This window comes from Sorex fumeus, unplaced genomic scaffold (genome assembly GCF_029834395.1).
Source record: "Sorex fumeus unplaced genomic scaffold, SorFum_2.1 ptg000037l, whole genome shotgun sequence".
NCBI classification, from domain to species: Eukaryota; Metazoa; Chordata; class Mammalia; order Eulipotyphla; family Soricidae; genus Sorex; species Sorex fumeus.
The window spans coordinates 1,576,668-1,719,150 of NW_026606094.1; the positions used below are offsets into that span (position 1 = coordinate 1,576,668).

At 46.9% G+C, this 142,483-nt stretch overlaps 5 protein-coding genes and 1 non-coding gene across 7 annotated transcripts; 1 reads left to right on the forward strand and 5 right to left on the reverse strand.

Moving 5' to 3' along the window:
• The first annotated feature begins 1,764 nt into the window (after window positions 1-1,764).
• Window positions 1,765-5,547, forward strand: OPN1SW (opsin 1, short wave sensitive). Its single transcript, XM_056118282.1, has 5 exons — window positions 1,765-2,110; window positions 2,371-2,539; window positions 2,960-3,125; window positions 4,083-4,322; window positions 5,428-5,547. The coding sequence occupies exons 1-5, from the start codon at window positions 1,765-1,767 to the stop codon at window positions 5,545-5,547; spliced, it is 1,041 nt and encodes a 346-aa protein (XP_055974257.1).
• A 1,842-nt stretch (window positions 5,548-7,389) lies between these two features.
• CALU (calumenin) lies at window positions 7,390-40,605 on the reverse strand. 2 transcript variants are annotated; one of them, XM_056118284.1, is made up of 7 exons: window positions 40,510-40,605; window positions 25,122-25,351; window positions 18,749-18,942; window positions 12,840-13,006; window positions 11,854-11,914; window positions 11,381-11,580; window positions 7,390-9,784 (listed from the first exon to the last, which is right to left on the reverse strand). In XM_056118284.1, exons 2-7 carry the CDS (start codon window positions 25,340-25,342, stop codon window positions 9,680-9,682), a joined length of 948 nt encoding a protein of 315 aa, XP_055974259.1. In that variant the 5' UTR covers window positions 25,343-25,351; window positions 40,510-40,605; the 3' UTR covers window positions 7,390-9,679. The 2 variants fall into 2 exon arrangements, with proteins under 2 accessions (XP_055974259.1, XP_055974258.1); XM_056118283.1 differs by lacking the exon at window positions 18,749-18,942 and adding an exon at window positions 19,016-19,209.
• Window positions 40,606-46,621: 6,016 nt separating this feature from the next.
• GARIN1B (golgi associated RAB2 interactor 1B) lies at window positions 46,622-69,877 on the reverse strand. Its single transcript, XM_056118281.1, has 7 exons — window positions 69,629-69,877; window positions 68,576-68,760; window positions 66,337-66,589; window positions 57,175-57,296; window positions 53,204-53,250; window positions 49,064-49,225; window positions 46,622-46,732 (listed from the first exon to the last, which is right to left on the reverse strand). The coding sequence occupies exons 1-7, from the start codon at window positions 69,875-69,877 to the stop codon at window positions 46,719-46,721; spliced, it is 1,032 nt and encodes a 343-aa protein (XP_055974256.1). The 3' UTR covers window positions 46,622-46,718.
• Window positions 69,878-86,859: 16,982 nt separating this feature from the next.
• On the reverse strand, window positions 86,860-98,092 carry GARIN1A (golgi associated RAB2 interactor 1A). The gene is made up of 5 exons (XM_056118286.1): window positions 97,940-98,092; window positions 93,456-93,640; window positions 92,251-92,500; window positions 89,497-89,612; window positions 86,860-87,061 (listed from the first exon to the last, which is right to left on the reverse strand). Exons 1-5 carry the CDS (start codon window positions 98,090-98,092, stop codon window positions 86,860-86,862), a joined length of 906 nt encoding a protein of 301 aa, XP_055974261.1.
• Window positions 98,093-106,936: 8,844 nt separating this feature from the next.
• LOC130027832 (U6 spliceosomal RNA) lies at window positions 106,937-107,039 on the reverse strand. The gene has a single exon (XR_008793059.1). It is a non-coding gene; the product is annotated as a U6 spliceosomal RNA (small nuclear RNA).
• A 4,377-nt stretch (window positions 107,040-111,416) lies between these two features.
• Window positions 111,417-111,706, reverse strand: HILPDA (hypoxia inducible lipid droplet associated). The gene has a single exon (XM_056118289.1). It carries the CDS (start codon window positions 111,695-111,697, stop codon window positions 111,503-111,505), a length of 195 nt encoding a protein of 64 aa, XP_055974264.1. The 5' UTR covers window positions 111,698-111,706; the 3' UTR covers window positions 111,417-111,502.
• Between the last annotated feature and the right edge of the window lie 30,777 nt (window positions 111,707-142,483).

The window sequence follows — 142,483 nt, forward strand, 5'->3', positions numbered from 1 at the left end:
AGACTGTATCTCCCATGTGAAATCCATGTGTATCTCCATTGAGTCATTGAGTCATCTCCCCAGCCCCTCAAAGAGTTGGATTTCTTCCTTTTTCCTTCCTTCCTTCCTTCCTTCCTTCCTTCCTTCCTTCCTTCCTTCCTTCCTTTCTCTCTTTCTCCTTCCTTCCTTCCTTCCTTCCTTCCTTTCTTTCTTTCTTTCTTTCTTTCTCTCTTTCTTTCTCTCTTTCTCCTTCCTTCCTTTCTTTCTTTCTTCCTTTCCTTTTTTCCTTTTTTGGGTCACACCTGGTGTTGCTCAGGGGATACTCCTGGCTCTGCATTCAGAAATTACTCCTGGCAGTGCTTGGGGGACCATATGGGATGCTGGGGATCAAACCCAGGTTGACTGCATGCAAGACAAATGCCCTACCTCTGTATTATTCCTCCAGCCCCAAGAGTTGGATTTCTTCAATTTTGTTCAGAATTTACCCTTTTTTGTTTGTTTGTTATTTGGACCACACCCAGCCATGTTCAGGGGTTACTCCTGGCTCTGCACTCAGGAATTACTCCTGGCAGTGCTCAGGAGACCATGTAGGGTGCTGGGGATCCAATCCAGGTAGGCTGCATACAAAGCAAGCCACCTACCTCCTGTACTATCTCTCCTGCCATAAATTTGTCATTTTTACTTATGGGGTGGGGGTTTATCTGATACAGCGCTCCCATCACAGGCCCTTCCTTTTTCCCTTTTCCCTTATAGCTACTTAAACTGAACCCCCATAGCCTTTTTTTTTGGCAAAGGAGACACACTCGGGGGTGCTCAAGGGTCAGTGCTGGCAGTTCTCGGGGAACCATGTGTGGTGTTGAAAACCTAACCAGGGTCAGCTTCACGCAAGACAAGCCCCTTACTCCTGTGCTATCTCTGACCCTACTGCAGGTACTTTCTCTCTTCAGCAGCAGCTGGGATGGGGAAGACCCACCCAAGGGAGCTGATGCAGTGCATGTGGAGCTTAGAGTACCACTGAGGTGGGCACTGGTCTTTGCAAGGCAGGAGGTGAGAGCTGGTAGCATCCTCTGGGCAGACGGGAGCAGGATGGTAGCTGAGATGCAGCTGTGCAGGGGGCTGGGGCAGATGTGAATGTGGGGCGGGGTCAGGGAGCAAATAGACCTCACGTTGCCTGGGGAGATGCAAGGGGGAAAGGCCGCCCTGGATAGCTTGGATCTCCAGTAGGCCGCATGTTGCTGTGGCTGGTGGCCCCGCTCCTGGGAGGTGCTCCCCCAGGGTGCTTCTGGGGGTCTCCCCATTCCTTGCCCCTTCCTGTTGCCAGATACTGGGAGCCCAAGATCTCTGGAGGGGGGAGTCTCAGGGGGTGATTTCCATAAAGGGATGGATGGGGTGCAGAAATGCAAAGTCTGAAAGTAAGGGGGCCGGGAACCTCATGAGTTCCACACAACCCAAGTGCTCACTCACGTTCACCCAGTCTGTGCTACGTGCAGCCTGGGGACCACTCACTTCCTTCCATCCCAGAGTCACGTGCCCCAATCTTCTATCCGCCCCCCAAGAATCACAATCCGCTTGGGGGTTACAGAGGGGGATTTAGGTGGGGACTTAGCATCTTTCATCCCCAGCGTTGTTTTTAAGGAAGCTTAAGCTCAGCCCTGACCATTCAGGGAGCCCCAAAGTAGCTTGGAAGGGGGAGTTCTTGGAGCAGGGGGGAAAGTAGGGGGTGTGAGGCTAATCTATAAGAGGAACCAGAGGGGGCGCGGGGCAGGGGGGCATCGCCAAAGCAAGATGTCAGGGGAGGAGGAGTTTTACCTGTTCAAGAACATCTCCACTGTGGGGCCGTGGGATGGGCCTCAGTACCACATTGCACCTGTCTGGGCCTTCCACCTCCAGGCAGCCTTCATGGGTTTTGTCTTCTTCGCAGGGACACCCCTCAATGCCACGGTACTGGTGGCCACACTACGCTACCGAAAGCTCCGGCAGCCCCTCAACTATATTCTGGTCAATGTGTCCCTGGGGGGCTTCTTGTTCTGCATCTTCTCCGTCTTTACGGTCTTCATCGCCAGCTGTAAGGGCTACTTCCTCTTTGGCCGCCATGTCTGTGCTCTGGAGGCCTTCCTGGGCTCAGCAGCAGGTACTGTGAGGGAAGGGGGTGTGAGGGGCGGCGGAGCAAAGGACCTGGCTCCATTATTGGAAGTGGGGGCCAGGCTGGGTGAGAGCAGGCCGCCTACAGTGAGTTTGGTGCTCTTTTGAACACTGGTCTAGGAAGCAATCCAGACTCTTCTGGGCCTGGATCCCAGCTCTGCTCCAACCATTGGGCCGGCACTGTGTCTCCAGGCTCCTTCACTGTCTATTCCTCTCTGCCTGCCAGAATTACCTTCCTGTTTCACTCAGGTCTGGTGACCGGCTGGTCCCTTGCCTTCCTGGCCTTCGAGCGCTACATCATCATCTGTAAGCCCTTTGGCAACTTCCGCTTCAGTTCCAAGCACGCGCTGCTGGTGGTCCTGGCCACCTGGGTCATCGGCATCGGGGTCTCCATCCCGCCCTTCTTTGGCTGGAGCCGGTGAGAGAACAGGGCTGGGATCCTGGCGGTGCCAGGAAGGCACGCAGGGTCCTATGGGTGGAGGGGTGGGGGTGTTGGGCCACAACCAGTGGCACTTCGGGTCTTTTCTTGGCTCTGCTCAGGTGAGACCCTGGCAGTGCACGGGGGGGGGGGGTGTCAAAGTGGGTCCGCTGTAAGCAAGGCAAATGCCTTTCCTCCTGTACTATCTCTCCAGTCCTGAGTACGACTTTTCAAACCGAGGTGGCATACCTGAGGGAAAGGACAGGAGACAGACGCTGTGGTTTACTCCCGTTCAGCTTGGGACAACAGAGTGCCCCCTGGCCTGACGTCTGGCCCTTCCCTGGGTGCTAAGTGCACAAGCCCCGGGAATCTCTCCTCTTTCGAGTCTCGTGGGACCCCAAGGTCGTGGTCTATTTGCAGGTTCATCCCTGAGGGTCTGCAGTGCTCCTGCGGCCCTGACTGGTACACGGTGGGCACCAAGTACCGCAGCGAGTACTACACCTGGTTCCTCTTCATCTTCTGCTTCATCGTGCCTCTCTCCCTCATCTGCTTTTCCTACTCTCAGCTGCTGGGGGCCCTCCGAGCTGTGAGTGACTTCCCTGCAGGTCAGGGAGGAGGGCTTGGGAGTGCCAGGTGAGGTGAAGGGGCCTTGGGATATACCCAGTGGTACTCAGGGATCTTTCCTGGTGATGGTTGGGGAGAATGTATGTGGTACCAAGGATTCAAACTACAGTCTTGCAAACAAGAACAAAGAACTAATTTTTAAAAGTCTTTAAGGCGGGGGGGGGGGGCGAGGGGGCTGGAGTGATATCACAGTGGGTAGGGCGTTTGCCTTGCATGTGGCCGACCTGGGTTTGATTCCCAGCATCCCATATGGTCCCCCGGGTACCGCCAAGGGTAATTCCTGAGTGCATGAACCAGGAGCAACCCCTGTGCATTGCCGGGTGTGACCCAAAAAGAAAAAAAAAAATCTTTAAGAGGAAACCAACTAGCCCTTAGTAGGCAAAACTAGGCCCATGATAAGTAAAAAAAAAAAAAAAAAACCAAATGGGGGGGGAAGCAGAGTAAATTTCTGGGGGGATCCAAAGCTAACAGATGATCCATTCTGGGCCCAGGTGACACTGCCCCCTAGGTTTTTAATTGCAATAAACTGACACAGACCTTAGATGCTCACTCTACTGTTAAGGCAATCCCTTAGGAACAGGATTAGTGGGTGAGCACTCAGAGCAGGGCATCTGGAAATGCCCACAGCCCAGGGGTGCTAGCTAGAAGTGGGGGCGGGGGGGGGGCTAGGTTAAGGTGGAGACATCTCCACACAAACGTGTCCAAAGAGCCACGTGATCCCCTCCAATGCCCAAAGCTGGCGGCCACGCCCGCATCCTGCCTTTCAAGAAAGAAGAGTCAGAGGAACTAGGCTGGACGGGACCAATCATTGGACCAACCACCCCCGCCTCCAACCCCCCCCCCCCCCCCCAGCCAGCCGCGAGGGGGGCAGATGTGGAAGCTGAGGGCTACAGCGACACCTTTTTCTGTGCTCTGCCAGGTTGCGGCTCAGCAGCAGGAGTCGGCGTCCACGCAGAAGGCCGAGCGGGAGGTGAGCCGCATGGTGGTGGTGATGGTGGGGTCCTTCTGTCTCTGCTACGTGCCCTATGCTGCCCTGGCCATGTACATGGTCAACAACCGGGACCATGGGCTGGACCTACGACTCGTCACCATTCCTGCCTTCTTTTCCAAGAGCGCTTGCGTCTACAATCCCATTATCTACTGCTTCATGAACAAGCAGGTAAAGCTTTCTCCATCTGCAAGCCCCGAGAACCAAGTCCAAACGCCCGAGTAACTAGTAACTCCCCCATAACTAGTGACTCAGAGCTCCTGGGATAAGTCAGAGGGTTTCTAGGGATGAACAAAAAAACAAAAGCCTTGGACCCCCCCACCCCACCGCTCCACCCCCTGGCCCCCACCAGCAGGCCGAAAAACCCCCATCTAAGCTAGGAACAATGTAGTCCCAAGATCACTGAAGCCAGGCAAGGCAGTAGGAACCAGAAAAAAACCCAAGTTGTTTCAATGTCAGGAAGCGAAGTGAAAGGTTTTCAATTTTGTTGAAAAGATAAACAAAACTGGATAGATGGAGTTGCCCTAAATTCCCAGGCCTTTTCACAAGTTCCTAATCTTTTCCCATTCAATGTCGAGTCTGCAGGAACATATGTAAAACAAAGCGCAACACAGGCCGAATCTAAAACAGCTTCTCATCTGAATGGACCAGCTGGTCCCCTGTCCCAATTCCCCAACCTAGCTAATCAGCGTGAACTCAGACAAATTTGGGAATGTGCTTCCTTGTAAGGCCAGTACCCTGCTGAGGATGGTTTCGTCAATCCCAGAGATGGAATCCAATAGGGAATGTGGGAGCAGAATTGGCAGCCCTCCCCTGGCTGGTAACACCTGCCAGCAAACACCAGGGCCTGTGGGAGGATGGGTCAAAGAAGTTCTGCTCTGGACCGGCTCAGGAGACAGGCTGATACCTGAGCTTTCCCAACAGCAAGATCTGTGAGCTGGAGCTGGTAGGGATTCTCTCATTGTCTGCATCTTTGGGGCCACACCTGGCAGTGCCCAGGAGACCATATGTAGTTGTGGGGCTCAAACCAGGGCCTTACCCACTGTACTCTCTCTCTGGCACTGGCAAGAATTATTGCAGCCCCAGGAGTATAAGGTCATTCCAGGCTGGAAACCAGCTAACTCTCAAGTTGGGGGTCAATCTATTCAAAATGACCCAGATCTTGGCTATCAGGCATTGTGCAAAGCTCATGGGGAAACGTAGTATTTTTACCCCTGCACACGTCCTGTTTCCTACTCCATCTTGGTCTGCCAATAATTCTGCCCTTTCCCTTCAGTTCCGAGCTTGCATTATGGAGATGCTGTGTGGAAGGTCCATGACAGAGGATGCTGATATGCCCAACTCCCAGAAAACCGAAGTTTCGACTCTCTCTTCCAGCCAAGTTGGCCCTAACTAGAGGAGGAATTACCAGCCCATCAGCAGCAACCAAGATTTCACAGTTAAGAAATTTCTACTTTCTCTGTCGTAACAGTGCAGACAAATAGACGGTTAAGGCATTTGCAGAATCCAACTGTCATTTTCCTAGTATTCCCTTTCTACCTACAAAGCTACTGTTCCAGCTGGGTCTACCTTAGACAGGAATCACTGAAACCACTTCAACAATCACCATTTCTCAGTGGCATCAGAGATCCAGCTTCTACATAAAGGTGCCTATAAGGAAGCATGGCTGATTTTCAGTTGTTACAGTTGATTATTTTCCTTTTTAGCAACATTTTTTTTCCCTCACCTACTGGAAATGCACTGATTCTGAATTAAAACTTAAGAAACACTTTAAAAATAACAACAACAAAAAACAATGCTATAGGCCCCCTATGTCTTTATGCTGTATTTGCGAATAACTCCTGCATCTTTGGCAAGGCTAAGCTCCAAAAACACTAGAGCTGGCTGGGATTGTTGCAGGCCACTATTGCCCATTCCTTTTTTTCAGGGAGGGGGGAGGCGCTTTTGGGGGTCACACTCAACGATGCTCAGGGGTTATTCCTGGATCTGTACTCAGGATTACTCCTGGCAGTGCTCAGGGGACCATATGGGATGCCGGGGATTCAACTCAGGTTGGCCACGTGCAAAACAAATACTCTCCCTGCTGTACTATCACTCCGGCCCCTAACCCACCCCCATTTTGATTAAACCTATTACCTGTCTTAAGCATTTACTAGTTTTATAATACCTTTCCTATTGTCAAAATTAACTTTCACATCTTAATACCTTTATACAATGTTGGGGAAAAAACTCGTTTTACACCTATACCTTATGTTCTTCTTACATCTGGAAGTTTTTTTTTTTTTTTAATTGCTCTTGGGTCAAACCGGGATGCTCAGGCTTACTCTTGGCTCTGTGCTCAGAGATCTTTCCTGGTGGGGCTCAGGGACCATTATGTGGTGCTGGGGATCGGCCATGTGCAAGGGAAGTGCCGTACTCACTGTGTTATTGCTCTGGCCCACTGGCTTATCTCTTTTCAAATAAAATTAAAGGTAAAAGCATGATGCTGGGAAATGTACCGCGTTTGGGGTCAGGTAATGAGCCGGGTTTCTAGTTCCATGGCCCACAGGCAGCAAGAAAAGGGCTGCAGTGCCAGAGAGGTGATCATATTCCAGAAACGGAGAAAGGGGTGACCACAATGGCAAAAGGCAGTTGAGCTGGACAGAGGATAGGCCAACATCCACTTATTTTTGGTTTTGAGGCCATAACCAGTGGTGCTCAGAGATCACTCCTGGAACTGCTCAGCAGACCATGTGGTGCCCAGATTCAAACTGACAGCAGCTGTGTGCAGGGCAATCGCTTTCACCCGTGTACTACTCTCTGGCCATAGCACCCATAAGTCTAAGCAAGAGTTCTACTTTTTCTCTTTTTGGGCTACACTTGGCTGTGCTCAGGGATCCCTCCTAGCAGGCGCAGGGGACCTTATAGGTTGTTGGGATCAAACCCGGGTTGGCTGTGAGGCAAGCACCTTGCCCACTGTACTATCTCTTTGGCCCCTCCTATTCTCTATTTTGGGGAAAATTGTGGTAAAATACAGGCAACAAACCTTTTCAGCTTAACCATTTTGTGTGTGTGTGTGTGTGTGTGTGCGCGTGCGTGCCACACCTGATTATGTGCAGAGATTACTTTTGGCAGTGCTTGAGGGACCATTGCAGAGCAGTGCCGGGGATGTGGGAGACGGGGCTGCGAGTAAGGCAAATGCCTTAACTTCCATCTCTCCAGCTCGCTTTCACGGAAGAGAACAGAAGACACACACAGCTCACAATGAATGTAAACAGTTTTATTCAGAAATAGATTTTTTTTAGAAACAGTTTTATTTAGAAACCTGTTTGCATTATAGAATATAAAACTTGGTTTACACTCCATTAAAAAAATAACTAATATCCAAATTCAAGAGAGCAAGCTTTCACAGACACACTGTGTGGGTGTGCGGCTACTGTTCACCAGCGTCAGGCTCGACTGGACCCAAGCACCAAATCCAGGGGGACCACTAGAGATGAGCGTACAATACTTGCTGCTGAGCACCCCACGTCCAGAGCTGCCATCTCACAAGACGGAGGTCTGCTTCCTAAGCGTGAGACTTCATGGCCCGGCTTCTCTGCACCATCTACCAAGTGGCAAAACTCCCTTGCCACACAGCACACAATTGTGCTGGTGGCACTAATTCTCTCTGGCCTTCTGAAGAGCATCGACAACAAGGGGGTTTCTGGAGGGTCGAGTTGCTCCATTACCCTGTCCAGACTGGCGTTAAACCCAAAAGAGTACATCCACTCTCCAGAGCTCAGGAAAAAAGCTGGTGTAAAGTTTTCATGATATTGGCTTTCAACCATGTTGAGTAGCCCACCTCTGCAGGTTGTGGAAGACCAAAGGATAGACCCAGGTTTATATTATAATAACCACCCAGCACCACCTGAATGTATTAACTAGAAATATATATGGAATCAAAGGTTAGATATACATACACTTATCTTAGTTAACCTGAGGGCTAAACACTTAGAATACAATTTTTTTTCTTAGGAAAGAGTCATATGTAAGAAAGGGGACCAAAAATAGGCAGTTTATGCTATGTCAGATATGGGTAATATGGAGTTCGGATCAGCGGGAGTATTCTTCTGTTCACTCTACTGTGTCTCTGCCGTGTCTGGTAAGAACTGAAAATCTGTTGATTCATGATATACTTTTTGGCAGTGGGGAGAGTGCATGATGGCTCAAAGGCAGGAAAGGTGAGCCATGATCCTCAAAACCAAAGAGCCCGCTCATCTCTGAGTCTGAACTCAAGTGCTCCAGTCGACACAAAACCACGCCTGGTAGTGGTTAGCATTCTGAGGTATGAGGATTCCCGGTAAATTCAGCAGCACGTGGTTTTCTGACACCAACCCACAAGGTAAGAACACTGCAATCAAGCTCCTAATTAACACTGCTATTTTACCACTGCCTGAAAGAGAAAAGGAAGAAAAATATACCCCACGACACTGGGAAGGTCTAAACTCTATGGAAGGTGATCTAAATCATCTTTATTTTATCTTCGAGTTTTGTAAGTGTCCTCATTCAGCAATCATTTCTTTTGCTAAAGGCACTTTCAAAGACTTGATTAGAAAGAATATATTTTAACTGCAGTGGAAGCAGGATAAGTTCTCCAAACTCCTGGGAAAACAGGAGCCAAGGCACTTACGATGATTCAATGGGCAAGACAGACTTGAGCATTTCAATAGACTGTACACGCCCAAAAGTGTGTGTGCCCTGAAAACACTTGTATTTTTCCTCAGCTTTCCAGCTGTTTCTATGTATAATAAACTCTGTAAAGAGATTATACTCACAACATGATTGATTTTCAAGTCACTGTCCCTACCTCTTCCCACTGCAGCTGTGCTTGACAAAATTAGCAATAGCTAGTCAGTCCTACATGGAAGGAATAACACAAAAGAGTGAGTGACATCAATTTGAAGCAGGTTTACTTAATAGAATTCTGTCACTGCCCAGATAATTCCACAATCAGTTGCTGGATCCGAAGCAACTGAATAAAATACATGGTCTCAATTCCTTATGAAACACACTTGTCAAGAAGCAAAATTAGTCTTATCTCTCCAAATTTATAAAGTGTGGGGTATATTTTTCCCTTTTCTCTCTCCTAAACAGTTCTTATTGGTCTCAGGCTTAAAAAATTAGTCAAGTCAGAATTACAAAAGCAATACAGGAAGGGGTGAGAGTGAAGGGCTAGTGTTTCCTTAAAAGTGTTAAGTTGAGGATCTTGATCCTTCATATCATGCTCCCAATCAGAGAACAAATACAAAAATAAACACACCATGTAATATATAATACAAAGAGCAAACCTACAAACACAAGTGTACTAATTAGAGTTGTTCTCAGAAGCCCAGTTTCCCTATAGTCCCTCAGAAGAAGGAATGGGACGGGATGGGTTTTCGTTACGCCTTTTCGTGTCTTAAGAAAAGTCTGTAATAACAGTCTCAGTAGCGCAAACAATTTCATGTGAAACCAGAAGCTGTAAAAATAAATTACTTTTGAAGAAACATGGGATCCTCTACTACAGCTCAGAATTCATCATGTCGTACTAAGGCCTCACCAAAATCGGTGGCCTGACTGCCCACAAATAAATCATACTTGTCAACAATCTCCTCCTTGGTAAGCTTGCCATCCTGCAATCAAAGAGAACAGTGAGTTGAGGTAGAATATATTTCTCTTCCCAAATTAGAAACACTTCCCAAATATAGAACAGGGATTAGTTAAGATTTGAGATTCTATTCCCACTAAATTAAATATGAACTCAACCTTTACCTGCTGCCCTACATATACACAAAAGGAAAAATAGCAATTCGTACATTGTTTCTTATGAAGAAAGCTAAATAATAAAGCTCAGTAACAATGCTAGACATGTAGGTTGTTTCATGAGAAAACTCTTCTCCACTTTGAGCAAAAGATGGCACACCTTCTACGTCCTCCATGTGGGATAAGTGTCAAGAAGTGGGAAATGCTTTGAAGTGAATCAAGAAAAAATGACTTGGGGCCGGAGTGATAGCACAGCGGGTAGGGCACCTGCCCTGCACACAACTGACCAGGGTTCAATCCCCGGCATCCCATATGATCCTCTGAACACCGCCAGGAGTGATTCCTTAGTGCAGAGGCAGGAGTAACCCCTGAGCATCACTGGGCGTGACCCCAAAAGCAAAAACAAAGAAAAAAATTGCTTCTGTGGTGCCAGAGCGACAGTACAGGGTAGGGCGTTGGCCTTGCACGTGGCCAATCTGGGTTTGATTCCCAGCATCCCATATCATCCCCCAGCATTGCCAGGAGTGATTCCTGAGTGCAGAGCCAGGAGTAACCCCTGAGCATCGTTGGGTAAGACCCAAAAAGGAAAAAAAAAAAAAGCTTCTGCTCCTGCAAGGGCAGAGTCCTCCCTGCCACAATGCATTAGCCACCAGCTATCAGACACTGTCCCAAATTATTGAGGCCACATTCCCCAGATTCTCTGCCCTTTCTTTTCTCATAGATCTCAGGACAAAGCACCTACCTACTACAGTAACTAAACTAAAAAACAGCTTAATGATAAAAACCCTAACAAAAAACAAAGACTCCCCCCCCCCCCACCACACACACCCTCTAATCTAGGATACATTAGCCTAGCCTAGATAAAGGAATGTTTAGGTTAAAAAAAAAAATCCTATCATTAGACTGATTTTCAGCTTACTCAAAGCATTCAAATCTCTGAAAAGGTGACAAGGCCTGGAGGTAACACTACTCTTAATGAATGAAAATGTCTCAAATAAATTAATCAAGGAGAAGTTTTACAGGTTTCAGAGAATAGCTATTTATAACTTACTACGGAGGAGTTAAAAAAATTTTTTTTGGGGGGGACAGGTGAAGGTGCCTTGGGATATATCAGTGGTACTCAAGGATCACGCCTGGTGATGGTTGGGGAGAATGTATGTGGTGCCAAGGATTCAAACTGCAGTCTTGCAAGAGAAGAACAAAGGACTAATTTTTAAAAGCCTTTAAGAGGGAACCAACTAGCCCTTAGTGGGCAAAATTAGGCCCACGATAAATAAAAAAAATGCAGAGCAAATTTCTGAGGGATCCAAAGCTAACAAATGATCCATTCTGGGCCCAGGTGACACTGTCCCATAGGTTTACAACTGCAATAGACTGACAGACCCCAGGTGCACACTGTTGTTAAGCTAATCCCTTAGGAACAGACTTCAAGCTCTTGGAGGTTGTTTGCGTTTGTCCTGCCTTACCTTATTCTGGTCTGATTCATAGACTAGATGCCGGGCTTCTGCCTCGGCATGATCATAGTCTGAGGGGAGGATCCAGTCTTTGGTTTCTTCCTTGTCCATCTTCCCATCACGATTCTTATCCCGAAACTCAACGAACTGTTCTCTCTCTGTCTTTACCCATTCTGGCTCATCAGCATTTCCATCATGGCTGTACATGTCACCTGTGTGCAGAATAAAAGCACAGAAGAACAGTTTGTTTTCTTCCAAAGACAAATGTGAATGTGACCCTATCCCTTCTCCCTCATCTGTCTGTTCGAAAGCAAACAGCAGGCACAAGGTATTTTGGGTCAGAGAGATCTTAGATAGCAAAACTTTTCCTGAGGCTTAACGTTCAATCTTGCAACAAGAAACTTTCCAGTTGATTGTGTTTAAAATGAGAGCAAAGAGGCTTTATCCCTAAAGAACTGCAAAATAGGTACTAGAAAATGACTCACCAATATATTCCTCTAGATCAATGAAGCCATCAGCATTCTTATCTATATCTTCCATGGTTTCCTAGACAGAAGAGGTTATTAGCTCCTGAGTGAATTAATTAAAGCAGTTGTTTTTTCATTAAAGTACACATACAGGACTGGAGAGATAGTACAGGGGTTAAGGTGCTTGCCTAGTATACAGCCACCCCCAGTTAGACCCCAGAAAGTTCCCCGAGGACTACCAAGACTGATCCCTGGGCTCAGGGTCAGGAGTAAGCCCAAAGACAGCAGGGTTATAGCCCAACACTCCTACCCTCACTCATAATAAAACAAAATGCAGAGGCCTGAGAAGGCACTTGGACACTTGCCTTGCACCAGCCAACCCTGGTCTGATCCCTGGCACACAATGTACGGCCTCAAGCACTGCCAGGGGTCACTCCTGAACACTAAGCCAGAAACAGTTCCTAAACACTGCTGGGTGTAGCTCACCTCGCCATCACCACTCCTACCAAACAAATACACAGCAAACCTGTATGTATACACGTGTATGTGTGGTTCAACTAGAGGAAATTTTTCTAGCTGAAATAGCAAGTGTGGAACATAGACACCGCTTAATGATGAAATCACCCCACCAGCTCTGGATGGTCTTGGACAGTGGTCACTTAAGTCATATGAACAGATGTGACCCCTAAGTACATCAACAGCTACAGTCCACGTTTTATAGGTTATTCTCTTCTGTCAGAATTCTTCAGTGTCAGTTGGTTGGTCATGGGATATTTAAAAAACAAAACAAAACACTGCTTACAATATGAAGCCTGCTACAATGAACGAACAAACTACACGATGTGATGATGTGAAACACTGCTTGTAGCAAGAGGCATTTAAGAGAAATGATTTTGATCACAGTAACAGGAAAACAGCAACAAGGTTGGAAGCAGCAGTTGCAGAGCAAGTTGGGAAGCAAAAAGGAAAGGAAGTCAGCACGGAGCACCGCTGCCCACACCCACCTGCACTACTATATCTTTCATGTAGTCATACTCCTCAGGGTGCAGGAAAGCTGTGAACTCCTCTTTTGTGGCAATGAGGTCTCCATCCTTATCTGCCATTTTAAACCTTCGCTCATCTCTAACCATCATTTGTTTATAGTTAAATCCATCATCAGGATCTGGATCATCTAGAAAACAAAAATTTTGGTCAAATCTTCAAAGACTTTGTAAAAACATGAAAACGTATGGGCTAGGCAACTCCTGAGAAACCAAGCAACGACGAAATAACTGTTGAGTACACAGTCAAAACCTAAAGACATTGTCTCAGATTGAAGTTCTAATAATCAAAGGTCTCAAAATCATGTCCAAGTTGAAGGCAAGTGTTTGCCCTTCAACCTGGAAGTCTGGCTCCCAGAACACGGTAACTCACTACACAATACTACTGTTGGTGGAAGGTTACTCCAAGGGATTGCATTTTCCAGTTATACTTGAGATGGAGCAAAAGTCATAGTTCCTAGGTTTGAGGCCTAACTTTAACAATCCCTAGCTGTGTGACTCTATGAACCTAACATTAATCTCACCTGTAAAATGCAGGCAAAAAAAGCCAGCCTTATAAGAGTACAATGGGGTTTAGGTGTGAAAAGAAATCTAAGTGCTTAATGCAATGCCTGACATAAAGTTAACTTTAGATAAATACAAACTATTGCTATTTTAATTAACATTAGGCTTTCATTAAGAAGTCAGATATCTCGGGCCGGAGTGACAGTACAGTGGGTAGGGCATTTGCCTTCTATGCAGCCAACTCAGGTTTGATCTCTGGCATCCCATATGGTCCCCTAAGAACCGCCAGGAGTCATTTCTGAGTACAGAGTCAGGAGTAACCCCTGGCATTGCTGGGTTTTACCCAAACAAGCAAAGCGAAAAAAAAAAAGAGTCAGGTATCAAAAGGCCTCCCATCTCAGTATACACTCCTTGGAATATAAAAACACCACTATTCTGAAATGTCACACTTAATTTCCTTAGTTTTTTTGGGTTACCTTCAGCGATGCTCAGGGGTTACTCTTGGATCTGCACTCAGGAATTACTGACAGTACTCAGGGGACCTACCTGCTGTAGTATCTCTCTAGTTCCTGAAAAGTCACTACTTTTTTCAGTCAATTCAGAAATCTACCATGAGTTATATGTACTAGTCACCTCTATTTATGTAACATTCTAGAAAATGAAGGTAAAGTGAGTTATAGAAAACAAATTAGTGGCCACCTGTGGAGAATGAGGAACGTAAGAGGACTTATAAAGGAATTTGAAGAAACTTGGGGGTGATGGATATGTTCATCTATCTTGACTGTAGTGATGGATTCACTGGTGTGTATATACATATGAAAACAACAATTCTGCATTTTATATACCTTCAATGTATTTTATGTCAATTAATTTTCCAACTAAAGCTGTTACAAAAAGTAAATTATTAAGCAAACATTATAAGGTGAATATAAACATGAGTCTATCCGTTTGTAGACACTACACTGTAGAAGCAGCGGTTGTTTAGTCTCTAGATTTCTAAGAAAATTTTATTTCTTAAAGCTGAAAAATAGGTCAATTGCAGAAAAGAAAAAATCTTTTCCAATTTGAAATACAAATAACATATGAAGATGGGTTTTAAAAGACTAAGAAGGGGGCTGGAGCGATAGCACAGCGGGTAGGGCGTTTGCCTTGCACGAGGCCGACCCGGGTTCGATTCCCAGCATCCCATATGGTCCCCCAGCACCGCCAGGAATAATTCCTGAGTGCACGAGCCAGGAGTAACCCTGCGCATTGCCAGGTATGACCCTGAAAGCAAAAAAAAAAAAAAAAAAAAAAAAGACGACGACTGAGAGGTAAAAGGTAAAATATATAGGGGCCAGAACAATAATACAGTGGGTAGGGTAGGGCTTTTGCCTTGCATAAGGTCAACCCAGGTTCAATCTCTGGCATCTCATATGGCCCCCCAAGCACCTCCAGAAGTAATTCCTGAGTGCAGAGCCAGGAGTAACTCCTGAGAATTGCTGGATGTGACCCAAAAAGAAAAAAAAAAAAAGAGATAAAATATAGCACTAGTTTCACAAAAAGATTGAAAGAACCCCATTACCAATTAAAATTGCACTCCTGACTTTTGATTCTGAAGTTCAATCTTTCCATGGTAAACATGGTTTGAGAAGGAGAAAAGCTACAGCTTGTGCCAGAGAGACAGTACAGCAGGTAAAGTCGTCTTGGACACAGCTGACCCAGGTTTGGTCTCTGGCACCCCATATGGTTCCCCAATCCCCACCAGGAGTGACTGCTGAGTGCAGAGCCAGAAATAACCCCTGAGCACTGCTGGATGTGCCCCCCAAACAAAAACAAAAACAACAAAAACCAAAAAAAAAAAAAAAAGCTATTGCTCTTTGACGTGATAAACTTGAGGTTTTATGCTATATTCAATGTCAAAATCCAGTAAGAGGGACAGGAGCGATAGAACAGAAGGTAAGGCACTTGCCTTGCACGCGGCTCACCTGGGTTTGACCCCCAGAACCCCATTTGGTTCCCTCTAGCACACAGGAGTAATCCTGAGCAGAGTCAGGAGGAAGCCCGGAGCATGGCCAGGTATGGTCAAAAACAAAGTTCAGTAAGATGACTTCACTGCATTACTGAGAATCTGGGAGCCCCACAATGGCATACTCAAAACCAAAACTGACTGGATTTTTTTTTTTTGGTTGGGGGGGCACACTCAGCAGAAACTGGGATGCTAGGGAGATGGACATATGGCTCAAGAGGTCAAACCCAGAACTTCTGCATGTAAAGCTTGTTAAATCATGTCTCTGACCCTGTGATAGGTGGGAGATGGAGGATCAAGAAAAATTTCCCAGGTGCTTCTCTAACAAAGTTAGAGTACCAACTCTGAAACTTCTGGAAGGAAAGATAACAGAAGGCAACTTATACAAGTAGATCCTTTGTTATTTTTGTGGTTTGGGTGCCATCTTCAGTGAAACTCAGGAATCCCTCCTGGTGGTGCTCAGGGAACCCTATGTGGTGTTGGGGGTCAAACTTGGGTGAGCTGTCTGCAAAGCAAGAGCTTTAACCCCTGCGTGATTACTCTGGCTCCTACATCGAGGTTCTTTTTATTTTGGGCAGGGATGGGGCATTATGTGGTTTGATTATATACCTGACAGTGCTTTGGGGGGACCATACAAAGTGCTGGCAATTGAACCAAGAGTCAGTTACATTTAAGACAAAAGTTTTCTGGTCTCTAAAACTAGATTTTTTGGGGGAAGGGGTCAGGGAGGGGGCGGGGATGAGGAGAAGTTGGGAAGGGGAACCTCTCAAATGATGCTCCAGAGGGTGGGGACCTCACCAGGGATTCTTGGCCAGGTAATGAGTTAACTAGGCCATGGGTTCTGCACATGGGCCTGAGATTGAAATGCTGCTTAAGGTCCATATAGTACCAGGAGACACCAGGGTACTAGGGTGACCTCAGGGCTGCTCAGGGGCCAACAGGGCTGGATTCAGTGATGCTCAGAGGACCACATGGTGCAGAAATTGAACCCAGGTCATACACATGCCAGACAAGGCCCCAGCCCCACAACTAGATTTTCTCTCTTTTTTTTTTTTTTCCTGGGCAACACTTGGTGATGCTCAGGGCTTACTCCTGCCTCTGCACTCAGTAGTCACTCCAGGCGGTGCTCGGAGGATCACATGAACTGCTGGGGATTGAACCCAGGTCAGTCAAGTGCATGGCAAGCGCTCTACCTGCTGTACTCTCTCTCCAGCACCAAGATTCTGAGCTAAAAACTCTCCTCTTCTCCCTTCGGGATGCAAGGTGACTGGATTCCCAGTAGCATGAGAGCAACATGCACAGGCAAAAGGATGAAAGAGATAAAATATTCTTTTAAATAACAAATTTATATGCCTAGTCATTACCCAGAAAGCTGCATCTACCCTGAGGAGCAGCTTATTGACCTGCCTACCTCAAAGACTGCATACAGCTTTGGGCAGGCTTTTGATCTAATTCTGGTAGCACAAGACGGGCAAATCTTAGTTCGTCATATTTTACGGGGCAGGCAGAGACACCGTTAATGATTCTTTGGTGGAAAATAGATGACATTTCAAATAAATGCTAACATGATTTAAACCTGGACTCAGAAGTGAGTCAAGAACACACACTCACAAAAACTCCCTAGTACGTCTATAAGCCATTACCCCTCAGCTCTGTACACCCACATGCCTCCTGGGAAAGACACCTTATAAAGACACTGCTTCCCCAGACAGTGCTTTGGCTTATGCAGTGCAAATACCATCACATTGAATCACTTATCCTGTGACACCCAGAACTCTCAACAGATTTTAATGCACATACCCATGGAGAGTGTAAGATTCATTCTACACTATTCAGGAAGTGAGTGTATACATCTGGGATAAGACTTTTTTTTGTGGCGGTGGTCAGGGAGCTGGTAGGGCCACACACGTGGTGGTGCTCAAGGGGCCTTAGGCGATGTCAGGGACTGAACTCTTGCTGGCAGCATGCAAGACAAGCACTTTGCCTCCTGTACTATCTCTCTGGCCCTGAGCTGAGACAGTAACACATTATAAACGGCTTAGATCACTAACAGTCTATTGTTTGCTTTATATTTATAATTTATTCCAAATAAATCAGGAGGTTATTATGTCTCAGCCAAAAAAGCAAGAAGCACAAATGCCTCTCCATCTGCACTGACTTTTTAATACACGCATTCTTAATTAGGTGAAGGCTATGTTTGATACTTGGCCAAGCATCAAGCAGAGAGAAAGGCTGCCACTTTAATCATAAGAAAGAGCACACGCCTGACACAGAAATAAAAGTCTCTTCACCAAAAATGCATGCAGTCCTGTAATTAACTTGGACAGCTGGCCATCCAGTGGGGGAAACAATTATACACTCACTGCCCGATAGTGGTGAAAGCCAGTTTTTAAGCTAGAAATTTGCCTACTCTCCCAGATAAAAATGCAAAAGGAAACATTTTATATTTTCTTCTCTCAAACTGTAACCATGTACGACAGAGGAAACTAACAAAAATATGAAAAGTTATTAACTCAGAGCCACACCTAGCATGCAATATCAGGCAAAGCTGTTTTGCTATTTCATTTTTGGGCCACCTCCAGCAAAGCTCAGGGTTTTACTCCTGGATCTTCATTCAGGAATCACTCCTGGTGGTGCTCCAGGGATCACATGGGATGCTGGGATCGAACCTGGGTCAGCTGCATGCAAGGCAAGTGCCTTACCAGATGTGCCATTACTCTAATCCCCAAGCAAAGTTTAATAAGGAAGAAATTACTAACAGGTGGCTCAGATGTACAAACCACCAAATCAATAGAAAGCAGTAAGTAATTGCCTTAAAACATTTGCAAAGCAGGCTGGTAAACTCATGTGCCAGAGAAAACAAATGGGAAATTTCCATTTCAAAACTTCAGTAAGCAGACATACTGAAAATTTACCAAGGAAAAGCCATCATATTGGAACTTTAACAATTTTACACCTATGCAAGGAATCTAGTTTGGCACAAATTTCAGATCCAGCCATGGGAAGAGATGTGGCCATGCAAAGAGACCTGTCAAAGTCTCTTGCTCTGCACTGTCAGAACAATGCAGCCTGTTAAGTAAGGTATACTCTCTAAATGGTCCTTGAGGGATGACGGAAAGGAAAAAAAAAAAAAAAGGTAAAATATAGCTAAAATGCTAAAGATGTAAAAAATGCCATACTTCAGCAAGTCAAAAATCAAATAAAAGCTAAAAATACATAATATACAAATTTTAAATAGCGGGCAATCCGTCCCGCATGGAAATACTTTGGGTGGACACAATTTCCTTTCCTTTCTGTGTGACCCATTTGTTTCTTTGACTCAAGACCATGGTCTCTGCCAGGCTGACACCTTGCCCCTTACCCAGGTAAGTGCCATAAGTCACGTTTCTGTACTCATCCCAGGAGATTAATCCGTCTTGATTCATATCAAACTCCTGCCACTGGTTTTCAACATTGTCATATATGTATTTCTTCTGGGCGTGCTTAATCCAGGATTTCAGCTCCCCCTCCGTCACAAACCCATCTTTATCCGCGTCTATTTTATCTACAATCATTCTACAAGACAAAACAGTTACGTTTCAAGGTGCCGGCTCCACAAGGCTTTTTCCCCCAGATAGTAGGGACCTACCTAAAACGTAGCCGTAGGTGGCATTTTTATACTCCTCCCAGGAAACGAGGCCGTCCTCATTGAGGTCATGCCCCTTCCACTGTCGTTCTACATCCTCGTAAATCCAGCGCTTTTGTGCAAATTTAATCCAGTCTTTGAGCTCATCCACAGTGACAAACCCGTCCTTGTCGCCATCTATCTTACTTACAATCTTTCTGTAGAAAATGCAGAGAAATCCAGCAAGAGGTTAAAAGGACAAAAGGCCCTGAGCTTAGCCAGGGTCAAGTGTGTTGTGACCAGAGGTGTTGCCCAGGGCGAAAACACAGAAATAAAAAAAAAGTCTCCAAAACAAAAACGCCACGCAATTGAAAAATGTTCTCTTCAATGGCACACTGCTAAATCTGCAAAGAGTATTTGCGTAAGGCCACATAGTTCCTGGCAGATGCACTTGGAGCCACGGGCAAACCCAGCATATCTACCCAGAGGTAGATTTCAATCTATAATCAAAGTTCAGGAGTGAATATCCATTCATATCTAGGTTCTGCACTCTTTATAAGAAGCTACATTTACATCTTTAGATTTTCCTTTATTATTTTTAACATAATTTCAGTTTCTAGGTAAATAATTGTATCAACTAGTATAACTTTCTAAAGATGCAAATGTTTAAACCAGATTTTAAAAGTTCAGCAGGGACTGGGTAGGATACAATGGGTAGGGCATTGGCCTTGCATGTGGCTGACCCAGGTACAATCCCCGGCACTCCAAAGGGTCACCTGGCCACTTCCAGGTGTGGCCCAAAATCCAAAAATAAATAAAATTGAAAATAAAGATCAAATTCAGCAACTTCTAAGAAAAATCACTTAAAATATACATATATGGAGCCAGAGATATAGTACAGTGGGTAGGGTTCTTGCCTTGCACATGGCCGATCCCCGGCATCCCATATGGTCCCTCCATCACTGCCAGGAGTTATCCCTGAATGCAGAGCCAGGAGTAAGCCCTGAACACTGCCAGGTGTGACCCAAAAGCAAACAAAACCCACAAACAACACAACAACAAAAAAAGATGAAAAAAACAAAAACAAAACATGTGTTGGAGAGATAGTACAGTAAGTACAGCAGGTAGGGCATTTGGCTTATGTCACCAACTGGGGTTGGATTCCCCGCAACCCACAGTTCCCTCAGCACTGCCAGGAGTGATTCCTGAGCACTGCTGGAAATGACCCCCAAACAAACAAAAAACCAAAACAACAAAAACAACAAAACAGGCCAGAGAGAGAACTCTAAGGCTGGAGTATGTGCCACACATGTGAAAGCTCAGGGTCAATTCCCAGGGTTGCCTGGTGGTGCCCCAGGTCAAGCATCCCTGGGCTGAGAATCACTGGGAGTGAATCCCTGGCCCTGTGAGCACTATTTGGGAGAACCCGCATCCCCCAACACCCAAGTAATAAAAAAAAACCACAATTCAGGTATACAAAGACAGATCACATACTGTGCTGAACTGGATTTTTAGATAGAACAACAGAAAAAGAATTCTGAGGAAATGATGTGGTAGGAATGTATTATCTTTAAGCAAATGTTAATAAGCTGAGAGTTAGAATGCAGACAATAAAGCAGAACTACACAGCTAAATATACGTTTGCCCTTCTTTTGCTTCTTTTTTCTACCTAAGTCATTTTAACCTGAGGATTTCAAAACATGTGCATGATATGAGAACTATTAAAGATGCAATCATCAATAGAGAATAACACAACCAATGTAAGTTCACATAAGTAACTGGCCCAATTTGGAATAGGAACTTGGAGTGAAAACTTCCATCAGAATCAATCCCTGGCATGCTTCTATGCTCTGATATTTGCTCAACTGAAAAAGACTGTCACTTGGTAGGAAACACTGCTTTTCCACCAGCTCGAATTCATCTCATATTATAATCAGAGTACTCCTGCCACTATAAAGCGATTTATCTTGCCAGTGATGTGGCATGACTCCAAATTTTCTGTTATTTAAATTCTATAATCAATAACCATTTTCCATCAACAAATGCATAGGCTTGTAGCGTTTGTTCTAAAACGTTAATAGAGAGAGTTATGTGGTAAAGAAGTCATCTCTGATAACATCCATGCACATGAAGGAAAAAACGCAATTGTAACCCAGTAAGTTTAATAATGTCAAAAGATAAAGTTATACTAGTATCTAAAGCTTCTGATTTATTTACAATTTATTTACAATGCTGTGTCCCAAAAGGAGAGGCAACCATTGAGGTAACTCAATAGGTCAAGCACATGCTTTGTATTCAGGAGGCCCAAGTTCCACACCCAGCACTTGGTCTCCCAGCAAAGAGCTGGAAGTAGATTCCCAGTATTGCTTGGATACACCCCCATGACTAAAAAGTAAGCACCAAACCCCAGAAGTTAAGTTACCAATGTCACTGAAACATTAAGAAAAAGGGGCACGGTTTCAGAATCCCTCTCATTCCTCAAAGGAAACTGGAAAAAACCTAAAGGCTCTGCCAAAAAAAAAAAAAACCCATATGATTACTCAAGATGAGCTTTTCTTAATGAAACTGGCCGAATGCCATTCTATTTATTCCAACAGAAACATCACAAGTGGTTTAAGCAAGAAGTTGCCAAACCTTTTCTGTAAAGGCAGAGCGAGTAAATATTTTTGACATTATGGGCCACACACAGATGCATAAATTCTTAAAAAAAAAATTTTTTTTAACAACCAGTAAGTATAAAAGTCATTCTCATCTTGCAAGCCATTCAGCCTGCAGTGTGAAAGTGCACTGAAAATGGCCGTTCCTATTTTAAGCATGAAGCTCTAATCTAAAACACCAACACTTTATGCCAATGATACCATATTCCTATGAGTTGGCGAACCCTACATTTCTTATTACAGTGCCACTAAATAAACATTTCTCCCAGGACGGACATTTAATTGACCATGTTATCATTTTCTTTTTTGGTTTTTTGAGTCACACTGGGCAATGCTCAGGAAGTTACTCCTGGCTCAGCACCCAGGAATTACTCCTGGCAGTGCTGGGGGACCAAACGGATGCAGGGGATTGAACCTGGGTCAGCAGCGTGCAATGCAAACACACTACCCACTATACTATCTCTCCGGCCCCAACCATATGTTCTCTTAAGAGTTAAAATGTGCCTCTATCCTTCAAGAGACACAAAACAGATCTTTTTGTATGTTTGCCTATTTGAGCCACACCTGGCAGTGCTGGGTGGGCTATTAATCCTGCTAACCCTGGCTCTATGCTAGGGAGTCGCTTCTGGTGGTGTTTGGGAGACCATGTTATGCCAGGGTCGAAACCAGGCATTTTGCATGCAAAACATGAGCTTCGTACATTGAGATCACCCTCTATTCCCCAAAACAGAAGTTTTTAAAAGAACCTGGGTCAAAAAAGGACTCAAATATTTCTGGAAATTTCAGTATGCAGTTTTATTTATATGCTTACGTGCATATTTTACTGAGGAAGGGTTCATAGCTCTCACTAGACTCCCCAAAAGGGATGGATTGTGATTCCCCCAAACTAACTTTTTTCCTTGCTTTGTTTTTGGGCCACATCCATCAATGCTCAGGGCTTACTCCTGGCCGGTGCTCAGGAACCACACCTGGCAGTGCTCAGGGGACCATATTAGTTGCTGGGGATCAAATTCGGGTCACCCTTTGTGCAAGATAAGCACATTACCATTATATTGTCTCTCTGGCCCCAAAACAATATTTATAAATGTTACAGTAAAATGGTTAAATTTTTTTATCAAGATTTTCACTTTCAAAAACTCATCACTTTATAAAGTAGTGATGTCACTGTAGCACTGTCCTCCCGTTGTTCATTGATTTGCTCGAGCGGGCATCAGTAACATCTCCACTGTGAGACTTGTTGTTACTGTTTTTGGCATATCAAATGCCACGGAGAGCTTACCAGGCTCTGCCGTACCGGGGGGGGGGGGGGGGGGGGGGGAATACTCTTGGTAGCTTGCTGGGCTCTCAAGAGGGATGGAGGAATCAAACCTGGGTTGGCCACGTGCAAGGCACGCTACCTGCTGTGCTATGGCTCCAGCCCATGATATCACTATCTCCAAATATTTGGGAGAAACAAATTCATTCATATGTTCCATGAAAATCTTGATTGGGGAGGGGGTACCGTTCTGTTTTTGGACTACATGTGGCGAGCTCAGAAATTACTTCTGGAGAGGCTCGGGGAACCATATAAGGGTACTGGGGATTGAGCCCAGGTGGACTACATGCAAGCAAAGTTTACCTTACCAACTGAACTCTCTCTCTAGTCCAAAACTTGATTTTTTTTATGTTTCATATATTTATTAATCATTGTAATCCCCAACATAATACATCAACATGTTTTCATGCATTTAGAGGGGAAGTATTTCCTAGTTTAGTGGAAAATTGATTTTTAACCACCTTATTCCAATCAAATATAAAGCCTGCTAAACTTCTGGTATTTACTGACAATAGATCTGTACATTTTCATCTATTAAAAACTGCTAACAGAGCTATTCTAATATCTGTAAAGAGCAAGAACATCCTGCCTAATACCAAACTTTAGGGTCTTTCACTACAAAGTAATTCTGAAAAGAGATACGTGCAGATGAAAATGTGGGTCAGACATGCAAGTTATTAATAGGCAAGACACGAAGAGGAGAAAGCCCTATAAACATCCCTATTTTCAGAACAGAATGTTAACAGTTATAAGACTGAAATTAAAAGTGAGCATGGTCTCTCAAAGTTAAAACAGCCACCTAAAAGAAGATGAACTCTTTAACATATTCTGTTCTCTATGTTGATTTACAAATGCTATGGAATAGTCACTCATTCTACATAGCAATATTTTCTAATAATTTTTCTCCATTTCAGGAAAGAATCCAATGAACCCAATGAAAAGAATCACATTTATTTTCAAGTATATTCCAAAGCAAACCCAATTATATCTTCACATTATAGCGCTTCCCATGATAGGAAAATATATTTAGAAATAGCAATTTGGTGAAATTTTCTAGACAGATCTTGAAAATTTTCAAAATAATAAAATTGAACCAAGAATGTTCACTGAAGACAAAACTTACACTAAATTAACTTGCATTTCTTTAAAAATGCAAAACTTGGGATGAGTATAAAAAAACAAAACAAAAAAAACAAAGACATTCTCAGACATCAGGTTAAAAATTATCAGTTGGGATCAATTCTTTCAGGTAAAAAGATATGCTGAAGCTAATACTGACCTTGACACTGGCCCAGCTGTTACTGAAATAGCAACTTTGTCTGGAAAGATAGCTTTTTAGCTGGAGCACATGCCTTGTATATGGAGACCCCGTGCTTTTTAGTTTTATTTGTTTTGGGGTCATCTCCAGCATGCTCAGGGGTTACTCCTGGCTCTGCATTCAGGAATCACTCCTGGTGGTGTTCAGGGTACCATATGGGTTGCAAGTGCGACCCCTGCTGTTCTATTGATCCAGGCCCCTGGAGGCCTTATATTTGATTTCTAGCACCAGAGTCCCCAAGCATCATGGGGAAGGCAACCCTTCTGATAAATTAAAAGGACTATATAAAACGGCAACTCATATAGTGATAAATGTAATACCATCACTGCTACAATCTTCTGAAGAGAACAGTTTAATTAAACATCTGAGAATGCAAACAAGGAGGGTGAAAGACATTCTGGGAAATCAAATTTTTTCGACTTTCAATTTTCAGTTTATTATCAAGCAAAGGTTAGACAACAATGAATATATTATAAGTAGCTTTTAAAAGTTAAAACTAGTTAGCATAAGAAGTCCTTCCACCCCCAAGTAACGTAGGGTTCAAAATCATAAAGTTTACGTGAAGTTCCTTAGTATTTGGTACTTTTAAGCAAGTGACTTTGCTTTGTAGAATGAGGTATAAACTGTTAATCAGTGGAGAAACGTATGGAAGCTAGCTAGCGCTTAATTAAATTTTAGTGGCAGCAATTCTGTGGTTAGATTTTTAAGAAAATTTAGTTCAACACAGCTTTAATTGGTGACTGAGTCATGAAGGGAAAATAAAAAAGAATGAGCTGATGTATAAAGAAGTACTGTCACCCCCACCAGTCCCTAGCCAGTCCCCAAGAGCTGGAACCTTACCCAAGTCTTTCCTTGCTTTCTTCTGGTGTCAGCTGATCAAAGGTCTTTGCTTCTTCAGCACCCAAGAAGGCATCATGATCATAGTCAAAACTCTCGGCATCATTGTGAACCTTCTCACTGAGCTGAGGCTCATGGTGCACCCGGTCTTTCTTTTCTGTGGGCTTGCTTGAGGCAAAGGCTGTGCAGAGGGACAGGCACATAAGAAACTGTCGCAGGTCCATGATAATGGCCTAAAGGAAAAAAGAAAGGCAGTTAATTCAGGAAGCAGAGAGCTTAACAAGAAAATTTCTAAAAAGGAAATTGAAACTTATACCCAATTAACTAATTTGATATACAAAAGTCTATATTTATAATATGTCAAATATTATTTCTTAATTTATAAAATAAGTATGGCAGAACCTCAGACTTTCCAATTTTATGGCGAGTTTTCACCAGTTTCCTGCATCTGAGTGTAGAACGACAAGATTACAGTTAATTATAGTTAAAAAAAAAAATCTACCTTGGGGCTGGAGAGAGTACAGTGTGTAGGGCACTTGCCCTGCCCTTGTCAATCAATCTTTGTAGGATTTGATCCCTGGGATGCTGTTTGGCCCCATCCAAGCCCTGCCAAGAGTGATGCCTAAGCACAGAGTCAGGAGTTAAGTCCTGAACACTGTTGGACGTGTCCTTCCCTGATTCTACCTCATTCATGGGCTTCCTAAAGAAAACACCAGAGGGCCCAGAGCAACACTACAGCAGGCAGGGGGTGTGTGCTTGCCTTGCTCATGGACAACCTGGGTTCGATCTCCGGCAACCCATATGGTCCCCCAGAGCCCTGCCAGTAGTGATTCCTGAGCACAGAGCCAGGTCAGGATTAAGTCCTGAGCACCACTGCTGTGTGATGAAAGAAAGAAAGAAAGAAAGAAAGAAAGAAAGAAAGAAAGAAAGAAAGAAAGAGAGAGAAAGAGAGAAAGAGAGAAAGAGAGAAAGAGAGAAAGAGAGAAAGAGAGAAAGAGAGAAAGAGAGAAAGAGAGAAAGAGAGAAAGAGAGAAAGAGAGAAAGAAAGAAAGAAACCAGAATAGGACTTGAATTCTTTTGCCAAATACTTTATCTTTTAATCAAACAGCAGCAGTCTGGTCTTTAAATCCTACGGTTATCAGAATCACCTAGATGTTTTAACAAGTCTCATGAATAGCTAAGTGATTATTATTAGACAGGAGGCTTGGGGTTGAATTGTGTCTCACCAAGAGACATAAAGTCCTAATCCAGCTCTTACCTGTGAAGTGACCTTATTTGGAAACAGGACTTTTGCAGATATAACCAAGCTAAAATGAGGTCATATTGGATTAGCGTGGGTTCCAACCCAATGAGTAATGTCCTAATAAAAGGAGGGAAATTCGGACAAGACAGAGAACAGGATGCCATGTTATAAAAGAAACAAGAGATTGATCTATCCACAAGCACAGCAACAAAACCCAGGATTAATGACAACCACCAAAGTCTAGACAAACCCTCCCTGTTATGCCTTCAAAGAGGGTAGGGCTGGCCCTGCAGAACCCTAGATTTCAAACTTTTAGTCTCTAGAACTGTGATAGTAAGCTTATTTGGATGTTTTTGGGGGCCACACCCAGCAGTGCTTTGAGTAAGCCCTGGAGGTACACAGGATTCAAACCTAGGTTGTAGGTGCATTATTTTCCATACAGAAAGTATAGCACCTACATTTTTTCTGGCTTGTTTCTGAGTCAAACTCAGCTATGCTCAGGACTTACTCTTATCTGTACCCCAGATACTATCTGGCTCCTAAATTTCTTTTCTTTCTTTTTCTGGTGTGTTTTGGGCTGGAGCGATAGCACAGCGGGTAGGGCGTTCGCCTTACAAGCGGCCAACATGGCCGACCCGAGTTCGATTCCTCCGCCCCTCTCGGAGAGCCCGGCAAGCTACCGAGAGTATTCGATATGCCAGACACAGTAACAACAAAGTCTCCAATGGAGACGTTACTGGGCCCGCTCGAGCAAATCGATGATCAACGGGAGGGCCTTTAAAAACATAACAGAATATTTTTCTTTCAGTATTTAAAAAATGAAATCCACAAATATTTTAAAGAAATTATGTAATCTAGTTGGTGAGTTTGAGTAAAAAGCACCTCAAGTAATCGTTTTCTTGACAGGGACTTCCTGTAGTTACATTTGAGAACTGCTTCCTAAGTGTAAGCATAATCTCTCTCTCTCTCTCTCTCTCTCTATATATATATATATATATTTATGTCTGTAAGTTTACCTTATCTTAAAAAAAAAAAACTGGCCATTTGCCAACTTGCCAGGGCAATGCTAAATTTGTTTTAAGCCACTCTGTGGTAATCTGTAATAGCAGCCCTAGGCATGAGATTATCTACAGTAGAAGGATAGTGACATCAGATTAAGTAAAATAAAAGGTGTCCAAATCTACAAATTAAACCAATTAGATGCCATCCCCAGGACACCATTTGTAGAATGTATTTATTTAAAGGTTCACATTCTATTGGTTAATATTTTTAAAACACAAAATGATTCTTTCAGTGTAGCTTTTAGTTCAGTGGTTCTTAATCTATACTACTCCCTAAAATCTCTTCCCCACATGTTCTTAGACAGTATGACCATTGAAATCTACCCTAAGCTGTAATTAAATTTTTTTCCCCCTTTTGTTTTTGGGCCACACCAGCTGGCTCTGCTTATTCTTGTCTCTGTGCTCAGGGGTTACTCCTAGTGGTGGCTCAGAGACCATATGCAGTGTCAGGGAACAAACTGGAACTGATGCAAGGTGTGCAAGGCAAGCATCTTAGCCCCTGTATTTAAAGTAGCCAGTGAGAGGCCACAGTGAGAGTAGGCATCTGCCTTGCAAGTGGTAGACTGGGATTCGATCCCCAGCATTCCATATGGACCCCGAGCATTGCCAGGTATAATTCCTGAGTGCAGAGCCAGGAGTAACCCTTGAGCATCACTGGGTACAGCCCCAATCCCCACCCCTCCCACCCCCAACAAAGTAGCCAGTCAGGGGGCTGGAGCAATAGTACAGTGGGTAGGGAGGGCACTTAACTTGCACACTGCATACCTGGGTCAATCCCATATGGTTCCCCACCCCCCACCCCCCAGCACTGCCAGGAGTGATTCCTGAGTGCAGGCAGAGTCATCAGCATCTCTGGTGTGGTCCCAAAATAAAAAGCAAAGAAACAAAAAAGTCTTAAGTAGCCAGAAAAGCCCCTCACCTAACAGCATCTTGGCCTTGCAGGCCGTCCCCTCTTTCCCAGCAGCCTTACTCCACTCTAGAGCAGTTACAGAAGCAGCCGGAGGGGAATCAATCAATCAATCACGTGTGTGTGATCAGTCCCGTAAGTATGAATGGGGAATGTCACCTTGGGTCCACGTCCAAGAAACTTCTCCTCTAGCAGGCCCTATTTCCTGGGGGTTGGGGTGGAGGCACTTCTGTGAGCACTCTGGAGTGGAAATAGTTGTGGACTTTTACCCAAATGAGTGATCTTTGTTCATCTACAGGTGGCAACTATGTTTTTTCCCAGAAATTAAAAAAAAAAAAAAAGCAAGCCCTCAAAGAAAGGAAAATTCTGATCTAGGAGGTACTCTAAGACCACTTTTTAAGACCTCTGGAATGTTGAAACCAGGTTCGAGTGTAAAACAGAAACCACAGTGTTCAGACCCGGTTTAACTACTTAACAAACAGGACAAGCTGAATCCTTGCTGGGGATGAGAACAATGTGTGAGCTACCAATTTTATTTTATTTTTTATTTTATTTTATTTATTTTTCATCTTTTTGTTTAATTTGCTTCAAGGACAAAAATCAGTAGTAATAAGAATCACAAACTGAATATTTTTAAAATATAAAAGAATTAAGATTATAAAGAAAGCATTTATAGTGAAACGTAATTAGAACATTAAAAAAATTTTAATTCAGTAACAGTATATGAAGGCTGGAGTGATAGTACAGCGAGTAGGGCGTTTGTTTGTGTTGCACGTGGCCGACCCGGGTTCGATTCCTCCATCCCTCTCATAGAGCCTGGCAAGCTACCGAGAGTATCCCGCTCCCACAGCAGAGCCTGGCAAGCTCCCCGTAATGAGCTACCAATTTTAGAGACCAAGGAATTCCTTTAGCTTAAAAGTGAGAGTTCTATGTGCCACGTGCCCCTGAGCCTTTGGGAGAGACCAGCTCTGTACTAGTAATTCATTTGCACTGTTTGTGATGTGTTTCACGCTGAGAAATGGGGGTTGTTTTTGTTTATCCCCCACGCTTGTCATTTAGCTTTATGTATTGTGGTGTCTAGGCTCTATCATTTTTGTTACTAAGGAGGAAAGCCAATAGTGGCAGATAACAGTAGTTATTATAGCAATTTCAGGCTCCAGAGGATCAAGGTTTGTCTTAAGTAAACACGATAATAAGTAGATAACCTCCTTTTGTCACGTATTATGATAAGTGAACTCTGGTCTGCTAAACAATAACAAAAAAATGGATTTGTTGGATCCCAATGAAGTTGGAAGAATTCATGTTAAAGGACCCATGAAAAAAATTTGGAGTTTTAAACCTAAATTTCTTACTGGAAAAAGAGTAAATAGACAAAAAAAATACTGTGGTTAACAAAGTGGCATTTTTGTTTTGTTTGGGGGGGTAATATGCAGAGGTGCTCAGGAATAACCCATTGTGGTGCTTGGGAAACCAGGCTTGTTGGCTTGCAAGGCAAACAACTATTTCTCCAGCCCCCAATAAAATCTTTTTAAATATCTGACGTCATAGCGTACCTTAAGAGTTTTAGTAGCCACCAGAAATTTTTGAGTTTCAAAAACCATAATGGGGTCAGAGAGAGTAAATACAGGTGTTATTTGTTCTCTGACACCACATATAGTTCCTTGAGCACCACCACGGATCACTACTGAACTGAGTCATCAATTACCTCCGAGCACCATAAGTGTGGCCCAAAACTCAAACAAAACAAGAACTCAATAGATTACACATATTCCAATACATTAACTTTTCTTATAACTCTGGAATAGTAACTAGAGAAGTTTCACTGTATTAGCATGAATTTCTGTATTCCTTTAAATTCAATGAACTAAAACCTATTTAGTTTCACACTACCATAACCATGTTACCTAACAAAAAAACAAAATACAGGTACCGGGGACAGTACAGTGGGCAAGGAGAAAACGGCAGGATGTAACCCCCAGGGACCCACTGTCAAAAGAAAGTTATTCTCACTGGACAGTCAAGACCCATCAAAGAAGCAAGACCATGAGCTCCTCGAGTAAGGGGGTCGGTCTTTTCTTAGGCAGCTCCTGTGGTGCCAGAGCTCAGCTACATTTCTCAAATTTTATCAGTAATCTTATCAGCATAGCCCTCTTGCTGGAATAGAGCTTAGTTACATCCAGAGTTCCATTTCCAACACTTAGGGAAAAAAAAGTAGGGGGCATTACACAGATTTCCGAGGATGAAGGTGGATTTACCTACACAGACACTGAGTCCTCACCGGGACATGTCAAGTGAATAAAAAAAGCAATGTGCAAAATAATGTAAAGATTTCATTTCTGTAAAAAGCAAAACCAGAGGCCTGAGCAATAGTACAGCAGGTAGGGCGTTTGCTTTGCACATGCCTGACCTACGTCCGATTCCTGGTATTTCATATGGCCCCCTGAGACTTGCTAGGAGTTAATTTTTAAGTTCAGAATAAGAAGTAACCCCTAAGGATCACTGAATGTGGCCCCCAAACCAATAATAATTAAAAAGCAAAATCAAAAAACCTTTTCAGGTTGTTTGTATCTCTATAAAATCTTAATTACACACAAAAATGCGTGGAAGGATAAACTACAATGGGAAGGATAAGAAAGAAATGAGGGGTAGGTCAGAAGGACTACCGGTACAGAGTGAATTTTAGTTAATATATTTGGTGTTGCCTGTTTTTTAAAAATTAAGCATATTTCTGTGCATTACTTTCTTGTGTGCACTATTTCAGATATAATATAGGAATGGAGAGTCTAGGGTTATAAGGAAGTCTCCTTGCATAGGGTCTAGTCCGGTTTGCTCCCCAGCATTGCATGTGGTCCTGAGCCCTGCCACGAGTGATCACAGAGACAAATCAATCCTGAGAAACACAGGGTGTGATGTGCACGCACACATGCTCTTACACATACTAGTAAAACAAATTTTCTGGACATTTTTTTCACATAAAATGCATGTTTGTTTTTGGATCACACCTGGTGGTACTCTGGGCTTACACCTGGCAGGGCTTAGGGGACCAGATGGGATGCTGAGGACTGGTTCCTGGGTGGTCACATGCAAGGCAACGCACCTTACCTGCTGTACTATCTCTCTAGCACCCATATCACATCTTTTAAAAAATCCTAAGTGTTACACGAAAAGTAAAACATACTTTACAGTAATATCCCAATTTAATGATTCAACTATCAAGTAGTTCAGTGAAAGTGTGAAGAGAAAATAATTTAGTGAGCTCTCAAATGTCAGAGTATTTTAAGATACATCCAAACTACCTATGTTAGAAGTTTACATAATCAAGTAAAATTGAACGTCACTGAAACAGTGGATTTTCCTTATTATTAATACAGCATCTCACATTTAGGAAACGTTTATAGAAAATTACATTCCTACATTCCCTAGTAGAAAGAATTCTAATTCTTACAAACTCCATGCGGACCAAATGAATAAATGCTTATGCCCACTAATGCTATCAAGACCTTTAAAGAATACAATAAAATTTTCATATGTGTAACTCACAGAAATGTAACAGAGTCTCTGTGTTCCACAGATGTCAAACACTTAAGTTGGAAGGTTAACATTTCCATACAAAGATGACAATTCCTGGGGCTGAAGAGACAGAACAAGGGATAGGGTGCTTGCAGGCACACAGCCCACCCGGGTGGTCCAATTCCCGGTCCAGGTTATGGTTCCCCAGCCCTACCAGGAGTGATCCCTGAATCACAGATCCAGGAGTAAGGCCAGAGCATCAGCAGATTGTGGCCCCAAAACCAACCAAACCAAAAAAACAATTCCAGTGTAAAAACCAAGCAATCTGACTTAATTACCCAGTTTCCCCAGTTACATTTTCAAACTGACCTCCCTATAGAAAATTCTGACATTCAATACTTCTTAGATTATCACAACATTCTTCCCAAAACCTCAATATTCTTTCAGGTTTGCTCTCTCTCTTTTTTTTTTTGCTTTCTGAATCACACCCAATGATGCTCAGGAATTACTTCTGGCGGTGCTTGGGGGACAATATGGGGTGCCGGATTGAACCTAGGTTGGCTGCATACAAGGCAAATGCCCTACCCGCTGTGCTATCGTTCCGGCCCCTTGCTCTCTTTTCATTCCCAACATGTTTTCTAGGAGTTGTCCGTACCGTTTCTCCTTCCTTGCCATGCATTATCCTGAAATCTGGCTTTCAATATACCCTGATATGATGCCTAAAAGATCATCAAAGACCACCTGAAGGGCAAAACCAATGGTCCTACTAACTTCATTTGTCTGCAACGGGTAGTAAAAATCTGCCCCTTATGGCCAGGGAGGTGGCTCAATTGAGAGAGCATACATCTAGCACCTATGAGGTTCTGAGCTGGAACCCTGGTCCATATTTTCCTCCTCATGTTGCTGGTAGTAGTTCTGGTGGTTCCCAGCTGGAATAGGAAGCAACAGAGCAAAGGGTACTACAAACAAGTGCCAGAGTCACTGGCAGGTACCATCTTTAGATCTCTCTAAATCTTGCAGATGGAAGTGCTGGTGGATGCCAAGTTTGGATCTCATTCCTCAGAACAACAGACCCGGAGAGAAATTGAGAACTCTACTGACCCGCAAGCAAATACTAGATGATGGCTGGGAAACAAGAACCAAGAGTGCTTTTTCCTAGCAGACAGACCCAGCCTTTGCCAGTTCACATCTGATATGTACACATTCTGCAGATTTCCCAAAGCACAGCTCATTAGCTCAGGGGTTCCACTACAAGCAGTGCTCCCTATGGTCATTCAGACTCGGCTCCCTGCTCCCAAGTTTGAGCTCTGTCACCAACTGATCACCGAGGCATACTCATTATATCATGAGTTCCCCAGCCACTGCCCAGGTCTGCGTGACCTTGGAAGGCTAGTAGTTACTTGGACACTGGTGACTTCGCCACAAAGGTGCCCTCAGGTAATTTTGAAACAGCCAGGTCTGCACAGAACAATATAAAGATAAAACTCACTCTGAGGGGTCATAATAGCAGGCTGGAAACAACTCCTAATGCCTCACTAAGAGCTATGCATGATCAGCTAAAAACACCAAAACTGTGGTTCTAATGATGCTAACAGAAATAACAAGAACTTCAACAAAGACAAAAAAAAGTGAGGAAAGTCGAAACAAAGAACAAAGAATATAGTACATGAACTAAAATACACAACAGAAGTTCAAAAGTAGAACAGATACTGAAAACTGAATCACTAAGATTAAAGATAATGTACTAGAAACCAGCTAAAAAATCAGCCAAAAGACTAAAAACAACAAAGATAGGGTGAGGGAGACGACGCAACAGACTGGATGATGTGCCTTCCTTGCAGGAGGAGCCTAGGTTTGATTCACGGCACATGGGAAATTCTCCTGCCCCCCCCGCCCCCCAAAAAACAAAATGAGACAATGTAAGAGTTATATAGGACAATACTGAAAGGAACATTTTCAGCATAAGGATTCCAGAAAGACAAGAGAAAATGAGGGAAAAAATATATTTGAAGAAATAATAGCTATGAATTTTCAAAGCCAATAATGAAAACTTGATACTTAGATTTAGGAAATTCAATAAATTCTAAACAAAACCCCGAACAGATCTAAACCAAGACACATAATTAGAATGGTAAAAACCACAGGTAAGGGTGAGAAAGAGATGCTCAAAGGGTTGCAGTGCACAGTATTGAACGCTGGAGGCCCAGGTTCAATTCCTGGTACTGCATAATCCCTGAATAACTCCTGAGCACAACTAGTGTGAACCCCCCGTACCCCCCCACACACACACACGAGAATTCTAACAGCAGTCACACATAAAAGACTATGAGACTATGAACAGAAGATTTCTCAACAGATCCTCCACAGCTTCTAAGGAAGTGCATAATGTAATCAGTGGTTTTCAACCTTTTGACCAGTGCTGACCAGTGGTTGAAACTCACTAGCGCATACAAAGTGCTGAATGAAGAGGCTGTCAATCAAGAACACTAGGTGGCAAACCAACAGTTAAAGGAATGCATCACCATTAAACCAGACTTTCAGGAAATCCTTAAGGGTGTTCTATGAAAGGAAAAGAAACTAACTGTATACTTAAAATCAGAAAGACAGCTAACAAAAAAAAAAAAAAGAGAGAGAGAGAGAGACAGAGATCGAAGACTAATAAGTTTACTGATTCACTCCTGATTCTTTCAACTGTATTAAGCTTGGAATTAAAAATTTCAGACACTGTATTTTTAAATAACAGGCCACATTGAAAGGTGGGGGAAGGGAAGAGTGCTGGGGGATCAAACTCGGGCCTCGCATGCTACCACTTGACTATCTCCTTGGCCCCAGAGTTTGTACTTTCATTTGGTTCTTTAGAAATCTTGGCATATTTCTCTGTTGAGATTTTATACCGTCATTTATTAGTGGTATTATTTTCCATTTCATCATAAATGTAGTTATAGCAGATGTTTGATCTTATTCAATACAAAATTTGGCACGGCGGGTTTGGGCATATTGATTTTTTTTGGTGAATGGGCCATGTTCGCCTAATACTTTTGCTAAATAATTTTGGATTATAGCCCAGATGTTTTATGCATTATAATCTAAGCCTCTAATTTCTATTTTATTCCTTGGGGGATGTGGGTAGAAATAGAGCAAATAGGTATTTCCCATTCCGAAGATATAGTAATGCAGGTTGGGCACTTGCCTTGCTCATAGTCAAGTGGGGTTCAATCCCTGACATCCCATATGGTCCCCCAAGAACTGCCAGGAGCAATTCCTGGGCAGAGACAGGAGTAAGCCCTGAGCACCATTGTGTGTGACCAAGACCCCATCCCCATCATCCCCCCCCCCAAAAAAAGCTGTATTTGTTTTTTGTTTTAATACAGGATGCCATACATTTTCCATTGAAGTTGCAAAGTACCTCCTGTTTTAGAGGGTATATCAGCAATTGTGGAAAAAATGTTATCATACCCCATTTTCCCAATAACCTGTAAATTTTTCTCTTCAGAACTCTGTCCCTCTTCCAAAGCTAACATTTAAAAAAAATAGCACAGCGGGTAGGGCGTTCGCCTTACAAGCGGCCAACATGGCCGACCCGAGTTCGATTCCTCCGCCCCTCTCGGAGAGCCCGGCAAGCTACCGAGAATATTCGATATGCCAGACACAGTAACAACAAAGTCTCCATTGGAGACGTTACTGGGCCCGCTCGAGCAAATCGACGATCAACGGGAGGGCCTTTACCTTTACCTTTAATGTAGGAGGTACTGCTATTTATTCAGCCATTGATTAAGCTGACTGAATTGAGCATGATCTCCACTAAAAATTTTTTAAGGGAATGAGTTAATGCCAGAGGGCTCAAAAGACTCAAGCATATACTTTGGCACTGCAAGGACTGCTGTGTAGGCCCCCACCCTCAAACCTAAGTCTACACTGCTCTGTACAGTAGGTAGCAGTCACATGTACTATATATAAAGTACTTGAACATAAGTAGTGAATTAACATGTGGTACTTATACTTTATATTTTAAAAATGGTATTCTTAGGGCCGGAGCCATAGTACAGGGGCTAGGGCACTTGCCTTGCATGCAGCTGACCTGGGTGGTTCCCTGAGCATGCTAGGAGTGATCTCTGAGTCTCTGAGTGCAGTGTGAGGAATAAGCCCTGAGCACCAATGGAGTGGCCAATAAAAAGGGTATTGCAAATGTACTAGATTAAATGATTAAAATTTATTTCACCTGTTTTAAATTTTCAACAGACGTTTAAATTACCTATGTGGTTTGTCTATTACTTTGGAGAGCACCATGCCAGTAGATACAAACAAAAGGCCAGCTCAGAGTAGCAAATATTATTATCCTTTTGTAATATCATCAATGACTGACCGACTTATTTTTGCCAGTAATTTATAAGGAGGAAATAGTAATGGCATAAACTTTCATTTCAGAAGCAATGATGAGTTCTAAAAATGAATTAGTCAAATAAAATTTCCCTTGGAAGGTTTAATTATAGCATCTCTCCTCTTCCTTCCCAGTAATTTGTTCAAAAAACCCATGGGTCAAATATCACTTAAAGTAAATGGTTTCAGGAAACGTAATGTCTTGATTAAGTTAAACTTTAAGAATATTAATACGCTGGAAAAAACCCGAGTGCCCAAGAACAGATGACTAGTTAAAGAAACTTTGATACATCTACACAATGGAATACTATGCAGCTGTTAGAAAAGATGAAGTCATGACCTTTGAATATAAGTGGATCAACATAGAAAGTATCACGCTAAGTGAAATGAGTCAAAAAGGGAGACACTCATCTGTGGAATATAAAGTAACAGAATGGGAGACTAGCACCCAAGAATAACAGAGATAAGTACAAGGAGGTTTGCTCCACAGCCTGGAAGCTGGCATCACATGCTGGAGGAAAAGGCAGCTCAGACAGAGAAGGGAACACCAGGTAAAATGTGGTTGGAGGACCTGCTTGGGATAGGAGATGCGCGCTGAAAGTAGATTATAGATCGAACACGATGGCCACTCAATACCTCTACTGCAAACCACAATACTCAAAAGAAGAGAAAGAGAACAAAAGGGAATGCCCTGCCACAGAGGTGGGGTGGGGAGGGGGGATGGGGTGGAGGGGTGGGAGGGATGCTGGGATCATCGGTGGTGGAGAATGGACACTGGTGGAGGGATGGGTACTCGAGCATTGTATGACTGAAACACAAGCATGAAAGTTTGTAAGTCTGTAACTGCACCTCACAGTGATTCACCAATAAAAAAAAAGAATATTAATACGAGGTGATCCTACAATTATTCAAAGACCCATTGCTCAATGTTAATAAGTGGGAGTAATGGGTGTGGTGGTAAAATTCCAGTTCTCTGAGCTGGATATTCGGGGGAGAGGGGAGGGGGAAACATTCCTCTACAATGCAGCAAAGCAAGATCTCACTGCTAGTGTGCCTACTTCAATTGAGATTGAGGGGGAAGAGTCTGTTAACAATTTAACTGTGTGAAGGCTCAGGTTTATGGTATCTAGGAAAGCAAATGGACGTGGCTGGTTTACCTTAGTGCTTCTCAAGCAAGGGCAATATAACCCCCTGTAGGCCTCATACTTAAGAAGGCCAAAGGTGAAAATCACTATACGTAGGAGGCAATGGTAGAATGGAGAGTTAACCAGTAGGTCAGTGGGAATACAGGAAGGAAACAAGACTGGAAATGGGCCATCAGAAAAAGTTCGGGAAACATTTACCTGCTCTTCACTTACAGATATTAATACAAGTACCACTAGTGGACTTAGGTACTTGAGAAAGACAAACTATTACTCAGGTTTCTTAGTTTTATAACCAAAGCAACCTAATACAAACTTTAAAAAGAGCCAAGGGACTTGCTCAAAGGGCTATTATCGCAGGCTTTGTATGAATGAGGCCTGGATTCCATCCTTGATGTCCTCTGAGCATCTCACTGACGGGTAGTTCCCCAGGAGTGATGGGTGTAGCCCCAACCACCAAAAATAAACACATTTTTCTAAAGAGTGAAAATTTTTTCAAAAAGAAATTCTAGGAGACTATTTCCTGTTGGCTGATGAAACTAATACATAATTGTCACAAGAACATCATGCAAAATATCGGAACAGGAACTGTATTTCTAGTTTTAATTCTGCAATGTATAACATACATAAAATTAAGCTTTTTTTTCCCCTTTGTGGGTCACACCCAGCTGTGACCAGGGCTAACTCCAGATTCTGTACTCAGGGATTACACCTGGAAAGCTCAAGGGGCCATATGGGGTGCTGGGGATCCAATTCAGGTCTGTTGCAGGCAAGGCAAGCGCCCTACCCACTGTAATATCACAACGGCTCCCAAGTTCTTAAGATTTAGGTACTTAATTTCACTTAATTTCCTGCCAAATGCCTATAAAAAAAATGAAAAGACTAGTATGGTCGCTGCAGGTAGAAGTGATCTGTACAGATTCTTCTAGTATTTCCACCAAGTGGATGACACCACCAGTAGGGGGCGCCTGAATAATCCGAAGGGAGGGTAGTAGTGGCCTGGGGTGTAGAGTTCGAGGGGTGATTACTCCCCCCCATTCTGAAAAGAAGATGACAGGCCACATAAATTTGAAAACTGCAATGATACAAAATTGTTTGTACCACTCCATAATAATGTCCAATGGGCTACTTGAACTGGTCTCCTTGCATCTCCTGTAATAGAAGTCTACAGCTCTGGAAGGAGGAGACATCAGCTAATATAAATTAATGCCGACCGTCCCTAATACAGTGCCTTACACGTTTTCCATACCAATGTATTTCAATGGACTAGCTGGATAGTATTTCTGCCTGTTCCAGTTCCCCAACCCCCAATTCCTCTTAACTGGGTGGACCTGGCCATCAGCCAGGAACAGGCACAATGTTATTTCAGCTGTTTCAACTCTAAAACATAAACTTCAGGCATCAACAACATTCATACTTCAAGAGTTTTAAAGCAGTATTTCCAAAGTGGGAGGTACCAGCTTCACGGACCCCCTCCCAGAGGGGTGGGGAGTACAATGCAGAACTATCCAGAGGGCAGCAGTATCCTCAGGTAAACTGGGGGTGGGGTGGGGGTGGGGGTGGGGGGCTCTCTGAAAGAAGATAGGGAGATTTCCAGGAGGGGCATTGAGTGATTTCTTCCTTTTTTTTTTCCTCACAAGGGGGGGTGGTGATCGGCAAAATAAGCTTGAGGACCTCTGGGTTTGGAGAGAATCTAGGAACTTAAGAGTCTTGCAAACATCTCCCGTCGTTCTCCGCCAACTACTCCAACAGTCCTGGCACACCCAGGTCACAGAAAACCCCAGCTATTACCAAAAGAATGATTGTCTACACTGGGACAATGTATTTAAGTGCTACAGGGAGGTCAAATTGTTTCCATACATCTCTGACAAACTGCAACTTCCATTCCCTGGAGAGTAAGAGCTGGTCTGCAACGCCCAGCTGAGGCTCATGGGCTCAGGTCAGAGCCAGGTGCCCCTAGTTGTATCTCGGGAAGAATCCTCCTGGAGAACCCCAATCCCTGGGAGACCAGGTGCAGGCAGGCTCCTCCTGTCTACACACAAGTGCCCTAGCCAGTTAATGTCCCCCCCACCTTCCTTTGCCCAACACGCCATAAAATTCTTGCAGTACCAGATAGGGTCCAACAGGGTCCCATTCTGTGGCAGAGAATAATAGTTTATCAGAGATTACAAGGGCCTCCCTTTCCCAACAAACAAATGAGAGGTGACCTTAATTCAAGTTCACTTATGACCAATCTACGGCGCGGGACCAAGAGTCAATGCGATTAATTTTCAAAAACCCTTCTCGAGGGCTTTTTGATTTTTCCTCCCGAGAATTCGGAGCTCAATGGCCCTAAAGTTTCAGCAGGAAAACAAGGGGAGTTTTGTTTGTTTTCCCGTCGGTGCGGCAAGCCGCCTTCCCAAACTTGCAAACACCACTCTCCTAAAAGCAGAGGTAACTGCAGGGAACAAAGTTTCACTTGGGAGAGCTGCCAGCCAATAGACTCATCCGAGCGAGGGGCTGGGGCTCTGCGTTGACATCAAGGAAGCCACACAATTCCTTAATAAAGAATTTAAAAGAAATAAAAATTTAAAAACCCAACAACTAGTTTCCGGTGCTGACTCAAGTATGCCTAACACCGAAAAGCCACGGACTTTCCTTTTTTAAAAAAAAATTCTCCAAAGTTAAAAATTAAAACAAATCCCGTTGTTGTCTGAATGCTTCACCCCCCTCCAAGTGGGTGAACAAACCTTGCCATGGGCACATGCCCTGAGCTCTCGGGACCTGGCCTTGGAGCGAGGTGGGAGAGTGGGGGGGAGGGCTGCAAGCGGAGGCCTGGGGGTGGGGGGTGGGGGGCCCAGAGGCTGACACCTAGGACGATGCCCGCTTTCACCGACCTTCAAAAAAAGGGCAAGAATTTACAGGGGTCCGCAGGGCTCGGAGACGCGGCGGGGTCCGACCCAAGCCAGGCGCGAGAACGCGGCCGCCACGGGATGCGACGATGCCAGGAGCCAAAGTCCGCCGGGACCCAGGCCCGGAACCCCGAGCGCGCGGCCTCGGGCCCGGGGGTTCCCGCTCCGGGAGGAGAAAGCCACGCCGCGGCGGGAGACCCGAGGCCCAACAGCGGCGAGAGAGCGGGCCGGGCCAGGGCGAGCGCCGCCGCCGCACTTACCGTTCCCGAGGGCGCCCAGGCACACAGACACACGGCCCCGGTCCGCTGCGGCCGCCGCTTTCACCCACCGGCTCCGCTCACGCGCGCAAGCACCACCCAACCGGAAGCGGCTCGGCGCCCCGCCCCTATCCGCCTCGCCGGCGGCCTCTCGACCAACCACCAATAAACCCGCCGCTGACGCTTCGCTTTCCCGGACGGCCATTGGTCCCGCGATCGCCTAACGGGGATTGGCTGGAAAGCGCCACGTCCCCGCGAGCGCGCCGAGCTGCGTGGACCGGATTCCCGCCCTGCTCCTGTTAACTGGGCGTTTGCGGTGGTGGCGGGTCCCGTCCGCTGTACTGCTGGGGGCGTGTGGGCGCGGCCCAGTGGCCGCCACGTCCCTGCTTGCAACGTGTGACTCGGCCTCGTTAGAGCTTAGTAGTGAACCAACCTATTAGTTATTTTAAAGCCCACCCGCACCCGCGGTCGAATTAATCGGACTGTCCCAGCTTCTCTCTCTAGCCCCCGGGTGGGATGGATGAAACCTAAACCTCAGGATGCTTTTCACTGTGGCTTCAGTGTTGATTTCCTCTTCCATTGCTCTCTCCATGTCTTGACACTAAGCCACCATCAGACCTCATATTTGACCTCTCACCAAGGGACCTCCACGTCTTAAAACAAGCTCTTTCCTCAGATTTGTCTAGAAATCCTGGTCTAGAGAAATCCGGTTAAGACGTGAGCTGGAAAAACCTTTCCCGTTCCTCTTATTTGCCTTTACTATGTTTCCCCAACAAACCAGCAAGCGAGGCAGCAAACGCAAAACTCTACTTTTATCCATATGAGCTCAGTTTGGATAGCTAAAGTGGTTGTTCTGTTTTGTTTTTGGTTTTTGAAGAATTGCAATTTATTAAACAAAATGTAATCACTTATTTGTTCTTAGATACATGTGCATTAATAAAACCTGTTGATGTAAAATCAAAAATTCCCGGTATAAAACTGAGAGGTTTAAAGGTTTTTAACCTAGGATAGAGTAAATTGCATGGTCCGCCAATTGCTGATTGGCAATTTAGCGCTTTGATTTTCTGGGTACACCTTTGCCTTATTCATTCTTCACCTATAATACAATGCAGAGAGAGAGAGAGAGAGAAAGCACTAGAGAGAGCGTACTAATGTGCATGTCCTGGAAATGAACCAGGAAATCACTAAGTTCTTTTCATGTCATGAAGTTTTATTGTTTTAGAACCACACCCTATAGTGCTCAGGGTTTATTCCTGGCTCTGTGTTCAGGGATAACTCCTAGATGGGCTGAGGGCGCATATATTGTGATGCAAGGAATAGAACCAGGGTCAGATGCATGCAAGATACCACCTTACCTCCTGTTCTTTCTGAGTCAGTCATGAAGTTTTAAAGAGTGCTTGTTGAGAGTTCCTGTTTGCAATACAGACAGAATATAACTTGATTGTGTTCTCAGCACATCAAGCCTCTATATGTCAAAATCCAGTAAAGACAACCAAGTTAGCTTGCTATTTAAGTACCAGGAAGAGAGATTGAGACCTAAGGCTTCTGGAATTAAATGGAGTCACAGCAATCTTAGGCGGATCCCAGAAAGTATTTTCTAGGGGATGACTCAGGCTGTATCAGGAACTCCTGAATGGATTGTTTGGTAAAAGGATTAAGAGGAACAAGGACAAGTGGGGGATAGTGTTGTTAGAGGGCAAGGAAGGTTTACTAAGGAGCCTGCCCATTAAGGGAAAGCTTGTTTGGTTGTTTCTTTAGGCAATGGAGGGGCTTAACAATTCAAGGAACCTGAACAGAAGGTAGTTGGGATTGTGGGTGGCCTTCTAAAGGTTTCTAGACTGCAACTGGGGAACTGACATCACTGGGGAAAAACCCTGAGCATCCATCCAGGAATAACCCTTAAGCACCAGCCTGGTGTGGCCTAAAACACAAAATGAGGTTTCTAAGTTTGCCCTTCCATAGGAAGTGGCATGAGATGGATAGGGTTTCCTTCAGGTATTATCCATAGAGCAGGATCTCTTTCTCGAAGTTAGGTACTGTGCTAAGTGCTGGTCCAGCAACCAGGATTAAGATTCCCCTTGGGAAACTACAGCCTCCTGGGAGAGCAAACCTTCCTGGAAGGTCTTGGAACAGGACTTAAACTTTTTCCATTCGAGATCCCTTTTGGTGTGAGAACTATAACACAGGTAAACATTTTCAGAGTCCCTTTGGATTCATGATGCAGTGGATTTGGAATTGATGCTGGTCCTTGGGCACTCAGGAAACTTTTACTGGAGCCAAATGTTTTGTGACTCTCTTTCCTCCCCCCACCTCCACTTCAGTTACAGGACAGGTCTCAATCGACTGTTTAAGCAGCTCTTAGAAAAAACTGGATAAGGTCATTGGATAAGGGCATGAACTTCACTTAAATATGAATATTACAACATGTGAAAAGAAGCCCTGGTCTTAGTGACTACCTTTTTAATGAGAGGAAACTGGGAGAGTGAGCTATATAAGTAGGAAGAGAAGAAATGAAGTTCAACAGTTAATCTAAGGTGATGGCAGAACATCTAAAGGAATGATGTTGGTCAGCTGGCCACTGGTGGAGTAATTCAGAGCTAAAAGACTCGTAGAGGAGGACCTTGAGGGGTAACACACAACAAATGTGACCTCAGATACCCCATGCCCATCTAGCTCTGGCTTCCGTCAAAATAGCACTGAGGGACTTTCTTTTAAGATGTTAGTCTCGAAAAGTGGGTGTTCTTCAAGCAAAGTTCAGATGGAGATATTGTGTGCCAGACACTATTCTAGTTATTAGGAATCGAACAGTGGACAACATGGACCAATTCCCTCATGGTACTTTATTCTGATAGGTAGCCAACAACACGAAGCAAATGCACAGCATTAGGAGGAGAGCTGTAAAGAAGGAGTGGAGGCAGGAAGAACAGGGAGGTGGGGCCTTTTAGGAATAGCACTGCAATATTCAGAGGGTCATTGGTAAAGGAGAGGATGACATGTGAGTCAACACTGGAAAGTGGTAAAGAATATTTCAGGAAAAGGGAACAGCAAGGGCAAAGGCTGAAGCAGAATTTGGAATTTGAGGAGTGGCGGGAGCACAGATCAAACAGAAAGAATAGCCTTTGGACCATTTTAAGGAAATTAGCTTTTATTATGAGGGAAGTGTGGAAGAGACTGACCAAGTAACAATAGATTCCTCTTTACCCTGTAAATGCAGCTGGACTATTTTCCCCAGCATCACACACAGTGCAGCCATGTAACCAAGTCCTGGCCAAAGAAAGAGGAAGCAGAAATGTCGTCTACTTTTCCAGCACTGGCCACTGGCCACACAAACCTATCTTGTCTGATTCTCCAGGCCTGCCCGCTCTCCCTCCCTCTCTTCCTGTCTCCCTCTCTCTCTCCTCTCTCTCTCTCCCTCTCTCTCTCTCTCTCTCTTTCTCTCTCCCTCCCTCCCTCCCTCCCCACCCCCCCCCTAGATTGGCAGCATCACAGGATGAAACAAAACTAGATTCCTTTGGATGAGACACTCACCAAACAGGAGCATTCGTTTTGAACTTTTTATGAAAAGTGATTTGCTATGGGTTATTTCATGCCATAGACATATTGGGATTCATCTGACAGAATTACCTGAACCACTACAGATGGGAAGCTTGCAGTTCAATTATCGCTATATTCAGTGAAATGGGAGACTGGGTCATCAGAGATAACTGGGGGCTTGAGAAAGGGGGTTGTGCTTTGAAACAGCCGTTCAGTAGAGAAGACACAGAAGGGGGAACATGGAACAACCCCCAGGCAACATTAAGGGCCCTTGTTAAGACTTGTGATTGTGACTTTGAGGCGAGATAATATGTCATATCCCTAGGCATGTGTGGTGGCACAATGCAGGCATGGAGTGGGAACTAGTCAAGCGAATCAAGTTGTAAACACACAGAGGGGTCGAGTGTATGTGCAGTGGTGTAACAATGAGCCCAAAATCTAGGTTGGAGGGGGAGGAGGAGGATGTGGGGGTCAACTCTTGGTGATACTCATACAACCAGTTGGACTATTCAGTCTCCAGAGGCACAGTGCTGTTTGGGACTGGTGGTACTGGGATCTACCGGGGCCACACTTAGCAGTGCTGGGGGAAGACATGTGTGTGATGCTGGGTTCTACATTTGGTCCTGGTGCATTCCAGGCAGTGTGTCCCTGACCACTGAACTTCTCTCCCTGGCCCATCTTAGTGTATCCTAATACCTCAATAGGAGATTAGCCTAATACCGAAATATTAGGTATAATACCTAATATCTAACAGGAGGTGCCTAAAACAAGACATCTTCAAACATTTCCAGTTGGAAGGTTGAGTCACTTATCTCGAATTACTCAATGTTTGACGGGGCCCTTTTGTTTTGGACCCCACCAGGCAGTGCTTGGGAGCTTTTCTTGGCGTGCTGCTTGGAGGACAATGGGGTGCTTGGGTAAAACATGGGCCTCCGGCACACACAGTGTCATACTAAACCCTCCGACCTGTCCCCTCTAGCCCCTAGACTGTTTTTACTGGATATGAAATGGTGTGCATCTTAAACAAAGCAGCCGATCCATGGACTGTGCAATGAGTCACAACCTCAATATATGATCTTCTGATTCTACCTCTACTGAGCCTAGAACCTCTAGTTTACCTATGATCAAACCTCTGAGTTTGCATTTCCTCTTTGAAATCGCTGATATGCACCAAAGAGGTGTTCCAACATTTCAAAGGATATTGTCATATACTAATGAAATCAAGCTGGTATTTGTAGTGCTGAAGCACTGTAGCACTGTCATCCCGTTGTTCATCAATTTGCTCGAGTGGGCCCAGTAACGTCTCCATTGTGAGACTTGTTGTTACTGTGTTTGGCATGTCAAATACGTCACAGGTAGCTTGCCAGGCTTTGCCATGCAGGCGAGATCGGTAGCTTGCTGGGTTCTCCAAAAGGAATGGAGGAATCAAACCTGGCTCGGCCAGGCCGGTCACATGCAAGGCAAATGCCCTACCGCTGTGCTATTGCTCCAAGCACTTAGCAAATAAGAGAAAAATCCCCTCTGTCTCCCAACAACATGTCCCACTACCCTCCCCCAGGAACCTTTTCACAGCCGCAACCCAAACCTTATGAAGAGGGGGCTAGAGCGATAGTACAGCTGGTAGGGAGTTTGCCTTGCATGCGGTCGACCCGTGTTCAATTTCCAGCATCCCATATGGTCCCCCGAGCACCGCCAGGAGTAATTCCTGAGTGCAGAGCCAGGAGTAACCCCGGTGCATTGCCGGGTGTGACCCAAAAAGCAAAAATAAAATAAAATAAAATAAAAAACCTTATGAGGAAATCCCGGGTGGGGTGAGGGTGGGGTGCTGAACCTTAGTTGGATCCCTGACATTCCATATAATCCCTCCAGAAGTGATTCTTGAGCTCAGAGCCAGGAATAAACCCTGAGCACTGCCAGGTGTGTCCTTCCCTCAACCCCCAACACCAAAAAAAAAAAAAAAAAAAAAAAAGGAAAAAGAAAACCCAGCAAAACCCAGGGAGGGAATGAACTAAGGAAGAAGGTATAAGCTTGAATTAAAAAAGAGGAACTGACAAGGCAAATTGGAAAAAGGAGAAATTTAAATAGAGGCCTAGATTGGAATTCTTTTTTGGCCCCGCATACTTGTCCAGAGTTATAGGGAAGAAAACAATTTTTTTTTTTTGGGTATCTGGCCTTACTTTCAAGTTTCCAATGAGATAAATAGATGCTTGGCGAGGCATGCCTCTGGTGGGTTTCTTCTCTCGTCCTTTTCAGCTTCTCGCCCAAGACTCCTCTGCACCTCTCTGTGTATTTCTCCTCTTCCGCTCTCTGCCTTCCTCTTCACCTCTGTTTTGCTTTCTTCCTCTACTTCCCTCTGCTCCTGATTCCCTTCTTTCCTTTCCCCCATCTCCCGGTCCTGGTTTTCTTGTGCTGGGTGCTGAGGTGGAGGTGAGGGGTGGCAGTGTAAGGAGCAAACACAAAGGCATGTATTGGAATAACGTCGGACTAATGTTTCTCTTCCGGAGTCTTGGGCCCAGGTTGTTGTCCAAGAAAAGGCACTGCTATCAGCATAAGATCACTTGTTTCTTCTTTACTGCGCTCTCTCCGCCCCTTCCTTCCACGAGTCCCTCAGAAAGCTGGATGTTGCTGTGTGGCATAGGTGAGGGCCTCATGGATTCGTCGCAGTGTGAATGGGCGGCTCAAATAGAATTTCCTGGTGGTGCAAGAGAGAAAAATGTCCTATAGGTCATCAGTGGTTTCAAAAGCTCTTCTGTGAGTATACTGATAGTTAATTTTAGAATTTCCAACTATTAATGATCTCAAAAGAATTCAAGATTAGTAACATTTTGCTTTAGAAAATATAAAGCTGGGAGGCTGGAGCAATAGCACAACAAGTAGGGCTTTTGCCTTGCACACGGCCGACCCAGGTTCGATTCCCAGCATCCCATATGATCCCCTGGGCACCACCGGGGTAATTCCTGAGTGCAGAGCCAGGAGTAACCCCTGTGCATCGCCAGGTGTGACAGAAAAAGAATATAAAGCTGGGGTCATGTGATAGTTCAGCAGGTAGGGAACTTGCCTTGCACACTTGCATGCAGGTTTAATCCCCAGTACCCCATACGGAACCCTGAGCCCACCAGGAGTGATCCTTGGGTGCAGAACCAGGAAAATACCCTGAGCATAGTTGGGTGTGACCCAAAAACCCAAAAAAAAAAAAGAAGAAAAAGAAAAAATCCATAAAGCACTCATAACTTTTTTTTGGTTTGTTTTCATTTTCTCTGCAATTTTATTTTATTTTATTTTTAAATTTTATTTGGTGCGTGGGGTGGGGGGAGGGGGTTGGGGCATAGCCAGCAGTGCTTAGCGGCCATTCCTGGCTCTGTGCTCAGAAGTGACTCTTGAACATACTAGAATGACTATACGCAAATGCTGGAGATTTAAACTGGGGTCAGTCACATGCAAGGTAAATGCCTTATCTCCTGTATTATCTCTCTGGCCCTCTTTTAAAATATTTATTTCTCTTATTGAGGTCTCATAGTTTACAATAAAAGCTATTTTAGGGGCCAGAGCGATAGCACAGCGGATAGGGCTCTTGCCTTGCATGCAGCTGGCCCAGTTTCAATCACAGGATCCCACAAGATCCCACAAGCATTGCCAGGAGTGATTGTGATTCCCGAGAGCAGAGCCAGGAGTAAGCCCAGAGAATCGCTGGCAATAGCCTCTAGCCTCCAGTCCCCCTTCCCCAAAAAGTTGCTTTACAGTTTTAGAGAAACTACACAAGTCGCTCCACCAGGATATCAAGATGCCTCCCCCGTTAACCCTCCACCCGTTCCTTCCTCCCACCCATGCCCCTACCCCCAGCTTCCTTAGTTCCCAATTTCTATTCATGTCTCAGGGTTTGTTTGCATTGAGAATAGTCTAATCCCTTTTTCTGTTTCTTTATATTCTGCATGTAAGCTAAATCATCTGGTATTTAATCTACTTTCTCTCTCGTTTCACTAGCATGATACCTTCCAATTTCATTCAAGTTGCAACAAACTGCAAGATTTCCTTCTTTTCTTGAGTAGTATTCCATTGTGAACATACCATAATTTTTTATCCACTCATCTGTTGTTGAAAACTTGGGTGATTTCCAGATCTTGACTATTGTAAATAGTGTCGTGATGAAAATAAGTATATACACATCTTTATGGATTAAGGGTTTTGTGTTCTTAACTTCTTCAGGGATTGATCAGTTGGTCAGTTGAAGGGGCACAGGAAGGAGTTAGCATATATTATGCGGATAAAGATGGATGTATGAACATATGGATGGGTGGATGGATGGATGGATGGATGGATGGATGGATAGATGGATGCATGGTCTTTGGAGCAAGGAGGATAAGAGCTAGGTCCCTTGAGAGTTTAAGTGCCCCCAACTTCCTTTTGATTAAATTAAATTAATTAATTAATTTTGCTTTTTTGGTCACACTCAGCACAGGGGTTACTCCTGGCTCATGCATTCAGGAATTACTCCTGGAAGTGCTGGAGGACCATATGGGATGCTGGGATTCGATGCTGGATATGATGCTGGGATTTGATCCTGGGTCGGCTGCATGCAAGGCAAACGTTCTACCCGTTGTGCTATCACTCCAGCCCCCAACTCCCTTTTGAGCATAACTCTTTCCCTTTGTCACAGAAGTCTGGGACTCCCTAAGAGTTGCAGAAAGGAAAAGATAAAACCTGCTCTCCACCTCCTCAAAGGACCAACAGAGTCAGCATGGGCAGCACTTAGTACCCCCTGGCCAGCAGAGAAGGCAGCTCTCCCACCATGGCAGGATCAGCCCCTCCAGTCACTTGAGGAACTCCTGGCACCTCTGGGGGACACTGGCAGAGCCACACTTAGGGTTTCATTCAATCTGACTGGAGGTAGAGAAGAGCCGGGCAGTAGCAGAGAAGGCTAAGGGGTGGCCATGGCTGTCCCATTCCCACTCCCAGCCTTGGCTCTGGGCCCGTGCCTGAGGCGGGAAGCTCCACATCTGCTCTTTGAACCCCACCTTCACCATACCTATTAGTGGGGTCAGCCTTGGCCCTGCGTAGGCTGCTAGAGTGCTGAGGAGGGAGAGGGGCTGTGGCCCGGAGGGGTTTTCTCTTTCCCACTCTCCATAGGTGAATGAATCCCTCCAGCTGAGGATGCGGGTGCATGGGATGCTGTCTTCATCAGGACCATCTTTTTCAGGGTCTAGAACAGAAGAGATTTGTACATTAATTCACAGGGCCCTTGGGTTACGGTCAACATAGGTGTGTGTGTGTGTGTGTGTGTGTGTGTGTGTGTGTGTTGGGGGGATGAGGGGGCAGTGCTTGTTACGTGCTTTGCATGGTTCCAGAGAGTTCCATGTATTCATGCTCTTTCCCCCAGTACAACCCTGCTCACTGTGTTCCAGGAGGTGAAGTCACTTGTCTCTAGTCAGCTGACAAGGAGGCAATGCAAGATTTCAGAACCAGTGGCCTGGCCTTGTTACCACACCACATGCACAGACATTGACAGGGGATGGAGCAGACCAAATGGCAAAGAGGGAACCAACGCAGCTTGGAGAATGTAGGCGCATGGATGTGTCTAGGAGATTCTTCTGGTTAACCCAGCAATGCCTCCAAACCCAGATAGCCTGAAGTCAGGGTTTGTTTTAGGTTTATTTCACTTTAGTGACTCAAATGTTACCTCACAGCCTAGAATGGTGACCTCCTAGTCTTCAACTGGGGGCATATTAGAAATGCATTTCCCATTTCCGGCCAGTCAGACACTGAGTCAGAGGTTGCATTTTCTGACTATGGACACATAAAGGATTAAGACGTGTTGCAATAGGCCACCCCGCCCTCCAATGGGGAACGAAAGTTTCCCAAAAGAAGGTTCACACAGGGAAGCTTTGCCAGGTGGTTTTTGCCAGATGCAATTCTCTTTCTCTTTCTCTTTCTCTTTCTCTCTCTCTCTCTCTCTCTCTCTCTGGCTCTCTCTCTCTCTCTCTCTTTTACTCTCTCTGAAGCTAGGGTGTGACTATCCTTCCAAATGGAAAGAGAACACTCCCAGATCCACAGTGGAGAGGGGCTTCCTGAGCTCTGAGGAAACAGCTGAGTCTGGGAGACATATTCCATATTCCAGGATGAGCCACTGTCATATCAGTGCAGGGGCAATTTTGGTGCAAGGTGTGAAAGTTCCTTTGATCCTAGAAGTCTGGTGACTCTTCTGAAATTCTAGCTGTTCTCTTAAGTGCCAAGAATAGCACTGTAGCACTGTCCTCCTGTCCATTGTTCATTGATTTGCTCAAGGGGGAACCAGTAACATTTCCATTGTGAGACTTGTTGTTACTGTTTTTGGCATATCGAATATGTCACAGGTAGGTTGCCAGGCTTTGCCGTGCGGGCAGGATACTCTCAGTAGCTTGCCAGGCTCTCTGAGAGGGGTGGAGGAATTGAACCCAGGTTGGCCGTGTGCAAGGCAAACACACTACCCGCTGTGCTATAGCTCCAGCCAAGCCCAAGAATAAATTTGAAATTGTCTCTCTTTCTGCTTTATTCAACCATAACATCATGGAATATGGCATGTATGTGTATGTGTGTTTGAATGTATAGAAATAGAAATAAAATGGGGCCAGAAAGAGTATGGTGGGTAAGGCATTTCTTATGCACACAGCCCAATAGAGTTTGATCCCTGGCACTGCATATGGTCTCTTGAGCCCTGCCAGGAGCAATCCATGAGCTTAGAGCCAGGAATAAACCCTTAACACAGCAGGGTGTGCCCCAGCCCTCAAAAGAAAAAATTCACCTTTGCATTATCTGGTAACATCACACAACCAAGCATTGATAGAACAAACATGGTTCATCATGAAATCTATTCACCATTTGGAACCAGAGTTGTGACCGGCAGCCCGAGTTTGGTCTGAAGATTTGTTTGTCCACTAATGTTGGTCTATCATGAGCTTTCATTTCCTTTTTAAATGGGGCAGGTGGGATGTCACGTAAAAATCCAGACTTTTAGCTTCTACTGAAAAATTAGTGTATCCGACAACACTGGACCTGTGTTCCAGCAGGGCACCAATTAAATGAAGTCTTAGTGGAAACTTCCACTTTTCTCTTTGCCACTGTCCCCACCGCTCCCTATTGCCTCTCAATGCTAAAAAAAATGTCAACCCAGATGTTATCTTACTTACAATAAAGCTGAAAGAAATGTTAATAGTTTCTTATCACTGTGTCATCAGGTCTTTTTACCTATTTTACTCCCTGTAGACAATAAGCCCATTTAGCGCAAGTCAGTGGGTAGGAAGGTGCCCCACAAGCACCTGGCCACCAAGGCAGCACGCAAGAGCATACCAGCCACGGGTGGAGTGAAGAGGTCGCACTGTCACTGTTCCGACATGGTGGCACTACATGAGATCCGCCAGCTGCTGTTCCCGTGGCTCACGTGTAGGACTTCAAGACCAACCTGTGCTCCCAGAGCTCAGGCATCACAGTGCTGCAGGAGGCGTGTGAGGCCTACCTGATGGGGCTCTTCGAGGACACCAATCTCTGCACATCCCCCACTAAGCGTGTCACCATTATGCCCAAAGACATCCAACTTGCATGCCACATCCATGGAGGGAGAGCATAAAGTTTATGATGCTAAAATCTCAGGGCTGGGACAAATGGAGACGCTACTGGCACCCGCTCGAGTACTTGATGATTAACGGGATGACAGTGACAGTGACAGTGACAGTAGACGATTGAGTTCCTAGTTTCTGGTGTGGGGCAAATTGGCAAACTGCCCTGGGATCTTTATAGCATCTTTCAGTGTTTAATGCAACACGATATTCTAGCTGCCTCATGAGCCAATGTGGAGGAACAATTTATTAGTGGTGTGGTCCAGGTTATTTTTCGAGCTCCTAAGGGATTTGTAGCACTGAACTTTCTGCTATGAATAATTCAGAAGCATCGAAAAAAATAGAATCAGTCAATGAAACAAGACTATAAAGCCAATAGGAAAGGAAGTGGAGATTTTGTTTCCAAGGAAGCTTCATCTGGACAGGAAGGTATTGGGAAGCCTCTCTGGATGGACAGGGAGGATTCTGAGTGGAGGGAGTACTGTGGGGGAGGGATCTCCTACATCCTTCCCTGAGCTGAGTTTGACTGGAACAGCAGGGCTGGGCTGGAGAAGATGATGGAGAAGACATATGGGGGAGGCTCACACATCATCCTGCATGCCAGAATGAATGGGCTTGGGGGACACTGAACCCACAGCTAGAGAGCCAGCTGCTGTTCCTAGCATGTGCCCTTCTCCCCCCCTCCCCATCCCCCCACTGTCTCCTCCCAGAATGTCCTTCCTCATTTGCCTCAGCCAACCCCCTTGTCTTCATGATCTGTGACTTGGCACGCCGCACCCCTAGGATTTCTGGAGGGAAAGAAGACTCATGTCCTTGTGCTCCTGAGACACCCCAGGCTTAAGAGCTCTGAATGTTGCTGGAAGGAGAGGTTTTATAAATTGGGGATGTGCCCACCTGACCGCTCTGATTTATAAGCTCCTACAAAGTGGTGCCATGTCTTTCTTTGGGGTGACTCCAAGACTTACAGCAGTGTTTGGCTTTTCCTGCCAAGGGCACAATGCCTGCTTTTAAATGATCCGACCAGGAAGACAATACTGTGATCGTCCAGGCACGAGGTGACAGGGATTTGGGCAGAGGAGGGCTTGTGGGAGCCAAAATGAAGTCAAGAATAGAAGTGGGTTTTTTTCTTCTTTCTCTCTGTTTTTTTGTTGTGTTTTGTTTTTGTTTTTTGGTTGTTGTTGTTTTTTTAGGCCACACCTAACCATTCAGAGCTTATTCCTGGCTCTGCGCTCAGGGGACCAAATACAATGCTAGGGATTGATCCTGGCTTGGCCACATGCAAGGTGAGCACCTTAACCCAGAAACATTTCAAAGAAAGGAACTGGTAGGTTAGCTTGGCCTCAGTGCCAAATTGACTGTCGTGTCCAGCAGTACAGAGAAAATGAGCCCAAGGCAGAAAGCAGGATGATGAGTCTAATGGGAGAAAGTCAGGATGGGGGGGCTGGGGTGTGTGTGTTGGGGTGGGTGGGTGCATGTGTGCATGCACACATATGTGTTTCTTAGTTTCTTTACTTAGTTACTCTGCAGAGCAGAAAGTTGTCGTTCCCCCCCCCCCCCCCAGGGGGAGAGCCCTATGCCCTCCTTACCTGATCTGTCCTCCTTGGTCTTGTTCTTTTTGCAGCTCCTGGAGCTCCAGCCATTTCAGGATCAAGGAAATGAAGGACAAAACAAATGAAGGACAAAACGAAAAGAAAAGAGTACAGCATGAAACTCAGCGCCAATCTTCTCTCCGCTTACAATGCATGTGATGCCAAAGCTTTAGAGGTATACATGAATATGGATAAGGCCAGCTGTGGTGCTATGGGGAGGGTGTGATGGCTTTGAAAGTACCACGGGGAAGAAGCAGGGAAAGGGAGAGGAGGTTAGGAATTGCAGAGCCCATGTGGTCCGTTTAGCTGAGAAGTGGGTGGGGGTCCCATCTGTTCGGACCCGTGTCTCGAATTTATTTGCCACTTATTTTATTTGCTGTGAGTTGCACGGTGTTGCCGGTGTATAAAAACGGCTATGATTGTCACCAGAATGAGAACATGCCTAAATTGAGGAGAAAACGCTTCACTCAGGGCTTTGTCTGGGGGAACCAGAGAGAAGAAACTAAAAATACTCTAGAAAAAAAAGTCTCTACAAGGCAATTACTGAACTAACAGTGAGGCAGCAGCTAAGTCCCTCCTGTTTCTGATCCCCTCGGCTGCCATAGATTCCTGCACTCACTCTCCCTCGCTCCCATCGGCTGTCACTGCCACAGCCGGTGTGACCTTTTCAAAGTGTAAATTGGATCGTGCCGCCTTGCTGTTTAAAATGCCAAGACTTTCATAATACTTCAAGTCTAAATTGCTTCTCCCAGGCCCTGCCTGACTTGGCCCCTGCCCACTTCTGCTAAGAGCCTTCTACCCTCAATCCTTCTCTACTGACTTTTCTTCCTGGATCAAAATGATGTCAGTCCTATGCGGGGACGGCGGGGGGGGGGGGGGGGGGGGGGGGGGAAACGTGCATATATGGCGGTACTCAGGGGCTACTTCCAGCTAGGTGCTGAGGGGTGCTCCTGGTGGTGCTCTGGGAAATAAACCCGGGCCTCCTGCATGCTCTCTCTCCTGCCCTGAGGCCTGAGTCTTATCATCATTTGTGTTCCCTTGGCCTAGCAATTCTTCACCTTTTATCTGACTACTGCTGGTTTCTCCTTCAGACTTTTCTCTGGCCTTCTGGAAATGCTCCAAGATTACGAAAGTTACAAAATCTGCTCCAGAGATTACCAGCAGGGCCCCAGTATCCTTTCTCTTCCCTCTCCGGGATTAAATCTCTAATTTTGTGTTGAGTACATGGCTATGTTGAATGGGTACCACACTTCCCAGACTCCCTTGACTTAGGATATGGTCAGGTGACTAAACCATGTCCAACAAACAGAAAATAAAGCCTTTTAAATAGCTACTTAAAGAACCTAGGATTGAACATGATGGCCATTCAATACTTGCATTGCAGACCACAACACCCTAAAGGAGAGGGAGAGTAAAAGGGAATGCGCCTGCCACAGAGGCAGAAGGGGGGAGGGTGGGGGGAATGGGGGGGATGAGAAGGATACTGGAAGCATTGGTGGTGGAGAATGGGCACTGGTGGAGGGATGGGTACTCGATCATTGTATGTCTGAAATGTAAGCACAAAAGTTTGTAAGTCTGTAACTGTACCTCATGGTGGTTCATCAAAAAACAAAAAAAAAATTAAAAAAAACCACCTAGATTTTAGCATTTTGAGACAACCAAATACTTCAAAATATTTCATTATTAAGAGTTTTTTGGGGGTAGGGTGAGGTGGGGGTAAAGTAAAGGGGGAAAAGGAGACCAGTTCTCTTTAACTATGTGACTTATTAGTTAGAAATTTCTTCATTAAAGAGCTCTATGAAATACAGGGTGACAACCCCAGCATAAAATCTTTTACATCAGGAAATTACCAGCATTTTTCTTTTGTTAAAAATTTAGTGCAGGGGACTGAGAGACAGTACAGTGGGTAGGGCGCTTGCCTTACACACCACCAAAAGGGTTCAATCTCCAGCACCCCATGTGGTTTCCTGAACCCACCAGGAATGATCCATGACCACAGATCCAGAAGTAAACCCTGAGCACTACACTGGGTGTGCCAACTATCCCTCCCCTCATCCCCCCCCCAAAAAAAACCCACGTCTTGTACTTTAACCCCAAATATGCAATAATATGAGTTAGTATTTCTTTAGTGCCTCCTTATTCAATCTACTGAGGAACATCCACAGCAGCAGATGGACACGAGCTCCTGTCTACTCCTGTACTATCGGGGCGGGTTTAGCACTATCATAATTTCTAGCTCAGACTGCTGAAAACTGGGATTCAGAAAACTTAAACAACAGTTGGAGCAGTGACTTGGGACCTGAGTCTGCATGAGGCTTTTTTGTTTGTTTGTTTGTTTTTGTTTTTTAAAACCCAGTGCTGCCCACTCTACCAGTTTTCTGTTTTCTGGTAATTCTCACTGGGGCCCCTTGGAGGGGAGCGGGTTGAGCTTTCCTCCCCACCCCGACCAGGGCTCCGGCAGCCGAAGACCTCCAGGACCAGCCACCACCATGCTGAGACCACTCTCCTCACACTTGAAGGTACCGGCAGAGGAACAAAGGCAAGCGGGATCCGGGGCCGAGATCTCCAAGCCTACTTGGATCGGAGCTGAGCATCCTCCACCCAGATCCTCCGAATACCAGTAGGCGGGGGTCACACCCACCAACTGGCCCTCTGGTGCCGTGTAATCCCATCAACGGCCAAGACTCAGAGACTATAAAAACCAGCTCCCGGAACCGCGCGGCCACATTTGTGGCCGCGCAACATCTTATTATGACATCTTATTATCTCATTCCTACTTTGGACAAACTGGCAGGCTACTGAATGTAGCCTGCCCACACGGCAGAATCTGGCAAACTCCCTGTGGTGTACCCAATATGCCAAATACCAGTAACAATGATGGGTCTCATTCTCCTAAAGAGCCTTGAATATAATCCCAGGGTTAGGATGAAGGAGACGTTACTGGGGTCTGCTCGAGGCAATCAACGAATAACAGGATGGTCGTGATTCGTGATTCGGTAATTCTCTATAAGAAACATTTTCTTTCAATATTGTTTTCTCTCTCTTCCTCTCTGAACTGTTGGTTCCCATTGAAAAAAAATATTTTCACCTTTTTGCATCTTTTGTGACATGTACTAATTTATTCCTATTCTCCCGTTTCTTTAAAACCACAAATCCAATTCCCAGGGTCTCTGGGTCCTGATTTATCGTTGCTTTGGCTAATCTCTCCCTGTGATATCAGCACTCCCAGCTGTCATTTTTTTATCACCCAGTCTTAAGACTCACCCCCAAACCATCTATATTTCTAGGGACAGTCTCTCAGGCATGGAGAAGAGAGTCCTGTTCAATGGAGCTTTCTAGAACAGATGATACATTTAGAAAACCATCCCCAAAGCCACATACAGTTCAAACAGGGGCCAGCTGAGTAGATCTGTGAAGTGAATGAATATACAATATTCGCCATCAATGTTTTAGTGATTTCTTGTAGGACTAGGAATCGGATTTAGATTCAGAAATGGGTTTGACTTCTCCATCTATGTCACTTTTTCTTTAATTAAAATTTTGTTTTAATGTTACTTTAGTGACACCCAGACATTCTGAGGGATTACTCATGGCTCTGTACTCAAAGATCACTCTTGGTGGGGCTCAGGCGACCTTAGGAGATGCTGGAGACCGAACCTGAGTCAGTTGCATGTCAGGCAAGCAACCTACCCCCTGTACTATTGCTCTAGCCAGCTGCTTTGAATTGTCGAATGGAATTCCTTCCCAGAGGCAAGCCTACTTTGCCTGCCCATGAAGGAGAACAGGACATAGATCACAGAAAAAAGTTGCCTTGTGTTGAAGATCAAGACAGGACAACGACTGGTGGTATTTCTTGCCCCTTCCTGGACTCTCATCAAGAGACTTGTTTTCTGATTTCACTGGCCAGATCATCTGGCTACAGACAAGGATGCCATACCAGCTTGATGTCAGTCATATACCTGAACTGGTTGCGCTGGTGCAAGTCAGCGAAAATCTGAGAGATGGCCTCACTCTCCCCTTTGGCCATCAGCTGCATGAGGCTCTCGCTAGGTCGGGAGGCTTGAAATTTCTTCTGTTCTAACTAGACGGAGAGAAAAAAGCAAAGCCAGGTTGTTAGAGCCTTCGGGTCTTTGGCATTTTTCATAGTCTAGACCACAAAGTGTTAAAATTCAAGATGGGCTGCCATGCCCACAGCTCAGAGAGGACAATCCTGAGATCATATCTGTGTTTATTGTCACAGTCATGCCTCAGTACCCCAAAGGGTTATATTGGCATGGAATACTTGAAGTAGAATTCGGTAGATGACTTTTATTTTTTTGGCATTTTGGGTCACACCCGGCAATGCACAGGGGTTCCTCCTGGCTCTGAACTCAGGAATTACTCCTGGTCGTGCTCGGGGGACCATATGGGATGCTGGGAATTGAATCTGGGTCAGCTCTGTGCAAGGCAAATGCCCTACTTGCTGTGCTATCACTCCAGTCCCAGATGACTCATTCTTATCAATGTATCTTAACATGTTCTCAAATAACACCTTAATGTTAACTGAAACAAAGCCTAAGTGACTTGGCTTTAAATGTAAGTGTAAGGGTGGACCCAAAAGTTGCTGTTGAAATGTAGCGAATGTGCGGAAGATTCTTTCTTGGGCATGGGATATGCCAGTGGTAGAGCGCCTACCTTGGATGCTTGAGGCTTCGGTTCCCAACATCGCTCCACCTCTCGGAGTGAGATCCCTGGCTCTGCTGAGGTGAACCTGGTGTCAGAAGCCACCGTGAGACCCTGGTCACACTGCAACAACAACAAAGGGAAGGGAAAGGAAAAAATTATTCCTCTAAGAAAAGGCATTTCTTTCAGCCCAATTTAGGACTGCTTTCCAGTTCTGAGTACAATTGCATTCTTGAGACTGAGGGTACAGCTCAGCAACTAGAGGTACATGCTTAGCCTATGCCAGGAACTTTGAATCCTGACATTAACATGACCCCCAGCACTGCTGGGTGTAGCTTGGAGGTCCCTGAGCACGTCTGGGACTGGCCGCAGGGCCCCCTTCTGAGCACTACTTGGGAGGATTCCAAATGATTTTTGTCCTCCTAGCTATGGTCCCCCTCAAGATGTCCGTTCTGAATGCTGTTCAGGTTTGTTCACTCAATCGCCCACTTGCTCAGGTGATACGGGGTGAAGTGGCCGCCTGCCTGGGGTCTATGCTGTAGCTTAAGTTAGTTTTATGCTTGTCAAACAAAAGAGGCTCAGTACAACAAACAAACAAAAAAAACAACTCAAGTGACTTCACTGGCAAATTCTACCAAATATTTCAAGAAGTGATGTGTAAATCCCCAACCGCAGGGTTGTGTAAACCCCTCACGCGAGTGGGGATTACACATAAAAGGGTGTTTGTGGGCTCTCCGGGCAGCGCTCTCTTGACGCCCGCGTTTGGTGCTCTTGAGTTGCTTCTCCACCCGGGAAGGCTGTTGCCTTGGACAGATGAAGGAAGAACAAGGGCCAAGCTGGCTGCTGATTAATTGACGTTTATTCAATCTCTCATCTCTCTCAGCTCTCTCCAACCCCCCCTCTCTCTCTCTCTCTCTAACCGCACAATTCTTTCTTCCCACTGTATCTATCTCCTCTATCTCTCTCTGCTGTCTCTCCCTCTCTTCGCTCCTTCTCCTTCAATCAATCAATCAATCAATCAATCCCTCCAACCAACATTCCAAGCCTTTCTACCCACAGCTCTTCTTTTTTATCCTCTCATCATGCCTCCCCACAGGAAGCGTGATCAAAAATGTTTTTCCAATCCTCCCAACCAACCTATAGCCCACAAGGGCAAAACGGCCCTTAAGATGTGTTTTTCCTCTCCTTAGACCTGCAACTTTATTAGTATCTTTACTTCTCCTTCCTCCCATCCAAGTACTAACCCAGGCCTGACCCTGCTTAGTTTCTGAGATCAGATGAGATTGGGCACGGAGCAATAGTACAATGGGTAGGGCGTTTTCCTTGCGAGTGGCCAACCTGGGTTGATTCCTCCACCCCCTCCCAGAAAGCCCGACAAGCTACCGAGAGTATCCCACCTGCACGGCAAAGCCTGGCAAGCTACCCATGACGTATTTGATATGCCAAAAACAGTAACAAGTCTCACAATGAAGATGTTACTGGTGCCTGCTCAAGCAAATCGATGAATGACAGGAGGACAGTACTACAGTGCTACTTCTCCTTCCTCATATTTACCATTCTGTATGGACGCAGTAATAGACACTTTTAGGCTTGTAGGGTGACTCTCCTGGGGACATCTTACCACAGACTCAGACTACAGTGCTCAGGCCAGATCAATCATTTCTAACCCCAGCAGGGTCCAAATCTAGTCACTACTTTTGGATTATGACAGGATTTGTCCATGACCAAGCTCTTAACTTATAATTAAGCAATTAGGGCACTTTGGCCAGGCCCATTTCGATGCCAGGGTAACTCATAGCTCACCGCTTGCCCTGGGTCCATCCAATCTTTCATCGGGACCCTGCTTTTGGGGATCTAGGAAGTAAGGGCAACTGAGGCTTAAGTCAAGAGAGCAGATGTCCAGGAGATAATATTATCTGGAGTCAATCAGCTACCAAGTCACAGGCTTGTCTTTTTAATTGTCTTCCTGTATCCATACAAAAAGCAATTGCTCTGAAATAACTAACCATGCAAAGGACATTAAGGAGAAGAGAAAGACAATATTCACAGGTCAGAGTCTGATCAGGAGACAAAGATAATTGACAGGGGCAATCAACAAACACAAGCTCCCAGGGAGGAAGGGCAAACCAATGTCATCCTACAAAGTGGTGATATAAATTCTTTGTCAACTGACAAAGCAGAGGAGGAAACACTACTTCAATCATCCAGTGAAGTTAACATGGATTCCAAAACCAGGATATTAAAAAGTTATCACAAGAAAAACTACAGATTAATATCTCTAATGAATGTTGATGCAAAATGACAAAGAGAATTCTATTGAGCCAAATTGAGAAATATGATTATACAAACTACCATGACAATTGAAATCTATTACAGGAAAATGAATTGCTTTAACCTCAAAGAATCAATTAGTGTGACACACTATCTATACAAAAGACAGAACTCATGATTATCTCAGTAACTGCATAAAAAGCATTTGACAAAAAAATCCAATACCTTTTCTTGAGATAGACTCTCAAGAAAGTATAGAGAGAGGCTGGAGAGATAGTATAGTGGGCAGGGCGCTTGCTTGTCTTGCAAATAGTCAACCTAGGTTCAATCTCCAGGGTCCTGTATAATCCCCCAAGACCATCAGGAGTGATCTCTGAGTTCAGAGCTGTGAGTAAGCCCTAAACACCATCAATTGTGGCCCCCAAAACCAAAAGAAAAAAAGAAAGTAGACATGTTAACATCTTAACATGTTAGGAGCAAACTTCTTCAACCTGATAAAAGATATCTACAAAACTCCCATAGTTAGCTTCAGATTTAATAAAAGGTTGTTTTCTGTAGGATAACATTGGGTTTGTCCTTTCACCCTTGCCGCAGGGAACTTAAGTGTATCGGGTTACACCTATCACAGTGCTCCCTAGTCATTCCCATTCCCCTGTGTTTATTTGTGAACTCTTCTCTGTGCTCTTCTCCCCAACCAGTTAATCATCTTTTCCCCTAATCAGATTTGTTAACTTGTAAGATCAGATCCTTCTTTTTTTTTTAAAATTTTTATTAGTGAAACACCATAAGGTACAGTTGTAGATTTGCAAATTTTTGTGCTTGGGTTTCGATTATACAATGATCAAATACCCATCCCTCCACCAGTGCCAATTTTCCACCACCATGGATCCCAGTATCCCTCCCACACCCATCCCCCCCATCCCACCCTGCCTCTGTGGCAGGGTGTTCCCTTTTGTTCTCTCTCTCCTTTTGGGTGTTGTGGTCTGCAAAAGAGGCATTGAGTGGCAATCATGTTCAGTCCATAGTCTACTTTCAACATGCATCTCCCCTCCTGGGAGGATCCTTCAAACACCCTTTATTTGGTGCTCCCTTCTCTATCTGAGCTGCCCTTTCCCCTAGAATGCCCAGCTGGCCTCGAAGCCATGGAGTAATCCTCCTGGTACTCAAGATCAGATCCTTCCAAGGACACTGAACTTGTATTGTAAGTTAAATATTGCTTTTCCCCATCCTTTTGCATAGTTTACTTTAAAGCAATGTCTTTTTGGTATGGACACAGGAAGACAGTTAATATGGTTTTTGTAACTTGGGAGTTAATAGACTCCAAATAATATTCACTCCTGGACATCTGCTTTCTAGACTCAGTAGCCTTTAGTTCCTAGCACCCCAAAAGCAGGGTCCCGACAAGGGACTCACCTGATAAAAGATACCTACAAAACTCCCATAGTTTTGTAGGCAAGCTGTGAGCTACCCTGGCATCAAAATGGACCAGGCCAAAGTACCATAATACTTAACTATAAGTTAAGAGAATGGTCATGGACAAATGCTCTCATGATCCAAAAGTAACGATGAGATTAGGAGATCCTGCTGGGGTTAGGAAGACTAACCTGGCCCAAGGACCGTGGTCTGGAATGTATAGTGAGATGTCCTCAGGAAGAACCAAACTTTAAGTTTGATATATTTCTTACTAGATCGGAGTGATAGCACAGCAGGTAGGGCGTTTGCGTTGCACGTGGCAGACAGGGCCGACCCAGGTTCGATTCCTCCGTCCCTCTCGGAGAGCCCGGCAAGCTACCAAGAGTATCTCGCCCACACGTCAAAGTCTGGCAAGCTACCCGTGATGGACGTATTCGATATGCCAAACACAGTAACAAGTGTCACAGTGGAGATGTTACTGGGCCCATTTGAGCAAATCAATGAACAACAGGGAGGAGAGTGACAGTGATTTAAGTGGATTACTAGCTGGGGAAAGAAGAAAGCAATACACCCTGAATGGAGTCCCACCCTTGAGCAGATCTCCTAGTAATCTGGAGCAATCCCCTTAGATGAGATTTTGTCCTTGAGTTAATCTCCTGGAGGAGTGGCTTTACCTCTCTTTGTTGATTTGTTAATGTTCAACTCACCTTTGTATCACCACCCTACATGATTGCTATATAAACTAAGACTGTAAGATTGGAGAGGGCTCCAGAGAGAGAAGCAGAAAGGGAGTCAGAGGAGAATGGAGAGGAGATTGGAATAAACTGCAATTGATATTGAACAATCTGGCCCTTGTTCCTTCCTTCGCCTGTCCATCACCATTGGCCTCCCTGAGGTGGGGAAGCAGCATGAGACTACCGAACACAAGTGACAGGAGAGATAGAGCGCCCTGCCTTTAGAAAATATACAGTTTTCCCTAAGAGCAGGGACAAAGCAAAAATTGTCTGCTTTGACACATCTCTTTTTTTTTTTTAAAGATATCTTATTTATTTATTTACTTTTTGGGTCACACCCAGCGATGCACAGGGGTTATTCCTGGTTCATGCACTCAGGAGTTACTCCTGGCCATGCTCAGGGAACCATATGGGATGCTGGGAATCGAACCTGGGTCAGGCCGTGTGCAAGGCAAACACCCTACCCGCTGTGCTATCACTCCAGCCCCTTGACATATCTCTTAAGCATTTCATTGAAGGTTCTAGTTAGTGGAAAAGGTTCCAAGCAAACAAATAGATTCAAGGATGGAGAGTCAGTGCAGAAGGTAAGGTGCTTGCCTTGCACATGGTCAATCCGGGTTTAATGCTCATTACAGACCCCCAAGGACCAAGTGCAGAGCCTGGAATAAGCCCTGAGTACATTCAGGTGTGACCCCCCAAATCAAAACCAAACAAACAAATGGGTCCAGTGGGAAATAGTGAAATTTTCTTTACAGATTACGTAAATTTAGGTATATATGTAGAAAATACCAAGGAATCTACAAAAACTACTAATAAGCAAGGGAAGCTTAATATAAAAATATTTCTACATACTATCAATGCAATTCCATTTACTATAGTGCCCACAATAAAATATCTAGGAATAGGCTGGCTCTTCAAACAATCTTCTCCCCCTGAACACATACGTCTTCATTTCATATCCTTCAAAGTTTCAATAAAAACCTATATTGTTTCACCTCTCCAAAAGTATATATGCATATACATTTAGGAATAAATTTAACAAAGTAAATGCAGAACTTATATACTGTAAGCTATAAAATGTTGCTAAGGGAATATTTAAAAGATTGAGATAATTGGAAAGATACTCCATATTCATGTTCTGAAAAACTTCACATTATCAAAATGGCCAGTCTCTCCAAATAAATGTAATAAACCTCACATTTTCTCTGTTTAGGGGAGGGTGTTTGGGGGTCACACCTGACAGTACTCAGGCCTTTCTCCTGGCTCTATGCTGAAGGATCACTCCTGGCAGGGCTCAACGAACCATATTAGGGTGCCGGGGATCAAATCTGGATTGGCCACATGCAAGGCAAGTGCCTTACCCATTGTACTATCTCTCTGACCCCCAAATTTTACATTTTCCTTATCAAAATTCCAGCAGATTTTTTTTCTGTAGAAATTGGAAACCTGATTTTAAAATTGATACAAAAACACATAGGATCTAGAATAGCCAGACAATTTGAAAAAAAAAATTAGAAAGATTTCGGGCTGGAGCGATAGCACAGCGGGTAGGGCGTCTGCCTTGCACGCAGCCAACATGGCCGACCCGAGTTCGATTCCTCCGCCCCTCTCGGAGAGCCCGGCAAGCTACCGAGAGTATTTGATATGCCAGACACAGTAACAACAAAGTCTCCAATGGAGACGTTACTGGGCCCGCTCGAGCAAATCGATGATCAACGGGAGGGCCTTTTTTTTTTATATCACCCAATCTTAATACTTGGTATTATAAATTTACTGCAACTACTAGTAGTTGAGCCAGAGAGATTGTACAGAGGTTAAGTCCCCTTCTTTGTATGTGATCAAACCTGATTCAATCCTTGGCACCAACACATATGGTTTCCCGAGTACTACTGGAGTGATCCTTGAGCACAGCACCAGGGGTAAGATCTGAACATAGCCAGGTATTTCCTGCAAACTCACAAGAAGTATTCAGGATATCTTGACTACTTCTAGTAGTCAAGATATTCTGGATTTGGCATAAGAGGTGGCAAGCAGATCAATAGTTCGGGATTAAAAATCCTGGGCCAGATTGATAGCAGGTTAAGCCATTTGTCTTACATGCAACCAACCTAGGTTCAAACCTTGGAACCCCATATGGTCCCCTGAGCCTGCCAGGTGTGATCCCTGAGCACAGAGCCAGAAGGCAAGCCCTCAGTACTTCCAGGTGTGGATCCCACACCAAAACAAAGAAATACCCCACTAGATATTCATTAAAATAGTTTTTTTGGAGGGAGTTAGTTTGGACCATATCTGCACCTCACACATTCTAGGCATATGCCCCACCACAGAGCCCCACTTCCAGTCCCAGTCCTTCTTTTTATCTGGCATCACTTCTTTCACTTAATATCTTCTAGAGTTTATTCCTACGACGGTATTGGACCAATTATATGGTCCCATGTCTATCTGGGACTGATAGTCACAGACTATCAGTCACTGTCCTGTCACTGTCCTCCCGTTGTTCATCGATTTGCTCGAGCGGGCTCAGTAATGTCTCCATTGGAGACTTTGTTATTACTGTTTTTGGCATATCGAATACATCACGGTAGCTTGCCAGGCTCTGCCGTGCGGGCGAGATACTCTCGGTAGCTTGCCAGGCTCTCCAAGAGGGGCGGAGGAATCGAACTCAGGTCGGCCATGTTGGCTGCATGCAAGGCAAATGCCCTACCCACTGTGCTATCGCTCCAGCCCAGGCTATCAGTAACCCAGACCTTTTTGTTTCTTTGGTTTGAGGCCACATCTGATGGTGCTGTGTGGAGCTGGGGATCAAACTCAGGGGTCCTACGTGCCTAGAAGGTGCTCCAGTTCCTTTGAGCAAATTCCTCAATGTGGCGTGTATGTGTGTGAGGTGGGGTTTGGGGTGCTGGTAATGAAGTCAAGATTCACACATGGAAAGCAAATACTCTATCAATTTACACTTTTCCATGGCTGGATAATATTTTACAGCCACCGTCAACAGAAATCATATTTTGTTTATCCATTCACCAGTTGCTGGAATTTGGACTATTTTCAAGTTGGAGTGCTTATGAAGAATGATGCCACTATGAACTTCTGCGTACAGGTTTTGGCATGAATAATTCTTTCATTTATAATGTTTTGGAAATAAAATTGCACGTTCTGGAAATATAATTGCTGGGTCATATGGTAGGCTTCTGATAAGCTTTTTTTTTTTTTGCTTTTTGGGTCACACCTGGCTCATGCACTCAGGAATTGCTCCTGGCAGTGCTCAGGGAACCATATGGGATGCTGGGAATTGAACCCAGGTCAACCGCGTGCAAGGCAAATGCCCTACCCACTGTGCTATCACTTCAGTCCCTCTAATAAAATTTTAAAGAAACTGGCAAACATTTCCAAAGTAGCTACATGGTTTGATATTCTCCCAGGGGATTAAGTCTCTCTGTCTTCACCAACCCTGCTATTATCTGTGTTGTTTTGTTTGGGGGCCACACCTGGCGATACTTAGGGCTTATTCCTGTATCTGCACTTAGGGATCACTCCTGGCGGTGCTGGGGAAAACATATGGGTTGCCGGGGATCAAAACCAGGTGAAATGAATGCAAGCCAAATGCTGTACTTGCTGTACTATCACTCTGGCTTCATAACTGTCTTGATGAAAATGATTTTAGGGCCAGATAGTACAGGAGGTAAGATAAGTTGCCTTACACACTGCCGGCCATATCTTGAATCCCCAGCACCACATATGATCTCCTGAACGTCATCAGGGGCTTACTCCTGAGTATATAACCAGAACAGTCTCTGAGCATCATCGGTTATGCTCCTACCCCTGCCCCCCACCCCCACACACCTCCCCAATTATGGTGAATGCCCAGCTTCCCACATTTCCTGAGTGTGCTGAGCTAAGCACAGAATGGTGTCTGTTCCCCAGACTTTGATCAAACTCATCAGGGGCAGGAGCCCCTCTCCTTGGCAGACGCGTGGCAGCCCTCCCAAGACCCACACAGCTCCACCCTGGCCTTGGCTGGAAGCAGCCATCCTGCCCATTTACCTGGGAGTCTCCCGAGGGGCTGCAGCTGTTCCTGGGTACCAGGCAGTGAGTGACCAGAATCCTCGGGTCTTTGGTGGTGATGGACAGACCCTGATGCAGAATCTGCACCAGGCGGTTCCAGAAGTGGAACACAGCATCAGGATGGTCCGGGTGCAGCTTCAGGTAATAGATCTTCTCGGTGACGGTCCTTAGCCGCAGAACACGGTGTTGCCGGTCATACACCTGGAGCTCCACAAACTTCAGGGGGAGAATTCTGCTGGCAGAGGGAGACAATGGTGATAACCCTCCCTGGGGGCCCTAAAACTGGCATCTTCCTCAGACCTGAGGCTTTCGAGATTGGGGAGACCAGATTAACTCAGGACTTTGTTTCAAATACAGACCCCTGGGCTAGAGAGAGCACTCAGCCGACTGGAGCACATACTTTGCATGCAAGAGTCCTGGATTTTAGTCTTTGGCATTGCCTGCTCCCTGAGCATTGAGCCAGGAGTAGCCCCCTGAGCACTGTTGTGTGGACCTGCCAAAAAAATTAAAATGAAACTGCCAGAAGACAACTGTCTCCTTTCTAAGCACATTAATTTTTTAAATTTAATTTTATTTTTATAAAGTTGATCACAGTGATTTATTACTTTCAATGTTCCAACACCAATCCCATCCCCATTACTAAACCTTCCCACCACCCTTATTTCTAATTTTCCCAACCATCACCCAAGCCTGCCCCAATAGCAGGCCCTAAATGATTAATTTTGTGTTCTTGTTATGACTAATATGCTTAAAATGGTCAACAAAGATTTCCTTAAAAGAAAAGTAAAGGCCCTAAAAGTAGAGGCCCTCCCACTGATCATCGATTTGCTCGAGCGGTTTGCAGTAACTTTGTTGTTACTGTGTCTGGCATATCGAATACATCACGGGGAGCTTGCCAGGCTCTGCCGTGCGGGCGAGATACTCTCGGTAGCTTGTCGGGCTCTCCGAGAGGGGCGGAGGAATTGAACTCGGGTCGGCCATGTTGGCTGCATGCAAGGCAAACGCCCTACCGCTGTGCTATCACTCCAGCCCTCCTTAAAAGAAAATGTGTGAAAATTGTTATATCTCACCCTGGAGCCATTAAGTCCTTGCATAAGAGATCACTAACATGTTGTTACAGGTTAAGCCTTATGTGCTAATATTTTCTTGAGACTGATTGCCTTCTACTTGATATCCCATCCAATGGCATGTGCTGCTTTTGGTATATCAGTGCTAAACCCATATTTATGAGTCTGGGAAGTATGCCTGACTCTGTGTGTGTGTGTGTGTGTGTGTGTGTTGGGGGATTAGGCCACATCAGATGTGAGTAGCTACTTAAGAGCTACTCCTAACTCTGTGCTCAGGAGTCTCTTCAGGAGGTGCTCTGGCAATCATGTACTTTGAACCAGGGATCTGACTAAGGCTGGTTTAAGACAAGTGCCTTAGTCCCTGTTGATCTCCAGTCCCTGGAATCTGCATTTTCACCCTCACCCATCCTGCCAGGATTCTCTTGCTGGTTTTCCCTGAATCCTGGTGCTGGATAAGATTGCTGGGCCCCAGAGTTTCTCCGTTTCCTTTAGGAATGCACTGGGGGACCATCCCACCCCACATGCCGCCCGATCAGCTGGTCCATTCTCTCACCTTTCTGCCCCAGTGCTTCTTGCCAAAGGAGCTACCATAGAAGGAGTTGGCTTTTAGAGTGACACCGGTCAACGGGGCTGAACTCTAGTGCCGTATGTTGGCCCAGCACATAGTGGCAAATCCATCCCCAAGACCATGCCAAAAACGATGAGCTTTCCTAACTCCCAGGCTTATCTAGAGATTCTCCAGAGAGCCCAGTGATAACTGGAAGAGGCTCAAACATCAAAAAAGGGTTTGATGTCACTGTCTGCCAGAGAGACTTAGTTCCACTTTTTATTGGCAAGGAAATGGAGGGTGGCATTTATTTAACTTGGAGCTCAAAAAGGTGGGTTTAGCTAGTTGCATACTAAGAACACGCTGCTCTCTACCCATGCTCTGCTTGCTGGCGCCCTCCGCAGGCGCCTGGAGGCTTCCAGGGCTTCCCTGCCCCCCTCCCCACCCCCAGTCTTAATTCAGTGCTGATGATCGCCAATCAGCTCACAATGATGAATGGATGACTCTCTGCTTTCCCCCATTCCTGAGTTAGGGATCAAAGCAGCCCCAGCATTGGCTCATTCCACACCCTGCTTGTCCTTGGTCCCCACCTGTGTGGCTTTACCTCTTTAGGACGATGTTGGGGGCAGTCGATGGTCTGTTCCACGTCGGGCTCTGCCCCTGGGGCCATCTGACACTGGCCATGAGGAGGATGTTGGGAAGGGGCAGACAGGGCACAGAGGAGGTCACCCCGAGGGCCAAGGTGTAGGAGGCTTTGTAGATGTCAATCCAGTTGCTGCTCTTTTTCACCTGCAAAGCAGCCCCGTGCAGAGCCCACCCCCACCCCAGCATGATAAGGGGGAGCTTCTCCATTCACTGCACACTCGGTGATTCTTGGTTGGGGAAGAGAGGGGCTGCTAGTGTACTGGGGGGAGCCAGTAGCAATCTCCCAATCCCAAGTTGTGACAACCCAAAATGTCCCTCAGACATTGCACAATGATCCCCCTGGATTGAGGAAGCGGAACTGTGGCTTGTTGGGGAACTGCTTTCTGAAGCTATGTAGATGCTGGCACTGAGAAGAATGAGTCTTTCTAGTATTTCCACATGCTGCAAGCTGGGACTTCCCCTACCCGCCTCCCCATGAGTGATCAGGCCCCTTTCATTCGGGGGGGGGGGGGTCCTGGGCCCCCAGGTCAGTCTGGGCAAGGAAACCAAAATGCATAGAGAGCCTCTCCTGAACTCTGACCTCTTGCATTTGTACGGAATCCTCCACTCACTCCGGCCCTCTTTTCTCATGCCAAGGTTCAAGGTGCATGGGAACTTGGTACCAGAAAGCAGACAACTGCCCCTGCCCCAAACCTTACCCTCTCTGGGGATCCCCAACTCCAGTTCTCTGGCCAATCACTATTGCTCTTCCTAATACCCCCAAAGGGAGCCTGAAGAAAGGAGTTTGGAAACTCAAATCCTCTGCTCTGAGCGGAACATCCCAACTTCTGAGACCAAGGTCGGGGGTACAGCAACCAACTGTGGAGCTGTGCAAAGTCAGGGTGCCATGGGGAGCAGGCAGGGTGCGGGGTGGGGACTTCAGGCCAGATCCTGGCAGGCCCCAGCGCGGGCACGATTGCATCCTGAGGCTCAGAAAAACCGGGAGTTCCCTTCCGAGCACAGACTAGAGTACCTGGACAAAGTTGCTTTCGAACACCACTGAGTCAGGAAACAGGTTGAATTCTGGTGAGTGAAGCATCTGACAGAGCAGCCCCTCCTCCACACCCAGGCTCACACCAGGGTTTGGCTCCCCATCCACAGACAAGAGGCTCGTGAACTCTTCCCAGGCATTCAGGGAAGGGAAGGTTGGATAGGATCTTGTGACTTTCACCGTCTTCTTCAATTTCCACCATGTCTTTCTTTGTGAAGCTGATGATATCATATCTGCACATGCTCAGGGGCCCACTGCACACGTCTGTCCTGGGATCTCTCTCTCCCCTTCTGACTGGGGCAAGTTGACCAAGGCCTGGACCGCCAATCAGCTCACAATGATGAATGGATGACATCATGAAAAACCAGGGCAGGCCTGCAGGAAAGGGAAATGCAGACAGGCCTCTTTTGCCTCTAGAAGGCTTGGGTATTCAGACATCTCCCAGCCCACCTCTGGATTCCAGGATATTTCTCCCCAGAATTTGTTGAGAGTGTTGAGTCAAGCAGAAAGCCAAGAAAGGAAGTACTTGCTGCCCCAAAGAGGAAGAGAGATTTCCCCCCTCCCAAATAACCCCTTTCCAAGCCTGTCACTCTTGGGCAAGCGTGCTCAGAGTCATACTACAGCAGGTAGGGTGTTTGTATTGCACACAGCCAACCCAGTTTAATCCCTGGCATTTCACATGGTCTCCTGAGCATGCCAGGAGTGATTCCTGAGTGCAGAGACAGAAGTAACTACTGAGTATCACTGGGTGTGACCCAAAAAGCAAAACAAAACAAAACAAAAACCAAAAAAAAAAATAAAACCAACCCAAAAAACAAACAAGCAAACAAAAAAAAAAAACCCATCAGTGCTCACTTTTTATGTGAGAACTTGGGTGCAATCCCCAGCACCACAAAATGATAAAGATTTATAATGATAATAATAATAATGAAATCAAGACTCCAATTGGCGGGACTGGAGTGATAGCACAGCGGGTAGGACGTTTGCCTTGCACGAGGCCAACCCAGGTTCAATTCCCAGCATCCCATATGGCCCCCTGAGCACCGCCAGGAGTAATTCCTGAGTGCAGAACCAGGAGTAACCTCTGAGCATCGCCGAGTGTGACCCAAAAAGAAAAAAAAAGACTCCATTTGGCAGGCTAGGGGGTGGAGGGATACCCTGTACTGCTCAGGGGTTACACACAGCAGCTCAGTGTTGGGCTGTTTTCATTGGTATTCGGAGACCAGGCAGTCTGGACTTGAACCTGGGCTTCTAGCATGCAAAATATGCATTCCAGGCCCCCCTGCCCCTTTTTTTTTCTCATTCAGGGGCCATTCCCAGCAGTACTCAGGGCTCACTCCTTGGCGAGCAGTGCTTGGTGAGCAGTGCTCACTTCTTGGCAGTGCTTGGGGGAACCGTATGTGGATTCGACATTCAAGTTGAGGCTGGTTGCACATAAGGCAAGTGCCTTAACCCCTGTACTATCTCCCCAGCCTCTGTGTTTCAGCCCTCTGCATAGTCTATTTCCCCTCCCCCCGGGTCCCATGACTCCCTTACTCTTCTTGCAACCAGTACACACACAGGTTTAGGGGCTGTGCTCTGCTGGGAATCCCCCCTTCCTGAGCTCTGAACGGGCTCCCACCAGAAAGTGGAGGACTTCCTGCTGGGGGAGGAACTGCAGGGAGGGAGGGCAGGAGGGCCGTGCTCTGCTCCAGCTGGCCGGTTTCTGTCTTCTTTCCGGCTGCCAGCCTTGCTTCCCTAACAAGGTCAACAGGAGGACCAGCTGGAATGACGTGTTTCTGATCCAGTTACTGGCGCTGTGAGCTGGCTTTGTCCTGTCAGCTGGAAGACTACACCCCCAACAAGCAACTCTGCTCAACAAACTGTGTCCCCGTCAGAGGGTGACAAGCTCCCTTCTCCCTGAGACAGAGCAAGCAAGACCTCAAGTCCTTGGGGTGGCTGGCTGGATCAGGGGTCAAGAATCAAGCTGGCTGACCAAGTCCATTTCAGGGAGAGCATGTATTCCACACTGGACAAAATTCCAGAAGTTCTTTAATAAAGTATCAAATGTCAGGGTCAATTGGGACACATTTCCAAAAGGCATCTGGATAGGGGTGTTGAGTACAGTGGATAGGACGTTTGCCTTGCATGTGGCCGACCTGGGTTCAATTCCCCAGCATCCCATATGGTCCTCTGAGCACTGCTGTGAGTGCAGAGGCAGAAATAACACCCGAGTACAGTTGGATGTGACCCAATTCCTCTCCCCTGCCACTGCCCCCACTTTCCCCCACACCCCCCAAAAAAAGTGCAACAGGATGGGCCACATATGCCTCATACAGACTTGGAGGCTTAATTTTGTGTTTCATTATCAGGCCAGGGAGAAGAGGGAAGGCTGCGAGGTTTTCCTCGGCCCATCCATCAGCCGCTTGGCCTGGTCACTCTCTTCCGCTCTCATTCAGCTCCTGCTGAAGCTCTCGGTAGTCAAGAAACTTTTGAGCTCACATTCCTCATTTCCTCTTGTTTACCAAGTGGGGAAAGTTCCTCCTGGTTTACATTGTCTGAGGATGTGGATAGAGGCCAGCATTCTGGAAACCATCCTACCTTAAAAACGAGGGTAAGGCTAGAGTGAATGTCCAGCAGGTAGGACATTTGCCTTGCACATGGCCGACCCGGGTTCAATCCTCGGCATCCCATATGATCCCCAAGCACTTCCAGGAGTAATTCCTGAGTGCAGTCAGGAGTAACCCCTGAGCATCTCTAGGTGTGACCAAAAGAGAAGAAAGAAAGAAAGAGAGAGAGAAAGAGAGAGAGAGAGAAAGAAAGAAAGAAAGAAAGAAAGAAAGAAAGAAAGAAAGAAAGAAAGAAAGAAAGAAAATCATATAAATGGAACTTTAGGATGCTTACTCCTTTCTACCTACCCTATTAAGCCTGAAAATCAACATATTCAATCTTTTTGTTTGTGTTGGCTTGGAAGTCACACCGATGGTCCTCAGGGTTTACTCCTGTCACTGTGCTCAGGAATCTTTCCCGTCAGGATTGGCATGGAGCTTGCTGCGTGCAAAGCTAGTGCCGTAAACCTTGTACTATCTCTCTCTCTCTCTCTGACCCCATGAATCATTTTTTTTCTGGAAAAATATTATGATGGGGACAGAGAGAGCTGAACGGGCCAGAGCATGTTTCGTATAAGGTGAGCTGGGTTCGATCTTTGACATCACCTGGCTCCCCAAGCACCAGCAGGAGTGATTCCCAAGCACTGAGCCAGTAATGACTCCTGAGCACTGCTGGGTGTGCTCCAAAAATCAAAACACAACACAATACCAGCAGCAAAAGATGCTTAGTTGCCTATACCAATATGTGTTCTTCCCTTCTCTTTAGTATTAGAGTGTCTGATTTTTCAGTTGGCCCCAAGTTTCTGGTCTAAAGAGTATATTTTATGATCTCCCTTATAGCTAGTTAAAAGCCTATGGCTATGTTCTGATCAAAGAGATGCTCAAGTGTTAGGCAAAAGTTCTGTGAAGAATCATTGTAAGGAAAATGATCTCTTTTTCCATGCCTTGTTTTTTTCCTTCTGGCTAGAATATAGACTTGACGGCTGGAGCTTGGGCATCCACATTGTGCGATGAAATGGCATGCTTAGGGTGGTTACCTGGCAAGATACAAAAGAATTCCTTCAGGGCTGTGGAAATACCTCAGTGCAGCACATGTTTTGCATGCAGTAGTTCCAGGGTTTTCTTTTCTTTTCTTTTTTGCTTTTTGTGTCACACCCGACGATGCTCAGGGGTTACTCCTGGCTCTGCACTCAGAAATTACTCCTGGTGGTGCTTGGGGACCATATGGGATGCCGGGGATTGAACCCAGGTCGACGAGTACAAGGCAAATGCCCTATTCATGATGCTCTGGCCCCATAGTTCCAGGTTTGAGACTCACATCACATGCTCTCCCATCATTGTTGCCCTATATTCCCAAGCACCTCCAAAAAATTTTCTTGATGATTCTAAAACTACCATGCTAGCTTTGAGCTGTGTATGCCCAGGCTTCTTTTAGGTAAAAAAGAAAGAAATTTTTGTTTTCTGTTATTTGGAGTCAGACTTCAAAGACCTGAGAGAACTATATGAAACTTCTATCAATTCTCCTGGGCTGATTTTTTTTTACAGAAAATAATGGAACTATTTACTAATTCTTTTGGGTAATGGATAAAAATACCATTAATTTTTGGGCATTTCATGACAAGCATGTAAATAAGTCAATACACAACAGTATGAGGAAGCTCGTGTGTTTCAGTGGTGCTGATGCTAACCTTACTGCTTTCTGCACTTTTGCAGATGAAAATCTTGGTGGACAATTTCCTCCACTGTGCTGACCCTCGAGAACGTCATGGGCTGACTAAAATGGGAAGGAATGGGAATGAAGATAGAGGGTCGGCAACTACACCACCTCTGCTTTGCTGATGACATCGTTCTAATAACACCAAACATTTAACCAAGCGGCACAAATGCTGGCCGACTTTGACCATGAGTGTGGAAAGGTTGAACTACAGCTGAATCTCAAGAAGACAATGTTTATGAGAAACAGTTTCATTCCTGACGTTCCATTCGCTCTCAATGGAACAAACATTTCCAAATGCAACAGTTATGTGTACCTAGGTCGAGAAGTCAATATGACGAATGACCTGGCACCTGAGTTGCACAAGAGGAAGACAGCGGCTTGGAACACCTTCAAGAGCGTCAAAGAAATAGCTAAGAGGATGAAGAACCTCCGACTCTGGGCACATCTCTTTGATTCCACTGTTCTTCCTGCATTAACATATGCCTCAGAAGTATGCCTGCACCCTATGGAAACAGGATGAGAACGCTATTCGGGTCTCTCAAAGAGGAATCGAAAGAGCTATGCTTGGAGTAACCCGCTTCACTCAAATGAGAGAAAGAATCCGAAGTTGCGACCTCTGTCGACGATCAAGAATCAGGGACACTGTCTCGTTTGCCAAGGCGTTGAAAATCAGATGGGCTGGACATGTAATGAGATTTGGAGACGACCGCTGGACTAGAGCCGTTACCGACTGGATTCCATGGGATGTCAAAAGATCGCGTGGCCGCCCACCAATGAGATGGTCAGACTTCTTCATCAAGACCCTGAACAATCGGTTTGAGGCTCTTCATGTTCCTAGAACGAGCAGACGCCATTGGGCTACACTAGCATGCGACAGGGATGAATGGAGACATTACTGGTGCCTGCTCAAGCAAATCAATGAGTAACAGGATGTCAAGTGATCAAGTGCTGACCTGGCCAACCCAAGTTCGATTCCTCCGCCCCTTTTGGAGAGGCCAGCAAGCTACCGAGAGTATCTCGCCCACACACAAGCTACCCTTGACATATTCAATACGCCAAACACAAACACAGTAACAAGTCTCACAATGTTACTGGGCCCGCTTGAGCAAATCGATGAACAACAGGAGGACAGTGACAGTGAAAGTGTTGATTTGTCTTTTCAAATCTTGCTGAGGAGTAACCAGTGTGGTCAGCTCAAGCTAGTGTTTTTTGTGTGTCCCTTTTTCTTTGGTAGGGGGAAGAGGTTGGGCCATACAGTACTCAGGGTTCTTCCTGACTCTGTGCTCAGGAGTGACCCCTGGCAGTGATCAGGGGATCATATGCAGTGCCAGCCAGGGATTGAACTGGGGTCAGAATCACACAAAGAAAGCATCTCGCCTCCTGTATGATCTTTTCCCAGAGACCCCAGGCTCTGAGTCTGAGGTCTAGAGAGATAAGGCTAAAAGTTTATGCAGTTTCGGACTTGTCAAAAACAACAAGATTAGAGGAAGGGGGAATGAGCACTATTGTTCAATGGGTAGAGGGGTTTAGCTTGGAAATATGACCAAGTACTGAGGTGGGCTGAGGTGAGAGCTGTTCAAGGTCAAGCTGTGCTATGTCCACCAAATGTTTCAAACACCAGTTTGTATATTCACTTCACTGAATTTAAGAAATGCAGAACATAAAAAGGAAAAAGTCCCACAAAAACTAAGACACAAAATTAGCTTCATGGTAAATGCCCCATTTAAATCTGTGTCACCACTTTAAAAAAAAAAAAAAGATTGCATAAGCAGAACATGTGCTTGCAGAGTGTTAGAAAATATAGAGAAGCTTAAAAAGTAACCAATTCGCTCTCCCAGAGAACATCTCTGTATCAACTGTCTGTGTGTATAAATACTCTCAAAATGCTTTTATGACCTTTCTTCCAACCTGTTCTATTTAACCAGCACTCTGCCTGTGGATGTCAGCACACTTTCATCTCTTCCAAATCCCAGGCCTTAGAAAAATGTCTCCAGTTGCCGACAGCAGACAGATCCACGTGAGTATCTAACCAAGCCCCCTTCCAATTCCTTTCCTCTAGCTGTAGGACAGTTACTAGTGAAATCAAGAGAGTCAGTGGTCCTGGAGAATGTTCCGTCTTCTGGATTTGTCACGTTTCATTCTTGTGTGTAGCTTGTTTCTCTTGCTTCTCTATCTAGATTCTTTCTTTTTGGCGGGGGGGGGGGGGGGGGGGGGGTGTTACACCTGGTGATACGCAGGGTTTACTCCTGGCTCATGCACTCAGGAAATACTCCTGGCGGTGCTTGTGGGACCATATGGGATGCTGGGAATCAAACCTGGGTTGACTGCATGCAAGGCAAATGCCCTACCCGCTGTGCTATCGCTCCAACCCCTCTATCTAGATTCTTATAAAAAAAACAGTTCCATCTAAACTTTTTGGAGGGCTGTAGGGGACCACACTAAGAGGTGTTCAGGCTTTACTTTTGGCTCTATGATCAGGTCAAGGGGACTATGTGTGGTGCTATGGATTGAACCTGAATTGACTACATGCAAGGCAAGTGCCTTAACCACTGTACTAGCTCTGTGGCCCTCCATCTAATTTTGAGGAATTCAGCTGAGCATTTAATTTAGAGGGTCTTAGTCTTAGTAAAGAGCTCCCTTAGAATTATCTGACACAATTCTTCTCTTCCAACCAAGATTGGTGGGAGGAAATGTATATAAAGAGAAGCTAAATGATTTCAGGAACTGGAACCGGATCTCTGGCAAGAATCTTCTCAGCATGCTCAGGGAAAAGAAATACAATGTGAGGGACTGGAGTGTTAGCACAGCAGGTAGGGCATTTGCCTTGCATGTGGCCAACCCAGGTTCGATTCCTAGCATCTCATATGGTCCCCTGAGCACCACCCGAAGTAATACCTGAGTGCATGAACCAGGAGTAACCCCTGTGCATCACTAGGTGTGACCCAAAAAGCAAAAAAATCACAAATCACAAATCATCCTGTTATTCGTCGATTGCCTCGAGCAGGCCCCAGTAACGTCTCTTTCATCCTAGCCCTGAGATTATATTCAAGGCTCTTTAGGAGAATGAGAATGAGACCCATCATTGTTACTGGTATTTGGCATATTGGGTACGCCATGGGGAGTTTGCCAGACTCTGCCCTGTGGGCAGGCTACATTCGATAGCCTGCCAGTTTGTCCAAAGTAGGAATGAAAGAAAAAAAAGAAATAAATAAACATAATGTGAGGGGCCAGAGTGATAGTACAGTGGGTAGAGCATTTTCCTGGCACACAGCTAACCTGGGTCCGATCCCTGGCACCCCATATGGTCCCGCAAGATGCCCGGAGTTATCCCTGAGTGCAGAGTCAGGAGTAAGCCATGGGCATGGATAGGTGTGGCCCCCAAACCAAAACACCACCACCACAACAACAATAAAAATCAACAAAAAGAAATACAATATGAGACCATAAGAAAACAAACACACAAACCCCAAATCAGAGACACCAAAATAAGATGAAACGAGAACTGAGAAGTAATGAATGAAAAAGGGCAAAAAAAACCTCCACAGAATAACTGAAAGTCACATTAAAAACAACAAGAAGAAGATCTTGTGTCAGGGCAGAAAAATGAGTGAATGATTTGGTTTGGTAACTCACATAGCAAATAAAGAGGTGAAGAGTGACTGCAAAGAAAATAAGAGACATAACATATTTATGCTGCTCCAACATGCAACCAAAATCTCTGATGGATGAAAATAATGGAAATGTTCAAACGGGGGAGATGGCTTAAGGGCTGGAGAGCATACTTTGCATGCAGAGGTGAGGTTCATTCTCCAGTACTGTATAATGCCCCGACTATATCCAGGGAGTGATTGCCAACAACGTTGGAAGTAGTCTCTGAGCATTACGGGGAATTCTGCAATCCCCCCAAAGAAACAAGTACAATACCTAGGAAGAAATGTATCAGAAACAACAACAAAAGACCCAGCTTAGCTTCCAAGGTTGGCTGGCTACATTCCAGAGAGAGGAACTACTGAGAATGAAGATTTCTAGTGAAGTTCTCATCTCCTAGGGATAACAAAAGTATCCCATGATGGGCATCCTGGTAAGAGATTCAGGTAGGGTTGGAAAGAGGTTAAGGAGCTCGCCTGGCATGTGACTTGACCTCAGTTGGAGCCCCCAGAACTTGCCTTATGACTGATCTCAGCTGGATCCCCCCAAATGAACAGGAGAGATTCCTTGAGCACTATTGAGTATAGCCTCAACCCCCCCCAAAAGGGATAGCCAATCTTTATCAAAGAAAATAAAATGAGACTAGCTTCAGACCTTAGCAGTTTTAAGTCAATGAAACGATATAAAAAGAATATTGAGGGGGAAAGGATGTGACTCAGAGATTCCATAAATCATTAGAAATTCATTTTAGTGTAAAAGTAGAAAAATCATCTTTTCAGTCATTTTTTTTTTTTGGCGGCACAATGGGTGAAACCCAGGGCTTCCCAAGTGCCAGTGATTAACCCCATCCATGGCAGCCGTTTTTATGTTTATTTCTTGAGTAAAATTAACCTTAAAACTCTAAGCACGCTAAGATGGTTTGCAAGTTGACACTTTAAAGAGGAAAACTGGATAAAAGTATTTTTTTAAAAGGAGAACAAAGTACAAAATAGAAATAAGAGAACGAAAAAAAGCCAGTCTGTGTGGCTCCACAGCAGGGCACTTGTGTGTTTGGATGAGCCCTTGGGTTTGATTTCCTTCCCAGTCACAAAGAACAAAGAGCAAATAAAAAAAAATAGTCAAAACCCTTCCTAAATACAGTGACATAACAAAATAGAATTTTGATTCTCTCACATGGTAGCCCAAAGGTAAGCAGTCCACAGCTGGTAGAGAATCTCTGCCATTCTCAACATGTGGCTTCCATCTTTGGGTCTCAAGGTAGCTGCTCCAACTCCTGCCATCCTGTTTGCATCCTGGCCAGTGAGAAGGGGCAAAAGGAGTGGACACTCATTCCTTTTAAGGTTATGATGACATAATCACTTGGCTCACACTCCATTGGTCGGAATTCTGTCACATGACCACACCCAGGCACAAGGAGAGCTGGGAAATGTGACTTTCAGCCCATCCATTTAAGAGGGCTATGTACGATTTAAGAATGAAGGATGTCAGTGGATAGCTAGCAGCCTCTGCAAAGAAATCATGTCATGGAATTCCTCCTTCTGACTTACACAGTTAATTACACAATAATTTCTCCAGCAACAAAAATGTAACCAGTGACAGACTAACAAGAGAAAAGGTTGAGATGGTGTCCAAAGAATAGAATAGAAATTCTAGATACGGCCCAATAATAGAGAAAAAAAAGTTAATATCTTCAGGAATGTTCTCACAATTTGCTTCCCTTCCCTCTAATTGAAGAGCAATTGTGTAACCAGCTGAGGAAAAACACTAGGAAGGAAAAAATCAGAGAAGGCATTGGAAAGAAAACAGAAGGTAACCCTGGTCCAGAGATGCAGCAACCCGTCCCGGATGGCACCACAGCACCGGAGATCCCTCCAGGCCCCATACTGAGCTAATTTCTCTGGGACACCCCAGATTGAGCAGGTACAGTCTTCCAAGCCTACTCCAGGTGGAACCCCGGCGTCCAAGAGCTTCCACAAGCAAGGCCCAGGTATGCGGGTACCAGGACTAAATCTCCAGGCTGCCAAGGCTCCGGGCAGTCCCTCCCCAGCTCTCTACCTGCTCTGTGGTCTGGCTGTCATGACCACAAGCTTCTTCCGGGAGCTATCTTGGCACCTCAACAGCCCTGGTCCAGAGACTCCCAATTGAACCCCAAAATAGATTAGTGCCCTACAGAGATTTCTCTGGAACCCAACCATCTGCAAACTAGGATCCCAGAAGCACGTGCCCGCTTTGTGGTCGCGCAACCTTTCATGATATTCAGAATGAGGAATGGAAAATAAATTATCTAGCATCTGCCCCTGGCAGGCAGGCTTGTATGGTGGCGGGAAAAATTGGGAAAAACATAATGCCCAAGAGTAGACAGAGGGTATTGGAGAAATTGTGTAACACAGAGGCAGGTTGAGGACTGGGATGGGGCTGGGTTTGGGGAGGATACTGGAAACATTGGTGGTGGAAAATGTGCACTGGTGGAGGATGGGTGTTCAATCATAGCATGGCTGAATCTCAAACATGAACGCTTTGTAACTGTATCTCATGGTGATTCAATTTTTAAAAAATGGAAGGTAAGACTTACCTTGCATGCAGTCAGCCCTGGTTTGATCTCTGGAATCCTATATGGTTCACTGAGCCCCACCAAAAGAGCACAGAGCCAGAAATAGCCCCTGAGCACCACTAGGTCTGGCCCACCTCCCCACAAATCATTTAAAAATTAAGTTAAAAATTGATAATGTGACATTTCACAGCTGCCACCATGTAAGTTCACCCATCGCCCCAGCTCTACAGATTCACAACTAAATCTCAAAGCCCAAGCTGCTAAAATTCATGGGTACACTGGTTTACCAGCTGAGAACCCTGGGTACCCTCAGGAGCAGGGTGGCCAAGTCCCCACCCAGCCGAAGCCCAGCAGATACACTCACACCACACAGCTGCCACCAGGTTAAGGGCCAGCTCCACTGTTTCACCGCTAACCTCTGCAGGCATAAATTCCTGGCATACCGGTTTTCAGGCTGAGAATTCTGGGGTCTTCTTGAAGTGGGGGCAGGCAGCGGACCCCCACTCCCACCCTGTACTTCTAGAAGCTCCGGCAGCCACACCCACATCCCACAGCCGCTGCTCTGTAATCTCATAGACCCATTTCTACAGAGCCTAAGGCTCCTGGAGTGTGATACCTCCAAATTCCATAATGCTGACTGCCCAGCGGTAGCAAATCAACTGTGCTGGGAAAGTAACATAGAAGCCAAGTAAGCCCAAGAAACAAAAACAATAACACATAAGGCTCAACCAGCTACAAACAGCTTAGCAAACCCTCAGTTGAGGATTTAATGATACCATGGTGAGTTATAACAATTTTGACACTTTTTTTAACTGAGAGTTTTTTTTTTTAATGATTCCATTAGCCATTTAGTTGTAACAAGCAATATTAAATAAATTAGTTTGTGACTCCTAAGGGGACAGGCTAGGAGGGTGGTTGGAAAAATGGGGACAATGGTGGAGGTAAACTCACTCTGGAGGTGGGATTGCTGTTGGAACATTGAATGCCAGTAACAGCAGTATTATGAAAAACTTTGTAAACCATGGTGTTTAAATCAAGTATGAAAATTAAAAAAAAAACTGTTGAGGGTGTCCAGCAGGTAGGGCACTTGTATGCAGCCAACCTGGGTTCGATCCCCAGGATTCCAGACAGTTCCCTGAGCACTGCCAGACGTGATTTCTGAATGCAGAGTCAGGAGTAACCCCTGAGCATCACTAGGTGGGACCCTAAAATCCAATAAATAAATAAATTTTAAAAGTAAATAGGCTTCGCTAACTGTAGTATAAAAGAGAAAAATGATAACAAAGCACTATATATGTCAGGAAAGACAGGCTGGACTACATATTAGCATGCCAGGATTCGATCCTCAGCCTAGTGTGACCTTCAGAGTCCCCAATCCCCCCAAATGACATCTGTTCCAGTATGTAAGTATGTGTGCACCATTTCATAATGAAATACAATCAGCAGCTTGTCCCCAGCAATGTGGAGAGACCCCCAAAGACCCATCCAAGTGTATAGATTCGGCTGCTGGAACTCAGTAAATTCCCACAATAGATCGACAGTCAGGTACCCAAAGAGTCCATCAGGGTGGGAGAAATCACAGTGAAGTTAGTAAAACCCTGGGGTTGGGAGTTGGTAGAGAGCAGCTGCCACGTCCCCTGACCCTACACCCCACCCCTATTGATGCTAAGAGCACCAGAACCTAAAATGCTGGCCAGGCGTGTGTGAGAGCACAACTGAGGGGTGAAACCTGCAAGGACACCGCAACTAAAAAGATGCGTGACAGGTGTGTGAGGGCAAAGGGCGGTTAAGATAGAGAGGGGAACCGGTATGGCAATACTAGGTAGAAATGATCACTCTGGACAAGAACTGAGTGCTGAAAATAGATAAAGGGAGAAACACAATAACCTTTCAGTATCTGTATGGGAAACCATAATGCCCAAAAGGGTTGGGGCCGGGCGGGGGAGAGAGAAACAGAGACAGAGAAGTACGTGCCACAGAGGCAGGCAGTGGGGGAGGGAGGGGGGGAAACTGGAGACATTGGTGGTGGGAAATGTGCATTGGTGAAGGGAAGGGTATTGGAAACTTATATAACTGAAACCCAATTATGAACAATCTTGTAACTGTGTACTTCATGGTGATTCACAGTTACTGTCACTATCACTGTCCGCCCATTGTTCATCAGTTTGCTCGAATGGGCCCAGTAACGTCTCCATTGTCAGACTTGTTACTGTGTTTGGCACATTGAATACGTCATGGGTAGCATGCCAGGCTTTGCCATGTAGGCGAGATATTCTCAGTAGCTTGCCGGGCTCTCCGAGAGGGGCGGAGGAATCGAACCAGGCTCAGCCAGGCCGGCTGCGCGCAAGGCAAATGCCCTATCACTGTGCTATCGTTCCAGTCCCATGGTGATTCAATAAAAAAAATTTTTTTAAAGGAGAAAAATAAAGAAAAAGTCCAATAAAAAGCTGTTGAGCAGCATGGCCAGGAGTGAGAGTCCTGGGTATGAATCACAGAGACCCTCCACTGAGCACTGCAACCAGAATATGTGCAAGCATGGCTAAAGGTGCAACCCCTGGTGAGCACCACAACGAAAAGTGTGAGCACCAATCGCTGAAACCTCAGTAACCAAGGAAAGGGGAAAGGGAAGGGCAGGAACGTGGGAGTGAGGATGCGTATACTTTATTTTTTTTTTAAATGTCCGGGGTTACTGCTCTTGGCCAAGGGGTCCCAGCTGCAGTGTGGCGCCACCTGGTGGCAATTGCCAGGTTCGCTGATAGAGGTTGCAGCTGACTGTGAGAACTGCCTTACCCATCAGGCTAAAGGGTCATAGTTCTATTGACCTCTTGACTTGGGAGGAACAATAGCTGCCCAAAGCTTATACCAACCTGAGCTGGGCTCTTTTTCCCTTTATCTTTTCCTCCTCTGTGAGACAGCTCATAACAATAGCGCTCTTAGCCATCGATGAGAATCACGTTAAATTGTAGACGTGGAATCTTTAACAATGCATTTTATACATAGAATGTCTTTTTTTTTTTTGCCATTTTGGGTCACATCCAGCGATGCTCAGGGGTTACTCCTGGCTCTGCACTCAGGAATTACTCCTGGCGGTGTTTGGGGGACCATATGGGATGCCGGGGATCGAACCCAGGTTGGCCGCATGCAAGGCAAACGCCCTACCCGCTGCGCTACCGCATGAATGAATGTGACAAAAATTCCTTTCCCTCTTTGTGATGGAGACTTTCGGGGACTATAAAGCCAATTTTGAGTAAACATTTGTGAATATCTCTCTGCATGCCACGAACACATAGTATGTTTTTCAGTTACTGCTGCAGTTATAAGCATTGAAAAATGGCTTTATTTGAACATAGTTAAAAAAATCTTAGAGATATTTTAATTTAAGAAAATGATCCATATCACCCATGGGGAAGCTGATTTACTCTCCCTTGGGCAGGAATTTGAGAAGAGCAAAAGCCAGAGCTGCCCTTTAATTGCGCCTGAGTGCCTTCACTGTAATAATTCCAAATGTTCATTTTTAAATGCCTTTTGAGAGCTGGAGAGATAGTACAAAGATGAAAGCACTTGCCTACAATATGGGCAGCAGTGATTCTGGTTTGGATTCTGGCACCATATATGGTTCCCCAAGCACCATCAGGGGTTGTCCCTAGAACCAACAGGTGTGAACCCCAAACAAACAAGGGTGTGAACCCCAGACAAACAAGAAGCCCTCTTATGGGTTGAGGATGTAGCTCAGCAGTAGAACATTTGGCTTGCATGTGTGAAGCTCTGGGTTTGATTCCTGACACAGAAGAAGAGGAGGGAAGTGGGAAGAAGATAGAGAGGAGAAGAAGGCATAGGAAGAAAAGAAATGAAGGAAGGCAGGCAGGGAGGAAGGAAGGAAGGAAGAAAGGAAGGAAGGAAGGAAGGAAGGAAGGAAGGAAGAAAGAAAGAAAGAAAGAAAGAAAGAAAGAAAGAAAGAAAGAAAGAAGGGAGGACGGAAGAACGAAGGAAGGAAGGGAGTGAATGGGTAAATGGTGATGCCTTGTGAGATTTTATCAGTCTTATTTCAGGTCTTATTTTAAGATACTTTTCAAGTTTAGACACTACCAAAAATCCTATCCTGACAGGAATATGGACTCTGCAATGGAATTTGTGATAGGGGATAAACAGGACCAAACCCAAATTCAGTGTGGACAGGTGGAGATTGCTAGCCAGGAAGCAGGGTGAGGTTGGGGCAGACCCTTGCTAAAGGCCAGGGCAGCACGAGGGAAAGGAGAGGCAGCTCCAGGGCTGGGAAAGTGCAGGCGAGAAATGGCCATCAGAGGAGCCTTATGTGACTCCCAGGGACAGAGCTGGCGCTGATCCCTCTCCCCAACCCTCTTTCTCTCTCAAGTCCCCTCCCTGGCTGTCCCAGAGGCAACTAATAGAACTTTGATGTCACCTGTTCAGAGCAGCTTGGAGAATAGGCAAGAACCAAAGGAGTTCTGGGTCTCAGAGGGGGTAGAGAAGGGAAAAGGGGAGTGGGGGAAAGAGTGGATGAAAGTGTGTGTGTGTTGGGGGGGGGGGAGTGACTAACCCAGGCCAAGGCTCCATTGAATGTTAAACAGAAAACCACATGGCAGAGACCCAGTCACACTGGAGTCAGCATCTGGATGAGAACAGGTGTGGGGCTGGAGAGATTGTCCAATGGGCTCGAGTCCATGCTCTGTATGCAGGAGACTCAGGACCCATCCCGGGCACACCACAATCCCCAGTGCAACACCAGGAATGTCCTCTGAACACTGAGGCAGGAGTAGCCCCTAAGCACCACCCGGTGTGGCCTCAAAACAAAACTGCACCGATAAATAGAGAAAGTTGTAGATTAATTCCAAAGCTGACCTGGGTGCTCAGACCCAGGAATGTGATGCACTTTCCCAGGAGAACCTGGTGGGTTCGCCAAGGTGGTGCCCCAACACGCAGTGGGAGAGATTCTCAGACTCCTGCTTGCAAAGCAGCGAGAACTTAACCTACCTGCAGAGATCTGCCCCGGATACACGGGCCCTAGAGCAGGTGACAGGACCTAGGAGCAGGCGACACCACCCTGCAGCACCCAGTGGTGGCAGCAGCATGGAGAAGTCAGAGGAGGGAAAGCTGCACCCATGGGACCCAACGGTCCTATGAGAGAGAGAGAGCCGTATGCTAAGGCAATGACCCAGCTCAGAGGGGCCCCAGCAGCCCTGAGCATGCCCCCCACCTCTGCACATCCCATAGTCGGGCCCTGAGCAAACACGTTCCGTCAACACTGACTTGAAGATTGGGTAGCTCAGACATTGCGTCAACATTGGTGGCCTTCCTGTATGTCCACAGCAGGGAGTCTGTCTCAAGTTCTTCCTAAAGGCAGGCCCATCCATCTTGTCCTCTCTGACACACCCAGGGCTGAGCACAGTGTGACACTTGGCAGGACCTTGGCCAGCACTTACTGAATGTGGTGGGATCTTTTGACAAGTAGACATACTCTGCTTATGTTGGCTTTTTGTAGCCTATTAGCCTGCCTATGTTGGCTAAGTAGAATACTGGTCTCTCCTTGTGTACGCAGGCACTCTGGTCTCCTAGTTTGCTTTGATTCATTGCTAAAAAGGGCATCAGGGGTGAATTAGCATTGCCAGGAGAGCTGTGGCTATCTTTCTGATGGAAGCCCTGTCTTCATCCGAGCCAAAGTTGGCGTGACCCAGGGGGAGCCTTCATAGCGTTGTAGTAACGCTGAGGGTAGGGCAGGAAAGATCCCATATCTCTCTTGGGGAGGGGGAGGTGGGAGGACGGAGGGGTGGAGGGCAGTGCTGTGTCACTAATAGCTTAGGGGTTATTCCTGACTCTGCTCAGGGGAATCATACACTGTGTTGGGGTTCGAACCAAGGCCAGCTGCACTGGACAAGAGCACTAACGCCTGTGCTATCTCTTCAGTCCTAAGATCTCAGCTCTCTAAAAAAAATTATTTTAAAATTTTGGGGTCACAGCTGAGGCCACAGGACTCCCCCTTGGCTCTAGGCTCAGGGATCACTCCTGGTGGCACTCAGGGAACTGTATGTGGTGCCAGGAATTGAAGCAGGAACAGACACATGCAGGCAAATGTAGGGACCCCTGTCCCCCTCTCTTCGTCCCTAAGCTCCAAGCTCTGGCTGACACTCTGATGCCTGTGCACGCCAGCAGCTGCTCCCTCTAGACTATTGGCACAAATTGCCATGCAGGTATCTTAAGTCGTAAAAAAAAAAAAAAAGACAAGAACACAAAGGCATCTGGCATCTTCTCCCAGGTGGTGGCCATCACTCTCTGGATCTCCTTCATTCTGGGCTCAGTGACTGTCCTGCCTCTGTTTCTTCCTGCCCTTCAGAAGGAGGGAGTTGGACCCCCAACCTCCCTCCCCGACCCTTTCCTCGGGACTTGGTTTTCTTGGTTTTACTTGACCGCTTCCGGGTTTCAGCTGAGCATGCGTGCTCCTGCTGGTCCTCTCCAGGCGCAAACTCTACTCCTATCCAGTCCTTCCCCAGCTCGGAGCCCACACAGAGCACAACCCACAACAAGTAGGGATTCACTTGGAGGTTTATTGGTGGAAGTACACAGCACCTTGTTATAAAAACTGTCTTAAGGGCTGTTGTGGTCATCAGATCGGCAAGCAGGAAAATGACATCAGAGAAGGTGGTGGCATGCCTGTGCTAACGATGCCAAGGAAGACCCCCATGTTTCTGCTTAGACATCAGGGTCCCAAAAAGTTCTGTCCAAGGGCGCTGGCCACGGGCGCCTGTAAGAAGTGCTCATCTGAATGCTCTTGTTCCCAGAGGCTGTGGCTCAAGGCGGCTCTCATGGGTATTTTCAGACTGATGGGAGACTCCTCCCGGGGGGGCAGCGAGTGGCAGCTGTGGAAACCGTCCAGGTCAATGGTAATGTTAGTGCTCCTGCTAGAGTCCACGAGTTCCAGGGCCATGGAGAAGCAAAAGAAACAAGGCTTAGTTCAGAATCTGATTTTATCGATTTTGATCCTGGGGCCACACGCAGCAGCCCTCAGGACCTACTCCTGGTTCTAAGCTCAAGGATCACTCCTGGTGGGCTTGGGGGACCCCGTGGGGTGCCAAGAATCAAACTCAGGTTGGTTGCACGTGAGGCAAGTGCCCTACCCTTTTGTACTATTTCTCCAGCCCCCGAGAATCTCATTTTAAATCTGATTTGCAGTTGGATTTTCCTAGCTTGAATGCGTTGGATACACGTGTGAACATGGAAAAAATGGGCAGAGTCTATGATCTATGAGGTATGATCTAAGACCCTGGAGCAGTGCTCAAGGGCAACAGATGTCCCCGCAAACATTAAGCATTGTTTTTATTAATTGAAAACTGAAGGGCTGGGACCAGAAAGGACAGTCTTACAGGATAAAGAAAATACAGGGTGAAGGTGTTTGCCAGGAGTAAGTCCTGAGCACTGCAGGGTGTGACCCCTTCAGAAAAAAAAAACAACTGTACTATTTGCCTGACCCCCTGTGAGCTTTTTCTTAAGTGAAAATAATTTTAGAACGCATTAGCTAGAGACTGAAAGCATTGTTTGCCCCAAACTCCTAGAAATGTTGCAATGAATCAAACATTCATTTCGTATGTAGTGAAATTTAATTGCACTCATAAAAAGGAAACTTCCGTTTCTCCTGAGCCAGCAATATCTCTGAGGCACCCCGACAGGAGTAAACTTCCATTGGTTTTGTTTGTGTTTTGGGGACACATCTGGTGGTGCTCAGGAATCACTATCCCAGCGGTGCTCCAAGGAGCATATACAGTGTCAGGGATTGAATTGCCCTACCCTCTGTACTATCTCTCTGGCCCTTATAGTTTGTTATTTGAATCAAGCCCATCCACAATCCCAATTTCCTGAGTTCCACAGCTAAAAACTGGCTTTCGAAAAACTCAAGCTAAAGAGATTAATTAGACAGCTCCAAGACCTACATCATCTGAGCCTCTGTGGCAGCAGAGGGAAGTGACAGGCTGTGGCTGAACCTGATGAGAACTGGGTCTCTCAGAGGGAAAGACAGCTGGACAATCTCAGAGGCAGCAAACTGGAAGTGTGTGCAAGAGCTCTTTAGGAAAGCTTGCAGGAACTGGAGCTGGACGCCTTAAAACACTCAAAAGTCGGGGCCAAAGAAATAGTACAGTGGGTAGGGCTCTTGCCTTGCATGTGGCCAACCCAAATTGGATCCCCAACACCCTGTATGGTTCCCTGAGACCTCCCCCTGCCCCTAGGAGCAAGCCCTGAGCACTGCTGGGTGTGGCTCCCAAAAAAACAACTTACAATAACACAAGCTGTGCCATTAACAAAAAGGCCATCTTCACAGAGGGCCCGCGCAGGAAGAGAGATGTGGTCTTTTCGTAACTTTCATCACTTTAGGCACTAGATATTTGAGTTTCAGAGCTGATACTATCTGAAATTAATTTTTGAGGGGAGATCACTCCCAGCAAATCTCAGGGGTTACTCCTGGATTATGGAGGAGTGCTCAGGCATTACTCCTAGCAATGCTTGGGGGACCAGATGGGATGCCGGGATCTAACCTGGGTCAACTGCATGCAGGGCAAGCACCCTACTACCCACGGAACTAGTGCCTGGCCCTGAGTGTGCAATTTAAAAGTAGCTGTGAATCAGAGAACTAGATTTTATCTAGGGATAAAGAGAGGAATTTCTCCCACTGAAAAAAAAAAAACAGTATGAAGAGAAGATAAATATAAATTTGCAGAGGCTGAAGAGGCACTTCCAAGGTCTAATGCTTTGCACGTGGGAGGCCAGGCCTCGATCCCAGGTGCTTCACCAGGAGGAAATCCTCCCCCAGACCCTGTTCCCAGTGTATTTGTATTTCTACTTGCACCCAAATACAAATAAATAAGAAAAAAAATTTTTACGATGCCCTATACAAATTGTCCTTCATTCAGCATATTGGTTGCTCAATCTTGCTTTAGAATTTGATCCCTCATTATAGAGTTGACCCCAATCACTTGTACACATTATACCAAAGGGGGTTTCCCCTTTGTGCCTATTCCGCCCAGTTTACACAAGGGGCAGAGTGAAGTTGGGATGGTTAACCCACGGTACTCTTGGAAGTCGGGATTGAAGATTGTCAACATCTAACTCCCTGGGTCTGAGAGTTTGAGTTGATTTATACCGCTTGTTCATTTGTTTTTGTTTGGGGGCCACACCTGGAAGTGCGTGTGGACTATTTCTAGCTCTGTGCCCAGGAGGGACCCTGGTGGTGCTCATGGGACCAGGGATTTAAGTTAGGATGAGCCACATGGAAGGCAAGTGCCTTACCTCCTGTTCTATATCTCCAGTGCGCTGCTCATTTCTTTTATACAGAAAAACAACTCACCTGTCTTTGAGAATGGACCTTTTGGAGAGATCTGAAAAACTGTCACAGTTCTGCTCAGCGGCCAGCAGCAGGGAGGTCTCACTGGGCTGGCAGGATGACAGGGGGCTGCTTTCAGCCTAGATGGGAGAGAATTCCCGTTAGAGGAGCAGGGTGAGTCCTAAGAGTTCTTGGTCTCCTGGGGCCAGAGCCAGAAAGAACTCCCTTGAGTCCCACAGCCCAGCCATGGGCACCTGGGCCTTCAACTTGAGGCCAGAATCCTCTGACCCCGAATGGGGCTCCTGGTGGGGTCCCCCCTTGGCCTCCCTCCTCCCCCGCCTCTGATGGGTAGAGAGGCATCTCTGAATGAAAGGCAGGGTTAAAAACCAGGACAGCTGGGCTTTCTCACAAGAGCTGACTTTGCAACTTGGCCAGAGTTTGCCTAAAACATCCCCCACCATAAACAAGAGGAAGAAGGGGTTTAGGTTTGAGAGTCTGGAGAGGGTTTTGGCTATCCAAGTCTAGCAAGCTTTTCCTTCCTTCCTCCTACCATGAGCAGAGCCTGGGAAAGTCTTCCTCGGGTCAAAAGGGGAAAATGTCTTAAATAAATGGAAAGAGGAAAGGAGATCAGGAAATATTTGCAAAATCTTCTGATAGAAGGTTAAATTTTCTGAGCTAAAAAAACAGTTTTACTGGGGCTGGAGCACAGTGGGTAGGGCATTTGCCTTGCATGCAGCCGACCTGGGTTCGATTCCCAGCATCCCATATGGTCCCCTGAGCACCGCCAGGAGTAGTTCCTGAGTGCATAAGCCAGGAGAAACCCCTGTGCATTGTCGGGTGTGACCCAAAAAGCAAAAAAAAAAAAAAAAAAAAAAAAAAAAAAGCGCTTTACTAAAAGCCAGAGGGAGAAGGGCAAGTGCTGATTGTGCTAACTCATCTGTGCTGTGTAGGGAAACAAATCAAATGTACAGACGATATCTGTTGATGACAAACTTTGGACACTGGATGATAGAATGGAGAATACCAGGTTAGCAGGGGAGGAGGAAGAGGAAGTGATAAGATGGGCAGGAAATAACACACGGGGCACTGGTGGAGGGACATGGACCTTTTGGCGGTGGTAAAGTAGGATGACCAGATACACTAAAGCCAGCAATAGTATATGGTAAACAAGCTAAACTATAATCATTGATTTTTTTTTTAAGAGCATGGCAGAGGGTCTTGGAGACACCGAAACCAGAAACGTTGACACTGTTGTAAAATTGAAACTATTATAAATAAAAAAAAAAAAGACTATGAGAGCTGAAGTGATAGTATGGCAGGTAAGGTGCTTGCCTTGCACACAGCCAATTCCTGACACTCCAGATGGTCCCCTGAGCACTGCCAGGACTGATCCTTGAACACAGAGCCAGGAGTAATCCCTGAGCACTGCCAGGTGTGCCCGCCCCCCTCCATCCACAAAAAAACCATGGTGGGGGGTTGTGGGAACTCTGGTGGTGATATTATAACTTTGTACAACAGAACTAAAAACATTATAACCGTGTTACCCAAACTATACTGTCACTGTCACTGTCCTCTCGTTTTTCACCAATTTGCTCGAGCGGGCCCAGTAACGTCTCCATTGTGAGACTTATTGTTACTGTGTTTGGCATATCAAATACGTCACAGGGAGCTTGCCAGGCTTTGCTGTGCGGGCGAGATGCTCTCGGTAGCTTGCCGGGCTCTTGAGAGGGGTGGAGGAATCGAACCCCGTTCGTCCGTGCTGGCTGCACGCAAGGCAAATGCCCTACCGCTGTGCTATTGCTCCAGTACCATCAGGTATGGCCCAAAAATAAAAAAAGAAACAAAAAGAAATCTTTTAAAATGATAGACATGGAAAAGTACATATGAAATCATTTAAGTTAAAAAAAAAGAAGTAGCATTCAGAAATGTATCAGATTTAATATCCTCCAGAATGTAAAAGAAAAAATTAATTAAAAATAAGAGTCTAGAAGCAGTGAGGAAGCGTTCCCTTTAGTTGTTTGGGTCTGGAGAGGGGTGATTTTCCTGTCTTTTTCAGGTTTTCTTTCCTTTTTTTGGGGGGGGGGTTTGTTTCAAATTTTCTTCAGTGTGCATCATTCCTGAAAACTGCTAAAGATGAAACCAGTAAAAATCAGGACATCATCCCCAGATTACTAAATTGAGAATATAAGCGATAATATAGCGGGTAGGGTATTTGCCTTCGGTCCCCAGCATCCCATATGGTCCCCTGAGCACCGCCAGGAGTGATTCCCGAGTGCAGAGCCAGGAGTAATCCCTGAGCATGGCTGGGTGTGACCCAAAAAGCCCTCCCCCCAAAAAAAATAAAACCCACAAAACAATAACAAAACTGAGAATGTCAAGTCAGTAGGGGAGGGGTGGGGGTGGGGTGAAGAAGCTGACCAGAAGGAATGGGGGGAATCAGTGGAGGGTGGGAGGGAGTTGAAATAACTATCAAAATGATATTTACAATTGTAAACAGGTGGCCTAAACTAAAATTAAAGAAAAGTAGAAAATTCAGTTCTTTAAGTCTCTTACAGCTATTTTCAAGGGAAACAACACTGATTTGCTTTTCCTGTTTGCAGACCCCAATTCAGACTGAGCCTCTCTCTGGGGAAACTAATTCTTCCTGGCTCTGTAACATCCACTTGGGGTCACTACTTCCTGCTCCTCTTCACTGTTATTACTCACTGTTATCAGCACTGTTACAACTTACTGTTACTACTAAGTGTTACTGCTTGCAGTTAGGTTACAATTACTTACTGTTGTGATGTCCTTGTTTGGGGCAATCTTGGGTACCAGGCAGTGAGTGAACTGGATTCTTGGGTCTTTGGTGGTGATGGAGAGACCTTTCTGCAGAATTTTCACCAAGCGGATCCAGAATTGAAACACAGTCTCGGGGTGTTTTTCATGGAGCCTCAGGTAGTAGATCTTTTCAGTCACGGTTCGAACCCGCAGGATGCGTTGGAGCCGGTCACAGATTTGTAGCTCCACATATTTCAGGGGAAGAATCCTGGAGACAATCAGGAAGCTCCCGTAGCAAAGGAGCCCGGGGATTGAGTTCACCAGGAAGGCTTCCCTGCCTCCCGCCTTAGCCTGGGGTGCCCAAAGGAGAGGCCTGGGGTCTGAACGTTTGTATGGGAGTTGGTGCATAGCTTCTCCCTGAATCCTCAGCCTGTGGAAAGGGAGAGGATTCATTCCACCTGATGGATTTGGAAAGTGAGACTCAGAGAAGCCAAGTCGTTTACCCCAGCTTCAATCTTCTTTTGGGTGGGTGGGTGGTGCTGAGGATGGAGGTTGGGGCCACACCCTGCTTACTCCTGGCGGGGCTCAGTGGGCCGTATGTGGTGCCGGGGACCGAACCCAGGTCAGCCACATGCAAGGCAAGTGCCCTAACTGCTATACTCTTTCTTCAGCCTGCTATTTTATTTTTAATTGATTATAGTTAAGGTCACGTGTTTACAATAGTGCTGACATTTATGGTCTTGTGTCCACAGCCACTTCAAGTGAAGAAGCACCCTACACACACACACACTGCCATCCCCTGGCCATGCTCCTGTTCATTTGGGTTTTGCTTGGGATTTTCTGTTTATTTGAGGGGTGGGTCACTGCTGGAGATGCTCAGGGGAATCCCATGTAGTACCAGGTACCAAGCTCAGATCAGCCACATGCAAGGCAAGTGTCTTACCCCTTTTACTTTTGGTATGGACCCCCAAAACAAAACCTAATCCAAAAAAATTTGTTAAGACTTTAAAAAAGAAATAAATTAGAATAAAATAAAATGCCCAAACACATGCAAGTAGGCAGGAGCCAGGGCAGTGCTAGATTCCTCCATGCTTGGTGGAGATACGGAATACTATTTGCTAAATGGATCAGTGAGCCTGGACCGTTCGTTTACTCTAAAACCCCATTGCTAATGGCCCCCCACCATCATGCTGAATGGGCCCGCCCTGGCCCTCTTTCTTTACCTGCTGAGTGTGATAGCTGGAGTACTGCCAGGTTTTTTCTGGGTGGACAATTGATTCTTGGGCCAGGTGACATTTGCCATGAGAAGGACATTGGGGAGTGGCAAGGAGGGCACTGAGCTGGTCACCCCCAGGATGATTGTGGTTGACCCATCGTAGACATCCATCCAGATCCCAGGCTTCGTGACCTAGAAACAGCCCAGCACAATGACAGATTGCAACAGCCAGCAATGGCGGAAGGACATGGGTGCTAGAAGTTTTCAGCTCCAACTGTCCAGCAGGCCCCAGGGGCCTTGCAGCCTAAGTCAGTTGGGCAGGACCGGGACCCACCTCCACCCTTCTCGTGGGGCTCCCCAATAAACAGGCTCCCCCGAAAAACAGAAGCAGTGGGAACTCTTTCTCTGTGCCCTCTGCATTCTCTGGATTCCCAGGGAAACACGAGAAAGGAAAAGCTGAGTGCTGGTGACATTTCTCTCCTCCTCCCCCTCCCCTCCCTTCCCTTCCCCTCCCCCTCCACCTCCCCTCCCCCTCCCCTTTCCTCTCTCCTCCTCCTCTTCCTTGTGTCTGGAAGGGAACTGGTGTGAGGGAATTCTGCTGGGGGAAAGTGAGGAAACAGCCATTGAATACAAAGGACTCTGGCAGCTCAACTTGAAGGTTGCAGACTGGAGCCATAGGACAGTGGGTGGGGCACTTGCCTTGCACGTGGCTGATACAGGTTCGATCCCTGGAATCCCATAGGATCCCCTGAGCCCTACTAGGAGTGATCCCTGAGTGCAGAGCTAGGAACGACCCCAGAGCATCACCAGGTGTAGTCCCGAAACCAAAAAGAAAGAAAGAGAAAGAAAAGGAGGTTTGAAGTTTTCTGCTCAGATTGGGGAGTGAGGGGTTTCACTTTGTGGCTGGGTTTTGATCTCTTTTTTTGGTGGGGGTTCTTAGTGTGCATCCCTCCCAGTGATACTCAATCAACTGGGCCAGCTCTATTGAGGGCCCAAGGATGGGTGCTGCTTGGGCTTTTGCAATTCGGGGAGTCACCAGGATTTCTCCAGCAGTATTGGGGGACCTCCAGGTCCACACCCTGGTGGTACCGGGGATCGAATGGCATGTACCCTAACAGCTACCTCCCCACCATAAGATTTGATTTCTTTTCTTTCTTTGGGTTATGGGCTATCCCCAGTGGTGCTCTGGGCTTTCTTCTGCCTCTGTGCTCAGGATCACTGCTGGTGGGCACCTTGGGTAGTGCTGGGATAGAAATAGGGTTAGCTGGGTAAAAGGTAAGTGCCCTACCCACTGTGTTATCTCCTTGGCCCCGAGATCTGATTTATTTTATTTTATTTTGATTTTTGGGTCACACCCAGTGATGCTCAGGGGTTATTCCTGGCTCTGCACTCAGGAATTACTCCTGGAGGTGCTTGGGGGACCATATAGGATGCCGGGGATTGAACCCAGGTTGGCCGCATGCAAGGCAAACGCCCTACCCGCTATGCTATTGCTCCGGCCCCGAAATCTGATTTCTTGCAGGTCAGGTGCTGTTAGGGGATGGAGGGAGTGGAAGCCTCACGTGAGACCCAGATCTCAGCCAACACTGTCCAGGGAAGCATCAGGCACCGGAACTCAGGCATTAGAGGATGTACAGGAGCCAGGGTGAGAAACATTTGTAGGATGACCCCCATGTTCCAGAGACCAAAGTTCTCCCAATGTTCTGGGCTTTGCAATAGACCACAGGGATCTTTGAGTCCTGAGCAATAGTACAGCAGGTAGGGTGTTTGCCTTGCACGTGGCAGACCTAGATGTGATTCCTGGCATCCCACATGGACCCCTTTGCCCTCCAGGCGTGATCTCTGAGTGCAGAGCCAGGAGTAAGCCCTGAGCACAGCTGGGTGTGGCTCAAACCCCCTCCAACCCTCCCCCCCACAAAAAAGAAAAAAAAAACACACAGTCCCTTTTACAGCCCCTGGGGAAGGGGAGGAAACTGGAGACAAGAGGAAACCCCAAGAATGACTGACATCCAAGTTCACACTGATCAGACGGTTATCCAAGGAAAGTACACTTCTAGGGGACAGGAGATAGTTGTAGCCGGAAGAGTATGTGCCTGGCATACATTAGGTGGCCTGCCGAGGACCACCGAGTGTGACCATGAGACCCCTCAGCTCAGCCAAGGTGGCCCAGGCAACCCCCAACATCTAAGCACCACTGGGAAGAACCTCTTGCCCAAAAATAGAAAAAAAAATGTCAGTGAAAATGTGTTTCTTTTTTTGCTTTTGTATTGCTTTGTTTGCTGTCACACCGAATGGCACTCAAGGGTTACTTGCTTTCAGTTGTGACACCAAACCCAGCCTCCAGGCAGATGTTGTACCAGCTCCTTGGCTTCAAATGAGTGAATTTTTGAGGCCAGAGCAATATTACAGAGATAAAGCGTTTGCCTTGCGTGCAGCTAACCCAGGTTTGATCCCTAGCATCCCTTAACATCCCCTGAGCATCACCAGGAGTGATTCCTGAGTGCATCTCTGGGTATGACCCCAAAAGCCAAAAAAAGCCAAAGCCAAAAAAAAAAAGTGAATTTTTTCATGGTGATTCAATTTAAAATAAAATAGAAGTAAATTTTGATTAATGGTAAGGTTTTTTTTTCCTTCCTTTTTAAAAATTGTTGGCCACACCCAGAGATGCTTACTCATGTTACTCCTGGCTTTGCACTCAGGAATCACTCCTGGCTGTGCCTGGGGGACCATATGGGATACTGGGGATCGAACCCGGCCAGCATCATGCAAGGCAAGCACCCTACCCACTGTACTAGATCTTCAGCCACAAGAGAGATTCCTTAAAGCCCCGGCTTGTGGAGTGGAATTCAAAGCCATGTGAAGAGGAAACTGTGTTGAGTTAAAGCAGATGCTGTGTTTGGCAGTGCTGGCGGGGGAGACTGGTTCAAGGAACTGTGAACTCAGCTGGGATGGGGGGCCGGGGTAGGGAGAGCTCATTCCTGCAGGCATCCTGCCCCCTTCCCTGGCTCTGATTCTCCTGCTGTTTCCCTCAGCTTTTGGGGTTTTTTGTTTGTTTTTCATTTTGTTTTGTGGCCACACCTGGCAGTGCCCAAGGGTTACTCCTGGCTCTGTACTCAGTAATCACTCCTGGCGGTACTTGGGGGACCATATGGGATGCCGGGGATTAAACCCGGGTCTGTTCCATGCAAGGTGAGCTCCCTACCCACTGTACTATTGCTTCCCTCCCTCAGTTTTGAAACAGTTTTCATCTTCAGCCAAAGAGAACTTGTCAAGAGAACAGGGGCCGGAGAGACAGTACAGCTGGTGGGGAACTTGCCTTGCATGCTCTAACCAGCACCTCGTATGAACCCCAACCCTGCTCCTTCTTCCCTTTTGGTTAGAGGTTGAGCTCCTCTCCTGGGTGCAAAGGACCAGGTGGAGCTCTCAGTCACTCCAGAGTCAGGACACTCCAAGTCGGCCAAGAAGTCGGCCGGGTCAGCTGGGTCCCCTCCTCAGCCCTTGCAACTCACTCACTCCCGGAACTCCTCCTGCTTTTTCAATGCACCCAGATGGATTCTGGCGTGCTAGCATTTCTCCTTTCCCTTTGCTTTGTAGCTGTGGCTGAAAGTGAGCCCCAGGACCAAGTGTGTGTCCCCTCACCTCCTCCACCATGAATAGAGGGACTGCATCCCTCTCCGACCTCTGCAGGCTTTGGCTGTCCCGCAAACCAGAAGCCCCCCTTCTCTGCAGTGTCCTCCTCTTGTCCTGCCTCTGACCAATCTCTGGGCCATGCAGGGATGCCTCCCTCACATGCAGCAAGAATGCTGGGCAGTCCCTCCCCCCCCTCCCCTGGGGAATCAGCCGGGCCAAAGCATCTGACACAAAGGCTTTCTTCACAGGGACTGTTTTAGAACAGGCCTTTTAACCTACAAACACAGCAGCAGCTTAATATTTGGTTGTTGTACCTCCTGCCCTGCACAGGATAGGTATCTAAGATGTGCTTTTATCCCCACTGGTGACCTCTCCTGCCCAAGCAGCTCAGGGTGCAGTCAGACCCTCACAGGGAGGTAGGTTCACTCCCTTATGAGATGCTCTGCCCACAGTCCTTAGGGCTCCAGGCTTCCCTGGCTCAAAGGCCCACTCTCCTGAGCCCCTCTCACTGGCCTGGAGGGATCCAAGAATCTGGCAAGGAGGTAGGGGCTGACCCTGGAGAGACCATAAAGGGTTTCTAAGCCATCCCAGAGATGCAGGTTGCAGGGCACGGATGTGACCCAACACGCTTGCACTGGGGGCTCGGAGGAGGACTTTTTAAGGACCATGCATGGAGGAAGCGCTCTGATCTTGCCCTGTGCTATGTGACCCTCGACTTCCCTGGGGAACCCCAACTTCTGGTGTTTCTCTGGCTGACTTTGTTCTCCTCCCTGGCCCTTGGGGGAGCAGCCTGGGTGGAGAGGGGGAAGGAAATCCTCCAGGCCTTGGAAAGGGAGAGACAGCCACCCTGCACTGAGGTACCTGAATAAAGTTGCTTTCAAACACCGCAGACTCGGAGAACAAATTGAATTCTGGAGAGTGAATCAGCTGACAAAGAAGGCCATCTTCTACCCCAAGGTCCGCTCCTGGTTCTGGTTCCCTGACCTCGGGCGGGAGGCCCCTAATTTTACTCATTGGTTCTTGGGAAGAATGGGCTGGGGAACATATCTGGGGCTCCACGCAGACCCAGCCCGACTCCAAGGTGTTGGGATGACCACGACTGCCCCCCTCCACAGCCCGCCCTCACCTCCTTACTGGCCTGCTGTCCACCTGGGCCCGGGGCCGGCCGGCTCACAATGGAGGCATGACATCAAGGAATGCGAGGGATGGCAACAGGGAAGGAAAAAAGAAGAGGAAACAAGTGAGGTGGGCCCTGGGACGAGCTGGCCTCTCTCTCCGTCGGCCTTCCTCCCCCAAATTAGCGGCACAGGCGCCGTTTCTGGCTTTGGAAGCCTGGCAGCCGGCTGGGCTGAAGAGTAAGGAAAGTTCTCAGGCACCTCCAGCCCTCTGCAAGTGCGACTTGTTCGTCTAAAGTCAGAATGATAGCAGCCAGAGGCACTCAGGACAGGGGTGCACCCCCATCTTCCTGCCCCCATCTTGTGGGTTAAGTAGGCTTTGTTTTGGAGTCATACCCAGCAATGCTCAGGGCATATCTCCTGGCTCTGCATTCAGGAATTACATCTGGCAGTGCTCGAGGTACTATATGGGGGGCTGGGGGCCATTCCCAGGTTGGCTAGGCTAGTGACCTACCTGCTATTCTATTTCTCTGGCCCCAATGGAATTATTTAAATAATTTTTAAAAACACACTAGGGGGCTGAAGCGATAGCACAGTAGGTGGGACGTTTGCCTTGCATGCAGCCGACCTGGGTTCGATTCCCAGCATCCCATATGGTCCCCCCAGCACCACCAGGAGTAATTCCTGAGTACAGAACCAGGAGTAATCCCTGTACATCACTGGGTGTGACGCAAAAAGCAAGAAAAAACAAACAAACAAACAAAAAACACACTAGGTTTTTCAAGTAAAAAAAGCTTACTTTGAAAGCTGATGCAAAAGGAAGAGAGGTGGCAAGGGAAAAAATATCCAGGAATTTGCCCAGCCAGTTGTGCAAGACAGCCATTAGTTAAAAGACTATTAGTCAACTTACAATCAGATTCAAATGATTAAAAGATAAAGGTAATTAATAGCCCAAGCTCCTCAAGTTTTCCTTATTTTGTGATCTTTTACTACTCTCTATACCCTTGAAGGTGATTTGCATCTTTTTTTTAAATCTAGGCAATAGAAAAGGCACATGTTACATAACACTCCGTACAGTATCACTATAGACAATGTTGTAAAGCTACTGTGTAATGCACTGCTATATAGGACTACAGTGTAATATACTACTCTAAATGTGTAATACACTGTGTCACTTGATCACTTGACATCCCGTTATTTATCGATTTGCTCGAGTGGGTGCCAGCAATGCCTCCATTTATCCCTGTCGCGTGCTAATGTAGCCCAATGGCATCTGCTCATTCTAGGAACACGAAGAGCCTCAAATTGACAGGGTCTTGATGAAGAAGTCTGACCATCTCATAGGTGGGCAGCCACGTGATCTTTTGACATCCTGTGGAATCCAGTTGGTAATAGCTCTAGTCCAGTGGTCATCTCCAAATCTCATTATGTGTTCAGCCCATCTGATTTTTGACGGCTTGGCAAATGAGACAGCGTCCCTGATTCTTGACCGTCGATGAAGGTCAGAACTTCGGATTCTTTCTCTCATTTGAGTGAAGCGTGATACTCCAAGCCTAGCTCTTTCAATCCCTCTTTGGGAGACCTGAATATCGTTATCATCCTGTTTGCGTAGGACCCAGGTCTCTGAGGCGTATGTTAATGCAGGAAGAACAGTGGAATCGAAGAGATGTGCCCGGAGCTAGAGGTTCTTTATTCTTTTAGCTATTTCTTCGGCGTTCTTGAAGGCGTTCCAAGCCGCTCTCTTTCTCCTGCACAACTCAGGTGCCAGGTCATTTGGCATGTTGACTTCTCGACCTACGTACACATAACTGTTGCATTCGGAGATGTTCATCTTATTGAGAGTGAATGGAACGTCAGGAACGAGACTATTTCTCATAAACATTGTCTTTGTTAGATTCAGCTGTAGTCCGACTCTTCCACACTCATGGTTGAAGTCGGCTAGCATTAGTGCCGCTTGGCTGATGTTTGGTGTTATAAGAACGAAGTCATCAGCGAAGCGGAGGTGGTGTAGTTGTCGACCGTCTATCTTCACTCCCATTCCTTCCCATTTCAGTCGTTGCATGACAATCTCGAGGGTGGCACTGAAGAGTTTCGGTGAAATAGTATCACCCTGCCGAAACCCTCTTTTGACATCAATGATCACCTCCCTGTAGAATGGTGAGATCCTGGTAGTGAATCCGCAATACAGCTCACAGAGGATCCTGATGTATCGACTTTGAATGCCCTGTTTGGCTAGGGCCTCGATGACCACTTCAGTCTCAACAGAATCAAAGGCCTTCTTTAAATCAATGAATGTTAGACAGAGCGGCATCTTGAACTCCCGAGAAACCTCAATGAGCTTTGTTATCATGTGGATATGGTCGATTGTGCTAAATCCTTTTTGGAAACCGGCTTGCTCGCATGGTTGTTCTTCATCTAGTGTTCTACTAATCCTACTCAGGATGACTCAAGTGAACAGCTTATAGACGACAGACAACAGGCAGATCAGGTGATAGTTGCCAATGTCGTGGATGTCTCCCTTCTTGTACAGTAGTACAGTCCTGCTGGTTTTCCACTGGGATGGAACCTTGCATTCAGACAGGTAGTGTGTGAAGATCTGAGCCAGTGTATTGATGAGTACTGACGGCAGGTTCTTCAGGTATTCGGGTCTGACCCTGTCTGGGCCAGGTGCTGTTCGACTTTACCGATAAAATGGCATGCTGGATTTCGGAAGGGAGAACTTTGGGAATGACATGTCCATCCTGTGGAAGTTGGTATGTGGGAAGGTGGGCATGGCTATCAAAGAGATCCGATAGGCTGTGTATAGTACGTAATAGTAATACGCCGTTTGCTCCATGATGCTACAGTGTAATATACTGTTCAGCATAGAACTAGAGCTGTGCTTCTCAGTGTGTTCAGAACTTCTGGTGGGTAGATACCTTGAAATCAACCATACTGGGAATTGGTTCCACCATGATCATCAGCAATTTGCTACATACTGAGGAAATAGAGAAAATGTGAAAGATGTAGGTTAAAACTTAAAAGTGTATCTGCAGGATGGAGAGATAGTAGAGCCAGAGAGCACGTCCACTGCAGGTGGCTTTGACTCCCAGCACTGCCAGGAATAATCCCTGAGCACAGACCCAGGAGTAAACACTGAACAGTGCTAGGTGTGACCCAAACCCCCTTATTCCCCCCCCCCCCCCACACACACACACACAAAATCCTGAAACTGTTATATTATTGTGTATACCAAATAAAAAAACTCTGTGGAGAGTTAGGATGTTAACTAACCATGGTGAGTGGTGGAGCATGTCTTTATGCCTGTGGGACTCTGAGTCTCAAATCCTCACTGCAAAGTAGCTTTGTTCTAGTATGTTAGGGTTGGAAACTCATTAGCAGTTCCAATAAGTAAGAGATGGGATTTGTGGACATGTGGTCAGGGTTGTTGAAATTAATTTTTACTTTCAGAAATGGAGGTAGGCATTTGAAGAAATAGTGGCTGGAAAGGAACTGGAGAGATGGTACAGTGGGTAGGGCACATGCCTTGTACCCATCAGACCAGGTTCAACCGCTGGCACCTGGTCCCCAACTCATACCAGGAGTGATCCCTGAGCACAGAGCCAGGAGTACACCCTGAGCACTGCCAGGTGTGGCCCAAAGGGGAAAAAAAACTTGCTTTGTACAGAGCTGACCTCTGTTCAGTCTCTGTGCATGGAGCCAGGAGTAAGCCCGGAGCATTATCAGGTGTGGTTACAAATGCAAAATCCAACCCAAACAAACCAAAACAAAATCCGTTCCTTTTTTTTGGTAATGTAACCATTAGAAAACTTCATTGCACTTTACTTATTTTGGTTTTGGGGTCCACCCAGCAATGCTCTGGGCTTACTCCTGTCTCTGTGCCCAGGGCTCACTTCTGGTAATACTCAGAGAACCACATGTAGTGCCAGTGATTGAAGCTGAGGTGACCACATGCAAAGCAATCACCTTAGCTGTAATATCATCTGTAATATCTCTCCAGCACCTTTGTTTTGTTGCTCTGGAGGCAGGTTCCCCCCCACCACACACACACACTCAACAGTGCCCAGGGGTCATGCCATACCAACTGACTGACAGTCACATACTAGGCAAGCAACCAAACCTTTATACTATATCTCTGGCCCCAAACATTTTATATATGCAGCTTGCATTGCATTTTTATTGGTCAATGCTAGACTAAATTATATCTCCCAGTTTTTAACAGTCTGATATTTATCTTAAGTTTTAGAAGCCCAACCTTTCAAAATCAGAAGAATGAGTCAGTGATAGTAGAGTGGGTAGGGCTTGCCTTATGCACCACATAAGGTTTCCTGAGCTCCACTGGAGTGACGCCTGAGGGCAGAGCCCTGAGTATCGACGCTGGGTATGGCATGAAAAACAGAACCAAAATAACAGTAAAGGGGCTGGAGCAATAGCACAGCGGGTAGGGTGTTTGCCTTGCACGCGGCCAACCCGGGTTCGATTCCCAGCATCCCATATGGTCCTCCGAGCACCGCCAGGAGTGATTCCTGAGTGCAGAGCCAGGAGTAACCCCTGAGCATCGGCTGACTTTGACCCAAAAAGCAAAAAATAAAAATAAAAAATAACAGTAAATGGGGGTATGGTGCCGCCAGCAGGTCAATCTGTACCTGTGAGGTGAGTGCATCAGCAGCCTGATGACAACGTCAGACTTTCAGATACCCCCAAATTGCTGCTGTGCCTTTGGCCAGACCCCAAAAACTTGGGGCAAAGTTTACCAAGAAAGTAAACGGCCAAAAGTTAGGTATGTGGGAGACACACCCACAAGCCACCTCCGGCTCAGCTATAAAATTGGAGGCATGGTCTCTCTGGTTCCTGATCGAACTGCTTAATGGCCATGATCCCAGAGTCTCAGAAATGAATCTCGGAACCCAAAGGCTTTTGGCAGAAATGCGTCCTATTCCTGCAGTAGGTTACTGGCGCTGGGCCACTCCAGGTGGGAATAGGTTTCGTGCCTTGGCCTGTTCTCCCTGGCAGCCTGGTGACCGCCATCCTCCAGAGGCTACTGGACAGTCAGGTTTGGGCCTGCAGTGACGAGACACACGGGGCCTCACCACATGGGGGTGGAGCCGACTCTTTCTCCCCATCCCAACGAGACCCTGAGTTGCCGCCTACAAATGGCCTCTCTGGCTCCTGATCAAGCTGATTAATAGCTATGATACTGGAGACTCAGCAGCTTTTGGCAAAAATGCATCTGGACTACATATAAGATGGCCACCAGCTCAGAGCTTATTGGAAAGCCAGGTATGAGTTGGCAGTGACGGGGCAACTGCATTCTTATGGGAAGGAGGCCGGTACCCGCTCATCCTTCACGCCCTACCGAAGTCACAAGTTGCTCCCCACAAGTGGTTCTCTGGCATGGCCATGGCTCCAGAGGCAAAAGGACTTAATCCAGAACCCGGCAGCTTGCTGCAGAAAAGTGAATGGACCATGTGTTAAACTGTGGTACCATGCCTCCCCAGGAGGGAAAGAGTGTTGCTCCCTTCAGCCTTTTCCCCCCCGGCAGCAAGGTAGCCACCACCTCAGAGCTTATTGGAAAGCCAGGTATGAACTGGTGGTGAAGAGGCAACTGCAATCTCATGGGAAGGGGGATGGTACCGGCTCGTCCTTCACGCCCTACCGAGGTCATGAGTTGCCCCCACAAGCGGCTCTCTGGCACGGCCATGGCTCCAGAGGCAAAAAGACTTAGTCTAGAGCCCAGCAGCTTGCAGAAGAAAAGTGAATGGACCATGCGTTAAACTACGGTGCCATGCCTCCCCAGGAGGGAAAGGGTGTTGCTCCCTTCCGCCTTTTTCCCCCCTGGCAGCAAGGTGGCCGCCGCCTCAGAGCTTATAGGAAAGCCAGGTACGAGCCGGTGGTGACGGGGCAACTGCAGTCTCATGGGAAGGGGGACGGTACCGGCACGTCCTTCACGCCCTACCGACGTCATGAGTTACCCCCCACGAGCGGCTCTCCGGCACGGCCATAACACCAGACACACAGAAACCAATCTCGTAATTATCTGGCTCTTTGCAGAAATCCAAAATCGTGGCCGCGTGACATTATATGATTCTCATAACCAGCTATAGAAAACAAAATATTTCACAATGCCTTTTCAGCAATTCTGATTGTTTGGGGGGAAATTCTAAACAATAATGGTGCATTTTTTGTCGAAATGATGAATGCAGTCAATGTAGAGAAGAATTAAGTAGAAATCATATGCCTCACAGGCATTTGGAGGGGTGGGGGGGTGGGTATACTGGGGTTCTTGGTGGTGAAAAATGAGTACTGGTGAAGGGAAAGGTGTTTGATCATTGTAGGACCGAGACTTAAATCCGAAAGCTTAGTAACTTTTCCCACAGTGATTCAATAAATAAATATAAAAAGAAAAATAAATAAATAAAAAAATTAAGGTGGAGTTCATGCCCAATTCATTCAGCTAATTGGTGGCTGAATAAATAGCACTACTCCTACCAAAAAATAAAACCCAAAAAACAGTAAAAAATCCAAACAAACAAATGTAAAAATATTAGAATGCGGTTACTAGTAATTCCTTCTTCATTATATCCGCTAGATGGCGCTAGAGAAGCCCTCAGTTAATGATGTGGGCTGGGGGTTGATGGGTATCTTTGGTCTTTGTGGGCTATGCCCAGGTTCACCCCACGCTCTTGCTCACACTATTCTTTGTACTGGGAAACTACATTTTTTTAAAAAAAAAACCTCCTAATTTGGTTACATATTCATATTTTTTTAAAATAACATGCTAGGAAAAGCTTTTTCCTGAACATCTGTCTTCTGCCAACAAGAAACTTTTGATATCCACTATCTTATACACTATTTTTGGTTTTTTGGTTTTGGAACTCACTCAGCATTCCTCAGGGGTTACTCTTGGCTTTACACTCAGGAATTACTCCTAGTGGTGCTTAGGATACCATATGGGGTTCCAGAAATCGAACCTGGGTCACTCATGTGCAAGGCAAGTGTCCTACCCACTGTACTATTTATTGCTTCAGCCCCTTTATACACCTTTTTTTTTTGCTTTTTGGGTCATACCCAGAGATGGTCAGGAGTTATTCCTGGCTCTGAACTCAGGAATTACTCCTGGTGGTGTTTGGGGGACCACATGGGATGCTGGGGATCAAACCCAAGTTGGCCGTGTGCAAGGTAAATGCGGTACTCACTGTACTACCACTCCAGCTCCACTCAATACACATTCTTATATGAGCACCCTGAAAGGCTGGTTACCTGCCACCCTTTCCCCTTTGTCTTATTGTGTAATTTGGAATAGGTAGGGATGAGATCAGAATAGATTCCTTGGCAGCCAGTGGGTGCTATGAGTGATGCATCAGTCAGATTGTACTTAAGTAAGTAACAAACCACCCCAAACCTCAGCAGTTCATACAACAAAGGTTGATTCCTCATCAAGGGTCAGTCATGGACTTTTCTCCCTGACCTCTCACTCCCTGAACTAAGCAAGCAAGACAATGCCATTGGGAGCATCACTGGTCACTAGGGTGGAAAGAGATAGAGGGCTTTGAAAATGTGTGAACTGGGGCTAACACCCTCCAATCTAGGGTAGTGGGCATGAATCATCTCTACTCACTCACAGACCAGAGTCTGGAACCCTTTCCCACTTCAAGGGGATCTGGAAGTGCAATTCTGTCCTGCATCTAGAAGGCAGGGACAGAAATATTGGGAGAACATTAGTGAGTGGCATTCAGGACCCTGCTGTCAATCACTCAGCTCACTCTCACTAGCAACAGACAGAGGTCCATTCTACTACTCTGCAGAGGAGACAACCAACCCTTGAATTCCACTCACCACCTCAAAACCAGTTTAAAGTTGAAATTAAAGAATTCTAGCAAGGCACAAGTATCTCCATAGCTACTTTGACTGTTTTCCTTTACTCCTTCAAACCTTCCTTCCTTTCTTCCTTATTTTTATTTTTTTTGTACTTTGGGCCATACCCACTGCTTCTCAGGGCTTATTTCTGGTTCTGTGCTCAGGGATTACTCTTGATGAAGCACAGCGGTCTGTATAGGATGCTTAGGAACTAACCCTGGGTCAGCTGCATGTAAGCTAAGTGACCTACTCACTGTTGTATATCTCTAGATCCTAAGATATGACTTTTTTTTTTTTGGCTTTTTTGGGTCACACCCAGCGATGCTCAGGGATTACTCGGGCTCTGCACTCAGGAATTACTTCTTGCAGTGCTCGAGGGACCATATGGGATGCTGGGAATCGAACCCAGGTCAGCTGTGTGCAAGGCAAACATCCTATCCACTGTACTATCACTCTAGTCCCTCTCAGATATGACTTGAGACAGAAATCTGTCAACCGGAAGACAACCCAATCCACCTCTCAATTCACATGGTGGGACTGGCACAGGGTCAGTGCAATGTGGAGGAAGGGTGAGGGATGGGGGACATGCAGCCTAGTGATGATGATGTAATGAAGGCTTCTTACCTGGGGGAAAGAAAAATTCCTTGATCAGGCCCCAACTCTGTTTCCTGGGAGGGCATCCTTACAATTGTTCTGTTATAAGACAGAAAGGAGGATTATGTTGCATAAGTTCATATGTCTATTTATTTTCAATTTTTTAATTTTTATTTATTTATTTAATTTTTATTAGTGAGGCACCATGAGGTACAGTTGTAGACTTACAATTTTTTTGTGCTTGGGTTTCAATTATACAATGATCAAATACCCATCCCTCCACCAGTGCCCAACAAATATGGAACGCTTCACAAATTTGCGTGTCATCCTTGCGCAAGGGCCATGCTAATCTTCTCTGTATCATTCCAATTTTAGTATATGTGCTGCTGAAGCGAGGCTTGGGTGTCTTTAAAAGGTAAGGAGATTTGGGTGCCTGAGCCAGAGGAAAATGGGTGGGAACCTTGACTTGCATGCCACCAACCAGGTTCAATCCCCAGGATCCCATATGGTCCCCTGAGCTCCGCCAGACGTGATTTCTGAGTGCAGACCCAGGAGTAATCCCTGAGCATTGTCAGGTATGCACCTCCCCCCCACATAGAAAATAAACAAACAAACAAAAACAAACAAACATACAGGGACTGGCATCCAGAGGAGAGTGGTGCGTATAATCTTCAATCAAACATCAGAGCCAGAGAGAGATCCCAGAAGTTAAGGTGCTTGCCTTGAATGTGACCAACCCAGGTTTTATCTCCAACACTACATATAGTTTCCTAAGTCCTTCCAGGAGCCATCCCTGAGCAGAATCAGGTAAGTCCCAAGCACTACTAGGTGTATTCAAGAAAGAAGTAAATAAATTGAAAATACAGGGGACCACAGAGAGAGAGCACAGCCGGCAGGGCAATTGCCTTGATCCCTGATAGCCCAGAGGGTCCAAGCTCAGCCAAGAGTGGTCCCTGAGTGCAGAGTCAGAAGTAAGCTCTGAGCATAATCAGTGTGGTCAAAAGCAATTACAAAAAAACAGATCTCTCTCTCTCTCCTCTCTCTCTCTCTCTCTCTCTCTCTCTCACACACACACACACACACACACACACAAACACGCACACACACACACAGAGAGAGAGAGAGAGAGAGAGAGAGAGAGAGAGAGAGAGAGAGAGAGAGCCAAAACAAACCCTCTAAGATGTGTGATAATTACTTGGAGGACAGACAAGCAAGAGATCCTGCGGGTAGCTACAAAGCTGGTGCCATGTCACACAGGAGCAGCGTACTTGATAAGAATGTCTTTATCACCTACTAACTTATCCGGTAAGCTAGGAGAGCAAGTGATGAGTCAGAGAGCCAAACAGAGCATCTTTATTTTTTAAATTTTTTTTTTTTTTTTGCTTTTCGTGTCATGCCTGGCAATGCTCAGGGGTCACTCCTGGCTTTGCACTCAGGAATCACTCCTGACAGTGCTCAGGGGACCATATGGGATGCTGGGCATCAAACCTGGGTCGGCCGCGTGAAAGGCAAATGCCCTACCCGCTGTGCTACCACTCCAGCCCCCAGAGCATCTTGAATTGGACTGCCAGTTGCCATTGACAAAAAAAACAGCCCAAGATAGGTTGGGATAAAAACTAGCCAGCTCGGAAGCCAGCAAAGGATGGGTCTTGAGAGGCCAGTGGGCTCACAGAACTCCCAGGAGCCACTGCTGCTTCTCCAGCCTGGTAAAAGATAAATCCAGAGGGCTGGAGTGATAGTTCAGCTGGGAGGGCACTGGCTTTGTAGGTGGCCAACCTGGGGTCAATCCCTGGCATCCCATATGGTCCCCAGAGACCTGCCAGGTGTGATTCCCAAGTGCAGAGCCAGGAGTAACTCTGAGTGCAACCAGATGTGGACAAAAAAAAAAAGGGGGGGGCTGGAGTGATAGCACAGCAGATAGGGCATTTGCCTTGCATGCAGCCAACCCGGGTTCAATTCCCAGCATCTCATATGGTCCCCTGAGCACTGCCAAGAGTAATTTCTGAGTGCAGAGCCAAGAGTAACCCCTGTGCATTGCCGGTGTGACCCAAAAAACAAAAAAACAAACAAACAAAAAACCAAAAAAAGATAAATCCATAAATGTTTGGAGTGACAGATGCCAGTTCAAACTCATCTTTTTCTTGTTTTCATTTTGTTTGGGGCCCACATCTGACTGTGTTCAGGGCTTATTCTTGGTTCTGTGCTCAGGCACTTGGTGGCACTCAGGGAACCATAATGAGATGCCAAGGGCTGAACCTGGGTTGGCTGCATACAAGGCAAATGCCCTACTCATTGTACTATCGCTCCAGTCCCTCAAAATCATCTTTATAGACAGTTATTCACTGTCTAGTTTTGCCCAGAGCTGTCCCAGCAATAGCCCAAGTTCTGCATCCCAGAAAACTTCTGTGACAAGTTCACGGGGACAGTGGGGGAAAGATGGATATGACACACAGTGGTGTGGCCTAACCTCTATGGCTGAAGTCGCTGAGGAGATCCCAGAACTAACACGCTGACCGAGCTGGAATGCCCTGTAAGCTACTGCGATGAAGCTAAACTCAGGGACCACAGGAAAAGCCTGGTTACCCCACTTACAGTCCAACCTACCCCCAATCCATTCTGAAGGGCATACGAAGAAAACTCCCTCGACAACGATGTGTCAGGTTATTGTTACCTGGAACCAACTAAAATCAAAGAAGTCAAGTGTGTTTCTGAGTGCTCAGACTTGCAAAAGATGAGTCACAGAAGCCCAGCCAGGCACCAATGCCAGGGAGTGGGATGTCACCAGCTCTGTGTCCAAAGGTGAGGAGCATGAAATATTGGGCAAAGGGGTCGCGGGACAATGAGAGATGTTCATGACATCTACTAGTTCAAGCTAGTGACATCTAAGAACACCCTGGACACAAACTGGTTTAGCAGAGCTCACCACACTCTATTCCTTCAGGCCAAAGTAAATTAGGTTCTCCCTATACACAATGACGCACATCCCCCATGAGTGATGAGGGTTGTGAGTGGGTTTATTATTGTGGGAAAAGGTGCGGGAGGTCAGAGGGTTAATGGATACAAGAAAAACAGGACTTGGGTCTAAAAGATCTTACAGGGGTCAAGGGGTTCAACCTTGCATCGAACCTGGCCCACCCAGGTTCGATCCTGGAACCACTTACGGTCCCCCAAGCTCTGCCAGGAGTGACCCCTGAATCCCTGAGCACAGTCAAATGTTGTCCCACACCTCTCCCGGCCAAAAAGAAAAATGAAAAAGAGGGTATGTAGGGGCTGGAGCGATAGCACAGCGGGTAGGGTGTTTGCTTTGCATGCGGCCGACCCAGGTTCAATTCCCAGCATCCCATATGGTCCCCTGAGCACTGCCAGGGATAATTCATGAGTGCAGAGCCAGGAGTAACCCCTTTGCATCGCCAGGTGTGACCCAAAAAAGAGGGTAATGTAAAGGCCAAGCTACTTCCAGCCAGTAGAGCAGAAACGTTTTCTGTGTGGTGCACATTATACCAACTGGGGGGGGGGGGGGGAGGGCAGAGCTATACTTCAGCGAGGAGGGCACTTGCCTAACATGCAACTGACCCAGGTTTGAACCCTGGCATCTCATATGGTCCCTCTAGCCCACCAGGAGTTACCCCAGTACACCGCAGGGTGTGGCTCTAAAACAAAAACATTGGATCACTGTGGGGTGGAATACTGCTGGGGAGTAAGTGCGTTACAGAAAACTCAACATGAGCCCCTTCCCCCAGAGACTGAGGGTAAGGGGCTGGAACCAGTGTTTTCTTCTTTAGAGACAGAATCAAGAGTTGGTGTAGGGGCTGGAGCAATAGCACAACGGGTAGGGTGTTTGCCTTGCACACAGCCGACCCAGGTTTGATTCCCAGCATCCTATATGGTCCCCTGAGCACCGCCAGGGGTAATTCCTGAGTGCAGAGCCAGGAGAAACCCCTTAACCCTTGTGCATCACCAGTATGACCCCCCAAAAAAAAATTAAAAAAAAAAAGAGTTGGTGTAGGCTCAGACAAGTCTGGTTTTGACAAGGCTGACTCAAACACCTATGCCTCCTGATTCCCTTGATTTACCTTGTTTTTATTTTTCTTTCACCTTTTTTGCAGTATTGGGGCCTAACTGGCCCTGAAGCAGGGTTTTCTCTCTCTCTCCCTCTCTGAGCCACATTCCAGCCCTTCCCTTTTTCTGCCCTCAGCTCTTGGATGCATCCTCCAATGATTTAAGAGAGAAATCCTCAGGTCTAGAAAAATCAGATCCTACCTTGACCCTAACTTCTAGTGCAAAAGTCAACAGGACACAGAGTGGAAAATATAGCCAACTTTTATTTCATTAGAAAAAAAAATTCATCTTGGCCACACGGTGGCCATAAGAAGACCTATTATGTCCTGAGCGGGCTGTGCCAGCACCCCCTGCCCACTTGCAGACCCCTAGAACACATACACGGTTGGAAAATGGACTTCAATATACAAATAACAGTGAGAACCACACACTGCCCATCGTCCCCAGACAAGACAGGCTGAGTAGTGAACACGGCAGGCACCTGGGCCAAAGGAGCCCTCTCCTTGGAAGATGTTTGAGAAGCGGGAATGAAAACAATGCCACGTGCTCACAGCTCAGGCCACAGCTGCAGCCCCCACACCTTGGATTCCGGGAACCTCCAGCAGGAAGATGCCCAAGTCCGCAGCTGGTCTGGCATGAGGGTGAGGGCTCACCCGGCTGCAGAGTTACACCACGGTTGTCTTTTTTCCAGACTGCGCCAGACGGTTCCCACTTCAAGGACACCAGGTCACAGTTCACAGATAATGATGATCCCACCTCTGGCTGCCAGCGTTCAGGCCAGGGTGCGGGGGAGGGGGTCTTACTGCACCCCTCTGGATGGGTGGTCTGGAAGGCCTTTGGCGGGCTCTGCGCTGGCTAGCTGCCCTCTGGTGGTCCAGGGGCTCTCCGGGGATGGGCTCTCCAGTAAGCCCCCTAGTGACTCCATCAGTCTAATGAAGAGGGAGAGGATGGTGAGCACGACTCCCAGGAGATAGAGGCTGAACAAGTTCTTCATGGCGGAGGGAGGAGCGCCTCTGCAGCCCGAAAGCTTCTGCGGCAGCAAGGCCTCTGGATGAGGGAGAAAGAGACGCGGATTAATCCACCGAATCTGGCCCCGACTCAGGGCGCCCCCGCCGGAGCCAGCGGGAGACGAGGCAGACACCCACCCCCTCCCCCAAACAGGGCTCTGTTCTTTCCAAGTCCTCATATTTTTATACAACTCCCCTGTGGCCCCAGCCAGCTTTCCCGGCTCATTCATGGGCATTTCTTAACAGTTTTTTTTTTCAATTTTTATTTTTAAATTTTTCTGGAAGAGAAAACCTACTTCCCCGGGACGGGATGGGGGAGGGGCATGCCCAAATCGCAGTGCCCCTAGTCCAGGGATAGGCAATCTTTCTGAAAGACAGACCCAATTCGTTCGGGGGCTCTCCATCACCTCTCCGTGCCAAACATCATCGATTTAGAACAAGTCAAAATAATGCTCAAAGAGGCCGGAGAGAGCATGTAGCGGGAAAGTGCTTGCCTTGCAAGACATCAACCCGGGTTGGATCCAAGCACCGCCAGGGGTGATCCCTGGGCACAGAGCTAGGGGATTAAGCCCTGAGCACCCGCCGGGTTGGCGCTCAATACCCTCCCCTCCTCTCACCACCACCCCCACTCCCCATAATTCTGAGAGTCCAATCTATCAAGTTCACTAATTTAGCACAACATTGAAGAGCAGGCAGGCAATGAGCTCTACACCCGGCAGGGTCGGAGAGCCCCAAGGGGCCCTGTTGACATGAATCCAAGGCTCAGAGTGCACCCAGATAGGCTTACTCCTGGCGATGAGCAGGGAGCAGTCGGTGGAGGGGCTCAGGAACCATATGGGGAATCTACAGACTAGAAACACCGGCAGGTATATCCCACGCACTCGGCCTGGGGCCCCATCAGCAGGAGATGCTAAAGGTGATTTGGGAGAGCTGTCAGGGGCTCCCATCCCAGGGGGCATGGCATGGATCCTAGCTAGGGCCCCCCGCCCCGCTGCGGACAGAGCAAGGCTGTCGCGGCTACCTGGGAAGCCAGGTGGCTGCGGAGCAAAGAAGGGCTGCTCGGGACCCCGCAGTCCCCGCCACAGGGACCGGTCCAGCAGAACCGACCGGCTCGAGAAGGGAGAGCGGCCCGCAACGCCGCTTACCTCGACCAGGAAGCAACGGGGGGGGGGTGGTCCGGAGTGCCGGGTCGCTGTCCCGGAGTGCCGGGCCGGAGCCGAGAGGGACGCGGGGCGGCGAGCGGCGCGAAGTGGCAGAGCGAGTCGTCCCAGACGCAGCAGCGTGCACAGTCGAACGGAGCTTGGCAGTGGCTACCCCCCCGCACCGCCCGCTTATAGCCGCGCCCCGGCCCGCCCCTCGCCCCGCCCCCTTAGAGCCTCACCCCGCCCCTTTAGAGCCACAGCCCGCCCGCTGCCCGCGCCCGCGCATGCGCATGCCCGCCCGCCCGCGCCGCGCTGCCCGCGAGCACGTCCGCAGCCCCGCCCCGGGCCCGGGGGTCCAGGCGCGGGCGCCCGCGTCAGCCTCTTCCCCATCGCGCCTGTGAGTCACAGAGGGCCGCCTGCCTATGGGCGCGTGACGAGGGCTGCATTTTCCCGCTGGTCGGAGCTTTAAAACCCACCCACTCCCACCCCGGTCCCCTCTATCACGTGGATGGAAAACCCTAGCTGGGGGGGGGGGGGTAGGAGGGGCGTCCAGCGGGCTGCTTCTATCTCAAGGACAGCACAGGTGGCCGGAGCGCGTCAGAGACCCCCTCCCACCCCCACCCCCATCCCCACCCCCTCTCCGAGGAATGACTGAAGAGCCGCGTGTGCTTCTCTTTCTGGAAGTGCGGAGATTCCAGATGGCCCTTCCCGGGCCCAAGCCGGAAATTGGATTAATTTGCAGTCCTCATCCCTGTGAATGGCGAGGCGAGCGTTGGTATCTTCATCTGTAAAATGGAGAGGAGCATACATGGAAAGTAGAATTATTGTGAACGTTGGAAGTAATGCATGTTTAAAAAAAAAAAGACGTTTTCTGTTGTTTTTTAAGGAAGATGCGCCCTCTGGTCTGCTGCTCCTGCCTGGTTTCTCAATTCCTTCGACCTACATCAGAACCAGTGGAAGTTTTTTTTTTTTTTTTTGGAGGGGTTGGGGGTTGTGCCATTCTTGGCTCTGTGCTCAGGGATCACTCTTGGTGGTGCTCAGAGACCATATAGGGAATGGAGCCCACGTGGCCGCTGTACTATCTCTCCTGGGTTACTGGATGGATGATAATTTGTGGGAGTGGGGGACATAGGGAGGTAGAGGAGGGCTAACTCCCAGCCTCAGTGCTCTGGGGGCCTTGTGAATCAGAGAGCAAATGCCCTGGTTAGGTGTAGGGTGGGGCCCAGTGCAAGGCATGCTCTCTGGGCACTGAACAGTCTAATGGGCCAGGATGTTTCTTTTTTTTTTTACTTTTAAATTTTATTTTAATAAAGTTCTCACAATAATTTATTACATTCACTGTTCCAACATCAATCCCATCATCATTACACCTTCCCATCACCATTATTTTGAATTTTCCCAACCATCACCCAAGCCTGCCCTAATAGCAGGCCCTAAATAATTTATTTTGTATTGCTTGTTATGAATAATCCACTAAGAATGATCCCAAAAATTTCCTTAGAAGAAAACGTGTGAAGATTGTATCTCAGCCTGGAGCCATTAAGCCAACATATAACTGGCTGTTACATGTTGAGCCTTGTGTGCTTCTATATAAGTAAAAATAGTTTTTTGCCTTTTTAACTTTACACCCCATCCAATGTGGTGTGTAATCCCCAGGAAGTTTCTTAAGGATGCTCTAGGTTTGACCCGAGAACTCACAGGTCACTGGCTAACCTTACACCCAGATTCGGAGGCGGGGTGTAAGCACCCCTCCCGCAAGTCAAACAAACGTCGACTGTCCGGCTGTCTCGACCATACCCAGCGGCAGAGCTGGGGAAGACAGACGCTGGGACGGGAGGCTGGGAAGGAGTTACCGCGGGGCGGCAAGACACTGCGTGGAGGGCCGGCGGTGAACCAGAGAGCGGGGCCAGGTGATCCCAGCAGGCCCACTGAACTCCGGGCCGGCGGTTCGGCGGTGTGTCCAGGTCAAGGGCCAGGGCAACGGGGGCGAGAGCCTGGGAGTTCCCACGGCTCTGCCTGCTCAGCAGAAAGGCACGGAACTGGAGGCCAGGGCGGAGCCAATCCCAAATTCGACCTTTCCCCTACTTCCTGGGCTGTCTGTCTTCTGTCTGGTAGGGGTGGGTCTGGGAGGCTGGGAAACTAGCGTGTTATGGATGCTTTGTTGCAGACCGGCGGGCCGGAGGGCTTTTTTTTTTTTCCACTTTTGGGTCACACCCAGGGTTCATGCACTCAGGAATCACTCCTGGCAGTGCTCGGGGGACCATATGGGATGCTGGGAATCGAACCTGGGTCGGTCGTGAGCAAAGCAAACGCCCTACCCGCTGTGCTATTGCTATTGCTGAAAGGAACCCTCAGGCCCAACCTGCAGGGGTTCTTTGGTTTCTTCCGCCTTTTGCTCTGGTGCCTGAGACTTCTCTCGCACCAAAGGGAGCCTTAAGCTCTGAAATCCTTGCACCCTTCTGGACGTGGCTACGCTCCACTGACAAAAGGAAGCAGTTCTTATCTAGAAGTGAAGTGAAATCAACCCTGAAGAGCACAGAACAGTGCCTGGCGCACAGAAAGCATTGCCTAAGTGTTATTGTTTATTCTATCACCCAAATGAGGGATTTTGCTCATCGTACCACTCTAGGGTGAGTGAGTGCAGAAATGCCACAGTAACCCTTTGTTTGGGCTGTTTGTGCAAGGTCTAAATTTTTTTTTTTAATTTCCTTCCAGTTCACAGGGGCTGCTTCCACCATTCCCATTCCTGCCTTTTCACTGCTATTGTTTTTGAAAAGTTAGGCCAGAGGAGACAGACAGGGCTGGGGAACATGACTTTGTGCAATCTCATCTAGCAACTAAAAACGTGCCCCAAACCCCGGGTTAGTATTGGGTCTGCCTACATCAGGATTCTTGTCCAGTCTCCACTTTTTTTGTTTCGTTTTTATTTTTGGGCTGTACCTGGTGATGGTCAGCAGTTTACTCCTGGCTCTGCACACAGGGATCACTCTTAGCGGTACTTTGGGGGACCCTATGGGATTTCAGGGATTGAATCCAAGTGGGTCACTGTACAAAGTGAGCGCCCTAGCCACAGTACTCTCTCTCTCCCTCTCTCTCTCTCTCTCTCTCTCTCCCTCTCTCTCTCTCTCTCTCTCTCTCTATCTCTCCCCATCCTGTCTCCACTTCCCTAGCCAATTTAACTCCTTTGAGCTTTGGTACCCTCATCTGAAAAATAGTAGTGAGGGTGTGGGGAGGGGAGTATACACAAAAAGTACAATTATTGTGAGCATTGGAAGTAATCAATATTAAATATGTAGCATGTAAAAATATGGTAAGAAATATCATAGCTGTTTGAATAAATCATAGTTGCTGTATTCAGAACTAGGGGATGAAAGTGTGAGGGTGTTATAAGGCACATACTTCGATGTGTCAGGCCTGGGTTTCATCCCCAACACACTCCCTCGAAAATCTATATGCAAATATATAGAGATATAGATTTGGTTGTAGGAGTTCATATCTGGTGGTGCCCAGGGCTTACTCCTGTATCTGTGCTTAAGGATCACTCCTAGCCCAATATTCACTTCCCTCACCATTCACAACTATCCCTTCATTATACTGATGTCTGCTCGCTCTCAAAAGCCTGAAAGTCAATGAAAGGAGTATCTGGTAAGATTTTAGTTTTCATTCCATCACAGAACCTCCTAAATAAGTAGCTCTTAATATATGTTGAAGAACTCAAAAGAAGTGGGTTCATCGTTAACCAACAAAGGAGTACCATACTAAATACACTCTCCCCCAAATTTGATCTTCGGATCCATGAACCGTTTACAGACCATATTCTGTTACACAAGGGCTCAATGGCCCCAAGATGAGATACAACAATCTTCACTCATTTTCTTCTAAGGAAACCTTTTTTGATCATTTTTAGCAAATTATTCATAAAAGGCAATCCAAAATAAATTATAGAGAGCCTGCTATTGGGGCAGGCTTGGGTGGTGGTTGGGAAAATTGGAAATAATGGTGGTGGGTTTGGTGTTGGGATATTGAATGTAATAAATTATTGTGAACAACTTTATAAAAATAAAGTTAAATTAAAAAAATAAAGAACATATTCCTGCATTGCTGGCAACTCTCAGTGTTATCGTCTATGGCAACCCATTTGACAAATATCTATCAAAATAAAGGAATGTATGTACCCTTGTACAGAGAATCCCTTTTCTAGCAACGGTCATGACAGATAAATGTCTGCATACAGGAAAGGAAGGATTGAACTGCAGCTCTCTTTTTAAGAGCAACAGATAGAAAAAAAAAACAGCAAACATTTAAGTGAATAACCAGAATCCAATTTGTGCAGTTACGCGGTAGTTACCAGAAAACTAGCTGAACACAGAGCCTGTGGTGGGGCAGGGAGGGCTGGTCCGGGAGAGGAGGGAGGGCTGAGGAGGGACCTTGAGACATTGGCGGAAGGACACAGACTTCCTAACACAGGTGATAGGTATGGAGTCAGAATATTTTATGCCTGAAACTCTATTGTTCACAGTATTGTAAATCGTGGTGCTTAAATAAAAACTGGAAGAGAAAAACAAAAGCTTTGTATGTACTGACATGATTTCCACAATCTATTATTTTTTGTTTTGTTTTGGGGCCACACTGGTGATACTCAGGGATTACTCCTGGCTCTGCACTCTGGAATCAGTCCTGGCTGTGTTCGGGGGACCATATGGAATGCCAGGATTGACCCCGCTCAACCAGGGGCAAGGCAGGTACTTTACCTGCTGTACTATCTCTCCGGCCCAATTTCCACAATATATTATTAAGTCGAAGGGAAAAAAAAAAACACTCAGTTGAGGTTGGGAAGGTTGCTCAGGTGGTAGACTACATGCCCAATGTGTGGGAGGTGGTGAGTTCAATCCCCGACATTACATCAACCCCCAAGCACCACAGCACACACCACTAGCCAGAGCATCAATCCATAGATGAGGACAGCCAGGAGCAGCCCATGGCCCCCAGCTCCATCGGGAATGGATCTAAAAACCTTAAAAGCAAGTGTGCAGTATGTAGTGCACATGCCAGACTAGTTTGTGTTAAACTTGAGGCAGGGTGTACAAAATGGGAACCATTGCCTGCTCACTCGGATGGCAATGGTATTTATATGTACAAACATATGTGTTGTGCATATGTATATATATATGCGCATATATAATATGAAAAAAGGGGGGAAAACAAGTGTGAGTAAGGCTGTAGAGAAAGAGGGACCCATGTATGTTGCTGTTGGGAATGTAAAATGATACAATAATATGGATAACATCTGACAGTTCTTCAGAAAGCTAAAGTTATCGAAAAGCTAAACATAAGGTTACCATAAAATTAGACATAAAGTAATCATAACGTTCAAATAGCTAAACATTACAACCCAGCAGCTTTGCTCCTAAGTGTATATCCAAGAGAATTAAAAATATATGCACATAAAAACTGTACACAGGGGCTGGAGAGATAGTACAGTGGGTAGGGCGCTTGACTTGCACACAGCTGACCATCTGATACCACCCCCCACTCCCATCCCCTCCAGGAATGATCCCTGAGCACAGAGCCAGGGGCCAAGAGTAAGTCCCGAGCACCACTGAAGTAGCCGTTAAAAAAAAAAAAAAAAGGTTAGAGCTGGTGAGATTAAGTACAGTGGGCAGGACATTTGCCTTGCACTTAGCTGACCTGGGTTAGATCCTCTGGACTCCATATGGTCCCCCTGGTCCCCGACTAGAGTGACTCCCTGGGCATAGAGCCAGGAGTAAGCTCTGAGCATTGCTGGGTGAGGCCCCAAAACTATAAAGAAAAGGTGTGTGTGTCTGTGTGTGTGTGCGTGTTGGGGGGGGGGGGGAGGGATGTGGAGAATTGTTTAGAAAAACTTCACACTTGTTCATAGCAGCACTTCTGCCAAGAAGCGCAAACAGCTCAAATATATTTTCACTGATGGATAAACACAGTGTCACAGTGTGGCACAATGGAATATTATTTAATGGGGAAAAAAAAGTGCTAATCCCTGCTGCAGTGTGGGTGAGGCTTGGAAAGGTTATGTTCGGTGAAAGCACTCACACACAAAAGGGCACATTGTGTGAGTCCACGGAGATGAAGTCTCCAGCATGGGCAGAGCCCTAGGGACAGGGAGTAGGTGAGTGGCTGCCAAGGGCTGCAGGGACAGGGGAGAGAGGGAGTGACAGTTAATGGGCACCGGGCTTCTTTGGAGGATGATGAAAATGGTCTAAAATTAGACTGCGATGGTTACACAACTCTCTGTAAATATACTTGAAACCACTCAGTCGCGCAAGGATGAACTTTGGTGTGCAAATTATATCAGGGTTCTTTCAACAGGAGGAACAGGGGCTGGAGGGATAGTACAGGAGGTGAGGTGTCTTCCTTGCATGCTGCCTGTCCAGTTTGATCCTAGGCACTGAATATGGTCCCCCAAGCAACGCCAGTGATCACGCTGGAGTGATCACGGGGTATCACGCACACACACACACACACACACACACACACACACACACCAAAGACAAAGTCATCTCCAGATAACACAAAAACAGAGTTAGTCTCTGTGGGCCCTTAGAAGGTAATCTAGTTATCTAAAAGAAAATACCTAGAAGGAAAGAGTGAGGTGGAGTAATTATGTAGAATTAGAGGTAATTACAGGTAAACAGAACTGATTACTCCTCAAACTTTTCTGTTTTGGGTCACACCTGGTGATGCTCAGAGGTTACTCTGGCTCTGCACTCAGAAGTTATTCCTAGCAGTGCTCAGGGGACTATATGGGATGCCATGGATTGAATGTGCAAGGCAAGCGCCCTATCCACTCTGTACTCCATATGGTCCCCCTATTGCTTTGGGCCACTCAACTATTTTTAATTATGCCTATATTTGCAAAGTAAAAGTAATAGAATACAAAAAAAAAAAAAACCCTGGGAAACACTCCATGTGGCCACATGAGCAGAGAAAGCTAAATAGGTTTTTAGATTAGGTTTTTAGATTTGGTAGGGGTGGTATCTTTATTAAAATGTTAGGGGGGTGGGGCTGGAGCAATAGTATAGTATGGGGTAGGGCGTTTGCCTTGCATGTTTCCGACCTGGGTTAGGATTCCTAGCATTCCATATGGTCCCCTGAGCACTACCAGGAGTAATTCCTGAGTGCAAAGCGAGAAGTAACCCTTATGCATCACTGGGTGTGACCCAAAAAGCAAAAAAAAAAAAAAAAAAAATGTTAAGGGGGCCCAGAGCAATAGCGCAGTAGGTAGGGCATTTGCCTTGCATGCAGCAGACCCGAGTTTGAACCCCAGAACCCTGTATGGTCCCTAGAACACCACCAGGAATGATCCCTGAGCATTGCTATGTGTGGTCCCTCCCCCAAAAAATAAATAAATAAATAAATAAATAAATGAATAAATGAATATATGTTAAGGGCAGGGCTGGGAAGGTGGGTCAGAGGATTAGAGTGGATGCTTTGCATGTGTGAGTTCTAGCCTGGATCCTTGGCAACACATGGTTCCCCAGCATTTCCAGGTATGACCCCCAAATTGACTTTACTGGTTAAAGGGGGCTCCCCGCCGCTCTCCCTCCCACTCTTCCATAGCTTGGGTGGAACAGAGGGAGGGTTCTCAGTGAAGGAAAGACAGTGGCCCATGTGAAAGGTCTTCTTTGTTCTCGGCTGTGTCTTCAATCTCTGCAATTGTTTCAGTAAATATTTGATAAAAAAAAAAAAAAAAAAAACTTTGTGCCTGAGCGGTTGGCTCACACTCACTTCCTCCTGCTCCCCAACCATTGGGTAGAACAGAGCGGGTGTCTAGAGCGAAGGAGAGACAGTGCCCAGAGTAAAAGGTCTCATTTATCCTCCTCTGTGTCTTCAATCCTTTCAGAAAATATTTGTTTAATGAATGAGTGCCTGAATAGGCAGCTTGCGCTCCCATTTCCTTCTGAACCAATCAAATGGCATTCTGGGGGGTTGCTTGGGGGCCACAGCTCTGCTCAGGGATCACACTTGGCAGGCTTGGAGGACCATATAGGGATCCAGGGATCAAACCCAGGTTGGCCCTGTGCAAGGCAAATACCTTCCCCTCTTTCCCATCGCCTCGGCCCAATCAGATGGCATTTTTTTAAAATTTATTTTTTATTAGTGAAACACCACGAGGTACAGTTATAGACTTAACAGATTTTTGTGCTTGGGTTTCAGTTATACAACGATAAAGTACCCATCCCTCAGATGGCATTTTTGAAGGGAGGACTGACTAAACATCCCATTGACAGTGGCCACCTTGCTCTCTTGTATCACAGTCCTCCCGTTGTTCATCGATTTGCTCGAGGGGGCCCAGTAACATCTCCATCGTGAGACTTGTTGTTACTGTGTTTGGCATATCGAATACGTCACGGGGAACTTGCCAGGCTTTGCCGTGTGGGCGAGATACTCTCAGTAGCTTGCCGGACTCTCTGAGAGGGGCGGAGGAATCGAACTCGGGTCAGCCATGTTGGCCGCTTGCAAGGCAAACGCCCTACCGCTGTGCTATCGCTCCAGCCCACCTTGCTCTCTACCTCCCTTATTTCATTTTCCTTCATAATATTCAGTACTGCCCAAGCCTACTTTATATTTATCTGTTCAGTCATCTGTCTTCTCTCACTAGAATGTAGTTCCTTAAGGACAAAGTCTTGAACTGCTTAGTCAACTACTATACACCGGAATCTGGAGCAGTTCTGGCACACAGTACATGCCTGATAAATGATGATCATTTTCATATATCTGAGACTTCCCCCCTATTTCTTAAAGAAGAACTGCTGGATGATTTGGGCTATCCATCTGTGTGTGTGTGTGTGTGTGTGTGTGTGTGTGTGTGTGTTGTGCAGTAACGTTGTGACTGGGATCAATCCTACTCTGATTTGCTGTGTTAAAAGGATGTCTTTTTCCCCAGATTCTCTCCCATGCATATCTGCTGCTTTTACAGTCAGAGAAGACAGGAAAATGTTCCAGGGTCTGGTAAAGTGATTGCTTGTGCAACATTTGGACAACCTCGGTGCAGTGGAAGGTAACAGCCAAGTGAGTGGAGATGGGGAAACTGGGTGAAGAGCTGCTGGGGGAGGGCCAATGCAGGGCTGAGCCCCAGTGGGAGGTGCCCATGGAGGGAGGCCAGCCCCACAAAGTGGGCAGAGGACAGGCCCACAGTGGCCCCTTCACAGCTTCCCTGGACTGGGAGCCTGGGTCTTCCACCAACCCCTGGCCTGGATCAAGTCCCTTCCGCAGCCCCCAGTGTCCTCATTTGCGAACCCCAGGTCCTCCGAGGGAGGTGAGCGTCTCTGGAAGATGAGGCCCCTGGGAAGGCGCAGCAGGATGGGGCTGGGGTGGAGGCACGGGGGAGAACTTGACAAAGACTCAATGGGCTGCTACCCATTCTCAGTTTCCACCCTCCCACCCCCAAGTTTCTTTGGGAAAATTCTAAATGAACAATTCAAAGTTGCAAAACTATATTGGAAACTGTCTGAACCACGTAATTTAACCATGATAGAAAAGAACCAGAGGAAGTACTCTTAAATGTTCATAGGAAATAGTTATGTTCTTTCAGGCCAGAGCTATAGGACAGCGGGTAAGACGTTTGCCTTGCATGTGGCCAACCCGGGTTCGATCCCCAGCTTTCCATATGGCCCCCCAAGCACTGCTAGGAGTAATTCCTGAGTGCAGAGCCAGGAGTAACCCCTTGAGCATCTCTGGATGTGCCGCCCCCCCCCAAAAAAAAATAACAAGTTAGTAACATTATTTGGGGCCTGGGAAGTAATGAGGCAGTTTGGGCATGTGCCTGGCAAGTGCCCAATTCTGGGCCACATGTTCTCTTGAACACTGCCAGGTGCCACCCTGGTAACCCTTGAGCACCACCATGTGTGGCTCTGGAGGCCCTCAGTGGTGGTGGCACCCCAGGCTCAGGCAGTGCCTCTCCTCCTGCTGCGTACTGAACCACCATGAGGGGCCCCTGGACCTCCTGAACATGGCTGGGGAGGCCTCCCTAGCGCCTCCCCTGCCCCCGCCAAAAGCAGTAATGTTAATTTTCACTTGGTGGGACCCTGTCATTCATTAGTAACCAGAGGCACAGAGATTCATCACATATTCAAAAATATTTGTGGCATGGAAAATAAAAGGACTGGCTTAAAAAAAACAATCATAGGGCAAAGTTTAAATGAAAGAACGTGGAGCCAGAGAGCTGTAGGGATCAAACCCATGGGTTAAGGTGCTTGCCTTGTATGTATTGTACCTTGTATGTACTGCGGTCCAAATCCTCCACACCACATGTGTTCCCCCAAACACCACCAGGAGTGACTCCTGAGCACAGAGTCAGAAGTAAGCCAGGAGCACTGCTGGGTGTGCACCCCCCACCCCAGACCAAACAAAAGAATCAAATGGAAAACGCTTTCAAAATATATTAGATTTTTTCCCCCCATGCATCTACCAAGCTTTGTCCAGCCAAAGATTTAGGATAAATCCACATGTCAGCACTCTGCTCTTTTGTCTTTATGGAGCCTTGACACTGTTTTGTGTTCAGCCGTGGAGAGAGTCCTTCCTCCTGACCAGGCTGGTCTCTGAGAGGTGAGGTACCAGGTGAGCTGTGGCCTGCACTGACTTTCCTGGTGCATGGTCAGAGGCTGCCAAAGCTATAGTGAGACCGGCACTTTGCTGTCAAAGATACAAGTTGGGAACCGGAGCAACAGTACAGAGATTGCCTTGCATGTGACCAATCCAGGTTCAATCCCCACCATCCCATATAGTCTCCATAGCCCACCAGAAGTGATCCCTGAGTGCAGAGCCAAGAGTAAGCTCTGAGCACTGCCAAGTGTGCCCTCCCCCCCCCAAAAAAAAAAGACGCAGTAGAGTGGCCAGGAGAAAATGGGGTTCTTCTGCAGTGCTGATACCCACTGATGCTCAGGGGTTACCCCCGGCTCTGCACTCAGGGATCACTCCTGGTGGTGCTTAGGGAACCATATGGGATGCTGGGGATCGAACCTGGGTCAGCTGCATGTAAAGCAAGTGCCCTATCTGCTGTACTATTGCGCCGGTCCAGATTACTCTATTTTTTGGAGGTGGGGCACACCTGGAGATGTTCCGGGCTTACTCCCGGCTCTGCATTCAGAAATCACTCCTGGCGGGTTCAGGGGACCATCTGGGAGGCCAGAAATTGAACCCAGGTCGACTGCATGCAAGGCAATGTACTGCCTGCTGTCCTATCTCTCTGGCCCTTCTATGTGGTGTCCTTTCGTGATTCCAGGTCCTCCTTTTCCCCACCTTGTGTTGTCCACACACTCAGGCCCTGCATTTGCTTGAATTTGTACACACGGACAATGGCTGCCATTTCCTGGCCGGCTGGCACCTTTCCCCCAGACACTGAGGCCCAGACACTTCTGCTGCCAGCCGCCAGCTGCCTGGCCCGGCTCCAAGGCTCCAAGTCTACTTGGGGAGGCCAGGGGGGCTGCATGCTCCTTCTCAGCTGAGCCAAGGAGGGCAGAAGCTGCGTCTGGAAAGCGGGTGAGGAGGGAAGGCGACAATGAGCCTTTGAGGGAAGCTCCCCCTTCACTCCCCCCCGCCCACCCCAACCACCCCCTCGTCCGTCGTGCTTTGACTGTAACTAGAGGGGCCAGGGAAGAAGGGTATCCAGTCAGAATTATCCCCTACACATGAGAATGGTGGCCTTATCTATGCCCCTCACCCACCCAATCCCCCGCACCCCAGTCTGCCTCCACCCCACCTGACAGGTCTCCAAGAGGCAGCTCAGGTCCCCAGCACTCTCCAGTGCCCCTGAGCCCCTGACACCTCCCCAACCCCCTAGCCGGGCTCCTTTCATTCACACTGAACTGTCCCTTCCCAATAGTGTGGTGACCCACGTTGGTTTTTATCTGGGTGCCACATTCAGCAGCACCTGGGAGGAGGCTGGCTACTCTCTTGCTCTGTGCTTGGGGGACCATGAGTGGTAGGCATCTAACCCGGCTTTCCTGCATCCAAGGTCACATTAAACTTTTTCTCAGGCCCCAGCGCGTCAATATGCATGCCTCTTCATTGATAAGCATGCTTCATCTCAAACCGCTCACACACTAATTGTTGAAACTTTTTACAGGGGCTGGAGCAATAGTACAGTGGGGAGGACTTTTGCCTTGCATGCAGCTGACCCGGGTTCGATTCCCACAGTCCCATATGGTCTCCTGAACACCGCCAGGAGAAGTTCCTGAGTGCATGAGCCAGGAATAACCCCTGTGCATTGCTGGGTGTGACCCAAAAAACAAATAACAATAATAATATAATAAAATAAAAAATAAAACTTATTACAAACATTTAACTTATCACTGCTGGGGGCTGGAGTGATAGCACAGCGGGTAGGGCGTTTGCCTTGCACGTGGCCAACCCGGGTTCAATTCCCAGTATCCCATATGGTCCCCTGAGTACCGCCAGGAGTGATTCCCGAGTGCAAAGCCAGGAGTAACCCCCGAGCATCACTAGATGTGACCCAAAAAGCAAAAAATAAAATAAAATAAAATAAAATAACTTATCACTGCTGCTCAGTTATACTCATTTTGTGCAGAGGGGTTATTTAAGGAGGTAAAACATGTTCCCTCCTGGGCCTTCTTCAAGCCAGTGGTTATATATATATATATATATATATATATATATATATATACACATTTTTATATATACACATTTTTTATATATACACTTTATTTTATATATACATTTGTTGTTGTTGTTGTTGTTTGTTTTCTTACTTTTGGTATCTGCCCCCAGAGATCGTTCCTAAAGGCTCCAGGGACCATATGTGGTCATCTGCTCACAAGCACTGTCTCTTGGTTAACTCTTGATGCATTTCTTGTCACTCACATGCACATAAAATCAGCAAGCACCCCTGCCCCTTCCCCTGGAGCTCACTAAGCCCTGTGGCTAGCCTGGGTCTATATCCTCTCTGCCCACCCCACCCTCCGCCCTGAGCCTGGGGCAGCAGTCAAATACTTCCTCTCTTGAGGTCCCTCGTCACAAACGCAGACAAACTCAGGTCAGGACGGTTGCTCTAATCCTATATGTGGACTCGTTTCTCTGAACTCATGACGGCCTTTCTGCAGCACCGGCAGCTTCCCATCCCTGGCCTTCTGGAACAAACACCTCAAACGGTCTGCACACCGAAGGGAGAAGAAGGCAGGGCAAGGAAGAAACGGGAGGCTCTGGAAAATTTCAAAGTGGAGGAACCCAGAGTTCAAAGACTTGCACAAATGGGGGCTACCCATGAGAACAGGCTGGGTGTGAGGTGAAGTGGGCCGGGGAGACCAGGGGGCCTGAAGGTGATCCCCACCCCCACCCCAGCAGCCGGGTGTGCACTCCCAGCCTTTGGGTCTCTGATGTGCTCATTTGCTCGTGTGGTTCCTGGTTCCTGGTGGTGACCCAGAGCTCCCAGGTGTGTGGATTTCACAACCCCGTCCCGGCCACTGAATCAACCGGCATGTGACCGCGGGTACGTCTATGGGCCTGAAACTCTGCCCCAGTCATACTGCAGAAAGTTTACATTATTTGGTTGGGTTAGTGAATCACCCAGTAACAGTGGCCAGAGACTGGCTGCATGCAGCGCCCAAGGCTCCTCCCTTTTTCTAAGCCACGAAAGGGCCTTGTCCCCCCCCCCCCCACCACCACCACCAGTTTTCCTCTCTGTCCCCAGAGCCAGCACCCCTGAACAGCTTTTCTTACTAGGGAATGCCTGGTCACCCTTATGGATGGGGCCTGGGTGAGAACCCAAAGTCAGGGTCACTCCATCATCTGAAGGGCAATGAGGACATGGAACCCGAAATCCCATTAACCAACTCTATCACCTGCTAAACCCAAGTATGTGTGTGTGTGTGTGTGTGTGTGAGAGAGAGAGAGAGAGAGAGAGAGAGAGAGAGAGAGAAAGAAAGAGAGAGAGAGCCAGTCATCCAGCCAGGCAGATAGACAGACAGATACACACACATACACACACACGCACACACACACACACCATAGACCAGGGGAGAGAACTTACTGTCACTGTCAGTGCCCAGCCCCAGCTCCCCTTGCTCCTGTGCTCCCAGATTGATCTGGGAGCATGGCGAGGGTCCTGCCCACTGAACTATCGTGCCCTCACCGGCCTGGGCAACTTCTCTCTCTGCTTTCCTTAGGCTTTGTTTCAAGGCCACCAATCAGAAGACTTTAGAAGCTTGAATGAAACCAAGCAGGCTCAGCATCTGGCATGGAGGGTGCACACAAGCTCACCCCAGGTGTCAGCAACATCTGTGTTTCTACTATCCGCAAGATGAGTTAAGACGCCTCATTATCCTTCCGTGAGATGCCGGAGGCTCTCCTGGGTGCTGAGGATGCAGCAAAGAACAAGCCAGACAGGGTTCCCGCCCCGCCCCAGCCCCAGGGACCTCACAGCCCCTCCTGCTCCCCGCACCCACTCTTGAGTAAATGAGTCTTGAGTTTTCCATCACCAACCTCAGCTACACACTTTGTTTTGCTTGACGCCTTCTTGCACTGCTCGAGGCTTGCTTCTGGCTCTGTGCTCAGGGATCACTCCTGCTGGTGCTTAGGGGACCAGGTGGTGTCGGGGATCGAACTGGGGTCAACTGTGCTTTCAAGGCAAGTGTTTTTACCCTAGAACTCTCTCAGGATCTGGAAAAAAATTAAGTCACTCTTAGGGGAAATCTCGGGCTGTAAGATAATTGAAGTTAAAATGTTTGCTTAGGATCTGGAGTGATAGTACAGCGGGCAGGGTGCTTGCCTTGCACAAGGCCAATCCAGGTTGGATTCCCAGCATCCCATCAGCTCACCTGAGCCCACCAGAAGTGATTCCTGGGTGCAGAGCCAGGAGTTAGCCCTGGCCATCGCCGAGTGGGACCCCCCCCCCCCCCAACAAAAACAGCCAGAACGTTAGTTTATTAAACCATAATGCCCCAAACAGGGCTGGAGTGATAGCACAGGGGCAGAGCGTTTGCCTTGTGCGCGACCGGCCTGGCCGAGCCGGGTTCAATTCCTTTGCACCTCTTGGAGCCTGACAAGCCACCCAGAGTATCTTTCCTGCATGGCAAAGCCTGGCGAGCTACCCGTAATGTATTTGATATGTCAAACATAGTAACAAGAAGTCTCACAATGGAGACGTTACTGGACCCACTCGAGCAAAGAGCAAATCGATGAACAAAGGGAGGACAGTGCTACAGTGCCTCAAACAGGAGAGAGAGAGAGAGAGAGAGAGAGAGAGAGAGAGAAAGTACCAGACAGGCCAGGGTGGCAGGAGGGAAAATGGGGACATTGGTGGTAGGAAATATGCACTGGTGGAGGAATGGGTTGTTGGAACACTGTATGACTGAAACCCAACCATGACCAACTTTGTAACTCTGTATCTTGTGTTGACTCAATAAAAAAAATTTTTTTTAAAAAGCATTAGCTTATTTTTTGTTTTTCCTTTTTTTTTTTCTTTTTGCATCACATCTGGTGATGTTCAGGGTTACTCCTGATTCTGCACTCAGGAACTACTCCTGGTGGTACTTGGGGACCATCGGAGATGCTGGGGATCAAACCCAGGTGGATCCCTGCTATATTATCATTCTGGCCCCCAAGCTTCTTTCTTTTTTTTTTTTTCTTTTTGGCTTTTTGAGTCACACCCATCTATGTTCAGGGGTTACTCCTGGCTCTGCAGTCAGGAATTACTCCTGGCGGTGCCTGGGGAACCATATGGGATGCTAGGGATTGAACTTGGGTCAGCTATATGCAAGGCAAATGCCTTACCCACTGTACTATCACTCCGGTCCCAAGCTTATTTCTTAAGCCTTGTCTAAGTGAGGTCCTGGGTGCCGTGGCAGGGGTGAGATAGACAAAGGTCAATAAAGGAACCTGAGAAATGGTATTCCTAGGATTCTAGGTCACAGAGCTACCAATAGATATCTCTTCCTTCACTTTTTATTATAGAGATGAAACTGCACGCTAGAGTTGCCCAATAAAGAAACAAACACTTTTCCCACTTGTTATTTTCCAGGGCACCAGGGCACCTGTGGGATACTAGACCCGTCTTCTGAAGCCAAGCCCTTGCCTGGGCAACCCCCCAAGCCGCTGTCTCTTGTGCAGTGAGCATTTCTCCCTGTGGAACTCTGGTCTCAGGACTGTGGCTTCACTATTCTGGTTTGCAAATTTCTCCAGATTTGTCCTTTGCAGCTGTCCATTTCCATCTTTATTCCTCCAGTCTCTTCCATGTATTTGTTTGTTTGGGGTGGTGGTGGTGGAAGGGTATCTCTCAATCAGTGCTCAGGAACCCAGGGGTTTCATCAGAAATTCTCAGCCAGCCAGGCTGGTGGTTCGATGCCAGCCAGGGTCTGAGGATGTGGTGCTCCCTGTGTCCTGAGGGGCTGAGGATCACTTGGGATGCACGATGGGGTACTGGGGGTCTCCAGGGCCTCGCCCAGCTTAAATACATGGACCGTGGGGTACCATGTATTTAAAGGAATGCTCCCTACGCTTTAGGTATTGAATAAGATTGTTCCTTTATCTATCTTTATTCTTGAATCACCTGAAAGAGAACTATAGGGTGGGGAAAATGCACAAAGAAACCTGTGAGATGGGACAAGGGAGGAGTGGGCCCTTCTCCTTCCCTCCACCCCAATGGGACTCTGAGATGAATCCACATCCAGCCACCGTCTACTTAAGCTCCCACATGGCCATGATCCAGAGACATACAAATGAATCTCGGACCCGAGCAACTTGCTGCAGCGATCTCTTCAGACCCTAATTATTAAAATTTTAGAATTCCTAGAATGCACGGCTGCTCTCAAGGCTGGGTGACATATTGTATCCATAACAAGCAATACAAAACACATTGTCTTGTGTTTTATATTGCCTTTTCGGCAGGTATGAGTGGTGGTGAGACTGGTTTCGAAATATCAAAGGTAACTAAGGTAGAGAAAGAGGGTATTGTGCAAATTGTCTGCCACAGAGGCAGGGGGAGGTGTGGAATGGATTGGGCGGGGGGGCGGGGGATACTGGGGATTTGGGTGGTGGAAAACGTACACTGGTGGAGGGATGGGTGTTTGATGACTGTGATCGAAGCTCAAACATGAAAGTTTTGTTACTGTACCTCACGGTGAATCAAGAAAAGAAAGAAAGAAAGAAAGAAAGAAAGAAAGAAAGAAAGAAAGAAAGAAAGAAAGAAAGAAAGAAAGAGAGAGAGAAAGAGAGAGAGAAAGAAAGAAAGAGAGAAAGAAAGAAAGAAAGAAAGAAAGAAAGAAAGAAAGAAAGAAAAGAAAGAAACATGTGAGATTTCAGGGGCCCAGCCCAGACAAAGCCCTTTCTGGGCCATTTGTGTTGAAAAGTAAAGCAGTTTGCTCCCTGGCTTCTTGTTGGTGTCAGTGACCTGGGCACATGTTCGCAGGCTAAGCCCAGTGGGTTGCAACCCACTCAGCGTCCATCAGCTCATGGCACAGGAGCTCAGTGAGGGCTGGTCTTTCTGAGACCCAGTCAGTCCACCTAATTCTCTTGGGTGGGACTTTAAGGAAAGAGTTTTTGTTTGGATTTGGGGCCACATTGGGGGTCCTCAGGAATCCACTCCTTGATCTGAGCTCCGGGGTCACAGTTGGTGTGGCTGGGGGATCATACACAGTGCCAGGATTTGAATCAGGGTCACAGCAGAGCCTGTACCTCCTGTGTAGATACAGGTAGACCTGGCACAGGAATTTTTTCCTTTTCTATTTTTTGGGGGAAAGGGGCTGGATTTGGGGCCCACACCAAGTGGTGCTCAGGGCTTACTCCTGACTCAGTGCTCAGGGATCCCCCCTGGCAGTGCTGAGGCACCAGGTACATTGCCGAGGATCAAACCAAGGTCAGATGTGAGCAAGCCAATTTCCTTCCCACTGTACTATCTCTCCAGCCCTTAAAGAATGTTTTCGGATCATAAAATCCCTCCAGAACGGAGGGCGGGACCAAAAGAAAAAGATAAAAGTCACGGAAAGGCTGGAGATCGCATGCAAATGGCTTCTCACTACCTGACCAGGAAACTCCACATCACTGGTTAAGAATTCTGGGTGGGGCAGAAGCTACTCTTAGGTTCCACCGTAAGTCTGCGCGCGTGGCACCAAAGGCTCTGTTTGAAGCCTCCTATTTGTTTTCTTCTTAGTGATAAGTCATTTCTCACATTTATGAAATGCATAATGTATCCATGGCTTTTCTTAGTTCTCGTCATATATCCACCTAGTCAGGACCCGCCATTAAGCCAAGGGGAGGGGGACGGAATGATGGTCACAAATCAGTTAGATAAGTGAAGGAGTGAGGCAGAGAAATGGAGCATCTTGCTGGAATCCCGTGGCGGCAGTTGAGCGCGGAAGTTGGTGGGTGCCACATTCTTGCACTCACAGACTGGCATGGGGCCTCAGCTGGGCGCCCCTGGCAGCTCTCTGAGACCAGCAGTGCTGCATGTGGGTGCCTGGAACACCTGCAGATGCCCTTCTCTGCCCTGACATTGCCTCCCTGAAAGCAAGGCACTTGCTCCAGTCCTTTGAGTCTCTTTGGCCCTCTCACAATTTTAGAGGAAGGCAACAAGGATATGGAGAAAGAGAAGAAACTAACCTCTTGTGCTTTAAAAAATTTTTAAAAAAATCAGGGAACCAAACAAATAACACAGGAAGGGCCAGAATGATAGTACAGTGGGGAGGGCACTTGTCTTGCATGAGGCCAACCAGGGTTCGATCCCCAGCATCCCATGTGGTCCCCTGAGCACACCACTAGGAGTAATTCCTTAATGCAGAGCCAGAAACAACCTCTAAGCATTGCTGGGTGGGTGTGGCCCGAAAATAAAAACAAAAATAAATGATACAAGGGTGAAGTCTTCACAAGTGGCTGACATAGTCTCAATCCTGACAACATATATGGTTCCCGAAGCCCTGCCAAGAGAGATCCCTGATCATGGTGATTCAATAAAAGAAACAAAAAGAGTAACTCCTGAGCACAGAGTGAGCTCTGAGCATTGCTGACTTGTGGCTGAAAAAACCCTTCCCCTCAAATAAAAAAAAAAAAGTCTAAAATATGAAGAGGCTTTGATAGTACGGAGCTGAGCAGGAAGCCCAGCACATATGTCCCAGCCTGTGATCCTGGCACCAAGAGGGCGCAGCGTGGATGTGGTGAGGGGTACTTAGAGGGAAGGTTGTTAAATCATGCTGGAATTTCAGGCATTCTCTTTGCATCCTGCTTCCTTGTTCACCTTTACACAGGGCTGCTTTATGCCCAAAGCCATAAAGTGATCTGGTACCGATGTAGGCAAGCAGATAGGCAGATAGCGAAGGGCCCCCATAACAATGGAATTTCGGAGAAGTTATAAATCTAATCATCTTGAAGCTGCAAGAATTAAGGTCTGGGCCTGATAAGATTTTTTTTTGGGGGGGGGTCACACTCGGCGTTGCTCAGGGATTACTCCTGGCTCATGCACTCAGGAATTGCTCCTGGCGGTGCTCAGGGAACCATATGGGGTGCTGGGAATCGAACCTGTGTTGGCCATGTTGGCTGCTTGCAAGGCAAATGCCCTACCCGCTGTGCTATCGCTCCAGCCCCCTGATAAGATTTTTCTGGAACAGAGTGATAGACCTTGAGGAGACCCGACTCCCACAGAGAAAATCTTCAGCAGAGATAGAGATGGCAATTAAGACCTAAAGGAAATTTATGACATCTAAACAAATCTCCCACCCACTCCCTCCAGAGAAGCTCCAGCAGGAACAAAAGGCCAGGAAAGGAATTTCAAAGAGGACCACTGGCCACTCCCAACTTTATTCCTCTTAGCATCCACCCTAGCAACGGACTCTTACCTAGCTAGAAATCCCCACCTTGGGAAAAACTCTTTAAAAGCCATCTTGAACACAGGAAGGGTGCCCATACACTGCTTGCGTCCACATGGCCATGCACATGTGTCACTCACATTTCCCCCCTTGAGATGTATATTTTCATGCTTTCCAATCTAATGCTGGCATGTGTGTAGGGGCTCTCTCTGTCTTCAGAGAAGCCCGCGTTCTCTCTTAAGTGCATTACTCTGTCTCACTTCCTGTCTCTTCTTCCCCTTCCTAAAAGCCTCGGAATGAAATCTCTTTTACTTCACTGCTCCTCTACTCCTGAAATTCTTTTCTGCAAGGCAAGACAAGAACCTGGTAAACCCAGGTAAGGCCTAGGACTGACTTTCCTTTCCTGCAAAGAGCAATTGGCAGGGCCCTGGTCCTGGTGACACAGGGAGGGACGCATCACAGACTTTATCAGTTCTAATCTTCCCTGCCGGTGGCAGAGCGGACTGGGGGAAATTGATCATCTCTCTCCCCCAGGGCCTCACATAAGCCCGGTGGGGGCCCACCGACTTCAGTACCATGGCTGCTGGAAAACCAACCAGGCAGCCAGAGACAAAGGACAGAAGTGACTTTATTGTCAGCAGGCCGACAGGTTGAAAGATGGCAGGCTTGGGGGCTGGAGTGATAGCACAGTGGGTAGGGCATTTGCCTTGCACGCGGCCGACCTGGATTCGATTCCCAGCATTCCATATGGTTCCCTGAGCACTGCCAGGAGTGATTCCTGAGTGCAAAGCCAGGAGTAACCCCTGAGCATTGCCAGGTGTGACCTGAAAAGCAAAAAAAAAAAAAAAAAAAAAAAAATGGCAGGCTTGTCCTTGGAGCTGCTGTCTGATCTGCATGTTCATAAGAAGCATGTTTTTTTGATTGATTGATTGTGTGTGTGTGTGTGTGTGTGTGTGTGTGTGTGTGTTTTGGGGCCCCTTCCAAGGGCTGTTGAGGGCACTTGGCTCTGTGTTGGGGGCCTCTCCCAGAGATGCATTGGAAGACTGAGCAGCCGATGAGTCTGTGGAATATGTGGGACAAACCATTCGATGTAACCTGGGTGGAAAAACTTCCTTTTTCATGTGAAGCCACTACCCTTTGGATTAGGAATGTCCCTGCCCAAAAGACTTTTTTGCCCTGTCAGGTTCTGAGCTCACACTGCGGCCTTGGCTGTGTAAGGCCCTGGGTTTGGTCTCAGGCCCCACAACAAACAAGAACAGCCCAAACACAGGCAGAGTGCTAAGTCCATGATCTGTTCCCTTTAATCTTTATGTTTTAGCTGGGTTTTTATTTTGGGGGGAGGGGAGACGGGTCATACCCAGCTGTGCTCAGGGCTTACTCCTGCCTCTGGGATCACTCCTGGAGGAGCTCAGAAGTCCATGCAGGGTACCAGGATGGAACCCAGGTCAGCCATATACAAGGCCCTGTACTGTGTCGTGGACCACAAACTTCAGTTTTAACCCCAAGAAATAGATGCAACGGTCACGGCTCCAACCGGGGGAGCGGGAGACGGGGCCCATAGGGCCCAGATGGGGAAACCAAGAGCCGGATCCAAGTCCGGAAACTAGACTCCAAGCCGTCCTCACACCCATGTTGGCCCTCTGGTCCCCAAGTGTCCATTTCCTCTGTCTGGAGCACCGAGGGGACCAGTGGCGACAGTTCCTTCCCCACAGCAGCCAGAACTACTTAGTTGGGGAAGTTCTGAGTAGAGGAAGTGTCGCCATTACTCTTTCACACCAGGATGTGAACAAGCCAAAACTTTTCCTAGGAGGGCAGGGGAATGGAGGCGAAGTCCATCCCACCCCACCAGCCGCACCTGGGGAAGAAGGGGGGGAGGGCAGGTGTGCAGGGAGAGTCCCTGCCCCACCTCAGCTCACCCTCCTGCCTTGTCACTGTCACCTGTGATGCAGGCAGGATGTGGGCGGGCAGGTCCCCTGAGCTGGCAACTCTGCTCTTCCCTGGTGGCACTGACGTAGCCGGAAACTGCCCAAGGTTCCCCTAACGCACCCCTGCCCACCTTTTCTCTCCAAGACATACGTCAGAGCCTAGCGCCCCAGTATCCTGACACCAGCTGGCCCAGGGGAATGGCGATTTTGGGGTGCTGGGAACCCCCAGTCACCTGGAAGCCTCCCTGTTCTCCCATCACCATGGAGGGGTCTCTGCAGTGGAGGGGCCTCTGGGAAGGGCCCCCTGAGGAGGGATCCTCGGGGAGCCCTAGAGCTCTGGTCAGAATTGTGAGTCTACCTCAGCTCTCCCCAAAACAGAGAAATCTGACTTTGGGGGAACCCATGTCCCAGCTATGGGGAAGGTCCCCTGGCTGGAGTGATAGCACAGCGGGTAGAGCGTTTGTCTTGCACGTGACTGACTCGGGTTCGATTCCCAGCATCCCTTATGGTCCCTTGAGCACCGCCAGGAGTAATTTCTGAGTGCAGAGCCAGGAGTAACCCCTGTGCATTGCCGGGTGTGACTCAAAAAGCAAAAAAAAAAAAAAAAAAAAAAAAATTGTCCTGGACTATGGGGAAGGTCCCCTGGGGACACTCACCCTTACCCATGAGGACAGCACAGTTGAAGGCCTGGTGAGGGGTCACCCCATGCTGGGAAGGGCAAAGGTCATGCCCAGGCACATGTATCCTTGGGGTGAGGTTTTTTATTTTTTTTCCCCTGGGTTTACGGACCTTACCCTGAAGTGCTCAGGGGACACATTTTTTCAGTGTTAAATGTATATAAATATAACAATTTTTTCATTAGTGTGGGTGTAGTTTTTTCAGATTTTTATCTAATTTTGTTTGTTTTGTGTTGGGGCCACAGCCAGTACACAGAGCGGTCCTCAGGGGCCATTCCTTGTTTTGGGCTCTGGAGTGACCCCAGCAGATCTTGGGGGGACTGGATGTGGTACTGAGGATCAGTGCCGGGTCAGAAAGCCCCCTGCCCCCTACCCCCTACCCCCGCCTCCAGCACTCACCCTCCAGCTCTCCTTGGGAATAGTTTGTACCTTGATACTTTGTACTTCTTTTTTTTTTCTTTTCTTTTCTTTTTTCTTTCTTTTCTTCTCTTTTTCTTTCTTTTCTTTTCTTTTTTTTTTTTTTTTTTTGCTTTTTGGGTCACACCTGGCGATGCACAGGGGTTACTCCTGGCTCTGCACTCAGGAATCACCCCTGGCATGCTCAGGAGACCATATGGGATGCTGGGAATTGAACCCTGGTTGGCCGCATGCAAGGCAAACGCCCTACCTGCTGTGCTGTTGCTCCAGCCCCTGTACTTCTTTCTGTCTCCTCTTCTGCCGGTGAGGTGCTGAGGGGGGAGGTGTTGCACCCCCTCAGTTGCTGCGGTGTACCCAGATCTCACGCTCTGTTGGAACCCCATGGCCCCCAGTGGCAGTGCCCCCGGGTTCCACTCTGCATGAGAGCTGGTACCGTGGCCACAAGCTTGCTGGGCTGAATGAGCCAGGTCAGGGCTCACTGCTTGATTTTAATCTGCTGAGGCAACTCTGGGTCCTAGGGCATGGACGAGGTGGCCTCACAGCTGGCCCCAGCCGCCATGGCCAGAAGCCTGAGCATGACCATCAGCCAACAAGCATGCTGAGACGGACTATTATCAATCTTGCATGATCTTGGGCTGCGGGGTGCCCCCGAGTCTTATATGAAAAAGCCAGACCTTCTCCTGTAGCCAGACTCCTGGTATCCAACACTCAGCCAAGACATCCACTTCATTTTTGGAATCCACCCAGCAGAACAATGGTGGGGGAATTGGGGGACCAGGCAAGGCTGGGGCTTGAACTCAGGGTTCCCACATGCAAGGCAAGTGCCACGTCTGTGGGCCACGCTCACAGTGTCTGGTGGGGGCCAAGGGGGTTAGTGGGTCTCTCCCACATTCAGGGCAGCCACAGGCCACTTTGCAGGTAACCTAACTTTTTTTTCTTTCTTTTTTTTTTTTTTTGGTTTTTGGGTCACACCCGGCGATGCACAGGAGTTACTCCTGGTTCATGCACTCAGGAATTACTCCTGGCAGTGCTCGGGGGACCATATGGGAATCGAACCCTGGTCGGCCGCGTGCAAGGCAAATTCCTGACCCGCTGTGCTATCGCTCTAGCCCCTCACCTAACTTTTATGTTTTTTTTTTCTTTTTGGATCACACTGGGCGATGCACAGGGGTTACTCCTGGCTCATGCACTCAGGAATCACTCCTGGTAGAGCTTGAGGGACCACACAGGATGCTGGGAATCAAACCCGGGTCGGCCGCGTGCAAGGCAAACACAAGGCAAACGCCCTACTCACTGTGCTATCTCTCCAGCCTCTAGGTCACCTTACTTTTTTTTTTTTTTACATTTAAAGTAATTTCATTTAGGTCACCTTACTTTTTTTTTTTTTAATTTTTATTAGTGAGACACCATGAGGTACAGGTGCAGACTTATAAATTTTGTGCTTGGGTTTCAATTACACAATGATCAAATACCCATCCCTCCACCAGTGCCCATATCCCACCACTACGGATCCCAGTATTTCTCCCACCCCCATCCCCCCCCATCCCACCCTGCCTCTGTGGCAGGGCATTCCCCTCTGTTCTCTCTCTCCTTTTGGATGTTGTGGTCTGCAAAAGAGGCATTGAGTGGCAGTCATGTTTGGTCTATAGTCTACTTTCAGCACGCTTCTCCCATCCTGGGAGGATTCTCCCAACACCCTTTATTTGGTGCTCCCTTCTATATCTGAGCTGCCTTTTCCCCTGTCACCTTACTTTTAACTACTGTTCCTGGAGCTGTATGGTTGAGACAAGTCCCACCTAAGCCTGGGACTTCTCTTTTTCTTTCTTTCTTTCTTTTTCTTTTTTTTTTTTGTTGGGGGGATGGTGAAGGGCCTCACCTGACAGTGCTCAGAGGTTACTTCTGGCTCTGTATTCAGGAATCACTCTGACTCTGTATTCAGGAAGCACTCCCGGTGGAGCTCAAAGATGGCAGGGATCAAACCCGCTTGGCTGTGTGTGCACAAGGCAAACACTCTACCCCCTCCATCTCTTCCTGCCCGCTTCTTTTCCTCTGTTTTGTGTTGGGGTCACATGCAGCTGTGCTTAGGGGTCACACCCAGTAGCTTCAGTAGCTTAATAGTTAGGATTCCTGTTTGTGCTTGGGAGACAAAATCTAGGCCTCCTGCATGCAAGAATGCACACTTTGGGGCTGGAGCGATAGAACAGGGGGGGAGCATTTGCCTTGCATGTGGCTGACCTGGCATTCCATATGGTCCCCTGAACACCAACAAGAATAATTCCTGAGTGCAGAGCCAGGAGTAACCCCTAAGCATCACTGGATAGGACCTAAAAAAGCAAAAAAAAAAAAAAAAAAAAAAAAAAAAAGAATGCACGTTTGCAACCTGTCTCCCTGACCCCCTAAAAGTTTTTAAAGCTTTGGGAGGGGGGAATGGGGGGTTGGGAGGGATACTGGGATCATTGGTGGTGGAGAATGGGCACTGGTGGAGGGATGGGTACTCAATCAGTGTATAACTGAAACCCAAGAATGAAAGTTTGTAAGTCTACAACTGTACCTCATGGTGTTTCACTAATAAAAATTAAAAAAAAAAGAAAAAGAAAATGATTCTAACCTTGTCCTAACTCTTTGCACAGTTGTGAGCTGCGCACAAACTTCCAGACTTTCTCTGTGCTGCCTCGGGCACCTGGCTCCACCCTCCACTGACCCCCATGACTCTCCACTTCTCTACATTTCAGTCTAGATGACACTTCTTCCAGGAAGCCTGCCAAGGCCCTGGGTCTGGATTTAGACTCTTTTTCTTTTTTTTCATTTTTGGGTCACACCCAGCGATGCTCTGGGGTTACTCCTGGCTCTGCACTCAGAAATTACTCCTGGCGTTGCTTGGGGGACCATATGGGATGCTGGGAATAGAATCTGGGTCGACTGCGTGCAAGGCAAACGCCCTACCCGCTCTACTATGGCTCCAATCCCTGGATTTAGACTTCTTTAATGTGCTCCCGTGACACTATAGTTTCCAAGTCGGCACATATCACATGGGATCTGCACTTGGCTGGCACCTCCCTCTGCCCTTCCTTGTGTGGCCAGCCCTGAGGGCAGGGACAGCACCTGGCTTCTTTTTTGTTGATTTTGGGTCACACCCAGCACTGCTCAGGGATTACTCCTGGCTCTGAACTCATGGCAGTGCCTGGGGGACCATCTGGGATGCTGGGGATCCAATGACAAGCACCCTGCCCGCTGTACTATTGTTCTGGCCCCGTCATCTGGCTTCTGACTAGCCCCTCGACCTCACTGGAATCACACTGGATGCACATGAGATATTTAGGGGATGAATGTGCAAAGGATGAGGCTGCTGCTTCCACTTCCTCCCCCGAAGCTGACCTGATGCTCAACCCCGAACAGGTGAGATGGAAGATCTACTCTGCAGAGGGACGTCTGTTATGGAAGGGCTGTCCTGGAGAGTAGTCAGCAGGCGAGGGTGTATGTAGGAGAGTTTCTTCAACAGTATTGTTAATCCCAGTTCCTATGTAAAAATGGGGGAGGGGGAAAGTAAATAAATTTATTATTATTAAAGAGGACCATCGTTGTTACTGTTTTTGGCATATCGAGTACACCACGGGTAGCTTGCCAGGCTCTGCAGTGTGGGCGGGATACTGCCAGTAGCTTGCTGGGCTCTCTGAGAGGGATGGAGGCTTTTGGGGCAGCCTCTAATCACCTTCACAGGTGTTCCCAGTCAGGCATATATGCAGGCTATATATATATATATATATATATATATGTATATATATGTATATATATGCTACACTAGCACGTGACAGGGATGAATAGAGACACTACTGGTGCCTGCTCGAGCAAATTGATGAACAACGGGGTGATAGTGATAGTGATAGTGAGTATTAAAGAAAAACAACATCAAGTCCTAAGAATTCAGACACCTTGGTGGGCATTAGGGGCAGGTAGACAACTGATGAAGCTAAGAATCAATGTGGACAGTGAATAGTGTGCCTGGGGGAATAGTTGGGGGTTAGTGAAGTAAAGTAGTGGGGTGTGTGCCTTGCATGTGTGAGGCCACGGGAAATGTACATTAGGAAAAGGGCAGGCATTGGAGCATTGTATGACTGAAACCCAATCATGAACAACATTGTGTCTATCTCACAGTAATTCACACAAGCACCCTAACCACTGTACTTTCTCTCCAGCCCTCCTTCCCTGTGTGCAAGACAAATGCCCTAGCCATTGTACTATCGCTCCAGCCCAATGTTGTATCTTATATAGGTATAGATAGATAGCCATTTTTTTTTGCTTTTGGGGTCACATGCAGTGATTCTCAGGGGTTACTCCTGGCTCTGCACTCAGGAATTACTCCTGGCAGTGCTTGGGGGATCATATGGGATGCCGGGAATTGAACCCGGGTCGGCCGCGTGCAAGGCCAATGCCCTATCCACTGAAATAGACATGTTTTGTAGCACTGTAGCACTGTTCTCCTGTTGTTCATCAATTTGCTCGAGCGAGCAGCAATAACCTCTTCATTGTGAGGCTTATTGTTACCGGTTTTGACATATCAAATACAAATACATCATGGGGAGCTTGCCAGGCTCTGCCATGCGGGCAGGATACTCTCAGTAGCTTGCCGGGCTCTCTGAGAGGGACGAAGGAATCAAAACTGGGTTGGCAGTGTGCAAGGCAAACGCCATACCTGCTGTGCTATCACTCCAGCCCAGACATGTTTTGTATATCTATAAAACCATGTATAAATATAAAGATATGGTTTTATAGATATATTTAAAACCATGTATAAATATAAAAACTGTGTATAAATATTTTGCTAAAGGTTGATCAGAGATCAACATGGTTTGATTGTGTATGTGTATAAGTGTATCAGGGTGGTGGGGGGTGGGAATGGGTTTCATACGTCCATGGACCCTAGAATGTCCCTGTCCCTGTCCCTGTGTCCTTAGCCCTGTCCTGGAAGTGGGCAGGGAAGGGGAAGACCAAACTGAGTACTGTGAGTTTTCAAGTGTGGGCACAAACAGGACACCAGCGTTCAGTGGCCAAGAGCCGCGTCCCCAGGCCGGTCCAAGATGATGGATGGACGAAGGACCAGGGAAACAGAGAAACAGGACCCCAGGCTGGTTGGTAGTTTATTTCTCTCTCCTTCGCAGCGTAGTCCAATCTCTCCCTTTATAGCACAATCGTAGTCATAGTTTTGGTCGTAGTCCCAGACATCATAGTTCCATCATCCTAGTCCTCATACTCCTTATCGTAGGCCTTGTCTAGTCTCTCTAGTCCCTCCTTTTCTCTTACAGCATAGTTATATAGAAATCATGGAGGGTGGGGGTATACATAGGTGGAGTTGGACATTGTCATGACAACAAACAGAAGTAAAGCCACTCCTTCGGGAGATTAACTCAAGGACAAATTCTCATTTGAGGGATCAGCACTCCAGATTACTAGGAGATCCACTCAAGGGTGGGATTCGATCCAGGGTGTATTGCTTTATCCTTTCCTCAGCTAGTAATCCGTTTAAGCAGTCATAGTAAATTTACTTTTTATAATTTTTCTAGTCATTTTGTATGAACACAGTAAGAGATATATTAAGCTTAAAGGTTGCCTCTTCTTCTCGCTATATATCCCAGACTACAGTCAGGCCAGGTTAGTCTTTCCAAACTCCAGCAGGTCCTTATTCAGTTACTTCTTTTTGTTCCATGACCTTACTCTTAACTTATTATACTTATGGTGCTTAGCTTGTCCCCTTTCGATGCCAGGGTAGATTACAGCTTGCCCTGGGTCCATCAGTCCCTTTGTCAGGACCTGCTTTTGGAGTGATAGGAACTAAGGGCAATTGTTGGTTAAGTCAAGTAAATATGGATGCCCAGGAGTAAATATTATTTTGGAATCCATTAACTCCCATGTTACAAAAGCATAGCATCAACTGTCTTCCTGTGTCTACCCAAAAAGGATGTTGCTAAACGACATAAAGGAAAGAGAAAAGCAATATAGAATTATTAGTGCTTGATGGAATTGGGTGTGCCTCAGGGGCACTCTTGTGGGAGCAGCTCAATAAACCTAAGCTCCCTAGGGGAAGAGCAAGGACAACCCAATGTTATCCAACAGAGTACCTTTGCCCTGTTTAGTTACTTGGTGATTCTTATTTTGTTTTTTCCTCACAGCAGCTCTCTGATGTAGATTTTGCTGTTCCCACTTCACAGACAAGGACATGGAGATTCAGGGACCGTGGGGAATTTGCCAAAGACCTCATGTCCTTGAGGTGGTCCAGACCCTGCTTTGCACGCTAATGTGCTTTGGAATTTCTGCATTTGTGATGTCTCCCCACCTCCATCGGGGTGCACTCACCATTCTTCTGAGCCCAATTCCGCAGCACAAGCTGACAGTGTTTTCCTACTTCTCAAGGCGCAATGCTTGGTGTCTTGCTGGCTTTGGGGAGGAATTTCTTTCACAGTAGGCAAAGTCAGTTTGGGTACCTCTGGCTTAGGGTTCAGTGCATAGGACAGGATGGAAAAGTCAAACATTAACTAATTGAGCTCCATCCAGGGCCCGTTCTTAGTTCTGGCTCAGGTCAGGCCTTTTCCATGTAAGACCCAGTCCAGATGCCTTGTTCGGTGACCTGGCATTCAGGTGGTGCTATTCTTAGTTCCTCTGTGCCATTTTTATTAAAAAATGCCCTCAGATTTCCCTTGATGCAGCATGTAGGCCCCAAATGACAATCAATACATCCTCACAACAGTCATTTGAGAAAATAACACAAGCGGAAAGAAAAAAGATTTTTTTTTTTTTTGGTCCGACCTGTTAAAGGCAAGCGCCTTACCTGTT

Excerpts from the sequence above, each read along its gene's own strand:
- OPN1SW (XM_056118282.1), top strand. The coding sequence starts at position 1,765 with ATGTCAGGGGAGGAGGAGTTTTACCTGTTCAAGAACATCTCCACTGTG. Across the intron at positions 2,111-2,370 it reads CTTCCTGGGCTCAGCAGCAG|GTCTGGTGACCGGCTGGTCC; the intron begins GTACTGTGAGGG and ends TGTTTCACTCAG. Across the intron at positions 3,126-4,082 it reads TGCTGGGGGCCCTCCGAGCT|GTTGCGGCTCAGCAGCAGGA; the intron begins GTGAGTGACTTC and ends GTGCTCTGCCAG.
- HILPDA (XM_056118289.1), bottom strand. The coding sequence starts at position 111,697 with ATGAAGAACTTGTTCAGCCTCTATCTCCTGGGAGTCGTGCTCACCATC.
- CALU (XM_056118284.1), bottom strand. The coding sequence starts at position 25,342 with ATGGACCTGCGACAGTTTCTTATGTGCCTGTCCCTCTGCACAGCCTTT. Across the intron at positions 18,943-25,121 it reads GAAAGCAAGGAAAGACTTGG|AATGATTGTAGATAAAATAG; the intron begins GTAAGGTTCCAG and ends TTTGTCTTGTAG. Across the intron at positions 9,785-11,380 it reads ATGAATCAGACCAGAATAAG|GATGGCAAGCTTACCAAGGA; the intron begins GTAAGGCAGGAC and ends CTTTGATTGCAG.
- GARIN1B (XM_056118281.1), bottom strand. The coding sequence starts at position 69,877 with ATGATATCATCAGCTTCACAAAGAAAGACATGGTGGAAATTGAAGAAG. Across the intron at positions 66,590-68,575 it reads CCCAACATCGTCCTAAAGAG|AATTCTCCCCCTGAAGTTTG; the intron begins GTAAAGCCACAC and ends CTCTGCCAGCAG. Across the intron at positions 49,226-53,203 it reads GGACAGATCAGGTAAGGAGG|ATGGTCCTGATGAAGACAGC; the intron begins GCATAGGGCTCT and ends ACCCTGAAAAAG.
- GARIN1A (XM_056118286.1), bottom strand. The coding sequence starts at position 98,092 with ATGAGTAAAATTAGGGGCCTCCCGCCCGAGGTCAGGGAACCAGAACCA. Across the intron at positions 93,641-97,939 it reads TTGAAAGCAACTTTATTCAG|GTCACGAAGCCTGGGATCTG; the intron begins GTACCTCAGTGC and ends GGCTGTTTCTAG. Across the intron at positions 89,613-92,250 it reads CAAACAAGGACATCACAACA|GCTGAAAGCAGCCCCCTGTC; the intron begins GTAAGTAATTGT and ends TCTCCCATCTAG.